The sequence below is a fragment of the Pteronotus mesoamericanus genome, unplaced genomic scaffold (assembly GCF_021234165.1).
Source record: "Pteronotus mesoamericanus isolate MK-2021 breed Mesoamerican mustached bat unplaced genomic scaffold, CSHL_Meso_final scaffold_408, whole genome shotgun sequence".
In the NCBI taxonomy this organism is placed as follows: Eukaryota; Metazoa; Chordata; class Mammalia; order Chiroptera; family Mormoopidae; genus Pteronotus; species Pteronotus mesoamericanus.
The window spans coordinates 4,824,748-4,958,092 of record NW_026555315.1 but is presented as its reverse complement, the minus strand read 5'-3'; the positions used below and the strand labels follow the sequence as shown (position 1 = coordinate 4,958,092).

The window sequence follows — 133,345 nt, the reverse complement described above, 5'->3', positions numbered from 1 at the left end:
AGCCTGGTCACCAGCCCCGGGGATGCGCTGAGTCCGGCCCAGGGGGCTGGTGGCCCAGCTGCTTCCTGTCTGCTGTCTGCAGTCTGCACTGAAGCCTCCGGAAGCAGCAGCCCTGCTCCCAGCAGCCCGTGAATTATTTAGCATCTGCGCCAGCCCCGGCCCGGAACCGTCTGACCTCATCCTCCTGGGGCTCCAGGCAGCTCTGACCTTGGTTTCCTTGCAAGGATGCTGGGGGTCCCTCTGTGGGAGGTGGATGATTGGGGGCGGGGGGTATCGGTACCCGCAGGGAAGGGGGAAGGGGCAGAGGCCAATTGCCTTTGTAACAGGAGGCAGCTCCGCAGAGGAGAGAACCGACCCAGGAATCCGCCGGCTGTGGGTACAGTACAGGTCCCAGCTCTTGGTAGCTTTCGTGACCTTGGGTGGCTCTCTTGACGCCTCAGTTTCCTCATCTGTGAAGTGGAAGGACTGACACGCCAAGTTCATATTTCGTAGTCTAGCCCCTTAAGGTCACTCCTGAAAGTCAGGGCCAACGCAGCGCATTCGGGAGCTGCATGCCCTGTGTTTCCCGCCCGGGCACACCGGTCTCCGGGCCAGATCTCACCAGCCTTCTGCCTGCTGGGGTGCCACATCCTCCCTGTTGTCTGCGGTCCCTTGTGTACCAGGGCCCAAGCGGGCAGGATGGCAAGTGGCCAGGATCGGAGAGAGGCGCGTTGGGCAGGCAAAGCCTGCTTCCTGCGGGGTGAGACCTGCTTATTCCTAGCCCTGACCTTGGGCAGCTCCCTCCCCCGCCTCAGGTTCTCCGTCTGTGAAGTGAACCTTGAGCTTCCAGCTCTGCCCAAGCCCAGGCATTGGTGTCCCCAGCAGTTGGGAGGGACACCAAGTGACAGGGCTGTGCTGAGGGTGTGCACAAGCAGCCTGACTCATGTCCGGAGCCGAGCCGGGGTGCTCAGCACCCTTGTCAGGGCAGGAGCCGAAAAGGTGTGTGCCCAGGAAGAGGAGCTGGTTGGTCCCATGCTGCCTAAATGTCGGGCTAAGGGTCACCATCCCCAGGCTGGCCTGAGAGGGCTGTAAGGCAGCCCGGAGCAGGGGCCCAGGCCTGCCCCCGCCGACCCCTGGGCTGGCGGGGGCCTCTGGCTCCAGACCCAGGGGCCCGGAGTAGGGCACACTCCGCGCCTGCTCTTAACGTCCCACTGTGGCGGTTCTCAACCAGGAGCCTGCCCCCAGGGGACGTTGGCCATGTCTGGATACAATCTGGGATGTCACCATGAAGAGGGCGGTGGTGCTGTTGGCATCTAGGCTGCTGCTCCGCGCCCCACGGAGTGCAGGGCAGGCCTCTCCACAGAGAGGGCTCAGGCCCCACACACAGCAGGGGGAGGCTGAGAGCCCCCCCTCGAGCCTGGCCCCAGGCAGCGGTGGGGCTCCCTGGCCGCTGGCCCCCGACGCCCACCCAGAGCTCGCAGAGAGCCCAAGGGGCCTCCCAGGAGATTCCCTTCTTGGGAACTGGGACCTGCTACGTGCTGGGCCCAGCGATACAGGGATGGACGTTGTAGGGCTGGCGGGGTCTGGAGAAAGGTCACAAACGATGGAAGTCCAAGGCGGGAGGCTGAGTGGAAGGCCCAGGTCTTTGGGGTGCAGAGAAGGCACGGCCACCCGCCTTCACTCGGCGGGAGGAGAGAGCACAGGCCGGCTGGCCTGCCAGCCTGCGGCGGGGCAGCCCCCGAGGCAGCCGTCCCGTCGCCGGCTTGTCCCGCCTGCTCACCCCGGCTGCAGCCAGATCAAGTTGCAGGAGTATCAGCGGGGCTTGGGCTGGGGGCGGGCGTGGGCCCTGGCTGGAGGGGGCTGTTCGCTGGGACCAGGCAGACGGAGGACAGGAAGATTTTTACTGTTTTCTCCTCCCTTTTTCTCATTCTTTCTTTTTTCACAAAGAACAGCAGCCCCCCTCCCCGCCCCATCAGCCACTGCCCCACCCTTGACAGGGCCAGCCTCACAGCAGGGCCTGGCCACACGCAGCCCCTCCTCCTCTCTCCAAGAAAAACCGGCGCTTATACCCTGCCTAGCTTTCCAGTGCTGTCTCCCCTTGGGAGGATTTTTGAGGAGGTTGAGGATGGGGGTGGGGGGCTTGTCCATGCATAGGACCCCTACGCCCACTCCCACCCCCACCTCGCTAAATAATCGCCCTTCTGCGAAGACTGAATCAGGTCAACCTTTGTAGAGCAGATCGGCGCCCGGACGCCATTTGCAGTTTCTCTGTATGTGGCTCATAACACGTGCTGTGTCCGCAGGGCAGACAATACAGACATGGGAATAACATTTGGCTCATTCATTCATTCATTCATCCGTTCTTCATCAATATTTATTAAAGGCTGCTCCCTGCCGTCATTCTAATTGACATCAGTTCCCACACCGAACTCTCTTCTGGGGCCCAAGTCCATCTGGCACACGATTCCACCTCCTCCAACCCGTGAACTTCATTTCCCCTGGTCATTTCAGCAGCATGTCACCCTTCCCTGGGAGCAACCACCACTCTCCCCTCTCTGTGAGTTCTATGGCTACTTTACCGTATCAGGATGGCCTTGGGCTGCAGGACAAAGCTAGCCCCTGCGTGTGCCTGTGTCCCCGGACCTGGCGGTGGGTGGGGAGTGAGGGCTTACTTGGGAGAGCTGGCATCGGACTGGAAAGTGGAGCCAAAGGGGACCGCTGAGTTGGGATGAAAGCGTCTCTCCCTGGGTCATAATCACAAAGGCCAAGAGGGGAGTTTCTGAGTCGTTACAAGGTCCGTTCCCCATGGGGACCAGGGAGCCCGGACCTGGGGTGTTCGTTTGCGGCGGCCGCCTGACAAAGGGCCTCAGGCTGACCGGCTTAAACAACAGAAATTTATCATCTCACGGTTCCGAGGCTGGAGTCCCAAATGAAGGTGTGGGCGGGGTTGGTTCCTTCTAAGGCAGTGCCCTGTCCAGCCCTCTCTCCTTGGCTTGGCTGTTGTCTCCCTATGTTTCTCCGCATCGCCTTCCCTTTGTGCGTGTGTCTCTGTGCCCAAATTTCCCCTTTCAGTGAGGACACCGGTCATGGGATCAGGGATCACCCTAATGACCTCATTTTAAGCTGACGGCCCCGTAAAGACCCCATCCTTCAATCATGTCACATCCTGCAGTACCAGGCCTTCGCCCACGTGAATTTGGAGGGGTGTGAAATTCAACCGATGACACCCGGGCTAGTCTTGGATGAGGATGAAGAGGGCGAGGGGACAAGGTTGGCCCCACCGGTGAAGGAAGTGACCTAAGGCCGCTTGGGGGAGAGGATGCATGTGCGTGCGTTGGTGCTGTGGTGTGCGGTCTCACAAACATGTCTGTCTGTTATTTTTCAAGTACCCCTGTGTTTGCTTCCTTGGTCCTCTCTGGCAATGGAGCACCCCCCCCCCCGCCCCCGCCCCGACATAGGTTTGAGACATGCTGGTACCTTTTCCTCCTCCAGGAAAGCAGATGCATTAATAACAGAGACTCTGTTGGCCGTAAGCCAAGAAACTTCAGGTCCATGTGTGACAACCGAGCCCCCCCCACCCCCAGATATGGCTACAGACCTGGGTTAAAGGGCAGGGGGAGGCAGCAGTGAGCAGGCACAAAGAGGAAAGCCCCTGTGTTTAGAAAGTGGGCTTCCTTGTCGTACTTGTTTCAATGACAAACTGCTCTCCCGGCATCAGCGTCCCGAAGGAGGTCAGAGACTATGGTTGGATGGCAGGAAGTGGGCGTCTCCCTACCCTGGAGTTCCCCACGTTGGTCACAGAGGCACCGCAGTGTATAAGTGTTGGGCACCCCCAGGGGTGGCTCCAAGCCCAGGACCACCGGGGCGGGCAGTTGAAGAACCCCATCCTCAAAGGCGGCAGGAGGCCCTGGCTGGCGTGGTTCAGGGGACTGAGCACAAGCCTGCGAACCAAAGAGTCGCCGGTTCGATTCCCAGTCAAGGCATGTGCCTGGGTTGTGGGCCAGGTCCCCAGTAGGGGGCGTGTGAAAGGCAACCACACATTGATGTTTCTCTCCCTTTCTCCTTCCCTTCCCCTCTCTAAAAATAAATAAATAAAATCTTAAAAAAAAAAGTGGGGGGTGGGGGCCTGCAGGTAACTAACACCTAAACACAGTGATGTGCTCCAACCAGAGGGAGCAAGGGACAGCCAGCTCATTATAAAGGAAGCTCCACCCGGCCACCTGGGTGCAAAGTACTGAGGAAATGCCTTTTCAGACAATGACCAGCAGAAGGTTTCTGGCCACACTTGGACCGGGGCGCTGAAGGGCCAGCTGGGATACCCTTAGATGTCGGGGCGGCACGCACACTATACCCACTGGCTCAGCGTGTGCCTCCCTACGCTGGCAGGCGCGGGTAAGCCATTGCACCCACTCGTGATAGGGAAGCAGCCGTTGCAATGGTTCCCCACGAATGAGGAATTCCTGGGGCCAGCAGGGATGGAGGACTCAGGACAGAGTCGAGACTTCTCGGAGGAGTCTCACTTTCATTTGACACTAACCTTGGAAGTTCCAAGGTTCCTCTACCTCAGGGTCATGAGTTTGTTTCTGAACTCCCTCCTCTTCCAACTTTCAGATCCTGAAGTCGTTCCTCTGGCCATAACTCTCCATCCTCCACCTTCCCTCCGTCTCCCTGGGGTCTCCCATATCCCGGGCCCTCCCCACTCCCGGCCCACAGCCGGCCAGGACACAGGCCTGGACCCGATGCTCCCAGTGTGCTCCAGCCAGCCGCGTACCCAGGGTGTGCAGCGTGTAAACAGAGATGCTGGCGGCCACAACCTCAGTCGCCAGTGGGTCCTGTTAGTCCGCTCCTGACACAGCTCTGGAAGAATCTGGATGGCCACAGCCGTTAGTCATCTTTCCGCTGCTCATATGATGTTTAACAAATATTTCTGATGCCCGGAGATGCAGAGGCACAATGAGTACAGCATTAAACTCTCCACTAGGACCCCAGGGCCCTCCTAGGGGACACTCACCCTGGTGCTCCGACCTCTAGGATCCCTGGGCAATCAGAGGCCATCTGGGGAGGCTGCGGAGCTGCTGACCTCCTTAGGCCCATGCGGGGCCAGGGGGCTCCTTGAGCCTGCTCTCGCCAGCTCTTCTATTCAGCCAGCATCTGCTGAGGTGGCTGCCATGTGCAAGACACAGTCCTGTCCTGTCCTGTCCTGTCCTGTCCTATCCTATCCTAACCAACCGTATCCCATCCTGTCCAACACCCCTGAGCACAAGGAGGGTCCCAAGCCTCCCCCAGACCCTGCACGGTAGAGCTTCCTAAACTTGTCTGATTCCCGGTCCCTAGCCCTAGAGAATCCTGATGCAGGAGGTCTGAGGTGGGCCCGGGAGTCTGACCCCTTAACCAGCAGTCCAGGTGTTCCGTCCCACCGGCCATGCTCGGGCGGCCGAGGGGAGACCCAAATGAGGTGTAGCACACCCCGCCCCGGACCTCACGGTCCCGAGAGGCTGCGGGGAGAGTTGGAGGGACTGTGACTGGTGGGCAGGGGAAACTTGCAAAAGACCACCTTCTCACCTTCTCCGGGACTGTGGTGGGGGCAGGGTGTGGGGGGTAGAAGAGGGAAGAGACTACCTCACGCTGGTCCCCCAATGCCTCGCGTGGCTGAGGCTCCATTTGGGGCCAGGCCAGACACCCTTTTGGAATTTTCAAGGGCTCCCAGAATCCCTCCTCCCAGAATTCCTCAAGAACAGAGGTCAAGGTGGACTGAGATGGGGGGAGTCCCCAGGGCTGAAGTCCAGGACCCTGGGGTCCCTTGTCTGTACCATTTCCTGAGTCTGACGGAGGGAGGGGCCCTCTCTCACCCAGGCTGCTGGGGTTTTGCCTGGACCTGAGCACTACTTCTGCCTCCTAAGGTGACCCTTTGTTTTCCCGTCTTTGTTTTTACATGTTTCCCACTAAACCACAACCTCCTGGAGAGGAGAACTGTTTTATTTTTAACCTTCATGTCCCCATCTCAGGGCCCAGTGTTTGGCACAACATAGGTGCCCATTAAATGTTTGTCGAATAAACAAATAAATGCTGCCTGGGCATAGAGTGCCCCCTGCTGGAGAAAGAGAACATGACCGTGTCTTAGATCTTGGCTGGAACAGTCCACGTGGAGGAAGGTGTCCTGGCCCCCTGGTTCAGGGCAGCCTGTCCAAGTGTGAGGTCACATGGGCAGGGGTAGGCACAGGGGTTCCGGGCAACGTCTCGTAGGGAGGGACGGGCTGGGCCTTTGAAAGGAGTGGCTATCATAGGATCATGAGGGGCAGATGGGAAAGGAACGCCCCAGGTATGGGAGAAAGAGGAGGGGAGAGTTGAAAGAAGTCTGAGCTGGCATGCGGATGCTGGGATTCTAAGCCAGGCAGTGAGATCCAGAGTCCATGACTTTTTTTAAAAGATTTTGTTTATTTATTTTTAGAGAGAGGAGAAAGGAGGGAGAAGAGAGGGAGAAAAACATCAACTTGTGTTTGCCTCTCGCATGCCCCCTCCTGGGGACCTGGCCTGCAACCCAGGCATGTGTCCTGACTGGGAATCGAACCCGCGATCCTTTGGCCCGCAGGCCGGCGCTCAATCCACTGAGCCACACCAGCCGGGCCCAGACTCCACACTGTTAATCACTGTCAGCACTCACTCATCCATCCATTCATTCATTCACTTCCAGAGCTGACTTTATGGATCTGACCCTGCCAAAGGCTCGGGCGGGGACAGCGATCCCACAGCCCCCAGCTCTGTTGCCGTGTCTAGTCACCCTGGAGGAGGCCCTTCCTTCTCTGGGGAGAGTTTCCGCGGCCCGGGGGTTGGGACTAAAATAAATCGCCCCACTGACTTCCGCGTTTCCTCTACCTGCTCCCGGGCAGGGCCAGGGTCTGTCTGAAACCTCTGTTAGGAAGCACCCTCCACCCTCCCTCTTCCTCAGGGTGTGGGCGCCACCCAGACGGGCTGAGTCAGAATCTCAGCTGGGTAGGAAAAGGGGAGGGAGGGTGGGGAGGTGACTCAGGCACAGGCTTATTTAAAAAAGAAAAAAAAAGAAAAAAAAAACCTCCCCAAGAGAGTCCCATGGGCATGCAGCATCGGGACCCCTGGCAGCTTCTGTGTAACAAAGGTGGTCAGCTGTTGGGAGCGCTATCGGACTGCGCCTCTCCCTGCATCACCCACCAGCCCTGCACCCCCGTACCCCACACGCACCTGACCCCTGAGGCTGCCCACGGCAACGATGACCTTCCTTCCTGTTCTCTAGAGCTGTAAGCCTCTGCAGACCTTAGGCTCTCATTCTTAGGTCCCTTCCCCTGTGGCCAAAACACACGCCAGTGGGAGCCTCAGGTGTTGCAGCGTCCAACCAAACCCAGAGCCTTCCAGTAGAGAACTGGACCAGGAGGGGCGGGCAGGGAGGGGTGAGACCCATTTCGTTACTCTGCCTTCTCCATTCCCAAACCGGGGCCGCTGCCCTCTCAACCCCGCCTGCAGCCTCAGCCCCATACCTCTTCTAGGAAAGTCCAACCAGAGGCAGGAAGTGCAGCTGCGTGGGGCAGCTGGGCAGTCCCAGGCTGACCTCAGAGCTGGTGGTCCGGTTGGGCGTCTGAGCGCCCACTGGGTTTCAGTGACTGCAAACCAGGATCCTAAGATACCTCAAAGCATGAGTTACAGTGTCTCCCATTCCTCCTGGGTGACCTGCTCTGAGGGCTGGACACTGTCCTGTGTCCTCCATCACTTCTATCCCTTCTTTCACTCCTCCTCCTCCGCGGAGGGCCAGCCCACCTCTCTGAAGTCCCCAGGCCCCCTATCCAAAGGGCTGGATCCTCCCCCTTGTTCCTGGTCTACTGCCTGTGGGATCTGGAGGGATCAGGCGCGCACCTTGATACCTGTGCAGAAGCCCCTCCTCTTCCTGACTTGCAGATGGGAACATTTAGCTGCACCTAAAAAGCTGGCAGTTCTGGCAACTACCAACAGGTGGCAATGAGGCCGCTGTGGGTTCCAAGCAGAGCCGCTTCCCCATCAAGTGCAGACTCCGCTGCTTCTCAGCTGCTGGTTCCCACGGCCTGATTCACATTCTCTGGTTCTGGTCACCTCAGGAATGAGGAGCAGGAATTGCTGGCCCTCCCAGCGCTACCCCACAACCTGCCTGCTGCAGGGCTGGGTTTGGCTCTCTGGTCCACCCCAGCTCCACTGTCTAGTCCCTGCTCACCCCCCTCCCCACCACCCTGGGCTTCTGGGCCCCTTATGTGTCTCCTCAGGGCCAACCAGAGAAGGGAGAGGCAATCAGGGATGGGATGGGATGGAGCCAGGTGTCAGGAGCCAGAGCATGGGAGGTGCTGGAACTCAGAGTTGCGGGAGCCAGAGAGGAATGAGCTGGGCGCCGGGGTCCAGGCCCGGCCAGGGCAGTGAGTAGACTCTGCCATCAGCTCTTCTGGCAAATGGCACCGACACCGCTGCCGACTCCTCACTCCCCAGGAGAGGTGGAGGCACCCAGCCCTCGCTGGACGGCTCAGCCTCATACTTGGGTTCTTGGTTTGTTGACAGTCTCCCCTGTTTCCTCTCACTCTGCAGGAAAAAGGAATCAGCTCTGTGCTGTAGGAAGCTTTGATCATGCCAGGAGGGGTTGGGGGGTGGGGAGGAGGGGATAAAGCACATGGAGAAAGGCCTGCGGGGTCAAGATGACAGATGGTGTGGGGTGGGGGGTCTTTTGACACATATCACAATGGGCTTCACATTTGCTTTTAAAAAATTTAAGTGTAATTTGAAAAAATCAAGATGTCAGAGGAGTGAATGGAAGTCACACTGACCTCCTCCCAGGACCAATCTGGAATTACAACTAAATTATGGGGAAATCACCTGGAACGAACAACTGAACAATAGCGAGAGAGGAGCCTTATAACTCTGGACAGAAGAATCAGATTTAGCAAAGCCTAACTGGTAAGGAGTGTAGTGGAGACTCTAAAAAGCGGGCAGGGCGCCCACCAGCAGCAGCACTAGAAGGATATTGAAATGGCCAGTTGGATCCCCCTGAGAAGATCACGGTCTACACCATCAGTGGGGATCCCCAGCCTACAGCACCAGAGCCCAAAAAGTACACGGATAACAGCCAGCTGTGAGGAACAGCAGGGTTGCTCTCTGTCAGAGACAGGCGGCTGGAGATACAAAGAGCTGTTTAAAGGGCCAACACATAAACTTTTATTTGTAGCTATATACCCTGGTCTCTGGCAAAGGGGAGGTGCAGAGTGCGATAGAGACACCTGAGGAGAGACTGGGGAAGGAGGCTTTGGGGAGAGAACTGAGAGAGTAGCTGGCAGAATCCCGGTGCTGACTCATCCCCCATGCAGCAGCAGCCATCTTGCTCAGGCAGACCACTCCCCTGAGTGGCAGTAGCATAAGAGGACCCAATAGCCCCATCCCTGGAGGGACTCTGGGATGGCCAGGTAGTGCTAAAGCCTGACTGCTGAGTGCAGAGTGACTAGATTAACAGCTGAAGGAGACAGCCACAGACAGTAGCTTCTTGGAAGTCTCAAACACACTGCCTAAGGTCAGACAGGCGCAACCTCTGACATCATCAGAGGCAGATCCAGAAAGAAAAAACAGCAGTTTCCTACCACCGAAGTTCACACCACAGTCAGGAAATCAAGACAAATCAGTTCAAGAAGCAGAAGCAAAAAAGAAGAGTCTCACAAATAATGGGAAGACAAAGAAACACCCCCCCCCCAATTGAAGGGAAAGGAGGAATCCCCAGAAAGAGAACTAAATGAAATAGAGGCAAGTAAACTATCAGACATTGTGTTCAAAACAACCGTTCTAAGGAAGTTCAATGAGCTCAGTGAGCTCAGAGAGAATTACAAAGAACTACAGGGAAAATATGAAGAAATTACTGCAAACTATATCAGCATGAAAAAGGACATAGAAACTATCCATAAGAGACAAGAGGAATTGAAGAATACAGTTTCTAAATTGAAGAACACAGTAGAAGGAATCCAAATCAGGCTAGATGAAGCAGAGGATCGAATCAGTGAGCTGTAGGATAAAGTAGAAAAAAGCTCCCAGAAAGAGCAAGAAAATGAAAAAAAGACTCACAAAGAATGAACAGACGCTGAGGGAAATGCATGACAACCTGAAGCGTCATAATATCCATATAGTAGGGATACCAGAAGGAAAAGAAGAGGAGCAAGGCATAGAGAACCTATTTGAAAAAGTAATGGTAGAAAACTTCCCTAATTGGAGAAGAGAAAAAGTCACATAAGTCCAGGAAGCACAGAGGGTCCCATTCAAGAGGAACCCAATGAGGCCCACTGCTTCGACCCATGTGGAGTGGTGGTCCCTGAGTGGGAGTGATGGGAGATTGGGAAAGGACAACACAAGACAGTTTAGAGAAAATTGGGGGCCAGGTGGGGCATTGTCCTCTGATGGAGAGACAATGACAATGACCACGTTCTCCGCATTTATTTTATAGGGGTTGGTTAGATAAAGCTCAAGGGAGTTTTGCAGACTTAAGGGAATGCTGTGGGCACAGATTGTTCCATTCCCAGGCTATCTACATGATAAAACCTTCTTCTGCAAAGGTTGCAGTCGTCTTCAGCTGAAGCTTGTGGTTATCTACTCCCTTCTCAACATCCCCTCCCCTCCTCCAGTTGCCAGCTTGCTCTGCCTTGCAGGTACAATCAGTCGAGCATGGCCTTGCCAAGTGCTTAACCTGGCTTTTGACATCAGCTTTCACCGTCCTCCACAGCCCACTCCAAGACACATCCTAAATAAAATGGCGAATATCAAAGACAGAGAATCCTAAAGGCAGCAAGGGAGAAACAGGTAGTAACATACAAGAGAGCCCCCGATACGACTAGCAGCTGACTTTTCCACAGAAACACTACAAGCCAGAAGGGAATGGCAAGAAATATTCCAAGTCATGAAAAACAAAGGCCTGCAACCAAAACTGCTCTACCCAGGAAGGCTCTCAATTCAAATGGAAGGTGGAATAAGGAGTTTCCCAGACAAAAGAAGGCTAAAAGAATACACCTCCACCAAACCAGCACTGCAAGATATGCTAAAGGGACTGTTTTAAGAAGATGAAGAAAAAGAGTCTGTGAAAACCCAGTTCCTTTCTCGGTCACCAATACTTGATATTACCAATATACTTAATACTTATTAATCTGATTGTACAATGATGTGTTAATTTAAGTGTTACTTTATTATTTGTTGAAACTAAACCTGTTTTTGTACATTTCTTGCTTATTTCTATTATTTTTAAAAAGCTTTAAATGACTTTTTGGTATTCTTATCCATTTTTTGATTAAATGTTTGTAGAATTTCTTCCCTAAAACAAAACAACAAAAAAAAATTATTAACCCTTTTTTAGATATGTTGCAAATACTTTCCTATTCTATTATTTGTCCTTTAATTTTTTAATATGTATATTACTGTATATCTTAAATGTTTAATATAGTCACATTGTCAATATTTTACTTTATAGATTCTGGGCTTGAATATTTTACTTCAGGGTAAGAAAAACATTATTTTGTATTTTCTCCTAAAACTCCTTAGATTTTACATATTGATTTTCAACTCACCTGAATATTTTTTGTATAATGTGTGAAATAGGGCTCTATATTTGTTTTATTTCAAGTAATAGTGATCCATGCACCTTATTTGTTGAATAAGCCTTATTTTCCCCATTGATTTGAAATATCAATTTAATCATATATTACATTGTTAGTCAGATATATACATTTGTTTCTAGAATGCTCATTTTATTTCATTGATCTACTTGATTATTTCTGTGCTGGTGTCATGTTGTTTTAATTGCTGAGACTTTATAATGGATTTAAATTTTTTCATATTTTATAATGGATTTTGACATTTAAATAAATAAATAAAATCTGCATTTTTTTAAAAAAAAGGAAAGAAAGAAGGAAGGAACTCCTACCTTTTGTGACAACATGGATGGACCTGGAGAATATTACTCTAAGTGAAACAAGCCAGGCAGTGAAAGACAAATACCATACAATCTCACCTATAAGTGGAAACTATTCAACAAAATAAACTAACGAACAAAATACACCACAGGCATGGAAACATGGAGCAGACTGAAAGTGACCAGAGGGGATGGGGAAGGAGGACAATGGTGGAAAGAAGGAGAAGGGACTAATCAAAGAACATGTATGAAGGACCCATGGACACGGACAACAGAGTGGGAATAGACTGTGGGAGAGGGGGCAGGGCGGGATGGGTGGAGGAGGGCAAAGGGAAAAACTGAGACAACTGTAATAGAATAAACATGATTTAAAAAACAATTTAAGTATAATTTACACACCATGAGCTTTACTCATTTTAAATGTATGACTTAATAACTTTTAGTAAATTTACACAATTGTACAACCATGATCAGAACCCAATTTTAGAACATTTCCTCAAACTTAGCATTAACATTATTACCAGTGAATTTCTCCATAAAGTCTCAGAGTTTATGGGAAGAAAAGAGGTAACTTTCCTGTAACCCTGCACCTGGATCCCATTACTGGCCCACACCATGAATTCACGTTCTTAGGGATCTTGTGATTGTCTAAAGAATAGTCCGATTTTACAATTTTCCTACCCGGCGCGCTGCGCGTCAAAAACCTTGACGTGTTAATCCTCTCTTTGTCACTAATCCTTTTGGAATCTCTTCATCGCATAACATACCCACAGACTCAGAGAATGGAAGCAGCCCAGACGTCTCTGCACGTCCGAAGGAGCCGGAGACCAGAGAGAAAGGGGAGAACACATCAGGCTCAGGCAGGCCGAGCACCCTGTCCGGCCCCCCTCACTAACGGGTGGCGTGGGTAACACTCAACAGCTGCCGTGGAGCCCGGGCGGTCAGCCCACCCACAGGTAGCGCTCACATCCCACAAAGCACTGATAACTCTTGGCTTGCCTGACCAGCCCTTGGAAACACACACATCCTACCAGCTTCTGGAAGGGTCTGCGGCAAGACCGCCGTGGTGCCGGGACAGGGGAGCATGAGGTCAAGGGGGCTGTAGGGGCTGGGGACGGGAGGAAGCTTCTGACCTTGCTGAGGCCTTGGGAGTTGGAGTCATCCCCAGAATGTGCGTGACTTTCATACTCAAGGGCAAGGGCAAGGGCATGAGGGGCTCTGGAAGCCAAATATGAGAGGGCTTTGAACCGACTGCCTGTGGGTTCTTCCTGTCCTTGGTCAGCAGAGCAGCAAGAGCAGACCGGGTGGGTTTCGTGTTCCTCCAGCCTTGCCCTCGGCCGTCCCCCGGGTGAGGAAGGAAGAGGGCACAGAGGAGCAGGCCGGGGAACTGGGGTCCCCGGGGCAGCCTGTCAGTTCGGGTTCTCATGGCCCCCGTTGCCCAATACACTCTTCCTCCGCATGCTCACCGTCAGCAGTTCGGGCACCCTCCACTGCCTCTCCGAGCCCTTCCCCGACCCCGCGCAGCACCCCCGACGGAGTCACGGTATGTGCACAGATGTTTGGGGGTTAATAGGATACACACATTAAACATGAGGTGCGGGTAAGTTACCTCCTCTGAGTTGTGAGGAGCCGCGGTGGACGTGTGTCCATGGTGGCCGGTCAGCACCCACAGCCTGAGTGATGTGCATGGATTCCCGTCTCCGTCCTCACGTGAGCCTCCTGTGAAGTGGGTGTGGGCGCAGAGCCGTGTTCGCCATTCACAGAAAGGGAAACGGACTGCTCAGGGCTGCCCGAGTGGCTAGAATGCAGCTCAGGGCCAGGACCCGGGGCCGGGCCGGACAGCCCCGCTCTGCCCCAGGGTCACGGTCAGGGGCCCTCCCAGGCCCCGGCCGGCTCCCTAACCTGCCTCGGCCCTGCTCCTGCTCCCCGGAGGGATCCCAGGGTATTGCCTGTGAGGCAGGAGATGCCGGGGGATCTGGGAGAGGCTGAGGCGTCCTGCAGCTTCCATGGCAGGTGTGCTGAGCCTGGTTTTCACTGAGGAGGAACATAAATGAAGTGCAGGGACCTGAAGTGCTCCCCTGGGCAGACTTTCACATCCTGTCGCCACTCTCACCGTTGTAAATTCTGTCCCTTTCTCCGCCCCTCCCCCCCGGGGGAGTAGAGTGTGGCAAGAGGAGAGAGGCCTTGGTTCTGGCTCCCTTTCCCTGGGAAGTACAGTGGGCACGTGAGCCTGGGGCTGTGGGGGCCCCTGGGAGCCCGCTTTTGTAAGTCTTGCGTTCTTACCAAGAAAAGGAGAGCAGGTGGTGACAGCCCCCATCTACGTGATCAATTACAGAAACAGACATTGTAGGGGACAGGGGTGAGAAGGGGGGAGCGAGGGGGGCGCGGGGGCCTGGAGGAGGCTCGGGAGTCTTCCGAGGAGCCACCTCCCCAGCTGTGGAGCCCCAGTCCCTGGGACAGTGACATTGAGGAGCTCAAGACTGCGTCCCCAGATAGGGCCAGGCACAGGCCCATGCCGGGGTGGGGGTGCTCCCCTCCTGAGCCACCCCCGGGGGCCCTGCTGTGCCCCGCAGACCCCCACCAGAGCAGGCCTCAGCTCCCCGGCCCATCTGCTGAGCCACAACTTCCTCTTCCTCTCCATTTACTCCACAGTACACCCAGGTCCAAGCAGAACAGCATGTTTATAGGGCAACGTGACCGGCTGGTTGTAGGCTGTGGGGTGCACAGGAGCAGGAGTTTTTCAAGCTGCCTTGAAGGTCCAGCCACATAGGGTAGCTGTCTCAGAACTGGGCAGGAGGGTGGGGTGTGGGCCCTCCCCGGAGTCCAGCAGACAGGCTGGTGGGCCAGATTGGGGCAGAGCCAGGCCGCGGATGCACGTCTCACCCAGGCTCCTGGAGAAGGGGAACCAGAGGCTCCCAGCACTTTGTCCCCCGTCCCTACCGCCCCTCCCCCGACCGTTTCTCACCCAGTCAACCCATTTGCCTCGTGGACACAGCAGTTATCAATCCCCAAGTACATCTGCCCGTTCAACCGCAGTCAAAGCACCTGAGGGGTAGTAGCGACAGCTCACCCAACTGTCAGGCTCTTCTCGCTGCAGCCTCATCTTGTGGCCTCTCCCTCTCCACTGCGGGAGGGGGGCAGCTTCCTGGCCGCACTTCAGGCTGCACTTGGGCCCCTCACACAGGGGGAGGAAGAGGCAGAGGGAATGGGGAGCCACCGGTCGCCCTGGAGAGAGGGCAGCTCTGACCTGTGCCGTCCTGCAGGGGGGAGTTCTGAGAAGCCCACAGCCAGTCACCCCCAAATCTTTTCTAGGACCCCTACAGTTTGCAGGACTCAAAGCTGCTGCAGGTCTGCCTGGAGAGCCCCACCCGGCACCAGCAACGCCCTCCCCACTGGACACCGCGTCCACACTGGGAAGAGGCTCCCAACCCAGCGGGAGGCCTTGTGGGTGCAGGACCCACCTGAGAAAGGGGCTCGGGCCGGCACCCCGGTCTGCAACCCAGGCACGTGCCCTGACTGAGAATCGAACCGGCGACCCTTTGGTTGGCAGGCCAGCGCTCAATCCACTGACCCACACCAGCCAGGGCCCATTTCCTTAATTTTTAAAAATTGAATGTATTGGGGTGACATTGGTTAATAAAATTATATCAGTTTTGCGTGTACAGTTCTACAATACATCATCTGTTCATTGCATCATGCGTTTACCACCCCAAGTCAAGTCTTCTCCCACCAGCATTTACCCCTCCCCCTTACACTCTTCTACTCCCCCCTCCCCCCTTCCCCTTCCTGAATCTTCTGACTCCACATAGACAGGCTGGGATGGGTGTGTCAGCGTTCAGTTCCCCTGGCCCCTTTCTCTCCGCGGTAGCTCCAGCGGGTGTCTGTTCCCAAGGAGAATCAGATCCCACTGGGCACATAAAGTCTGCTACTCGGGATCGAATCCTAGTTTCCCGTTGCTTTTCATTAAAGATGTATTCCGGGGCCCTAAGGATATAGTTGCCTCACATTGGAGTATTTCATAATTATTATACTATTTCTTCCCACAGAGGAGCTGTTATGAGCGGCGTGTAACGTGAGGCATGGGCTTTGTTCAAGGGCACACCGGAGGCAGGTGGGGGAGCCAAGGAGAACCCAGCCTCCAGCTTCTCAGTCCAGGGCTTCCCCTCTGAACCTTGACATCTCCCCCTCCCCCCACCCCCCCAGCCGAAGCCATGCTTTTCAGGGGTTGAATTGCAAAATATACATTTCCGGGGAAGCTTTGCGAACACTTGACACATGTAAACTAACCAGTGTGACACCTCCCTTTTCCTGTCCCGGTCAAGGTCTAGGTGTTCACAAGTGTTGTTCCTTAGTCTGTGAGTGCATCGCTGTAGAAGTCCTCCCCATTCCCACCGAAGTGCCGGAGGAGCCTTCCCGCAGGAGAACCAGCACATTTCTTTGATTGCCTTGTCCTCCCCTGGGGACGGTGCCTTTGTGGGCAGAAGGGCTTGCCGAGTCCCCGATCTGTGTCCGGTCCTGAGCTGGGTCCAGCGAGGCGCTGCCCAGGTCAAGGTGAGGATGCATTTCCAAGACTGGAGAGCATTTGGGGACTCTGAGGTCCTTGTGCCAGCTGGGGCATCCGGGCCTTGTGCTGGGGAGCCATGGAAAGGGAGCTCCCCAGGGTGGCCTTCCTGCTGGCGACCCTCCCCACAAAGTCCTGCCCTGACCACTGTTACGGAAAGCCAGACTCAAGACACGATTCAGGGAACGGAGTAAGCCTTTATTCACACGCGCGGGCTCAGAGGAGGCAGTCTCCAAATTCTGAGCCCCGAATCGGGGTTAAATAGGGGTTTATAAGCCCTAGCATTCCGGCGGGAAACGGATGGGCTTCCCAGGTGGGGGAAGGGATTAGCATTCAGGTGGGAGATTGATGAGATTGATGTGCTACCCAGGCGGGGGAAGGGATGTGAAAACGGGCTACAGGAACAGATAAGCAATGATTAACAGTTAACCTGGGAGGGGTCTCTGGCTAGGCTGCTCCTCTTAAGTCATCTTGCCCTTATCAACCACCAGAGGAAACGTGTTGGGGGTGGTTACTGGGCCCAACTCGGAGGAAACATGGCTATGCACTTCTGGAGGATGTCAGAGAGGGGGGATGCAAATTCCAGGGCCTCTCAGCCAGTCCCCCAGGCTTCCTCCATTTTCTGACCAGCTCTAGGAACAAAACCAAAACCAAGTTGAACGAGGAAGCAGCCGGCACGAAGGAAAGCAGAAGTGGGAGTCTCGGCGGGGGCTGGATGGTCCACCCTGAGGAGGACAGAAGCCCCGGGTCCAGCTGGGGCTGGAGCTGCTGCAGGTGACCTCCTGCAGAGATGGGGGCTCGGGCAGCTCTGCTGCTTCTCTGGGTCCCAGGTGAGAGGCCGCTGGGGGAGGGCCGGCAGGGGTGGCGCAGGGCCCCCTGCGTGACTCAAAGCAGCCCCCGTCTGCATTCCGCGCTGAGCTCAGGATGGGGCGCTCTCTGTCTGCTGAGTATGAAGGACAGACGGAAGGACTGCATCCTGGGGAGCAGAGGAGGCGAGGGCCTGGCTTCTTTGGTGTCCACCTGATCTTAGATGAGCCACAGTGGGGATGGGACGTGGGGCAAAGGGTCGGGCGCGGGAGAGGGGCTTTCTGGGAGGTGGAGAGGCCGCCCTGAGCACGCCTGCGGGGCTGTTTTGATGGGAGGTGCCCCCCTGGGTCAGGGGTTCCAGGGTGTGGAGGAAGCGCGGCGGCTAGGCAGGGGCAGACTATGGTCTCGGGGATATGGGGACGTGTAGATATCAGGGCCCCTTGAAAGGACAGAGCCTGGGGACCAGCAGGGAGATGGGGAGGAGGGCAGGCTGTGGGAGGAAGGACGGGGAGGAGGCTTTCCCCAGGGAGAAAGACCGGGACCTCCCCATCCGCACCCCGCATTTATCTCCTACACCTCCCCAGCCAGGCCCTGCAGCCTTTTTGGTTGTTTTGCTCATAAATGAATGGTGCGTTTTCTCTGATTCCACCTGGTAACTAGTTGTCTGTCAGGAAGCTATGACTTTTTGTGAATTAACTTGGAAAGAGTCCTCCTCTGCCCACCACTTGTCCACTGACCCTCCCTGGTGCTCTCGTATTTTCTGGGATCTGACACCTGCTTCCCTCCTCGCTTTCTCTCACCGGCCACGAGTGTGGACGGCCAGGACGATGCCCAGGCCGAGGCGGCATGGCTACCCCCGCCTGGTCCTGGGCCCAGGCAGAGGTCCAGTGCTTCCCATGAGGGCTGAAGAAAGTGTCTGCCTGTGTCTCTTTATGAAACATTTTAAAATCAGCAGCAACAGACGTCGGGTGCCTTTTCGTTATCTGTAGGGATGACGATACTTTTCTCCTTTGAGCCATTAAGGTGGTGAATTATAGTAAAAGATTTGGCCAGATGTGAGTCTGAATATATCATTCTGACTTCAGAAAAGAATTGGGGAGGTTTTCCTGTTTCTATCTTCTCTGCAAATGCTTAAATGCAATGGAACTGCTTGTAGCTTGAAAGGTTGAAAGAAGTAACTTGGAAAACTGTCTGGGTTTTGCTTTTCCTTTTTTCTTTTTCTTTCTTTCTTTCTTTCTTTCTTTCTTTCTTTTTTTTTTTTTGGAGGGAAAAAAAGTCTCCTCTACCCCCCAGCTTTATTGAGGTATATTTAACAAATAAAACTGTATATTTTCACTGTGCATGTGATGCTTTGAGATATGTACACACTGTGAAACGACCAGCACATTGTTTCACGTAGTGGTCACTGGGAAGGGTTCCATGGTAATACTCATCGCTATTGGTCTACATTAAAAAATGTAAATATATGCTGATAATTTATATTTTCCTAGAAGATCACCAGTTTCATCCAAATTTGCAGACTTTGTAGAAACTTGAGAATTACCCTGGTTAATTTTCTTTCTAGTTGCGTGTGTGTGTGTGTGTTTCTTTTCCTTTTCTCCTTGATTAGACTACCCACAAGAACGTCTATTTTATTATCTGTCTCTCCCAAAAGAAAAATCCGTTTTTCAACGTGCACCCTATTGGCACTCTTTTTCTGTTTCGCGATTCATGGATTTCTGCTTTGGCTCTACTCTCACCTTCCTCCTGGGCTGGGGGTTCGCGTGCGCCCCCTCTCCTGACTGCCTGAGTTGGAGGATTTGCTCCTTTCTCTGGGGTTTAGTGGGAAGACATGTTGTGACCCTAAAGTAAACAACAGGACAACAGAGGAAGCTTCTGGTGGAAGAGTTTTGGAAGAGGTGAGGACCTGACCCCAGCCAGGGTGGCCTCCAGGCCCCCGCGTGCCTGCCTAGCAGGCAGGGGTTGGCGCTAAGTGTTGGGGTCAAACAAGGGAAGGCCAGACTGAGAGGGCTGTGTGCAAGCGCTTTGGCTCCGCCTCTAGGGATGGGAGTGGGGCCGACGGCAGGTTTTCTGACACCTCCCTGTCTCTAAGTTATAATGACACCTTCACAGGGGCAGAGGCTTTGGGGAGAAAATGGGGACATTTTTGCACCCAAGATTTCAGATGTAAAGTGGAGAAAGGCAAATGGGGAGGGACAGAGGAAAGGGGGAAGGGAGGGAAGGAGAAAGGGAGGAAAAGAGAGGACTCGTAAGAACAAGGAGAAAGGGAGCCTTGGCCGGTGGCTCAGCTGGTTGGAGCACCATCCCCAGCACCTAAAAATGGTATGGGTTCCATCCCCAGTCAGGGTGTGTATGGGAGGCAACTGATCAGTATTTCTCTCTCACACTGACATCTCTCTCTCTCTCTCTCCCTCTCTCTCTCCCTCCCTCCCTCCCCGCCCCTGGAGTGAGGATTTGGAAAAAAAGACCAAGCACAAAGGAAATCAGAGAGGAGAGCCAGACAGACAGGCCGGATTGGTGTTGTGGGCGGGGGGCGGGGCGGGGGTGATGGGGTGACCCAGATCGCGGGGAGCCAGGGCCCAGGCAGAGAACGATGACAAAGAGAGGACAACTGAGGAGCGGTAGGGAGGACAGGCACAACACTGGGGCCAGGGACGTCATCTTGGGTGATGAAGGGAGCGGGCGTCTGTCTACTGAGCCCTGGGTCTGCGTCGATTTTAGTGGTTTGTGTTTTTCTAGGAAATCGCGTGTTCATCCAGATTTACACACTTACTTGTACAGAATTTCTGCAAAGTACCGCCTTGATTCTCTTTGTTCCCTCTGTACCTGTGGTTATTTTCTCTGTTTGTGTCTTCGTTTGGCTAGACAGAGGATGAACTGTTTGATTCGATTGCATGGTATGAAATTCCTGGTTTCTTCATCAAAAACAGCTGGGTTTCAGCAGTTTCATACATTTCAACCTAATATTATTTGCCAGGCATTTTACACCTGTTATCTCACTCAATGCCCCCAATGCAATGTGAGGCCTGCCAATTATCACCACTTTACAGATGAGGCACTGGAAGCTCAGAGAGGTTAAGTAACTTGCCCGAGAACACACAGCTGCTATGTCACAGAGCTGAGACATAAGCTCTGGTGCCCTTTTTAAATGTCACGCCTGTGGCGGGGCCGAGAAGACCTTCGCTGCAGGGACCTGCTCACCCAGGCCGGGGGAGGAGGTCCTGATGGGCCCCCTGTAGAGGGACCCACAAGGCGCTGTGGTCATGGCACCAGGGACACAGAGCTGCGGGCGGTGGGGGAGGGGCTCACGCTGAACTATTACTTGAGGGCCTCCAGGGAGAGCAGGGTGCAGGGCCGAGTCCGTAGGGTCCTGACGGCTCGGAGATGGGAGGCCCCTGGTCGATGAGGAAGGGGCAGGGCAGTGAGAAAGGAGGTTGGGGTCTGGAGGAAGGGGCTTCCTGTGATCCACTATTGGTGTGACAGAGAGGAAGGGGAGGACACTCAACGTGTGATCCAGCTGAGGCGAAATGGGGAGACCTATGGGGGGACCCCCCAGGGCACCCCGACCGTGGCCCATCTGGTGAGGGGCTGGGGCTGGGCTGTGTCTTCCAGGCTGTTTGTCCCTGAGCGGCCCCCGCCACGTGACGGGCACCGTGGGGGGAACCCTGAGCGTGCAGTGTCGGTACCAGGAGAAGTACGCGGAAAATAAGAAATACTGGTGCAGAAACCCATGTTTCATACTGAGGAGGAGCAAGATTGTGGAGACCACGGAGGCAGAGAGAGAAGTGAGGACGGGCCGCGTGTCCATCAGGGACGATCCAGCAAACCTCACCTTCACAGTGACCTTGAAGAACCTCAAAAAGGATGATGCTGACACATACTGGTGTGGGATCGACGCATCAGTCTTCCAAAACTTTGTGGACCCCACCTTCGAGGTTGTGGTGACTGTGTCCCCAGGTGAGCAGCAGCACCCTCGCCTGGTCCCAGCTCCAGGCTGCCGAAGAGTCAGGTGGGAATAAACGAGGCAGGGATCAAATCAGAGACCCAGAGCAAACGACGTGTGCATGCGTGCGCGCGCGTGTGTGTATGTGTGTGTGGAGAGAGAGGGAGAGACACTGGGGGGCTTCATGGAGGAGCAGGTGAGTCTTGAGGAACGGATGGGAAGGTGCTTGCCAGGCAAAGGGCACGCTGAGAGAGCCAAGTGTGCAAGGGAGAGAGGAGGGGAGAGGCGAGCCATGGGTCAGCCCCGCAGAAGCCCAGGGCTGCGTGGGGGGAGGCTGGGAGCTGAGGGGGCCAGGCGCCGTGGGAACGCTAACAAGTGACGTGTCAGATTTGCAGCGAGGCAGACCCCCCGGCAGGCAGCACGTGGCAGTGGCTGGAGGGGGACGAGACAGGCTGCGGAGGTAACTCAGGGCCTCTGTGGAGGCCGTGACCCTCCCGGGCAGGATGGAATCAGGACTCTTGGGGACAGTACCCGCCTCCTATTAGGAGAAGCGCGCTTGGCTCAGGGCGGTGCTGGGGAGACTCTGGCCACGCTGAGTGAGCATTTTGTGCGAAGTCAAACCAAAAAGGCTTTGGCCCTGGTGGGAGAACCAGAAGAGAGGCCCCCGGGTCTGATTTGTGTTTCTGTGCCAGCATCATCGTCGTCTGTCGATTCCATTGCTTCCAAGACCTCAACAATCCCAATCACCACGACCCCGATTCCAGGTGTGCCCATAACTCCAGACACAGTGAATGTCACCAACAGCCTGGACTGCTCGGACAGCACGGACAGCCCGCATGACTCTCAGCCGAGCCAAGGGTAAGGTCCCTGTGTCCTGGAGGGGAGCGCAGGGCGGCCCCCTCCTTCCAGGCGGGCCGGAGCCCCCGCTGCCCTTGGCCAGGCCCCGGCCCGAAGCCGCGATGTCTCCCAGCTTGGGCTCTTGAGTCCACGCCGGACCTGCCCTGGGGTCTGAGAGAAGCTTCTCGGGGTGTCACGCCGCCAGGCACGGCGGACTGCCTTCCTGCATGACCCCGCAGGCTCCTCTGCCCTCTGCCTCGCTGCTCTCACCTCACAGAGGAACAAACAGGCTCGGAGCCTGTTTTCCAGGTCCCGCTGCCACAGAAGGCAGCCTGGGCACGGCTCTGTGAGTCTAGTCTTAGGCTCTTCCTTCTGAACAAGGGCTTCTTGACTTTTGGGGGGGGTGGGGGGATTACAAACCCCAGGAGAATCTGACCAGGAAAATGCATGCTGCCCTAAACCATCTCTGGGGTTCACAGACACCTGCTGGTGTCCCCTGATTCAGTCCCGGCACTGACCCCTGGGGTGGCACAGACCCCACAGGTTAAGGGTTCGGTCCCATGGGGCTGCCTGCTTCCAACATCAGAGCGCTTCAGGGTCCCCAGGCCACTGCACTTCTGACCAACTGGCTACAAATTCAGGGGGGCCCCTAACCCCCTTGGCTTTGATAATTGGTTAGATCGCTGATAGAATGCAAGAAAGCCCTATAGTTCCAGGAGCAGCTTTGCATAAAGGATGAAGGCCGGGACCGGCCTAATGAGGCAACCCGGAGGGTTCCGGAGGCAGAGCTTCCGCGCCCTCTCCCATGGAGCTGGGGTGCACCTCCCTCCTGGATCACCAAGGTGTCTGACAACTGGGGAGCTCCCTCAAACTCTGGTGTCTACGGTTTTTTATTTGGGTTTCATTGCCTAAATGGATTGATTGAACCACTGACCGCGTGTGTGAACTCAGTCCCCAGCCCCCACCACGCCCCGAAGGTCAGGCTGGCTCAGAGCCCCAACCTCCAATCCCACAGTTGTCTCTCCTGGTGATCGGCCGCCATCCTGAGTCGTCTCGTCTCACGGCGTAATCTCCCGGGCGACGCAAGGGGTTGGCGAATCACGGGAGGAATCCCGCGGGTCGAGGGCCTCCCTCCCCGGAGCTGGGCGCAAGGGCAGTCAGGCTGTTCACTACGGCCCTTCCACGAGCCCACCGCTGTGACCGCCTTCACACCCGGCAGGGCGGAAGCCGGGTCCCAAACACACCACATCCGGGACGGGCTCTGCAGGGCAGCCAGCGCTCGCTGCTGAGGGCCTGACGCCTCGGCAGTCTGCGGGGAGGGCAGGTGCAGCTTTGACAGCGACGGGAACAGTCTGAAGGCCAACGAGGGGTGCAAGGAAGGGCCCAAAGGAGGGAGGGGCCCAGGCCCTAACTCGCGCCAGCCAGTCTGCTGCGGCCTGTCCATGTGTGTCATGGATGGAGCTACAGGTGGTTTCTCGCAGGGGTATTTGTCACTGCAAAAGACGGGGAAATGTCCAGGAGGAGGGACAAGTTAAATAAACAATGGTCTGTCCATTCAGGCAACAGAACACTGTGAGGCTGTAAAACAGAGTGGGGGACTGTTATACGTACCGACGTGGAAAGTGCTCCAAGCTGTAGCGTCTTCTGTTTGTCTTTTCCCATCCTCTCAAAGTCCAAGATGCATAGTGTTATTTATTTTTAGAGAAAGGGGAAGGGAGGGAGGGGAAGAGGGAGGGAAAGAGCGATGTGAGAGAGAAACATCAACCAGCTGCCTCTCCTCCGCACCCCAAGCAGGATGAGCCTGCAGCCCAGGCCTGTGCCCTGACGGTGAACAGAACCGGCGACCCTTCACTTTGTGGGACGATGCCCGGCCCACTGAGCTACACCGGTCAGGGCCCGGGAAAGCACAGTTAAGCAAAACACTAGTGTCTATACTGTGCTTTGTTTGTGTGAAAAAAAGAAGGAAAATAGCGTGCATTCCCATTTTTTTTTTGTATCTGAATTAAAAACCAGTAGGTTCTTAGGTACACTGCGTGTGTGGGACGGGGAATTGGGCAGGTGAGGGAATGTGTGGAGAGACGGTCTCCTGTTTGCTTGGCTTTTTATGTGACCTTATGCATCTGTTGAAACACAGGGGGAAGGCAGGACCCCTGCCCTACCCTGCCCCGTCCTTGTCGCCCTGCAGGCTCCCTGTGCTGCTCTCCTTGTTGGTGCTTCTGTTGCTCCTCCTGGCGGGGACCTCACTGCTGGCATGGAGGATGGTTCAGAGGCGGAACAAAGGTGATTTAGCTCCCTGTCCCTCTGCTCGTCACCCCAGGGCAGGCATCGAATGCATGTCCTCAGGCCGCATATCCTAGGTGACCCTAGAAGGTGCACCCAGAGCAGGAGACCCTGGTATGGTGCACACAGGCTATGGGAGGTGGGTTCCCATGGGGCCTTGGAGGGCGGTTGCTCCGTGAAGCCATGTTCCGCTCCTGTTAAGACCCTTCAGTGACCTGCGTCCTCAGATGTCTAGGCTCCTACAGGACAGTCTCGACCCTCCACAGTCTGGCTCTGCCCACCCCTCCCTCCCGTCCTTCCACCCTAAAAGGTAAACATTTCCACCTTCCTGTCAGTGGCCAAGGCCATGGGGCCAGACTCGCCTTCTGTGCTCGCAGGGCTCGGTCCTCGGCCCGCTATCTCTGCCTCACTCCTGGTGGGCCCTACGGGCTGTCCTTAGACTTCCTTTCCTCTGGGACCTTTTCCTGGCCCCCAAAGAGTAACCTGGGGGCCCTCCTGGGTGCACCCCTGTGCCCACACCATCATAGTCCCTTTTACAAAATCGGCACCAACTGCCTTCTTGCCCGCCTCCTGCCAGCTCACGCAGACCCTTAAGATCAGGGACCATGACTCGAGAAGGCACACAGTAGTGTTTGTTAAATTAATGTGTCAATATTATTTGATATGGTCAGCTGCAATGGGCACCCAGGAAGCTCCGGGGTCCTGTGGTCCATTGGCTCTCTTCTGAGCTCAGATTAAATGAGACCACGCGTCGGGTGCACGCAGCACCCAGCTGGGCACTCAGAGTGGATGTTCAGTAACCACTGGGTGAGTGAGTTGAGTAAGAACGACGTGCCTTCCCGCTCTTGGCTGGAGGCCCGCTGTCGCATGCAAGTGAGCAGACTTCGGCCTGCGACACGGTGGGAGCCTGGCATTTCCTCCCCGGCCTGCGAGTTTTCTTGATTTCTTGAGTAGAGGGCTCTTTAGGAAATCTTTGTGCTCAGCCTTTTAAGGGCTGCAGTGAGATTGGGGGGAGGGGGGAGGGCGCGCCTCCCTCCACTGCTGCCGCACTGCTCACTGGGAGCCCGTACGCGCTGGCGGCCACGTTGGAGGACCACTGCCTTCAGCTCTCCAGCCCCTCTGCCCCTCCAAGGGCCCGGAGCCTCCCCGCCCCACAGCATGGCCCAGGCTTTTGGGAGCAGAATGGGAGTCAGCCAGTTCCTCTTCCCCTTCTGCCGTTCCCACGTCATTTCCCGGTACTCTCCTTTTAAACTTCAGCCCACAAGCGGTTGCTGCCTACCATGTGGGGTTTTTCCAGCCTGGGTTGCCTCAGATCTGTGGGTCCCGAGGATGTTGCAGTGCCCTTTCACCCAGAAAAGTTCCTCCTTTTAAAAAAAGGGATATGTGATTGTTGTAGAAAATTCAAAAGTGAAAACACCAAAGAGGAAATAAATTAACTATAATAAACAAAAACTAAAATTCCCATCTCCCAGAGAAAACCAATCACATTTTAGGCATGTCCTTCCAGTCTTGTGTTTTTTTTTTATGCCTATTTATGCACATATTTCTTAAAATGTTGCTTCATACCATTATTTCTCTTTTAAACTGGTTTTTATTTTATTTATTTATTGCAGTTAATTGATTGTGTTACCTTCCCTGTGACAAAAGATGGGCTTTCTGTTTAAACGTCCCGGCTCTCCCTCCCAGGCTCTGCAGGCTCAGCTCCTGTCTCCTGACCGCGTCTGGGCTGTCTTCCCATGGTCCCCACTCCTCTCCCCTCAGCCTCTCCAGTTCTTCCCTTCAGCCCGTTCTCCTCATTCATTCACGCACTCACTCATTCATTCATTCATTCATGCATGCACACATGCATTCGCTCGCTCACTCCCACAGCGAAGCTGTCCTGAGCACCTGTGTGCGCTGGGCCCTGTGCTGGGGGATGGGGGTCACTGCCGTTGCCAGGGCAGACTGCGTTCCACCGTCCAGCTGGCTATTGCTGAACTTCCTCAGTGCCACCTTCCTTCCCAAGCCGTGTGCTCCCCCCTCCTCGCCCCTGCTCTTTCCGTCCTTCCCATCAGCACGCCTGGCCCCACCGAGGTGTGTGGGCGGTGTGGGACCTGTGTGCAGTACCTGGAGTAGAAGGTGTTCACGCCTCCGGTGCCAGGGTGCGGGTTCTGTCAATATGACTGAGCGGGCGCAGCAGATGCGCCTGTTGTACGTGATCTTGCGTCTCTGACTGTGGGTATTTCATCACTGGCTTGGGGGTCCTTGTGGGGTGGACAGTGTATCTGCGGCATCCAGTGCAGACTCAGGGGTGCCTGCCCCAAGGGCGCTCCCACTGGGTGCACGTGGTGGCTGCCCGTCGCTCCGGGCCCGGGCTGGAAGGGCCGGGGCGCTCCGAGGCAGGGCTCCTGCAGAGCCACACTGCAGGTAGGTGCCGAAGGGGTGGCCCGTGGCCCTGAGCTGTGACCCTGCTGAGCTCCTGGGCCTCCTGAGTGTGAGGGGCAGACCACGCCCTGGCCCGGTGTGGGGGAGAGGGACACCGGAGGGCGGAGACCCTGCTGAGGTTTGGTCTCGTGCAGTCCTAGGTCTTTTCAAGCACACTTCCTTCTATTTTTTTTTTAACTTAAAAAAATTTAGGGCTTTTTCAAGACCGATCGCTAAACCCTATCCCCAGCGCTTCTGATTCAGTACGTCTGGGGCGGGGCCTATGGATCTGCATTTTTTTTTTCATCGTGATTAAAAGCACAAGACAGGATATTTGCCATCCTAACCATTTTTAAGTTTACAGTTCAGTAGTGTTAAGTATATTCACATTGTTGGCAAGGAGGTCTCCAGAGCCCTTCCACCCTGTCGGCTGCGCCTCTCGCACGGCCTCCCGCCTCTCCTGGGGATGTTCTCTAGGCGTTGAGACCAGCTTTGCTTGCCCCTCTCCCCAGCTGCCGCCTTCCTTTCTCTCCCCTTCCCCCTCCCCCTCCCCTCCCCCCTCCCTCCCCCCTCCCTCCCTATTGCACCTGCTGAACAAACCCTTGAGATCCAGCCATCATGCGGACCTGAAGGGAAAAACCTTTGTCCAGATGGATCACAGGGACCCCCATCCTTGCCTTGTTCTGGGACAAACCTCCTCACTCTCCCCTTGTCTCTTTAGCTGGTGAGAACCCAGAGCCATCCCAGAACCCTGGGGAGGTAAGAACGGCCACCGAGAGGAGTGTTGGTGACTGGGCGGGGCACAGGGGCCTTGTGGTTGGGCTGTCCCTTCAGCGAGTGGAGGTCTGGGTGGGTCATCGGTGGAGGAGCGGGGTGCTCGCCCAGAGCAGGAAGAACCATGCCTGGGAGATGGGGTCCCTGGGGCTTGTCTTGAGCTCTGGCCAGTCTGTCCCCACTGCCTGCCACTGCCCAGGAAGGCGGAATGAGGAAGGGTTCTTCCGGCCTGGCCACTGGCCTGGGGAGCATTCACACATTGCCCGGGGAGGACCGGCGTTGGGGGGAGGCAGGGCAGGACGCTGCGCCTGGGGCCCCCAGAGCACGGAGGGGAGGGGGACGTCCGCAGAGAAGCAGGGGCAGAGGCCCCTCCGGGATGGACCGTGGAGGGGCTCCGCGGACCGTGGCCAAGCCCCACGCTCCTGCCCACCCCAGGCTGACGAGCAGAGCGAGCCCTGCTATGCCAATTTGGAGCTGCAGACCTGGTCCCCTCTGGAGAAGCCCGTGCGATCAGAGCAGGTGGAGGTGGAATACAGCACAGTGGTAAGTGGGGGTTCCTGGCTCCGGGGACCCAGGCTGCCAGAGGCGTCCCCTTGGGGGTGGCTTGGCAATCTTATGTCTTTTTAGGACGGAGCCACGCAGGAAATAGGGCAGGTGTAGATTTTGCCAGAGCTTGGTGCCGTTGCAGCGGGGCGTGGGGGTGGAGGCTGGGACGTGGAGGGGCTCTTCAGGTGACCAGTGACGATGGCCCTAATAGCTAATACAGGACAGCTTCCATTAAGCGCCTACACGTACCGAGGACCCACAGCTAAAGCCCGTGATGTCTCACTGTCTGGTCCCATCACCTCCCTGGCACCGAGTCTGCGTCTCAGGTTTTCATCAACGGTCCGCTGCAGGTCAGGCCCTGGGCAGAGCCACTGGAAGGTGAAGCAGTGAAAGAAATCCCCCAGGGCCCCTCCAGCTGGCCCTCCCTGCCCTTAGTGAAAGGGGCAGCAGAGGCCAAGGACCACTTGGTGGAGAAGCTGGTGAAGAGATTTAAGCATCAGACAGGCGGCCCTGGGCCTACAACACCCTGGCTTCTCCAGCTCAGGGGCTAATGTTCTCAGAGCGGACCTTGGGGACCCCGGCTCTGAGGCCTGGGACTGGGCGCTTGACTGGGTGGGGTGGAGCAGGCGGGAGGACAGGGTCTCAGAGTCCAGTCCCTCTAGAAGGAAGAGGGCAGGACAGTGGGGAAGACTGGAGCCCCCCGTGGAGCCTCCCGTGGCCCCCCAGGTGTCCCCGCTCCTCTCCTGGGCTGGAGTCCGTGACTTCCCGACCTCTCCCTGAGTCTCGGGTGCCTCTCCCAGCAGGCCCCCCACATAGAGCCTCAGTACACCATGGTGGTGTTCAACTCCCAGAATCAGGATTCTAAGGACTACAGGGCTCCCCGCGAGAGCACCTGCCAGCCGGAGCCGGAGTACAGCGAGATTGAGAAGACATAATCCCGTCTCCAGCCTCGACACCTGGAGGGCTCTGTGGGCTCCAGGGAGCCCAGGCCCGGCCCCTCTGCCTCACCGCCACCCCCAGCCCCCTCAGCCAGCTCCCCTCCGTGGTGATCGACAAGGCAGCTGGGCTCCTGCGGGCTGCCCCTCTTGCGCTGGGGATATGCGGGACGCCCTCCCACCCGGCTGGCTGTTGTCACGTCTCTCCCCTTTCTCTCTGCCTCATCGCCGCCATGTGTGAGATGCAAGCCCAGTCGCGTGGGAGGCCTGGAAAAGCTGTGGCTCACACAGGATGTCTGCGCTTGCCAAGGAGAGGGGGAACCGGCGGGGAGCCGGAGGTCGCCCGGGCAGCGAGATGGGGACCTTCATCCCCAAGACGGGAGATGGTGGCCCGAGGAGAGGCACGCCCGTGGCTCCAGGACAAGCAGCAGGCAGCGTCCTCAGCTCCCCTGGACTCGTACAGAGACTTATTTTTCATATATGAGATATCAATAAAGTTAATATCTGAAGAGAGAAATTATTTAAACAGTGCTTGCTACACATTTTATACATCTGTGATCCTGTGTTAAAGAACGCTTCTGCCTTTGATCTCCAACGAGCACAGAGAAGCTGGAGGATCCAAGGGGTTGGGGACATCCTGAGAGACGTCATCGCTGGGCGGGAAAGGGGCAGTCACAGCTCCTTCTCTCCTCGCGGGGGGACTCCAGACTTGCAGCAAACAGTCCCAGCTCTCCTCCGCCGCCCTCTCCACTGTGCAAAGTCTCAGGGGTTTTGCTCCCAACTCTTAACAATGTTTTGATCCATCAAAAATAAACAGTAGTTCAAAGCAAGGAGTGTATTTCACTGAAGTCAGAGGTTGCTTTGTTTCTTTAACCATTGACCTTAAAACCAAATTGTGCCCTTTGGACAGTTTTCTCAGATGTGGGCCCACAGCTTTCAGAAGACTCTTCAAGGGATAAGAGGCCCCCAGAGGGTGGATAGACAGTCTCTGGTTTTTATCTTCTTTAGATTTTTAATGATTTCTCCCCAGTGTGAGTCATCCCCAGTACTTCCTCTCTCTCTCCCTTTTATTTAAAATATTTATTTATTTATTTTTAGAGAGGGGGAAGGGAGGGAGTAAGGGAGGAAGAGGAACATCCGTGTGTGGTTGCCTCTTGTGCACCCCGTACTGGGGACCTGGCCCGCAACCCTGGCATGTGGCCTGACTGGGAATCGAACCGGCGACCCTTTGGTTCGCAGGCCGGTGTTCAGTCCACTGAGCCACACCAGCCAGGGCCCTCTCTCTTTTTACTACTGTTCTGAGATGCAAAAGGAGAAGACACATACACATATAGACACACACAGACACACACATAGATGTGGACACAAACGCACGAAAACAAAAGAGAAAGTACTTTCCTTTTGAAATGCTAACCGGTGGCTTTTTGTTGTTCTTAGTAGTTCCTCCTAGTCCACTCACACACTCATGCCACTGGGCTCACTCCCTCATTGCTCCAGAGAAAGTATGATGCAAAAGGATGCAGGGGGAGTCCTTTCCTTTGCGGTTTCCAAGCCTTTGTTGGAAGAGGAAGAAAGGCTTGAACCGGACTTGGAGTTGCCCAGAGAGGCAGCGCCGACCTGCAAGGTGCACAGGCCGCAGGCGGGTGTCAGCTCAGGGGGTTCGCTGGTCTCAGCGGAGAGGGGCAGAGGGTGGAAGAAGGCTTGGTACAGAGAACATAAAGCATCTCATTGATCATCTGACACTACGATGGCATGTTGAATGATAATATTTTGGCTATAGTGGAGTAAATAAAATACACTTCTAGAACCAATTTCATTGCTGCTTTCTTTTCTTCTTCTTTCCAGGGGAATGAGGTTTATTCATCCAGTGGAATACTTAACAGGAGTGACAATAGATCCAACTTGATAATGGCTCCACCTTGGAGCAAGAAGTAGGGACTGAACGGCTGTGTGTCTCCACCCTGTGGCCACATCCGGAATCACACATCCTTAAACCCCAGCTGGTCTTACCGCTTCAGTAGGCAGGACAGTGTAGAAGAATTCTGTTTTCTCCAGGTCAATGCAGCGGAGCAGGAGAAGGCCTGAAATGGGGGAAGGGGCGTGAAACCTCCCCCTCAGCTTGGCAGTACCCCTACCACCCACCCAGTGGATGCCATTGTGCGGAGAAAAAAACTCAGTTTCTCCCCAACCTCGAGTTCCCTTGTTTCATACCCAACTGACTCCTCCTCCCTGTTTCTGGATTCTCCCCGCCCCGACTTCAGAACGTCAGAGGAAAGCACAGTCCCCCGGCTGTGGTGGCATAACACATTTGGGGGCAGACAGAATAGGCCCTGAACCCCACCTCTGCCCTTACCAACCGAGGGGCGGGGCTGTCATTCGAGGCCACCTGAGTCTCAGTCTCCTTATCCATGACCAACGGTGGCCCCGTGGCCCTTCAGTGCTTCCTCCCTTGCCAGGCTCAGAAGCAGACACTTTCATTTTCTGGGAAGTATTTTCGAAGTGTTTTTTTTTTTTTTTTTTTTTTTTAAGATTTTACTTATTTATGTTTAGAGAGAGGGGAAGGGAGAGAAACATCAGCCGACTGGCTCTCACACGCCCCGAGCAGGGGATCAGGCCCGCAACCCAGCACGTACCCTGACTGGGAAGGGAACCATCGACCCTTCTCTTCGGGGGATGACTCTTAAGCAACTGAGCCACACCAGTCAGGTCTGGGAAGTGTTTTTAAATGTTTTATCAACACTTACCTACCTGTCAGTAGGGGGAAACATCCAGGAAAATTCTTGAAGAGATTAGTTGCATTAGAAGCAAGCTCTTTCGAAAGGCTCTCACCCCAGCCCTACCCCCACCCCCGCTCCAGGTGGTTTTGCTGCCTCTGAGACTTTCTGGGCCGACTCTGACTTACCGCTCTTCCCAGCTCCCTCGAATTGGACCCTTGGGACGCTCCCCTTTGCCCTACATGCTGCAAATCTGGGCCACCTGTGGCAAATGAACCCACACGATAGACAGGTCTAACGCCAGGTCAAGGGCAAAAGCTGAGGGCGAGTAACCAGTCACTCTCTGCCGGTCAAACCCAGCAACACGCGCAGGTTGCTTGCAGGCTGAGGTGACCTCAGCTGCCCTATGCAAGCTGTGATGGCGAGTGTAGTCACAGAGAGACACGGACTGTTTAACAACCAGAGCACGATGCGAGCCCCCTCTAGGCACTGTGTGCAGGCGGGCGAATTAGGGAGGCGAGGGGACAGAGGGACAATGGGTTACAGAAAAGGAGCAGGGAGTTTGATTGGCAGGGCTATGGGGTCGCCTAGCACTCCATGAATGAACTTAAGATCAAAGTCACCTGCAGGTATCGGGTGGCCTAATAGCTCTTCATGTTCGCAAGAGCAGACTGTCCTCACAGTGGCGGACTGGTCTGGGCATTCCACTCGTCATTAGAGGCTCAGACCTGTTCTAAACTTGCCAGGTTGCCAACCTCACAGGCCAGCCCCTGATCTAGAGGCCATCGGATCAGCTGGGGGTGGGGGAGGGGACACACCTGGGCTTGAGTGGGACTTGGCTCTTGGCGGGGCACAGGCTTCTTGTTCTTCCCTCTGCTCTGATGCAGCCAGTGGTGGGGGAGGGGGGGACAGGCTCTGGAGGGAGAGAACAGGCGTCCAGGCAGCAGTCGGGATGGTCCCAGGACCCCAGAGAAGAGGGGGACAAGGGCCCGAAATCTTCTAACCCCAGAACTTCTGCTTTCACCTGGACCCCAGGGTCATGCCGCCAAGTGCTGATGCACATTAGCAAGCACTGGTGACATCATGGTCACGGCGAAGTCCCTGAGAGCACATGGCCTTTGTCACATCTGGCCCTGATCCCGTGGCTTGAGCCACGTTTCAGCTGAAGTGGCAGGCTGCTCGCGACCCCCAGAAGCCTCCCACGTGGTGAGGGGAGCACAGCGTGGCCCATGGAATCCCACCTGCCGCATGCAGGGGCCCCCTCCGACAGGCGGAGGCGCTCAGGGCTCCGGAAGCCGCCGGAGAAGCCGCCCGGAGAAAGCAAGCTGGAGACGCAGCGCCTTCCCACCTGCCCCGGGGCCGCAGACCCCGCAGGGAGCACAGCGGTCCTGGGTGGGGGGGTGGGGAGGACAAAGTCCACCCCAGGAGCTCCCTGTGAAACCTGGCCCGGAAGGCATGCCAATGGCAGGGCCGCCTGCCTTGCCGGGGCTCTGGCTTTGGGAACAGCACCTGCCCCACCTTGGTCGTTGTTCGCAGCTTTCTTCCCGGGGACAGAGCTGTAGGAGTTTGACTTCAGAAGAAGCCACTCTCTGCTTACAGGCAGCTGAGGCAACCAGTCCTCCCAGTTCCAGTTCCCTGATAGAAGCCACACAGCCTGGTCTGGGATTAGAGAGGCCTGGACCGGGGGCTTCCTGTCCCAACTCAGAGTCAAGGAAAGTCGGGGAAACTGAGGCCAGGAAGCGCAGGACTGCGCCCAAGTCCATGCTGCTTGTGCAGAGCTGGGATTCTGGGCCAGGCTCTAGCCAGACATGAGTCACTTCCTTGGGCTGCGTTGCTTCACCTGTGAATGGAGTTTGAGACACCTTGTGTGCCATCCAGAGCCACTGGAGGAATGGGGGGGCGGGGCGAGATGGCCATGGTGAACGTGGGGCCTGAGCGCGTGCGGCGCGGGGCGCGAACCTGGTACACAGTGCTACTGTCAAACGACGATATGCGCCCCCCGCCCCCCGCCCCCACACGGTCAACTCTTTCTGACTCCCTTGCATGGGTTTGTCTCCTTTCTGGTGGATTTTACCTTCAGCACTCGGTGCGACTCGGTGACGTCAGGCGGCGGTGACGCTGAGGAGGAAGTGAAGGAGAATGTGCGTGGGCAGCGTGAGGGTCCAGGGCCCCGCAGATGGGCGGATGTGCCTGCCCCTGCGGTGGCCGTGGGACCCTGGCTTCGTCTGGTGGGACCAATCCCCCCAGAGCTTTCGAGGTGGGTGGAGTTAGATGATGCAGAGGCGTCTTGGCGTGGCTTGTGCCCAGGGCTGGTCCTGGTCCTCGCCAGTGTGGCACCTGAACTCCACCCACACAAGCAGAGATGCTCAGACTCTACCATAACTCAGGCGAGGCATTTGGGGGACATTCTTCTCCAGGGACCGGATGCCTGTGACCCGCGTCCAGGAAGCCAAAGGGCTCCGCCCCAGTTTTCAGACCGCAGCCCTCTGGGAGGTCGCCGGAGTCACCTCAGAAGCCTGGACTCAGACGGGTGTCCCCACCCTGGGGTCATCTCCAGCCTGGCCTCCAGGGGGCCCCCAAATGGCCCACCCCGCCCCTCTACTTTCATTGTGTTTCATCACCAAATATTCTGCTGCTGGTGTCACGTTCTTCGTTCAGAACAGAGGTTCTCAACCGTGGCTCTATTCAATTTTTTAAGAGGGATTTTTCAAAAAGACACAATTGGTACACTCTACAGTTTGCCCTGTGGAGGTGTACAATTCAGTGGTTCTTAGGAAATTCACAAGGCTGTGCAGCTACCACCAGTATCGGATTTCAGGACATTTTAATTCTTCCAGAAAGAAGCCCTGCCCCCATCAGCAGTCACTCCTCTCCTCCCCAGCCCGTAGCAACCCCTGATCTGCCTTCTGCCTCCACAGACTGACCTCTTCTGGACACTTTGTGTAGTGCAATGTATGGCACGTGGCCTTTTGTGCCTGACTTCGTTCATTCAGCGGGCTGTTTTCAAGGCTGATTCCTGCCGCAGCTGTGCCCGTACTTTGCTCCTTTTCAGAACTGAATAATATTCCACTGCATGGATACATCATATTTGGCTTGTCTGTTTAGTAATTGACAGGCACCTGGCTGGTTTCCACCCTTTGACTATTGTGAATAATGCTGCTGTGAACTTCCATGCACACATTTTCACATAAAAATGTGCACATACGTTTTTATTTCTCTTGGGCATACCCCTAGGAGCGCAATTGCCGGCTCGTATGGTAACTCAGTGTTTGATTTTGTTTAACTATTGGCGTTCTGGATAATTGGCATTTTGGGACAGTTCTGTGTTGTGGAGGGCTGTCCTGCGCATTTAGAATGTTTAGCAGAATCCATGACCTCTGCCTAGTAGAGGCCAGTAGATGCCACCCCCAAACAAACACCAATTGTGACAATCAAAGTTGTCCCAGATATTGCCAGGTGTCCCCTGCAGGACAAAAGTCACCCCTGGCGGAGAATCTATGGTTTAAAGAGTTTCTTTGGCTTTTTAAGGTAAAGTCAAGTCATGACATTTGTCCTTTGGGCCTTGAAAAGACTCCATGTGTATTTCTAAACTTTAATTGTCATTCACTTCTTGCGTAGTTACCCCCCCACCCCCGCCAACACACTCTCATACGCACGGCCACCCTGCTTTCTCTCATTTCCTCATTCTCTTATTTAGCATCTATTTGGTAACTGCTGGTTCAGGTCCACCTGCACCCAGCAGACAGGGAAGTACAGGAGATAAGCTCTCCTCTTCCTCCTTCTGCCTTCATCCCCAACAAAGCAAGCATGCAACGAGGGCTCCAGCACCCTAGAAACTTTAAAGAGAAAGTCTGCGAGAAGCCCTTGCACCTAGGCTCTCACTGCGCACAGGACATTTGGAGGGCGGGAGCAGGGCGTCACGGAGGAGGTCGCAGCGGCGCGGGGACTGGACCCCACCCCTCCTGACCCCACTAGGGCCCCTGTGCTCGGGGTTACTAATCCCGAGGAATGGCCAGCCCCCGGCTTTCCCACGGGCCTTATGAACCCGGCCTTACCCAATGCTGGGCAAGTCCAAGGTTATTTTTATTTTTATTTTAGTCCAAAAAAGTTTATTTTTAAGTCTAAAGGACCCAAGAGACTTACTCAGGAGAGAGAAGACTAGAAAACCCTCCCAGCCCCCATCCCGATTTACCAGCAGAAGTCCTCGGCCTCCTTGGCATGGCATTCAGTGGCTCAGACCTGCCCCTCGAGCCTCGTGTCCCGTCCTCCCGTCAGCCCAAGAAGGGCTCCCCGCTGTGTCCCCGGTCTCCTCCATGTCTTTGTGCTGTGTATACGCTCCCCTTCTGTCAGGGGGCCCCGTCTTCCTTCCCCACCTGGGAAACACCTGTCATCCCTCCCAGGGGAAATGCCGCACCCTGTGGTGCCTTTGCCAGTCATCCTGGAACAACGTGGCCATCCCTTGCTGATAACCGCCGCTGTGGTGGGGCCTTACAGCCACATAGCCCTTGACCCTGCCGTCAGGGTCATCTGCAGGTGTGAGCTCTTTGAGTTCAGGAGTGATATTTTGTTCATCCTTGCATCCCCGGCACCCAGCTCACCGCCTGGCTCCCAGGAGGCACTGCTGTGTGTTTGCATGGGGGCTGGGCTGCTATGTCGCTGGTTTTCTCTCAAGCCCTCTCCCCCTGGGAATGGGACAGGCCCCTCTGCCCCGTCCCTCAGCTCCAGGAGGCTGAGAAGGAGCAGGGTTGGGGGCAGCCTCTGATCCCCTGTCTGCAGCTCCTGTGTCTGCTGATGTATAGAATGTGAAATTAATTTTTTTAAACGTTGTATTTATTTATTTATTTTTAGAGAGAAGGGAAGGGAAGGAGAGAGGGAGAGAAACATCAGTGTGTCGTTGCCTCTTGAACACCCCCTACTGGGGACCTGGCCCACAACCCAGGTAAGTGCCCTGACCGGGAATCAAACCGACAACCCTTTGGTTCACAGGCTGGCACTCAATCCACTGAGCCACACCAGCCAGGGCTAAAATGTGAAACTAATCTTAGTAGTATATTTGATTCAACCCAACACACTCAAAATATTATTTCAATAATACTGGAGAGATTTTAAATTGTTTATTTTCATAATAATTCTTGAACATCTAGAGTGTGTATCTGGCACTCACCACACATCACAATGCAGAGCAGCCACATCTTCGGTGCGCAACAGTCATGCGGGGCTTGTGGCTTCCAATCTGTCTGGATGCTGGTTACCCAGCTCCCTGCTCTCCAGTCCGGATCTCCTTGGAGTTTTTCTTTCCTCTGCCTTCTCCTCGCACCTCCTCCGGCTGTGTCTTCCTTTCAAGGATTAGAAGAAGCCATGGTGCCCTGGCTGGGTAGCTCAGCTGGTGAGAGCATTGTCCCAATATGCCAAGGTTGAAAGTTCAATCCCCAGTCAGGGCACATACAAGAATCAATGAAGGAGTGCATAAATAAGTGAAACAACAAAACAATCCTCCCCCCTCTCTCAGGAATAAAGAAGTTAAAAAAAAAAAAAAAAAGGCAATGGTGACAGAAATGCTCAAAGAGGAAATGGTAAGCAAGAGCTTTCAGCGCTGGGTTGAGAGAGTGGTGAAATGTGACCATGGGCGTTATCCTAGTAACGTAATGAGCAGATTGCACCCAAAGTTCCCATGTAACAACTGCAGAACTCGGCCATCCTCCACCTCGCGCTCTCACCCCGACTCCCGCCGCAGCGCCCGCCCCTCCGACTCCCCGCCGCAGCGCCCGCCCCTCCGAGGCTCTCCTTCGCTCTCCCTGCGGCTGCCGGCCCGCAGGGGCAGATGCTGCCGATTTCTGCTGTTTGGTGATCAGAGTATGATGTTAACATTGGATTTCTTCCCTTCCCATCTTTGCTCTATCAGCATCACTTTTTTAAAAAATCATGTTTATTCTATTACAGTTGTCTCAATTTCCCCGCTTTACTCTCCTCCCCTCTCCCACAGTCTATTCCCACTCTGTTGTCCATGTCCATGGATCATTCATACATGTTTTTTTGTTTAGTCCCTTCTCCTTCTTTCCACCATTGTCCTCTTTCCCCATCCTCTCTGGTCACTTTCAGTCTGCTCCATGTTTCCATGCCTGTGGTGTATTTTGTTCATTAGTTTATTTTGTTGAATAGGTTCCACTTATAGGTGAGGTCGTATGGTATTTGTCTTTCACCAGCTGGCTTATTTCACTTAGCATAACATTCTCCAGCTCCATCCATGTTGTTGCAAAAAGTAGGAATTCTTTCTTTCTTTCTTTCTTAAATGCAGATTGATTTTATTTATTTATTTAAATGTCAAAATCCATTATAAAATATTAAAAAAATTTAAGTCCATTATAAAGTCTCAGCAATTAAAACAACATGACACCAGCACAAAAAAAAAAAATCAAGTAGATTAATGAAATAAAATCAACATTCTACGAACAAACATATATCTGTCTAACAGTGTAATACATGATTAAATTGCTATTTCAAATCAATGGGGAAAATAAGGCTTATTCAACAAATAAGGTGCATGGATCACTATTATTTGAAATAAAACAAATATAGAGCCCTATTTCACACATTATACAAAAAATATTCAGGTGAGTTGAAAATCAATATATAAAATCTAAGGAGTTTTAGGAGAAAATACAAAATAATATTTTTCTTACACTGATAAAATATTCAAGTCCAGAAGCTATAAAGTAAAATATTGACTATATGACTATATTAAACATTTAAGACTATACTGTAATATACATATTAAAAAAATTAAAGGACAAATAATAGAATAGGAAAGTATTTGCAACATATCTAAAAAAGGGTTAATAGTTTTTGTTGTTGTTGTTGTTTTAGGGAAAGAATTCTACAACATTTAATCAAAAAATGGATAAGAATACCAATAAGTCATTTAAAGCTTTTTAAAAATAATAGAAATAGGCAAGAAATATACAAAAACAGGTTTAGTTTCAACAAATAATAAAGTAACTTAAATTAACACATCATTGTACAATCAGATTAACAAGTATTAAGTATATTGGTAATATCAAGTCTTGGTGACTGTGAAAGGAACTGAGTTTTCACAGACTCTTTTTCTTCATCTTCTTAAAGCAGTCCCTTTAGCATATCTTGCAGTGCTGGTTTGGTGGAGGTGTATTCTTTTAGCCTTCTTTTGTCTGGGAAACTCCTTATTCCACCTTCCATTTGACTTGAGAGCCTTCCTGGGTAGAGCAGTCTTGGTTGCAAGCCTTTGCTTTTCATGACTTGGAATATTTCTTGCCATTCCCTTCTGGCTTGTTGTTTTTCTGTTGAGAAGTCAGCTGCTAGCCATATCGGGGCTCTCTTGTATGTTACTACCTGTTTCTTCCTTGTTTCCTTTAGGATTCTCTGTTTGTCTTTGATATTTGCCATTTTAATTAGGATAAGTCTTGGAGTGGGCCTCATTGGGTTCCTCTTGAATGGGACCCTCTGTGCTTCCTGGACTTGTGTGACTTTTTCTCTTCTCCAATTAGGGAAGTTTTCCATCATTACTTTTTCAAATAGGTTCTCTATCCCTTCCTCATCCTCTTCTCCTTCTGGTATCCCTGTTATATGGATATTATGACACTTCAGGTTGTCCTGCCTTTTCCTCAACACCTCTTCATTCTTTGTGAGTCTTTTTTCATTTTCTTGCTCTTTCTGGGAGCTTTTTTCTACTTTATCCTACAGCTCACTGATTCGATCCTCTGCTTTATCTAGCCTGATTTGGATTCCTTCTACTGTGTTCTTCAATTCAGAAATTGTATTCTTCATTTCCTCTTGTCTCTTATGGATAGTTTCTATGTCCTTTTTCATGCTGATATAGTTTGCAGTAATTTCTTCATATTTTCCCTGTAGTTCTTTGTAATTCTCTCTGAGCTCACTGAGCTCATTGAACTTCCTTAGAACGGTTGTTTTGAACTCAATGTCTGATAGTTTACTTGCTTCTATTTCATTTAGTTCTCTTTCTGGGGATTCCTCCTTTCCCTTCAATTGGTGGGGGGGGGGGGATGTTTCTTTGTCTTCCCATTATTTGTGAGGCTTCTTTTTTGCTTCTGCTTCTTAAACTGATTTGTCTTGATTTCCTGACTTTGTGGTGTGAACTTCGGTGGTAGGAAACTGCTGTTTTTTCTTTCTGGATCTGCCTCTGATGATGTCAGAGGTTGCCCCTGTCTGACTTTAGGCAGTGTGTTTGAGACTTCCAAGAAGCTACTGTCTGTGGCTGTCTCCTTCAGCGGTTAATCTAGTCACTCTGCACTCAGCAGTCAGGCTTAGATACCACAAGGCGGGGCAGAGTCCCTCCTGGGTGCAGGGTTATTGGGTCCTCTCACACTGCTACCATTCAGTGAAGAGGTTTGCCTGAGCAGGATGGCTGCTGCTGCATGGGGGATGAGTCAGCACTGGAACCTGCCGGCCACTCTCTCAGTTCTCTCCCCAAAGCCTCCTTCCCCAGTCTCTCCTCAGGCATCTCTAGCCCACTCTGCCCCATCTTTGCCGGACACCAGGGTAAGTGGCTGCAAATAAAAATTTATGTGTTGGCCCTTTACATGGCTCTTTGCACCTCCAGCCACCTTGTCTCTGGCAGAGAGCAACCCTGCCGCTTTCGCAGCTGGTTGTTATCTTTTTACTTTTTGCGTTCTGGTGCTGTAGGCTGGAGATCCCCGCTTATGGTTTAGACCCCACTCTTCTTAGGGGGATCCAACTGGCCATTTCAATATCCTCCTGGCACTCCTGCCTGTGGGCACCCTGCCCACCTTCTTGAGTCTCTACTGCACTCCTTACCAGTCAGTTTGTGCTAAAGCTGATTCTTCTGTCTGTCCGAGGTTATAAGGCTCCTATCTCGCTATTGTTTAGTTGTTTGTTCCAGGTGATTTCTCCACAATTTAGTTGTAATTCCTGATCAGTCCTGGAAGGAGGTCAGTGTGACTTCCACTCACTCCTCCACCATCTTAATTCTCCTCTATCAACGTCGCTTTAATCCATGTTCATTTTCTCTTTGGAACAGTGGTGTCAAGTGATGGGTGGTGGAGACACCTGTGGACTGGGGACAAGTCTGTGGTACCACAATGGGGAAATGCTGTCAGCTCTCTATTATCCTGGTCACGTGTGCGATGGAGGTTCCCAGTGCTGTTTGGTGTAGGTGGGAGGTCACAGCCCAGCCCATCCACACAGGTACATATCACCAAATGAGACACCAGAAGACACATCCGAAAGTCCCCAATCTCTGCATAAACTTGAGGGTCAGAGATCAGAGGGCACCTGTGCTATCTTTGGCCCCTCTGTATAGATAGGTGATCGTCAGTGGATGAGTAGCAATGGCTCTGAGATTCCACTGGGCATCGCCATCAGAGGACCAAGGTGGGCTCTACCACCACGTACAGACTGGGACCTCCAGCCTGTGCCTCATGAGCTTCTGCATCTCCCTGCTCCCAGGCCCATGGGCGCAGTGCCCCACCTCTCTTTGATGGATGCCACCTGAGGATACCCTAAGGTTAGGACACACCCTCCCTGAGAACAGGAAGGAGAGCTGAGCTCAAGGCCATGAGCACTTGATGGCCTGTTTCCCAACAAATCCAGAGAAATTGGCAACTGGATCATGTCTTAATACTTTTTTTTTCTTTTTTGTCAGAGACACAGTCACCGGGGGGACCTCTGCATAACAGCTAATGCCACACTTGAGCTGTAATGAACTTGTACCCTCGTGGAGCCTTCTGTTTGCCAAAAGGAAGCAGCCATTGCCCTGGAGGAGACTGGCCTGGGAAGCTGAGGAAGGGAGAAGAGGGTCAAGCTCCAAGGCTGCAGCTACAGAGAACCCCAGGCCTTGAGAGGTAGGTATGAGAGAAAGGAGCCTGTGTGTTTGCATAGACCAAGGTGAGGGATCCAAGAAGATGGGAGGTCAGTCAAAGAACAGAGGGGGCTCAAGGGAGGCTTCTGTAGCAGATGTCTTGGTCACTACCTACCCAACTTCTACTGCCCCCCACCTGAGTCTGCACCAGCAAGTGAGATACCAGGGGAGACATGCTAGCTGGGGCTCTGGGAAGTTTCTTGGGAGAGGTGGCCTGGCTTCCTTTCTCAGATGTCCTGGGTCGGGGTAAGGTCACTGTTTGCTGCACACTTGCTGGGGCAGGACCAGACACAGACTGAAAACAAAGCCGAGATAATGATGCAAAGGGTAGGAAGGAACTTGCATCAACCAACCAAAGGGAATCCCCAAAGGCCAAACCAACCAACTGAAAACCCAAGTTAATTAACTGTGAAACCAAAGAGGAAGATGTATCTACTCTGGAGCCAAAGCTGCTACGGGGAGGCCAGAGCTCTGGGTGAACTGCAGAATTTGGGGGAACAATAGAGATAGACTCAGACATTGACCAAAATGAGCGGCACTTGATATGTCACTTTAGATCAGAATTCTGCAGGGTCTCTGTCCTCAGTACAGTGGTAGACTGGGAATCACCTGCCTGTGAGCAAAAGGAAATAGTTAAAAAACAATAATAAAAACCTGTCTCTGCAGGAGGGAGGGGGTTGGTGGAAGTGGAAGAGGGCATAAGGAGGGTAAGTGGTAGTGGAAAAACTACAGTAAAATTTTTAAAAATTATATAAAAAACCTGTCTCCATGGTAATTTCCGGGAGAAAAAAGTTATTGACAATCATAATATTAATAATATCCTTTGAGAATCGTCAAGTATGGGCCTGAGGTTCAGATTAACAGGTAGTTAGAGAAACTCTGAGAGGGCAAAATAGAATTAAAGTGCTGCCATGTGACCGTCACCCCTTGATGACCAGCAGAAGCAAGCACAAATGTTTGCTAGAGGGAGGTATCCTCAAGCCACAGATGAAGCTGAGCTAACTGCAAGCTCCCCGCCTACTGTTTGCCAGTACAGAGGAAGTAAGTCACCATGAGGGAGAGCCAGCAGAACCGAACGATAGATTTAATTCTTCAAAGATTTCTGAGGTCAAAATGACTTGATGAGGAATATAAAGGATGTTTCCTAGGCCCAAAGAAACATAAGAGGGCATTGAAAATATGACAAAGCATGCATAAACCATTCACAATCAACCGGGAAGATCTGAAAGATAGTCCTTTAGAACATCTGGAAATGAAAAAAAAAAAAAACTGAAATGAAAAACATCCTGGTTGTGCTAAACAGCAGGTCAGCGAGTGCTGTGGGAGTGATGGTCCCCACAAATTCCCCGGAAGCAGACGGGACACACAAAAGGGAAGTCAGGCCACATGGAAGACAGGGCGGAGGACCTACTGTGTGTCCTGTCCAGCGGTTCCCCACCAGGGCGATCTCGCCCTCAGGGAACATCTGACTATGCTGGGGGACGTTTCTTTGTTGTCACACTTGCGGGAGGGGAGTAGGGCAGGAGGCTGCTGACTCAGAATTCTACGGGCCCAACCGCTTTCCTTCCCTGCCAGGCTCTGCACGCGATACCGTTCAAGGCCAGCTCTACGGAGGTATCATTTGTACTGAAATGGAATTCACTGATTGGAAGCATACAGTCAGGTGTGTGCTTTATTCTTTTGCTCTCAGGGTCGATGGAGAGGAAGTCAGGATGTGCCCTAGAGGCCGCGCTTCTCATCCCAATCCTAGTGCCAAGCACGGAGCCAGGCCCCTGGAGACTCAGTTCCCAGCTCTGCGTGGGGACCCAGCTGGCTCCTCCTGAGCTGCCACCACTGAGCACTCCTACCTGAGGAATCTAGAAGCTTCTCTCTGACATCGGCTTAGTCCTTATCCTCCTATGCCTGACGAATCATCCAAATCTTAAAGAGGAAGCAGCTTATTTCCCAGAACCGAGGCATAAACTAAGCAGGGAGCTAGTTCCCATGAGTTCAGCTTTGCCTTAGGGACCAACTTAACTCATGAGCCTAATTTTTTCATGTACTTTTTGTTTTATCAGCCAAAGCAGACAAATACCTTTCTGAGTCTGTATTTTTAATGATCCCGGGTCCTTTGTGGTCTGCCTTCGGGAAATGTTATGTTAATTTGTGTCTGCCAGAAGCTGACATCCTGAGGGAGCTGTCCCACTACCGGAACTTGGGGACCCCCTCTTCCCCAGACCCCCACCCACCCGGAAGAGCTCGCACAGCCCCTGTGTCCCAGCTTCACGGACCCATTGTGCACGGAAGGCTGAGAGCAAGCCGGCAGGGTCTGCTTCGAACCCGCGACCCCATGGCCATTCCATGAGTCAGCTTCTGGGGTCATCTCCACTAGGACATTCAGGTTTGGATTTGAGCCTTTCTTTTTCTTTTTTTTTTTTAAATTTATTTATTTTTAGAGAGAGGGGAAGGGAGGGAGAAAGACAGGGAGAGAAACATCAGTGTGTGGTTGCCTCTCACATGCCCCCTACTGGGGACCCGGCCTGCAACCCAGGCGTGTGCCTGGGCTGGGAATTGAGCCACCGTCCCTTTGGCTCGCAGGCTGGCACTCAATCCACTGAGCCACACCAGCTGGGAGGATTGGAGCTTTTCTAGTGAGTATGTGATGGAATCTCATTGTTTCAATCCCAATTACACTTTCTAAGTCATCTCCACTGGGGGCTGCCACAGGGGAGCCTGCCAGCTCCCCCTCAGCTGCACCCTTCCTCAGCAGGGATGGAAGGAGGGCGGCGGAAATGAGAACAGGCGCTTGCATTTTAAGACAGATTTATAGAAGGAGACAGCAAGGGGCTCTCATTTACTCAACAGTCAGTGTGCACCAGAAGCAGTGCCTGGACCTGGTGCGTACTTCACTCCTTGCATTTGTTGAGTGGATGGATGGATGGATGGATGGATGGATGGATGGATAGGGATCTGACCTGGTCCCAGTCTCATAGTTTCAATGGTAACAGCAGCCTAGGTCCTAACTCCCCCAAAGGTCGTGCTCCCACTGGCCAGCTTTTCATCTGCTGGGGGTCAACACGGACCTCCATGCTCGGGACACTTCCTGTCCTGGCCACGCTGAACTGGCCCCAGCCACGATGCTGGGTGATGCGAGGTTCATTCAGAAGCCTGGCTGGGGGTGGCAGGAGGTGGGCAGGGGCCTGGCCATGGGTGTCAGGCTCCTAAGTTCAGAAAAGGCTTGAGGAAAGGTGACCGCAGAGGAGGGGCTGGGAAGGAGAGGACGCAGGGCCACAGACGGTGCCCTTCCAGCCAGGGGATGGCAGAGCGGCGCTCAGAGGGACCCTCATTCTAGGTGGAGACGGGGCTCCCCAGCTCCCAGGCGGCAGGGGTCTGCGGGAGGGACGTGAGCAGACCCGGCCAGGAGGAGCGAGGCCAGGCAGATGAGAGAGCCACAGAGAGAGAAGCTTCAGAGAATAGGTGGGGAACATGCTGGAAACTCATTTCCTTTAGCCTCATTTATTAATAAAAGGCCATTCAGGACGTATCCAGTCTCAAGAAGAAAGAACCCCGTGTCCCAGGTCCTGGTGAGGGGGCCTTCTCCCGAGCCCTGCACCGACCAGCTTCTCCTTGGTCCCAGTGAACTTCCTGTGTGGTCAGGTAGCTGCTCAGGAAGTGAAGGCCGGTGAGGAGGAGGAGCTCATGGAAGCAGAAGTCGCACTTTCCTCTGAGAAAGGAAATGCAGCAGCTCGTTCGACCTCTTGACCTCTGTCTCTGGCCTCCTGGGTGCAAAGCGCTGAGGCTCGCCCACGGGGACCGGCCTCGCCCACAGCCCCCAACGGGCACACGGGCCTCTGTGCTGGGCTCCCAATGGAGGCACATTAGCTAGAAAGCATTATTCCAGCTCTAATTTATTCAATGTCCATCTTTCCCCTACCCCAGCCGTTGGGCGTGGTAGGCAAGCTTTTTGCTTCACAGTTTTCATTGGAACCTAAGGGGCAGTTCCTAGAAGTGCACATGGGGGGTGATGGTATTCAGGACAGAGAGACAATAGATGTCCACTCCAGTGGAATAGCGTCTCTTGGGTGACATTATAAGAATAACAACACAACTATAGTATCTCCAAAGAGATCGGGAAGGTCATTGAATCTCCACAGTAAGAAACTGTGGGGCAAACGTCGGCACTAGGTTGGCAACTGCTAACGGCCCCTCACCCGCGTGATCCAGCTGGTGACAAGCTGGGCGCGGGCTTTGCCTTCCACGGAGCTGCTGGGTCACCTGAGTCTGGCTAGGTCTTCGGAGGCAGGAGCCAGGGGAGAGTTCACTGAGGGGGGCTCAGGGGCCCCTGGACTGTGGGCCATGGTCCCCAACAGGGTGACTCAGAGGTCTTGGTCTGGCTCAAACTCTGTCCTTCCGGGCACAATAGAATTTGCAGGCGCATTGCTGACCAAACCCTAAACGTGGTGTCCAGTGGGAGAGCGTTTGTCAGCAGCTAAAGGGGAAAGAAAAGGGACTGTAGCCTCCCAGTGGGGAGGAAGGTTCCAGCTGCCATGATGGGGAGGCACCTTCCTGTAGCCTCATGAGGCCGAGAGCCAGGGCCCACCAGTTAGGACAGCCGGCAGGTGGGCATGTCTGCACAGGTGTTCAAAGGGAAACGTTCCGCAGAGCGCCAAGGGCTGGGGGCGTGGGGAAAAGGGGGGCATGGGGGTCAAAGGGCACAAGCTGCCAGTTATGAGATGCACGCATTCGGGGATCTAACAAACAGCACGGTGACTGTCGTTAATCAGACCATGGTGGACACTTGAAATTTGCTGAGAAGGTAGATCTGAAACTTGTCAGCAAACAAAGCAACCGAAAGCGCAGCTATGTGTACTGACAGAAGTGATAACTTGATTGTAGTTATTACTTCGCGATGTACGTGTATATGAAATCATCATGTTTTGTGCTTTAAAAGAAAATCACATTTACACCTTAAATGTGTGTAAGTTTTAGGTCAGTGATCCCTCAATAAAGCTGGGGAAAGAAAAGGCCAAAGGGACGGTTCCCAGTGGTGCCCCGGTGTGCGTTTGCCTGGGCCCCCCCCCCCACAGGTCGGCCTCTCCTCTGGGGAAGAGATGCTCCCTTTGGCGCGAGGGCCCATGACCCACGTGGCACAAAGTGACCGAGTCCAAGGGTGGGTTTCCGTGAGTGGGGTGCTTGAACAAGGAGGCACCATGTCCCGCGGACATTTTTAATTATTACGATTATTTTTAAGAGGGGCAATACTATTTCCCGCAAACAGATTTATTTTTTAAATCCACGCCCGAGGATATTTTTATTGATTTGAGAGAGAGAGAGAGAAACATCAGTGTGAGAGAGAAACATTGATCAGTTGCTTCCTGTACGCGCCCCGACTGGGGATGGAACCCGCAACCCAGGTATGCGCCGTGAACGGGATACAAACTCACAGCCTTTTGGTGCACAAGATGATGCTCCAACCAAGTGAGCCACACCAGCCAGGCTCCCTCAGACAGTTTTAATTAATCTTTTTTTTTTTTTTTTAAAGATTGTATTTATTTTTAGAGAGAGGAGAAGGGAGGGAGAAAGAACCAGAGAACCATCAATGTGAGAGAGAAACACTGATGGTTTGCCTCCCTCACACTCCCAACTAGGGACTTGGCCCGCATCCCAGGCCTGTGCCCTGACCGGGAATCGAACCAGCAACTTTTCGTTTTGCATGACGGTGCCCAGCCCACTGAGCCACACCAGCCAGGGCTTAATTAACCTTACTTAAACAGCACTAAAAGAGACGAAATCATTTCCTCAGGTTTTTCAACTGTGCTCTCGGCATGAGGTAGTGTGTGAGGCCTAGTAGCCCCATGGGAGACCAGGGCAGTTGTGCTGAGCTGGGGCCCAGGAGTGGGCCCAGCCCTCAGAAATGGGGGGACGGGGGGGTGTGGGAGCCAGGGTGCAGGAGGAGAAGGAGGCAGGTGAGGCAGGAAGGCCAGCCCTGGGGCTGGGCCCCGCGAGGCTCCCTGTCCCCCCTCAGCCTGGGTACCCAGAGCCGTGTCCTCGCTGGGCAGAGGGATGTCCAGTCTCTCAGGCCTCAGAACCAGAGACTCACAGAATCACCCTCTTTGGTGTGTGTGTGAGTATCAGTCAGTGTTCTCATGGGCAAGAGCCATCAAAACCCAACTTGATTAGCAAAAAAAAAAAAAAAAAATTAAAAACACCTCAGGACATGTATAAGAAGCTCAGGTGTATCAGGCACAGGAGGTGTTGAGCTGGTCTCAAGAATGACAGGAACTGAGGACCGGCCAGTGCTCCGTCTCTGTCCCTTTTCTCTCCCATGCCTGCTGCTCCTCCCGGTGCTTCGGTCCCCAGCCCTGCGCCCGAGGACCTCCAGCAGTGAGGACTCAGCCGTCCGAACCGGGGCTCCATCCAGCAGCTCCTGACCCGACGGCCCCTGGCGGGTGGGGAGGGCTGTTATCGACCTGAAGAAGTGGGACCCAGGTGCTGGCCCTCCAGGCAACGGTGACGCTTCCGGAGGGTCCGAGCTGTGTCCCCGAGCTTGCAGAGCAGGGAGGGAGGCGGCCAGCCAGCCCCAGGAGAATCCAGGGGTCTCTGAAGGGCTCCTTCCCCGGTCCGTGCCTCTTCTGGGAATGGGGTCCAGGCTCTAAGGGGTCTTCTCACCCATCTGTCTAAGGGGCTCTGTTTGCGGCCAGGTCAGAGGACAAGTTCGTATAGATCGGCTCTTCACTCTGCTCCTCAGGGGCCCTCTGAGGCCTCTTCAGCCAGAGGATAGCACCGACCAACAGCAGTAAGATCGGCACTTTCACGAATACCAGGAGCATGTAGTGGTTCCTGTTGGAGGGGACAGAGCTGTCAGAGCCCAGGGCCCCTGTGGCCCTGTCACCCCCGGGGCCCTGACGCCGGAGCATTGGCCACCCAGCCGAGCCTGTGACCCCAGCAGCAGCCTCCCCCTGAAGACCGCCGCCCTCCCCCCTCCTCCCCTCCCCCGCCAGGAGCCTCCTCAGAGTTCGCCTCAGCGTCTTGGTTTTGCTTTGGACGGGGTGCAGCTTCCCCCCGGGACCCCCTGTGCCCGACGGGCACCTCAGCCCAGGAGCAGTGCCCGCTGTCACCCAGGACAGGCTGCTGGCCTGTATCCTTGCTGTTCCACTAAGTTACTCTCCTGTTCTGTGGCACCTGACGCCTTGGGTCATGGAGCTTTGTGTCTTATCTGTCCTTGGCACCCACCAGGTCCCCGAATGGGGGATAAGGCTACATAGGAGCGTTCCGCAGAGAGGTTGTCTGGTGAGGGTCGGGGAGGGGAGGTGGCCGGGAAGGCGGGAGACGGGGCCGGGCTCTGGGCCTTGATGCTGCCTGTGACAGATGACCACGCAGGGTCAGGGGGTCCCCGGTGCAGATGCCCCATGGGAGAGGCCCCAGGTAGGGACAGGAGTAAGGACCGAAGCCACTCACCTGATGGAGCCAGAAGACACCCCTCCATTGTTTTTGGCAGCTGTCCCGGACAGCAGGCTCTTGGACTGGGACAGATGTCCTCCCTCTAGACACAGGCAAAGTCGGCCACAGGTTATGGCACAGACCGGGGGCTGGTATGTGGCGCATGCTCCCACCCCCACCCTGCCAGCCCCCACCCCCACCCTGCCGGCCCCCACTGGCCACAAGCCCCCCCCTCCCCGGACTGGTAAGCTTGGTTCCTTCAGAGACGCCTCTTGGGCTTCTCCCCTGCCTACGGAGTCATCCAAACCTCACACACAATCATTTTTCCCATCGTTTCAGATGTGGCAAGAAAAAAAAAATTAAATGGGAGTAGGCGCTTGAGTTTATTCTGAGGGGAGAAGTCAATCTTTTCATAACCTTCCTCCTGTGAGCAAGACTGTTGGTTTGGGGGGAAAAAAAACCCTGGTCTTTTGCTCAGGCACAGAAAGATCTGGGAATGGGGCTTCTCGTTATTCGGGTGCTGAGGGGGAGGAGCCCCCCAAAGGCTGGCGAGCGAGAGGGCACATTCTGGTTCCATAGTGAACAGCGACTCCAAGGAAGGAAGCAAGAAAGGAAACGTCTTTATGGAAAGCTGTGCAGCAGTTTATGGCGCGCGTGGCCAGGGATTCCTGAGCCCAGTGCCCAGCGTCCGCGACACTCCTTGCGTTTGTGTCCTTGGTCCGGCACCCTGCTCTACAAGTCCCCACCTGTGGTCATGCTGGGGGCCCCTGGCAGAGCCCCAGGTGGCTTGCAGTTGCCACATCTCCTCTGGAGCCTACTGATCACCTTACAGGCTGGGGCCTCCCCGCTCCTCACCCAAGACACCTGTTTGTCTTTCTTCCTAAAGCCCCGCATGGGGCACACTCTCAGACCGTCTGGGTCCTTGCTCACGCGTTTTAACCAACCCCTTCTATGTCCACACAGAGCTTAGCTGCCCCTACTGGGTAGCCAAGGGCGACTTGGCTTGGCTGGTCCTCTCCGAACTCCCTCCGCCCTTCGGCAGCCTCTGTCTCTCTCAGCTTCGCTCACTTGCCCTTCCTGCCCCGCCTCCGCCTGCCGGTCCCTCGGGCTCTCAGGCACGGGTTCTCAGGAACTCAGCCATTCCCCGTCCGGCCCACGAGGAGGGCGGCAGGGCCCTCCCTCTTCTAGTCCCGGGCACGGGGGCCGCAGGGGAGAGACGAGAAGGCCCTTACGTGGCTCGATGATCAGGCTAACTCTTGCTCCAAGGTCAGGTCCAGGCTTTTTAATCCCACACCAGTAGGCGTCCTCGTCATCTCGCCTGAGGTCCTGCGTGGTCACTGTGATCAAGCGGTCTCTCTGATTGTCCCTAATAGACACCCGGCCTTTCTTCACTTCTTGCTCTGATCCTGTGGTTTCAACGAGGATCTGGCAAAAACGCCAGTTGGCTCCTCGACACCACCACTTCCCGTTGTGCTCCCATCCTGGATCATAGCGACACTGCACGGTCAGCGAGCCCTGCTCCGGGCCTCTCACCAGCTGTGGGCCTTGGATGGGGAAACAGCCTGGAAAACAGAATCCCAAGGTACAGACCCTGCCCGGCCGAGCCACGGCCCGACCTGGAGAACCCTGGGCTCAGGGGGCCGCAGACAACTGTCCACTGGACCCGGGTCTCCGGCCTTCCTGGCCGGCCCCTAGCAGACTCCTCACCTCTACCTTCCCCCTTGTCCAGCTTCCCCATCTCCTTCCTCAGTGACAAGTTGCTCCAGCCTCGTTGGTCCTCATCTCCCCAAACACGCTCACAGTACGTGAGCCTCTGATTGTCTGACACCTTCCTAGCTGTCCTCTCAGCGCTATTCCCGTCTGCTCTCCGACGATGACACTGCCTCAAAGGCTCCCACAGCTTCTCTTCCTCTCTCCTTAAATCCTCGTGTAACCAGGGGGGCGTGGGTAAATATTTAACACCCAGCCCTCTGGGGGGAAAATCTCCGGTTTGCAGTATTTTCCAGTTTCCGTAGCGGCTGATGGCGGGTGATCAGCGGATGTCACTGGAAACAGAGTTGTCCTTGTGAACCAGTGTGAGCAGCTCCAGCACACCCCAGTGTGGCGGCGGGGGCGGGGGCAGGGCTCTCTCCAGCCTTCATCTCGTCTTGTTTTTGTCTGTCCTCATGGAGTTGTCCTCTGGTTCTGTGGTTTCCGTGTTTGCCCTTGTGCTGATAATTTCCAAATCCGTATTTGTAGCCCAAATTCCACGCTTAGCTCCAGCCTACCATTTTCTAATACACTCTGGATCCTCCCTCTGGGGAAGGTCCACAGACAGGCCAGCAATGGTCTGATGGAAGTGGAATAGGTTGTGGGCGTGTGTAAGCCACACAGGCACTCTGCTGTCCTCTCAGTCAACTCCAGTTAAGCTGACTGTCCAGGTGCGCTCCCCATCCTTGGCAGTGACTGGTGGTTCCTCAACCTCATGGGAACAAGTGAGCTCGAAGAAGCACAGCAGAAGCCTCTCTTGACCAGCTCATAGCCACCGAGTCTCGAGGCCAGGCTAGGGCTGGGGGCTAGGGGGTGGGATGTCTCTGCGTAGCACCAGGATGTGCTACCTCAACACACCTCTGACCTTCAGCCTGAAGCTATTTTAGTAACTTGGAGGTTTGCATGTGCAGTAGGCAGAATAATGCCCCCCAAAGAAGCTGACGTCCTAATCCACCAAAACTGTGGCTATATCATCTTACCATGGCAAAAGGGACTTTGCAGATGTGATTAAATTAAGGGATGTCATCCTGGATTTTCCAGGTGGGTCCAGTGCCATCATCAGCATCCCTATAAGTTCATGTCAGAGTTAGCGAGGGATGTGAAGATGGAGGAAGGGGTCTTGAGCCAAGGATGTGGGCAGCCTCTAGATGCTGGGAAAGGTGAGGAAACATCCTTCTTTAGAGCCTCTAGAAGGAATGGAACCTGCCTACACCTTGATTTGAGCTAATCAGATCTTGTTGGACTTCTGAACTTCAGAATCGTAAGATAATAGATTTATAACAAAGAGTAACGAAGTACTCGATCAGCAGAACTGACTTTATGCTCTTGAGCCAACAACCACACCAGCACACCTCCCTAGAGAACATGGCATCTTCCTTGAGCCCGCCTCCTCCTTCTCGCTCCACAACTGACTGGCAACTGGTGTAGCCAAGTCTACATCAATCATGCTTCTCAAAATAACCTTCTTCTTTCCTTCTCTGCTGTCACAGTTCACGAGAACAGCACAGCAGAGCAAAAAGAGAAGAACCTTTGGACACAGAAAGACACGTCTACCACAAACGAGTTGGGAAACCCTGAATGAGTCTTGCTTCTTTGGGTGTAAAATGGCAGTGCTACGTTCCACCTTGCATGTTGTATGGCTTGCGTGTGTGTCAAACCCCAGACTCCCAGGAATCGCTCCATCAGCGACAGGCTGTCCACAGGTCGGGTGGTCATCTGGTGCGCGGGTCGTGGTCACGGCATCTGGAGAGGTTCTCCCGCTCCTGTGGCCCCCTCCCCCCATCTCCCCTGCCTAGGGCTGCCAGAGTTATGTCCTGAAATTGTCTCTACCTAGTCCTCATCTGCAATCACCATAAAAATCTCTCAGGAAGCAGGCTAAGTGTCCACCAGCAGACAAACGGGTTAAAAACGGTGTGCTACCTCTATACGGTGGGATACGATTCAGCCATAAAGAAGAATGAAATCTTGTCATTTACGACAACTTCGACGGACCCAGAGGGTATTGTGCTGAGTGAAATAAGTCAGCCAGACAAAGGCAAATGCCATATCCTTTCACTTATATGTGGAACCTAAAAAACAAAGTAAACAAGCAAACAGAAATAGGCTCATAGATAGAGTGAACAAATCGATGGTTGCCAGATAAGAAGGTGGTGGTGGGGGATGGGTGAAAGGGGAAGGTATTAAGAAGTACAAATGGGCAGTTACAAAATAGCAGTGGGCGTGTAAAGTACAAACAGGGAATGTAGTCAATAACACCAATAACCGTGTATGGTGTCAGACAGCACTGGATTTATGGATGTCTAATCGCTATGTTGCACACCTGAAACTAATATAATATTGTGTGTTAACTGTAACTGAAAAAGAAAATTGTTTTTAAAAAAATGAATATTTTTTTAAAACTTTCGAGTCCTCCGGGGCCCCTCGTGCAGCCCTGCCCTTCCCCTCCCCGCTCCCTCTGGACGGTTTCAAACGCCTGCGTCTGGCCTCCCTGGGTCTGCAGCCTGGATCGCGTTCTCTGTCCGGCCACTCCTTGCCCCTTCTTGCCGCCCTCTCTGTCCCATGACCCCCACCCACTCTCCACTTCCCCTGACTCTGAGGCATCCTCCCAGGCGGCTGTGTTATTGCTCATATCCTCCTTCCCCCTGGAAACCTTTTCTCTAGCCCTTTACAGCAACCCAAGCGCCGCGTGGGATGTTATCCTCCTTAGCAGTCTCCCTCTGTCCACCTGCGAGGAGGCTCCGTCCCGAAGAGCAGAGGCCTCGCGTGCGGCTTGGCTCTCTCTTCCCACCCCCATCCCCCATGTCTTGCAGTGTCTGGATCCTGGGAGGTATGGTTGTTCTTGGCAAGGTCCTGCACCTTATGCACATTATTTTGATTCTGGGATTAACTATAATTTCCACACCGCTGGACAACAAATAGAAGGAAGCTCCTTGCAGTACTCATGTGATAGTAAATGCTGGAAACACACAAATGCCCTGAATTGAGGATTGGCTAATATATTTGGATCCATCCGTAATGTGGTGCAAAAGAAAAACACAAATCATAATGGGAAAGATGTCCCAGGAATATTACTACTACGTCAAAAATTTGCTTCACACAGTGTGTATGACTTCATTTCTGTGGAGGTTTTTTCCATAGCCCACGAGAAGGGAAAAAAATCTGAAAATACAGGTTTTGAACTGTAAGCAGTGGTCTGTATGTTTCCATTACAGGAAAATGTTTACAATGTCATTAACTGATAAAACTATAAAGATAAGTTTGAAAAAGTAAAGGAGGAGCCAATTAGGAGATAGTGACTGATGTAAATGAACACCAAATGCAAGGGCCAGCGGGCAGGTCATTTTCTTGCTTAAAAGAAAAGTAGCACAGCTGCAGTAGGAAGCAGCGGATTAGTCACAAACAGCAGAAAAGAGATGTTACTGCTTCGAAGCAGAACTTTCATCCATCCCAGCTTTGTTAACTTAATCCGACGGTAAATCACTCACAATGGGATTGGGCTCATGTTTTAAAAATATGTGGGTGGTTTTTATCAACACAGATTCCGATGGACGGAGCGGCTAATTAGGCCCACGTAACCTCGCAAGTTTGCTCAGAGAAAGAGGTAGAAATGATAAGACAGCAGCCAGCAAGGAGCGGAACTCCAGGACACGGCTGACGGGTGTTAAGAGCACCAGACTGCTTGAATTTCAATATTTTGTTTCCATGGATCTGAGATGTAAACTTCCTCTTTCGTCAAATCATTCAGGAAGATCTGCCACCTGTACGAAATCCTTGTAAACAGTCTTGTCCCCAGATGGAGAAATGGTCGGGCTCTGTGTCTGCGCCGCTAGCAGCTGACGATGACACAGAAAAGGAGGCACAAGCAGCCTGGGGAGAGCTCAGGGGAGACACCCTTGGAGCAAGGGGGGGACGGGGGGGGGGTGATGCATCAGGGCTGGAGCTCATCTTATCTGCACTCATGGGGCAAGGCGTCTCCGCTGACTTCCCGTGCAGTCATGCCAGCCGGAGCTCAGAAGTCATTTCTTGGGCACAGGTCGGCGCCCCTGGAATCTCGCCTCACTTTCCTCATGGGGAGAAAAGGAGTCTGCCTTCCCACTTGCAAACACAGACACTCTCTCTAGGCCCATCCCCTACCTTCCCCCCTGGGTTGCTGGGGACTCACGCAATGGAGCAGATAAAAGAATGTCCTACTGGAAGTTGGGTCACTCTGATTTCACCCCATCCTCTTTCTCTGCTTCATGTCACAGAAGCGACCCTCACGGTGGCTCATGGCAGTCTCCCGGTGAAAACTCAGCGCGTGGCTTTTGTTTCGTCCTAGACTAACTTCGCCTCCTCCCCAAGTTGACGCAGAGTTGGAGGGTGGAAGAGGGCCGCCCTGTCTTGTCTCCACAGCAGTTTCCCCTCCCCAAGCCACAGGCCCACCACGGGGGTCTCAGCCTTCGTCAGGCGGAGAAGTGTTTGCGTGGGAGTGTACGCAGGAGGGAGACTGTGTGCACACGCCAGCGACTGCAGGTGTGTGCAAGCGTTAGCGTCACCTGGCGGGCCTGCGAGGGCAGGGCCCGCCCTCCGAACACACCACCATCAGGGCCTTGCTGCATCCTGCGGCCTGTGTTCACCTGTACGCCTCGCCCACTGAGACGCCTGCGGCCCTCTTTATAATAACCAGTCCTGTTTCCCTGTGCCCTTCATGTCCTCAGAGCCCCGTGCATGCCTGGCACCTGGTAGGACCCCTGTGCGCTTTTGCTGAGTGAATTAACAAAGCCACCTCTCATTCCCCCAGCTGTGACACCTCCCCTTCTGCCTGGGACAGACTCTCTCTGCCCTCTGTCCTGCCCGTAGTTCTAAGTTCCCGAGGTCCCAGCGGCACTCACCTGGGAGGCTGAGAAGGAAGAGACTGAGGAGCAGCAGCCACATAGTCCTGTTCCGGGCTCCTCAGCCCTGTGGCCGACAACCAGAGAGCACCCCCGGGCCCCAGCGGGACACTTAGAGCTCTGCCTGAGCCCAGGCGTGCACCTTCTACTCGTCCAGATGACCTCTGAGTTTCTCACTCATTCACTTCCTTTTATAGAGTGAGCGTTTCCTGCTTCTAATTATTCAGCAAAAAGAGTGTCATTTCTTATCACATCTGTGTCAGAGGACCCTGGAGTCCCCATTAGGTTGGAAAGAGGAAGCACAGGTGCTGTGCAGGGTGAGCAGGGCCAGGGGGAGGGATGTCTGCAGAAGAGTCAGGAGGCACAGCTGGCCTGTGAGGCCTTGCACTCAAGGGGCACAACAGTCTACATGCCAATGCCAGGCATGGCTTGACACTACAATAATGGGTCTCCAGCAGCAGAAAACTGCCCCCTCGCCCTCCACGCGGGTGTCAGGTGAGCGTGCTGGGCATGCCTGGAGTTGCGTTTGTTCCAGTGCGATCACCAAGAACACAGGTGCAGCTGTGGGATCAGACAGACTGGGCTCTAACCCCAGAAGCACCCCTTGCAAGCTATGTGACTAGGGCAATTTGCTTAAACTTTCTGGGCCTCAGTTTTTGTATCTGTAAGTTGGGCTCATAAACGTTGTTACGATTGGAACCTGCCTTGCCATACCCATAGGCAGAAGTAGGACCATACTTTAAAATCCAATGTGGCCCTAGGACAAGCACCTTGCATTTGTTTTTTCTTCTGTTACTTCATGACCCAGCCCAGCGAGACTGTCCCCATGTTCAGCCCAGACCTGCAAACAGCTCTGGTACATCTGGGGACATGCCCTGCAGGAGGGAGGGGCCTGGGGCAGGGAGGAGGAGGGGCCAAGAGGCTCTTAGAGGGGCTGGTATTGGGCAGGTGATAAAGTCTTTACCAAACCAGCAGAGAGAGCCACGGCTCCTACAACACACAGCAGCCACGATGCATCCGGTGCAGACCACAGAGCTACCTGTCGGATCAACCTAGTGCACGCGAATTGCATCCTCTGAACTTGCCCGCCATGTGTGAGCCAGCCAATGACCCTTTAGAGAACGGGGACCCTGGACTAGCACATGGGGGTGAGAAAAGAAAAGTGGTTAGGGGAATTAAATGAGAAAATTAACCCTGGGGTAAGGTTAGGGCTCCACAACAGCATCAGCGCCCTGGGCCGAACTTTAGACTCAATATGAAGAGTGGGTAAAATCAGCCCAGGGCAGGCAGCTGGGAGGAGACCGGTGAGCTGGGCTTCCTCACTAGCAACAGGACCAATTTTATCCTTAATCTGATATCATTTCATTAGGATCCTGATATATAACCCAGTAGTGGAACTCTTGAAGAACAGTTTGGGGAAGGCAGGTGAGGGTATTTGTTCCCGGGCGTACGGAGCCAGCTGTCAGGGGAGGAGCCCTCCCTGGAAGTGCTGGGTTGCGGGGGCTCAGGACCCACTCTGAAGGGCTGAGAGAAGGCAAAGGGCTGGGTCAGGGACCAGGAACAGAGCAGAGGCCTCTGGGACATGAGTCTTGTCTGTGCTTTCTCAGGCAGGATCAGGCCAGGTATTGCCCCGCCATTTTCACTTCTCTGGGAAAGTGGAACAAGTTTGTTTTAGTATAAAAATTTCTATAGTTCATCACATTCATAGGACAAAGGCAAAAAATCACAGAATCACATAAATAGCTGCATGAGAAGCATCATATAAAATCCGTTACTTTTCATGACAAACTAAAAGGAGGAAGGTATCTGCAGGCAAACGTTCTGCAAACATCAAAACCAAAGGCGAATCGTGAAAAATCTTCCCCTTGAAAACAGGAGGAGGACTAGGATGCTCACAGTCACCTCTTTGACTGGACACTTGGGTTAACCTGTGCCGCACAACAAGGACAAGAAACAAAGGGTATGAGCATCAGAAAGGAAGAAACAAAATTTTAGCTAGTTATAGGTGAATTGATTGTCTACATATGAAGCTGAAAAGATTTCGATTTTAGTAGACTTATTTTATATAAATATATATATACAAGACCATATATATATGGTCAAGACTCTATATATAAGGTTAAAGAGCTCTAATATAAGGTTAAAGTATTTTAAATAACTACAGTTATAATAATTTGTTAATGGATACACAACATAAACAGGTGTAAATCATGATATAAAAGGTAGGCTTTTGTATGTGGCTGAAGTTAAGTTGTTACCAACCTAAAATAGACTGTTATATCTATAAGATGTTTTCTGTAAGCTTCATAGTAGCACTAAAGCAAAACCAACAGTGGATACAGAAAAGATGAAAAGGGAATCAAGACATACTACTGTGGAAAATCATTAATTCACAATGGAAGACAGTAAGAGAGGAGAATGAAACAAAAGAACTACAAAACAGCTGGAAACAGCTAATAAGATGGCAAAGTTAGTTATTATCTATCAAAAATTACTTTAAAAAGTAAAAGTCAAAAGGCTTTGAGGGGCTGGACAGATTTTTTTTAAAAAAAGAAAGCCAAACTATGTGCTGCCTATAAGAGATTCCCTTCAGTTTTAAGGACATAGGCTTAAAATGAAGGGATGGAAAAAAATATTCCATGCATATAGAAACCAAAGGAGAACAGAGGCCCTATCAGACAAAACAGATGTTACGTAAAAACTGTCATGCATCAGACCATGTAGGATTTACCCTTGGGATGCAGGGATGGAACAAAAGCCAGTCAGTCAATGTGATATACCGCATTAATAGAATGACAATAAAAAATCATACAAACATCTCAATAGATGCAAACAAAGCATTTGAAAAATATAGTACCCTTTCATGATAAAAAAAACTCTCAACAAAGCAGGTATAGCAGGAACCTACCTCAACATAATAAAGGCCACTAATAACAAGGCCTTACCTCATATCCTGCTCGATGGTCAAAGGCTTACAGCATTTCCCTAAGATCAGGAACCCACTCGTGCAATTTCTGTTCAGCATAGTATTGGGAATCTTTCCAGAGTAGTTAGGTGGGATTTTTTTTTTTAAAGGGATCTAAATCAGAAAGGAAGATGTAAAGCTGTCTCTGTTTGCAGACGACATGGTCATCTATAGAGAGAGAAAACCTTAAAGTCTAGACCAAAACTCTGTTAGAACTAATAAACAAATTCAGTAAAGTTGCCATATATAAAATACTGTTGCATTTCTGTACACGAACAATAAGGTACCTGAAAATATATATACAATAAACAATTCAACTTACAATAGCATCAAAAACAATAAAACACTTGGGAATAAATTTAACCACGGAGGCGAAAAATCTGTACGCTGAAAACCGTAAGACATTGATGGAAGAAATTTAAGAAGACACACACAAAAAAGGAAAGATATTTTGTGTTGATGAATCAGAAGAACTAATATTGTTAAAATGTCCATACTACCCTAAGCCATCTACTCCTCCAATTCAGTCCCTATCGAAATGCCAATCACGTTTCTCTTTTTTCTTTTCTTTTTTTTTTTACAAGGGGAGGGCGCGGACGCAGGCCCCCCCCACCACAAAGCACGCAGTCGAGGTTCCCGCACCAGCGTGCAGTGCACAAGCCGCGCCCTGGGAAAGCCACCCTCCTGATCACGGCAGCCCCCCTGCCAGGCGAGTAGGGCTTTTTCACAGAAATAGAAAAACAATCCTAAAGTTTGCATGGAACCACGAAAGACTTCAATTGCCAAGTCAATACTGACTAAAAAGAATAAAGCTGGAGACATCACACTTTCTAATTTCAAACCATATCACAAATATATAGTACTCAGAAGAGTGTGGTATGGCATAAAAATAGACGCACAGACCAGGGCGACGGAATCACAGCGCAGAGATAAACCCCTTCATGGACAGTCACCTGGGGCAGTCCCGTCAGGCAAGGGTGCTGGGAAACAGATAACTACATACAGAAAATGAAACTGGACCCCTATCTACACCACTCACAAAAACAAGCTGAAATGGATTCAAGACTTAAAAGTAAGGTCTGAAACCATGAAACTCCTAGAAGAAAACACAATGGTCTTGGCAGTGACTTCCTCGATGTGATACCAAAACCACGAGCGACAGGAGCCAAAATTAGTAAGTGGGATTCTATCAAACTTAGAACCTTGCACACAGCAAAAGAAACAATTAACGAAATAGAAAAGCAGTCTACAGAATGAGAGAAAATATTGGCAAATCATCTATCAGGTAAGGGGTTAATATCCCAAATATATAAAGAACTCATGTAATTCAATAACAATACCACAGAAACCCAAACAGTTCAGTTTAAAAAATGGGCAGAGGAACTGAACGTTCTGCCAGAGATGACATATGGGTGGCCAACAGGCGCACGAAGAGGGGTTTCACATCCCTAGCCATCGGGGAAATGCCGATCAAAACCACGGGAGCTATCACCTCACACTTGTTGGAATAGCTGTCACCAAAAAGGCAAGACAGAACAGGTATTGGCAGGAATGTGGAGAAAAGGACACCCTTGGCCCTGTTGGTGGGGATGCAAATTGGTGCAGCCACGATGGCAGACAAGGAGGATAGAGGTTCCACAAAAAATTTAGAAAAGAAGTGCGACATGATCCAGCCATCCCACTCCTGGGAACGGCCAAGACATGGAAGCAACCTAGCTGTTCATCAGCACGTGAGTGGATAGAGAAGTTGTGGTGCGTATACACAATGGAATAGTATTCAGCCACAAGCAAGAAGGAAACCCTGCCGTTCGTAATGACGTGGATCTTGAGGGCACTGTGTTACGTGAAAGAAGTCAGCCTGAGAGAGGGAAATGGTGCATGATATCACTTGTATGTGGAGTGTAAAGAACATGAAATAAAGTGGAATTGTGGCTTCCAGGGGCAGGGGGTAGGAGAAATGGGGAGATATGGGTCAAAGGGCATAAACGTCTGGTTAAAAGATAAATTCTGGAGATCTAATATACAGAAGGTGACTGTAGCTACTAATACTGTATATGTACTTAAAAGTTGCTAAGAGCCCTGGCTGGTGTGGCTCAATGGATTGAATGCCAGTCTGCAAACCAAAGGGTCGCTGGATCGATTCCCAGTCACGGCACGTGCCTGAATTGCAGGCCAGGTCCCCAGCAGGGAGCACTCAAGAGACAGCCACATGTTAATGTTTCTCTCTCTGTCTCTTTCTCCCTCCCTTCTCCTCTCTCTCTAAAAATAAAAAGATAAACTCCTTTTTTAAAAAGTTGTTATGAGAGTAGATCTTAAATACATTCACCACAAAAAAGAAATGGCAATTACGTGACTTGATAAAGATGTTAGCTAAAATAAGTAAGTGTATCAAAGGAAAACATTGCACACTTTAAACTTACACAGCGTTACATGTCAATTATATCTAAATAAAGCTGAAAAAATAAAATAAGCTTGGGAACTGTTAAAAACCCATGTATACTCTGGAAATACCTATGAATATATATGGCAAAGCCATGAAGAAAACAGGGGCGGATGAATGTGAAGTCCAGAGTCGGTTCCCCCAGCAGCGAAGCTTAGGGTTGCAGAACCATTATAACGTTCACTACCGAAGCTGCAAGGGCATCACGCAAGGGCGGGAGGGCGCCCCTGGCTTCACGAGTACTCATTTATTAGGTATACTTTTTGCGTGTCTGATACATCGCAAGAAAAATCTTTCTAATAAGCTTACAGAACAATCAGACAGAAACATGGAGAGTGGCACTGGATTTATTAGTCACGAGGTCATTCCCATCCAGGCCTGTGTCCTTGGGCAGAACACCGATGGCCCCAGGTGCTACTGGTCCTCAGAATGGGGCGGCCCGCCCGCCCCCGAGCCCCTCTGAGGCCTGTTCACCCAGAGGACAGCCCCGAGCATGCTCAGGAACAGGGGCAGCTTCAGGAAGACCAGGAGCAGGAAGTGGACGCTGCTGAGCAGGGACCTGCAGGGGACACAGTGACACCCAGTGAGCCACACCTTCAGGGGAAGGCCCTGGTGCCCTCCACGTTCCCCCTGTCCCTCAGCCCAGGTCCTGAGGCCACAACGGTCCCTGTAAAGAACAACTGTGGACGACAAGGCAGCCCCACTCGAAGAACCACTGCCCCTCCCCGCCCCCCGCCTCTCTGGCCAGAAGCTGCCCTTAGAATTGGCCTGTGGACGCAGGGAAGGGCTGCCATTCGACCCAGGGATTCAGGTGGGCCCTGGGCCCAGGGGAAAGGCCTGTCCTCGGCCCTCCGCCTTGCAGGTCGCCCCGCCTGAGGTACAGGAATCAATAGCCTGGGCAGTGCCTGGGTAGCTCTCTTCCATAGCCCGCGTGACCCGCAAGGTAGAGACTGTTCTGGTTTCTTCATAGCAGGTAACCGGCGCCGGGCCAGTGTCACCAAGTGGTTCGCACTAAGAACCGTTTAGTGACCGCCGATGGAAGGAGGAAACAACCTTGCTCAGCTCCAACCTCCTTCAGAGGCCTGTGTTCTTCAACGGGGCAACACCGTGACCGGGGCCTGGGGAGGCCCCCAGCCCCAGAGCTTCTGCTCCCCACGCTGGCCCGGGCCTGGGCCCCAGAGGCTCCTCTGCAGGACCTTGTTCTAGCTCCTCCCTCTGCCTGGAGTCCTGCTTCTGCGGACGCCCGAGTGCCCGCCCCCCAAGCCTTGCAGGTGTCTGTCGAAGGGCCTCGGATCAGCGAGGCCTCCCTGGCCACCAGGCAGTAAGTAGCAAACCTTGGCTCTGCCCAGGTGCCGCCGTTTCTCCGAGCCTTCCCCATGAACGGGCACACGGTCGTATTAACGTATGTGGATGTGCTTCTTGTTGAATCCACCCCTTAGAACTCAACGTCTGTCAGAGCACAACGCTGTCAGGGGGTTCACGCCGCGTCCCTAAGCTGAGAAGAGTGCTTAGGGCACGCAGTAGGAGCTTCATAATTAGGTGTGAGATTGATGAATGAAAGAGGGGCCTGGAAAGGAAATAAAACCCCCCTCCATAACCTCCCTCCTACTCCCATCCAGAGTCAAAATCCCAGGAGGCAGGCCCCTTACCGGGGGCGTTGGCGGGGATCGGGGGTCTCTGGCCTGGCTGTACTGGGTAAGGCGGTCACTGGCAGGGAGAAGGGCGGGCCCAGGGTGCTCGTGGAGATCTTCTGCGTAGGCGCGGGGGCTAAGGGGGAAGCATACGTGAGGTCCTGTGCCCTCCCCCGGGCCTCCTGCTCTTTCAGCTGTGTGGTGCTGGCTCAACCAGTCAAGACCACTCAGGCCTTCGGGACAGATATGCTGTGTCCACCATCCCCTTGTGGCCACAGCCAGGCCAGAACCACCCTGGGCCCCCTCCCCAGTCCCCTCTCCGGGGGCCCTGTGGCCTGGTGGGCACGTTCAGATGCAGAGTCATCCTGCCCAGCAGAGGACTTGAGAGCCTGTGGGAAGAGCGCTCAGCTCCAGGTCACGCCCCAGCCACGCCTGTCTCCTCCTTGTCCATCCCGCAGGGGACAGGGTGGCATTCACCCTGTAACAACTGACCAGAGCCACGGTGGCGGGGGCCCGCAGGCAGGGCTGACGGCTCGAGTGAGACGCACAGGAAACAGGCACGTGCAGCGGGGTCCGCCCTGAATGACAGGACCCCACAGCCCCTTAGGAGAGGTGAGGGTCTGAACATTTGTGTCCCCCAGATTCTTTTGTGGAGAACCTGGTGCCCGGTGGGATGGGATAAGGCGGTAAAGCCCCAGAAGGTGTCCGGGTCATGAGGGTGGAGCCCTCATGGACAGGATTAGCGCCCTGGTAAGAGAGGCCCCTCCACCATGTGCGGACACAGCAAGTCTGCAGCCTGGGGAAGGGCCCTCACCCCTAGGCCGGCCCCCTGAGCTCGGGCTCCCAGCCTCAGGAACGGTGAGCGATACATTGCTGCTGTCCATGAGCTACCAGTCCCTGGTATTTTGCTATAACAGTGGGCTAACAATGTGCGCTCAGTGCCCCAAACCGTCAGCCAGGCCTATGGCCCCAGGCAGCCACGGAACCGTCCACTCTGGACGAGGACAGGAGCAGAAAGAAAAATCTGGAGAGACACAGCGAGTGGCCCCTCAGAACGTGGCCCATCCCAGAGGAACTGGACAAACTCCTTCCCCTGACACACCCAGAGGTCTCAGGGGGCTTTCAGTTCCTCTCTCTGAAATAGAGACACACAGGGGCACCAGAGGAAGCCTCCCATCTGAGAACGAGAAGCTAAGAACTGCAGGAAGGAAGTGGGAGGAGCCAGAGACAGCATCAGAAGAAGAACGCAAGGGAAAATCTACGCTCCTCTAGATAGATGGTCTTAATTTGGAAACAAGAGCAGCGTTCTGGTAAAGAATTGTTGGGAGAACACGGAGAAAGTTTGGGGCCATAACACATAAGAAACCACGTTATCCTCTTTCTTCTCCTTTGTCTTAGGAAGGTATTTTCAAGGGTTTCTCTGGGCTCCTTCCAGAGGACGCAAGGTCTCAGAAAAAGAGGGAGAGAAACAGGGTCAGCCTGAAGGGGCAGGGTGGTCCCCAAAGCATCCCAGGGGCTGGGGGCTTCTCCTGGGCCCTCTCATGGCTGCTGCAGACCCCCGGGCCCAGGGCCGTGAGCCTGGTGCCCGGAAGCCACCCACGGTGACGTTCTCCCATGGACCAGGTCCAGGGCGGCCGTAGTGAGAGGAGAATGTGTCCCAGCCCTGCCGTTCCCACAGGGAGGACCGAGAGAGGTGCAGGGAGAGACATGGGGTCCCCGTCAGAGTGGACACGGCTCTTGTGCGGACAGGAGGGCAGCGTGTCCCCAGAGTCCGGGCCATTCCCAGCCTGGCCCACCCAGGAGAGACCCAGGGGGGACTGTGTCAGGGCGTGGCGCTCAGAGGGGTCTAGAAGAGCCAGAGGTGTGCTTGTATGTGTGCGCACGTGCACGCAGACAACACAACACACACGCACACTGCGTCCTGATCACTGCCCACCCCCAGCTCACCCAGCCCTTCACTCCACGTCTGTCCTGACAGACAGGGTGACCAGGTACATACAGACCAGGCAGCCTGGAGCTGGGACCAGGCGAGGGTGCTGCAGTTCACCTGGGGACACAGTCACCACAACCCCGAAGGTGGGGTCCACAAAGTGTTTGGAAGACTGATGTGTCGATCCCACACCAGTATGTGTCCGCATCATCCTTTTTGAGGTTCTTCAAGGTCACTGTGAAGGTGAGGTTTGCTGGATCGTCCCTGATGGACACGCGGCCCCTCCTCACTTCTCTCTCTGCCTCCGTGGTCTCCACAATCTTGCCCCTCCTCAGTATGAAACATGGGTTTCTGCACCAGTATTTCTTATTTTCCGCGAACTCCTCCTGGTACCGACACTGCACGCTCAGGGTTCCCCCCACGGTGCCCGTCACGTGGCGGGGGCCGCTCAGGGACAAACAGCCTGGAAGACACAGCCCAGCCCCAGCCCCTCACCAGATGGGCCAGGGTTGGGACGCCCTGGGGTGCAGGTCCCTCAAGGGCCCCAGGGTTTGGAGTCCATGGCAGGGGATAGGCCTTTCCTCACACCAGGAGAGGGGCGAAGGGGATGTAGCTCCCTCCTCCCAGAGGCAACCCAGGGAGAGGGCGTCCTTGGAGACAAGGGGGCCGTGGTGGGAAGAAACTGAGCGTGTGCAAGTGCATGTATGTGTGCACCCATGTGAGTGTGTGTGTGATGTACCAAGGCCACCTCTCTGACTATGACAATTAAGGTGACGATCACAGGCCCTCTCTCACCAGTGCTACTCTGTCCCCCGCAGTGAAGGGGACTCGCCTGCTTTATGCACTGAATCCTTGGGCTGCTGCCGAGGCAGGTGCTGGCCGCTCCTGGAAGCTTCCCGGCCTCCCCTTCCTCCCTCCGCTGTCCTCCCTCCTTCCTGTTGAGCTGCTCCCCACCCACCACCACCCCGGTCCTTCCTCCGTCCCACTCAGGGTCCGAGCTCCCTGCCCGGGCCCAGCCCCGCTCACCTGGGGCCTGGAGAAGGAACAGAGTGGAAGGCAGCCACGTGGCCCAGTCCCACCAGGCCATTTCTCTGGCATGGACACAACCTATGGCAGCACCAGGCCCTCCATGTAGACAAAGGCCAGCCTCCCACAGAGAGCTCAACTTCCCAGTGTCTGCTTCTGCTTTTCTGGGCCTCTCTGCTTCCTTGTCCAGCCTGGGTTGGGTCCGAGGCTAGAGCTGGTCAGGGGGCAGGGAGCTTAGGGCTAGAAGCTGCAGACTGGCGGTGCCCTCGGCCTCCCCCAGGCCCGATGGCTGAGCAGGGCCCGTGTCCCGCAGCGAGGCGCAGCCCCCCTCAGAGCACACAGCTGCTCCTCCCTTGGCCACACACGGCTCCCCACGGCAGAGCCAAGCTGGGACATTTCCTCCTTGACCAGGTGTCCTCACTCTCTGTGATATGTCGCTTCCTTCTGGCCAGGATAGAGTCCTGTGGAGGAAGGCCGGATCTTTCCATCGCCTCTGGCCTTGGTGGTGACACAGAGGAGTATGACCCCCCCAGCCGGTGGCTCCGGGTACCAGGGAGAGCTCTCACCCCGTGGGACGCCTCACTCTTCCCACACAGGCTGGCACCACGACCCCAGGGGCCTCCCAAGGCGCCCCCTGGCCCTGGGGTCCCATCCAGTCCCGCGCCTTCCCTCCCACATTTCCCTGTTGTGCACGCGCAGGTGTGGAGCGTCTGTCACCCTTTTACTTGCTCTTCCTCTGAAGGCCGACTCCACTGTGAGACTCAGGACAGAGGCCCGCGGGTGGCCCAGGAGGGCCTGGCACCCCGGGGACCCTGCGGAGCCGACACCGAGCCTTGCCTCTGCATCCATGGCACACGGAGGCCAGTCTGCCCGGAGGCCCTCGCCGCTGGTGCCCCTCGGGGGTTCACAGCTGCCTCTCCAGGGTGTAGAGCCGGGACAGGCGGAGGCGGGTCTGTCCTAGCCCAGGCCGGCTTGTTCTCATGATGTGATGGCTTCAGGACCGACTTGCCCCGGAAATGGCAGGGAGGCAGGTCACGGGGCGGGGCCTGCTCTAGCGTCTCTCCTGGCCACGCTGGTTCTCAGCCTCATGCCGCACGATCCGGGTCTACTCACTTCCCTCGGAAAACTCTCCTCACAGGCAAGGCACAAACGGCCCCTGGGGTGGCTGCCACCCCAGTCCTGCCACATGGGGTCCTCCTCTCCTCACTCCCCATCAGTTCTTCCTCGAACACGCTCCAAGCTGCCCTTTCCTCTCCTTTTCCTCGGACACGCAAGCGTCCTCTGTCCTCTCAACACTGCAGTGACATCCCTCTTACCCTAATGTCCCCAGTGCCCTTTCCCTCGCTTCTCTACCCATCACCAAGGGTCAACAGAGGTCAACAGCAGTCAAAAACACTGCTTGCCACACGCAGCGAGACCTCCTCTCCTTGCTTGGCCTCCACAGCCCGCGTGGACCCAACGGGGGTCTCACTCCGCCTGACCAAAGTGGCCCTATGTTTTAGTCACAGTGCCCATCCCTTCGCAAGCCTTGGCACCCGCTTTTCAGTCTCCCTGGGTCCTTCCCCCAAGTCCTCTCACTGCTTGTGCCTTCTTCCCCTTTAGAGTCCACTTGGATGTCACCTCCTTAGAAAGGCTTCCCCGATCACCCTTCCAAGGGATCACTCTGCTTGCCAGTGACCCCTGTTTATTTCCTCCACAGTCCGCCAAACATGGCTATAAGTTTCCTTTTGGTGGTTTCTACCCATCTCCCCCACGAGGACATAGCTTATGTCATAGCGATATTTGTCCCTGAATGGAATGACTCAGTGCCCAACTATAGTATGTGACAAATGGTTGGCTAATGATAAATATCTGCTACATGTGGCTTAGGAACGAGTGATTGTGTGAATGATTAAGGATTGAATTGGCTGCAGAGACTGGCCATAGGCAAGTGTGGTCCCGCTACATTAGATACTATCTATCTGCACAACAAATTCCCTCAAACTTAGCGGCTGAAAACATCCGTTATGGTATCCTTCCTGAGAGTCAAATACCTGAGTGCTCATCTGCGTAGGTCTGGCTCAGGGTGTCTCTGTCGCAGAGCTGTAGCCACCATGTCGGCCGGGGCTGCCCTCCTCTAAGGCTGGACTGGGCCTGTAGGGCCTGTTTCCAAGATGGCGCCTCCCCATGGCCGCTGACAAGAGGCCTCAGCTCCTCGCTCAATAGAGCTGATGGAGTGCCCTGGCCAGTGTGGTTCGGTTGGTTGGAGTGTCGTCCCATACACCATAACATTGTGGGTTTAATTCCCAGTCAGGGCACATGCCTAGGTTGCAGATTTGAACCCTAGAAGGCAACCAATTGGTGCTCCTCTCTCACATCAATGCACGCCTCTCTCTTTCTCTCTCTTCCTTGGGTAACAGAAAAAAAAAATAGAGCTGACTGAGTGGCTTCGTGACTTGGCAACTAGCTTCTTCCAGAGTGACAGATCCAAGAGAGAGCAAGGCACAGTATATTTTATGACCTATCCCTGGAAGCCCTATGTCGTTGCTTCTGCCATATCTACGGATCCCAGAGGCCCACCGTGATGCAATGTGGAAGGGACCCACACAAGGGTGGACTATCTGATCTGGGTGGTGGCTACGGAAGGACAGTCACTTTCTAAAACTCCAGTGTGTGTGTGCATGTGTGTGTGTGTCTATCATGCTCTCTTCCTTCCAGCTACCTCGCTGACAGATCAGAGAGCAAACAAACTGACCAGGAGCATGTTATAAGTGATGGCATCAGGATCTGAACCCAGAAACCTCTGGCATGACTGCTCAAGTGTCTTTACACCACACCGTGACTCTGCAGGGGAGAGAGTGGCCAATGGAACACGATCATCAGACCAGGAAGCGGAACGAGAGGGCTGGTTAGGCAGCTGGTGCCATGGTAGCCCAAACTGAGAAACTTCACAGGGAGCCAGTGTTCGCTAAGCCCTCTCCGCCCTCCACACTCTCTCCCTTCTTTCTTGCGCCCTTTCCTTTCGGAAAGGAAGTGCAACTTCCTTTTCCAAAAACATTTTCTTGAGTGAAACACAGTTTCTGCCAGCTCTTGGCTGTGCCAGGAGGTTGGAAGTTCCCACAGCTGAACAGGGCAAAAGCAGCAGCCACTCGGGATAGGCATTTGACTCTAGGTTCGAGCATGTGTTGTGATGGTTAACTTCATGTGTCAACTTGACTGGCCTTGGTGCCCAGATTAAGCCTTTTCTGGGGGTGTGTCTCTGTGAGTGCTTCTGGATGACGTTACCCTTTCAATCAGCGGACTCAGTAAAGTAGTTACCCTGCCCCATGTGGGTGGGCATCATCCAATCGCTGAAGGCCTGAACAGAATGAGGGGCAGAGGAAGGAGGAATTCACCCCTTCCTGCCTGACTGCTTCAGCTGGGGCATGGACCTTTTCCTGCTCTTGGTGCTCCTGGTTGCAAACCATCCAACTTGGACTGAATTACACAGCCAGCTCTCCTAGGTTTCCAGCTTGTGGACAGCGGATGATGGAACCCCTCAAACTCCAGAAGTTATAAGGGACTGGCTCGTTGTGTGTGTATACATATATCTCCCACTGGTTCTGTTTCTCTAGAGAACCCTAATACTCGTGTGCACTTGACTCTGTGGGAATTTACGTCTGCACATCTCAAGCTTGCACATGAGGACTTAACTCAGGAAGATCCATGTGAGGACTCAACACAGAAACGCCCCAAACCTCACTGGTTCGGACTTCTCGCCCACACACATTTCCCGGAGTTGATAAACATTTGTAGTTCCAGAGGCTCCCATAGAAAAACACAGAGTGGATAGTCTGAGAAGTCCGTACGCTAGGCATTAAATAGCATAGCAGCCATCCAGAGTGAAGTGGGCCCCTCCTTTTCAAGGGACAAGATAATTAAGCAAAGATACAGTTATAGCCAAATGGCATTGCCCATCCTTGGCCTAGAATCAGAAGTATCCGCTTTATTTCTCTCTGGTTTTCAGGGTCCCTGCGAGGTCCAGAGAGGCCTGGGCCACTTTTATTTTTGTTTTATTTATTTTTTGACAGTGACTTATTTATTAATTACTTATAAGGTATTTTTTTCTTTTTTCTTTTTAAATTACAGTTGACATACAATATTATATTAGTTTCAGGTGTACAAGATAGTGACTAGACATTGAAAAACCTTACAAAGTGATCGCTCCGATGAGTCCAGTACCTGCCTGACACCATACACAGAATTCACTTCTACTTTTGACGCTCTCAGAATCTTGAAAAAAGAAAGATGTCAAAATAGGGTTACAAGAACGGTGGTATACTTTAAATGTATAAAGTTCACAAATCAGCTTTTTGATATCACAAATGCCCATAAAGAAGAATTAGTCAGGCCCTGGCTGGCGTGGCTCAGTGGATTGAGCGCCGGCCTGCGAACCAAAGAGTCGCCGGTGTGATTCCCCGTCAGGGCGCAGGCCTGGGTTGCGGGCCAGGTCCCCAGCAGGGGGCGCGTGAGAGGCAACCACACGGTGTTTCTCTCCCTCTTTGTCTCCCTCCCTTTCCCTCTCTCTAAAAATAATAATAATAATAATAATAATATAATTAATCAGATAAAGAAAAGACGACTATTGCTTTAAGAATCTAACCTACTGCTGGTTTGGTAGGAATAAGAAATAAAACACACGTGTAAACACACAGCGTAGACATTTCTGCCAGGGCAGCCCTGTGGTGGTACACGCGATGTGATGCAGGGATATGGTAAAGACCGATTCTGAGGCTGTTCACGGGGTGCCAGGCCAGGGCCAAACTGCAGACTCTGCTGCGAGACGGACCCCACCACCCCTCCCGCTTGCTGCCCGTCTCTCTTTGCCCCTGCACCTCTGTCTCCTTGTCCTCACCCCCACGGCTGAGGGCCTTTCCTGGCACTGGTCATAGTTGGTCTTTCAGAGACAAGTTCCCTTGTTTGTGGGGACGAAGAAGCATCGACACTTCGTCCCGCGCGGGCTGAACAGGTTCGCCGAGGGCATAGGGTCTCCCTACCTCTCCCGGGGGGTAGGAAACCGAGATCCATGTGGGTGCCGCTACTCAATGAACCTGAAGCCTTGGACTGGAATCAAGTGTGTCTTTGTCTTCTGTGCCTGGTTGGATTCCTGCCCCTGGGTTCAGTCTTTAGGGCCTCGGTCTACTTGAGGGTGAACTGCCCACTGAGCTCCAGACCCCTGGGTGTACCTTGATCCCTGGCCCCCGGCCCCCGAATGCCTGAGTCTACACCTTGTTGATCCGAAGGGAGACAGGTGATCCCTATTCAGACAGCCCAGGCTGATGAGCAGCATGGGGTTGGGGAAGTGGGCTCAGCCAGGAGGAAAGGCCAGCAGGATTCAACAGGTCTAGTTCTAATATTTGCGGTGGCTGAGGTCAGGGTATTGGAATAAGCCAGGAGGAACCCAGCAGCTGAGAAACAACTCTGTTGGAGCAGAATTAGAAGTCCTTCAAGGTGTCCCCGTTGAAGCTCTGCAAATAGACACTTGCGCCACCTATTGGTGGCTTTAAGAAGGTCACGGGCGTACTCTGGTTTGTACTTTGTTCTTTCTTCCCAGTGAGGCTGGGAAGCAGAAATGCTCCTGTACTTGAGCCTCATGCTATGAGTATGTCACTGACCCCTCCAGCTCCCCCCAGACAGAGGGCTAGGCCTCGAGGAAAGGCTCCAGCACCTTGGGAAAAAGATCGTTGGCCTTGAGTGAGATGGATTTGAGCTCAGGTTTGGACTTCCTTGCAAATACTAAAATCACAGAAAGAGAAATAAGGCAAGTCCTCTAAAGACCGATCACCCAAGGAGGAGACCTGAGAATGCTGGATGCAGAGATTCAGGGGCCCTGGGGCCTGCAGGAGGTGAGGCCCTCCAAAGCCCAGCTGCCTTGGCTGAGTGAGAAGCTTTGACTGCTAACAGTCCAGCGAGGACGTCTCAGACTTTGCTTCCTGGTTCTGGAGCTGGTGCAATGCTGAACCTGCAGGTAATTTTAGGGGACCTGGGTATGGAATTGAGAAGGTCTCCCTCCGCCCCACTCTGCATGCTAAGCGCCTGGGCCAGATCCCACAGCAGCAAGCCTTCCAACGGACATGTGGCTTGGGCATGGGAGAAGGGTCCCAATGAGGTGAATTGCCTCCCTACCCAAGCTTCCATCTCCGTGGACTTGCCCTGTGGCCACATCCCAGACCCATGATTGCATCATCAGGATTGATATTCCTAAGAGCCCGCAGAACCCCCACATTGGCCTGATACCCTACGGAGTGAAAGCTGTAACGGTAGAGGAGTTCTGCAACGGTGCTCCTCTCCATCAACACAGTGAGTTACAAGCAATGACGTGTTCTGAGTGCCGCGGTGGCAGAGATCAGTGCCACACTCCAAGATCTCAGGAGGCAGGCGTGGTGAGCGCCCTCCTATCCCTACAATGAATGCCTATTCGCTATTTCTACACATTACTACGAGTCATTAGTCTCCTAGTCATCTCCGTGAGTCCTGTGGGTTTTTTAAGTTTATATTTTTTGATGCTTTAACATCTCGGGGCCTTGTGGGCCCGGGGAGGAACTGCCTCCCCGAGGTTAGCTAATTTCTCAAGGGAGTAAGGCTGGCCTGCAAGCCTGCCTTAGGCAAACCAGCCAGGCCCAGATCCTGAGCCCCCTGATGTGCGTTTGTCAGGCTCCAGCGGCCTGGGACACTGTGCCTCTGCGCTCAGTCACCCCGGGGCCCATCTCTAAGAACTAGGAACCACTCCTACAGCCCAGGGCCTGCCCAGATTATTCAAACTCTTCAGTCCTAAACCTGCTTGGTTTCTTTACCCTGGCTTTTCCCCTTCCTTCCCCCAAAAGCCACAGGAAGTTCCCCGCCTTCAGTTACTCTCTCTCCTTCTGCCCCCTGCCTGACCCTGGGGCTGCCTGAGCTTCCTCGCACAGCTGGTGCGGTGAGATTTATGGGCATAAACTTCTTCTTCCATAACAGTCGTTCCCACGTTTGCATCTCTCACAGCGCCCTTTGAAAACAAACTCTGGATAGATTTTAAAACACCTACTTAATTCACTAACCCAATTCTTGACAAACTCAGATGTGTCCTGTCACGTCACAATGGACCACCTTCAACTTGACCAACTGATAGCCCAGCTGCGATTGTTTTTCTTACGTACTGTCCTTACGAGATCTGCCTCTGGCGCCTGGTGCGCTGCTATCCGTGTGGCTGATGCATTCTTTTCAATCCCTGTGAAGAAGGATGGTCAGGAGCAGTTCACATTTACTTGGGAAGAGAACAACACACTCATTGTGAACCCTGGGACCATGCAATTCTTCCGTTCTGTCACAATGCAGGGAGAGGGGACTTTGATTACACACTCTGGGGAACATCACACTTGTTCACTTCATTGATAGTCGGAAGAGCAGGGAGAAGCCAGCACCCCAGTCGCCCTGGTAGGACTCATCTGCCCCAGGAGTAAAGAGAAACCCTACAGAGCTTCAGGGGTCTGCCTTAGACCCCATTTTTAGGAGGCCACAGTGGGGAATGAGTTCTCTTGTCTTGTGTCTCAAACCTCTAAGGAAAAGCACACTGTTCATGTACATTATTAACATGCTTTTGCATAGGTGTCATATCTCATTAAAATCTTTTTAGTGTTTGTTTTTAAAGTCTCTGGTAATAAGCTGAAAAGGGATGTAAGGTTCAGGGTCGGAGGTTCTGTCTTCTCTAGGTTGAGTGGCAGTGTCTCTGGACAGGACATCGCTAGGCAAGGACGGCTGTGGGTTGCCTTCGTCAGACTATGCTTGCCCATAAATTGCCCGCTGAGGCCTGTTCACCCAGAGGACGGCACTGAGCATGCTCAGAAACAGGGGCACCTTCAGGAATATGAGAAGCAGGAAGTGGACGCTGCTGAGTAGGGACCTGTGAGAGGAACACAGTGACCAGCAGTGAGTTTCCTCCTCACCTGGAAGCCCAGGCTCCGCCTCCCTCGCCACCCACCTCCTTTGAGTTCAGGTCCTGTGGCCTCAAAGCTCAGTGTCAGCATTGAATTTGGTGGCTACCAGACCCACACAGCCCCAGGCTGAGGACCACAGGCTCCTGCCCTCCGTTTGGTTCAGGAAAGGACTTTGAGTGCCAGGACACTGCAGATGCAGGAGAATGTGGGGGTGAGAAACGGACAGGAGGACAGATGCAGGGCCCCAGGCAGCCGTGGCTCGCACAGACAGCGTTCTGTGCCCCTGTATTGATCCTTCCGCCATCAGCATGCTCAGGAGCTCAGCTCTTGCTGCGACCAACTTTAGGGATGAACGTCCCCTTATAACCACTCCACACTCAGATTAAAGCCTTGGCTTGTCCTTGACTATAACCATGGGAGCAGATATTCTGCTTAAAGCATCCAACAACCTCTACCCCAAGGAGCGGCTTCCCTAGGCTCAGCTCTCGACCTGTCCCCTCAGCCTCCGGCCCCAGCACACGCCTCACCCCAGCCCGTCATGCACGCAGCGCACCCTGTGGGTATCCCGCCCATATCTTCTTTGCCCACTTGAGCTGCTGGTAGCTGTGCACAGCCTTGGACCCACCAGCGTTTCTCACCTCAAGCCCCTGCCACCCTGCCTGAGGGTCCTCCCCAGCGGTAGGGGCACGTGGGCTTGTGAGCGGAGCAGGCCAGAAGCGCTGCAGAGTTCAGACCCCGGGGTGACCCTCGGCCGGGAACCTTCCTGGTCCTCACTCTGCTTGGCCAGCTCTCCCACTTCCTTCAAGTCTCTGCTCAAGCATCACTATCTGAGGGGCCTTTGCTCATCACTTTGTATAAAAATAGGGAACTGGCCACCTTCCCCCTGCAGTGAGGCCAGAGGAGTGCGGATCAACCCCCCCTCCCCCCACTTCCTCATTGCCCGGGGGGCCGCTCTGCCCGATGTCCCACCAACCTCTGTGAGGGGTCCCGGGCGTGGGGCCCCGGGGCTGAGCCCAGTCACTCCAGGGGTAGCCTGTGCGTTAAGCTCCCCGCTCTCTCCCTAGACCCCCTGGGATCCCCTCTCTGTAGACTGAGCTCACCGCGAGCCCCGTCTCAGGACCTGACTTTGAGGTAATCTGGCTGTGACAGTCTCTTTGGTCTCGTTTCCCTCGAGCACCGCGGCGGCCGCCATCATGCCCCACCACCTCCCTCACACGCCGTCACCCCGTCCCTTAATGCCCGCCTGCTTGGTTTTCCTTCACAGCAAGTATCATTACCTGACATTTCCTCAGTCCGTTTACCTATCCCCTTTGTTATCTGTCATCTGTGTATCCGTTCTATCACATCTGTCTGTCTGGTCTGTCATCTATCTATGTTTCTATCTATCTATCCATTTGGTCATTGTCTGGATTTGAAGGAAACTCCCTGGAGAGCACAGCCTTGCCTGCTGGTTCGCTCTTGTACCCCTACCATTTGCATCGGTTTCTGCCACGTGGGAAGTAAATTCAGCATTAGCTGAGTGAGTGAATCATTGAGGAAACCTATGTGCAGGAAGCCCCACGCTGGGGTAGGAGCCATGCAGAGGGTGGAAGACACTGGGCCACATGCACCTTACCCTGGGTCTTGGCTCGGAGGTCCAGGTGTCCTTGAAGAGCTCTTGCTGCTGGAGGCTGCGGTGAAGGGCGAGGGTGAGGAACAGGGTCCAGTGCCCTGCCCGTGACTTTCCCCACCTAGGTACCTGTCACCTGCATGATCCTGACTTCAGAAAGCAGAGGGAAGGGCTGAACAGATGCTCTGAGGCCATCCTGTGGCCGCAGTCAGCCCAGGCCTGGCCGGAGTAGAGGGGCGCCCCATCCGGACCCATGCCGATATGCTCTCCAGCCAGGTGGACACTTTGTCAACCAGGACAGGAGATACGTCACCTTCTGCCTTTGAGCATTAACTGTTCCTCATCTCACTGAAAATAGGAGTGCTTGAAGGTCGGAACAAAAGTTAGACCTCAGGCTCCTCCCCTCAGCCAGTGCACCCTTATATCACGGCCCCCTCCTCACCTCCTGGCAGAAGGCTGTGAGGTTGACTCAGCGAAATCGGAGAGCAGGGACACCTCAAGAGCTGATGGCTGGAAAATGCTAGCAGCCCCAAAGAGGTGGAATCTGCACTCTGGAAAGTGGGACCCCCACCCCCTGAGCCCACCCAGCTCCTCGGACGTCGGCAGCCTCGCCTGTGCTCCCCCAGGCAGGAGCCTGGGGCATCCTCCCGGATCAGTGGCCAACTAGGTGGAAGAGCCTCCAGACTTGGACACTGAGGGACCCCAAGGGAAACAGCTGAATCTCTGGGCATGCACCTAAAGGGGGGCACCCCCCAAGCCCCCCAAGCCCCTCACTCACCACTGAGTTCACAACCAGCCTCTTGGGGCTGTGCTCTTACGTGCACATGGACAGAACCTTATGAGGAAAGCCTCCAACACAGAAGAGAGAAACGCACACAATGAGGAAAAAAATCTCAGAGGAAGCTGAGATGATGCAGGCAGCAGAAGAAAAAAAGTAACACCTTTAGACTGATAAGGGAAGGTATAGCGCTCAGGAAACAAGCTTGAAAGAAAGAGAAAGGAAGGAAGGTAGGAAGGCAGGTAGGAGGGAGGGAAGGGAGGAAGGAAAGAAGGAAGAAAGGAAGGAAGGTCTTATTAAAACATCAAGAAACAATTTGAACAGTAAAAGATTTTGGAGTTGCCCCATCTCTCTGCTGCCTTCCCAGGCCTGGGGTTTACTGATCTCTCTCCCGCTTAGTCAAGGGTGCCGGAAGGAGGAGGAGCAGAAGCGGGGGGCAGCATGGAGCTGGGGAGCCAGGGACGACGTGAGACAGAGAGTAGGCAGCGCCCTCCTGGACCTTCCCCAGGCCCTCACACAAACCCCGCTGAGCCGGAGCCCAGGGGCTGGGGTCAGGGCCTGCAGAAATGGGTTTTCTCCTGGGCCAGCCCAGTATCAGAGGCTGAGGAAAGGCCCAAAGGGGGCTCTAGAGAGGCCAGGGGAGGGTCAGGGGCTGCCCTCAGATTTCCAGAGCAGAGGTCACCGGTCAGAAGGAGGAGGCTGGCAGCCTGCGCCATCCCTGGCCCTGACTGCCTCGGGGCTCCTGAACCCTGGGTGAGGCCCTGGGCCCGGGGGTTGCCAAGAGCTCAATCCCAAGAGCCCAAGCCAAGGGCAAGGGAGAAGCGGACCCCTTTGGAGTAGATGTGCTGCCACACTTCCATATACACCCCCTCGCCCCGTGAGGACAGGGAGGGAGCGTGAGGCCCTCAGTCCTGATGGATCTGATGACACAGGCCCTCCCGCCTCCGCCCTCAGGCCCACAGACGTGGTCAGAGCCAGGGTGGTGGCAGGAAACTCGGGTGCCACACACGCCCTCATACATCTCCCGCACACTCACATCCACACAACGCACTTGGTTCCGAATCTCCGCTGCACGAACCCCAGGCCCAGCTCCTCTCCCTGGAGTCGAAATTCCCTGGGATGCCCTGCAGAGATTAGCTCAGATTCCTTCGTCGCTGCTACCAAAAGGAAGGAGGGTCTTACCTGGGGAAACAAACACTTGAACCTGGGAAAAGGGTTCAGGCAAGAGGCCAGAAAGCCCTTCTTCCACCAGCATCGTGGAAATCCCACACCGGTATTTTCCTGCATCATTTGCAGTGAGGTTCTCCAAGGTCACTGTGAAGGTGAGGTTTCCAGGATGGTCCGTGATGGACACTCGGCCCCTCCTCACCTCTCCCTCAGAGGCGCTGGTCTCCACGGTCTCAGAGAAGAACGGCAAGCATGGTTGTCTGCACCAGTATTTGGCAAATGGCTTATATCCCTCCTGGTACCGGCACTGCACGCTCAGGGATCCGCCCACGGTGCCTGTCACTGTGCTGGGGCCGTGCAGAGACAAAGAGCCTGGAAGACACGATTAGTCTTGTCTTTATCCTGAAGAGCCTGGGCCAGAGGGGCCTTTGGTGTCAGGTCTCCCGGGAGTCACCCTGAGGCCGGAGGAAGGAGGAGCCAGGAAGCAGCGAGGCAAGGCTGTTTGCAGACACCAGGAGGAGATCTAAGGAGACACCTGCTATGGGATTCAGAGCCTCACAAGGCCATGCCCAGCCTCTGTGTGCTCAGCCAACTCACAACGTGACCGGGAGAGGAAGACTGGGGGCCTGAGACAGGTTCTGGGTCCCCAGAAGTGCCCAACCTGAGACAAGACTTCTGTCCCCATTCATCACTAAGAATTGAATGAAGACACTAAATATCATCAGAATAAAGGGATGGGTGGATGGATGGATGGATGGATGGATGGATGGATGGATGGAAGGAGGGAGGGAGGGACTAGAAGATAGAAAATAAGAATGGGAACGAGGGAAAATTGGACAAAACCCAGTGTTGAGAACTAAGGGGACGCCTTCAGCTTCTGGCTGTGTCCCCGTCCCCAGTGCTCATCTGTGGACCCCAGTGTACAATCCCTGCTCACATAGGTAGACCTCCTGCTCATAGGTCTGGGCCGCACAGATGAGAGTTGGACAGAGTGTAAAGAGGCCGTTTAAGAAGGGGCTCTTCTTGGCCAGTATGAATGCGAGGACATTCATACTTCGATTTCCCTCCCAGAACAGAGGCCTGCAGCCACTTAATAGCTTTAGAGACTCCTGGCTCCGCAGGGATGGCCCACCTGCGGATGAGCAGTCCCTTCCATCCCCGACTCCTCCACAGCCCCACCAGCCTTGCCACGCCCGGATCTCGCCTTCAGGCCCTTCCCCACCTCTGAGACTTTGACGCTGCCCTTGCTGCTCTGGTCTCTCTAGAGGTGCCCCTCGAGGCAGGTTCCTTGGCCTCAGCGCCACTGCCTCCAAGGCAGGACTGCTCCGTATTGTGGGGCTGTCCTGTGCATTGTAGCATGTTTATGTAGCAGCATCCCTGGCCTTTACCCTCAGAAAGGAAGTCAACCTTGGGCTTCACATGCGCTCATGGTGGGGAAAACATTTTCTGTTTCCCCCTCGCCCTATCCCAGTGAGGAATTAGGGTACACTGGGGTTTTCCGGTGTGCGTCCCCCTCCCTTTTTGCTTATGTTTTTGATTCTTCCCTTTTGCCCACCCGCAGGCTTCCCGAGGCCCCGCCCAGCCACTCACCTGGGACACAGAGAAGCAGCAGAGCCCAGGGGAGCCACATGGCCCTGGGCCTCTCCGACTGCCGCCAGCCTGGGGCTGGAGGCGCCTGACCCAGATCCACACGCCCGGCCCTCTCCTCTGCTTTTCTCACTGCGCCTCTGCTTCCTCCTTCATCCCTTGCTTGTTTCTGCTGTCAGGATGGTTAGGAAATGTGAAAAGCTAGGGTTTCGCGTTATCATGTGGTCCGTGGAAAACAGAGCTGAAATTTCAAATTTGCAGTTCCCATTTCTCTTCCTGGACAAGGGCGTGCCCTTCCCACTTTCGGCCGCAGCTGGCGGGGCCTGATGTCCTTCTCCAAATCACAGCGGAGCCCCAGTCTGTCTGGGTTCATTGCTGTCTACGTTTCCCAAGCAGCTCCTTCCCCTTATGAAGAGCTAACTTCCTGTGCCCTGACTGGGCTTTATGTGGACCACCCCAGCTACTTTCAGGGCCCAGGGAAAATGGAAATGCTCTTGGGCCAGAATATGAAGAATTTGAAGACGGCGACAATGAGAGTTACGCCGAGTATTAGGGGACCTCCTGAGTGCAGAACCCACAGCACTTTGTGGGGTGGGCCCCCAGGAAGCCGGCCCTGTCTCTGGCGGGGACGCAACATGAGGCTGGGTCCACCCTTGGGGACCCTTTGCTCTTCTGAGCCCCCAGCTCTTGGTCTGCCTTCACCGGACCCCAGAAGCCTTGAATGGTCTCCCGTCTTGGTCACGTGCTCCTGACTAGTTTCCATTGCTCCTGCTTCAGGGAGACTTGACAAACCATCCTCAAGCCCCACCTTTAACTTTGTGTGGTTGAATAAGAAGCCAAGAGTCTCATGGGTAGAAATGTTTCCATGTACCGAAAGGTAACTCCCGTGTACTTGGCCAGAAATACAACCGGTCCCCTGAAGGAACCAAGGAGGATTTATAAAGGCTGACGTGAATTTGAAATGCTTTATCTAAGAATGTAAATTCGTTTAAGGAGAAAGCTCTGCGATTCTGGGATTCTGTTGTCTAACAGCTTCCCTTAGTTGGGTGTCTCAGTAAATAAACTTCCTCCTGGCTCATTTTTTTGCTGCATGAGGAGGCTTCATGTTTTCTGGGGATCTGTGTGTTCGTGTGTGTGTGCACACATGCACGCATGAGTGTGCACATCTCCCCATCCCATGAAGGGGTGGTTTCCTGCGCAAGGTCTCAAGCAAGGCGTGGCTTCAGCTGTCGCAGCCACTCTGCATCCCAGAAGACATGAAGGAAAATCCACATGTTCCCAGAAAAGACGGGGCATTCTGGGAATTTTATACCCAGGATTGTTGTTTTTGACAATGAACACTCTTATGCACACAAGAACATACAAAGTACAGAACCCATGAGCCCCTGGAAAATAAAAAACAACATCATGATGAAATTTTGCCAACAATGAAATAAATCAAATAATGGGAAAACCAGCTATCGTGAACAGTGAATATATTTAAAAATAGAAAAAAAGACTAAACTACCATGGGAAATATTTACAGAACAGAATATAATGCAAAAGTGCTACATACAACAAAATCGGTCCTGGGAAGACAAGTGGGGACAAAGGATAGGCACCGATGTCCTCATCTTGTACAGCACAGAGTCAACGGGTCGTTAAAATGTGCTGATTAAAAAGAAAGAAAGAAAGAAAAAGAAAAAAAAAGAAAGATGCTCATGGGGAGACTTGGGTCCCAAGCAAAGTGCGGAGGGTGTCCAAGTGAGGGCAGCTGGACATGGGTGTCAAGGCCCGAGCCGGGTGAGCGGGGTCCCCTGCAGAGGAGGCCCCCCGCGCCAAGTCCTACACTGCTGCTTCGGAACCGGGCTCAGGCTGTTTCACAGGCCTGGTCGACTGTCCCTTTGCTCTTAGTGGCCTCCCTTTTGGTCTTGAAGCTGCCAGAAGTTCAAGTTCAGGGAGGAACTTGAGAGGAAGAATTCATGCACCTTTTTGTCTCTGCGAAGCAGCTCTGTGGTGTCGCCATCCCTCCTCCACAGTGAACAGCCAGCAAAAGCTTACGTCCCACTGGGAGCAGCCCCAGCCCCGCTCCGGACAGGCGAGGGCGAGGCCTTCAGGCCCACCCCCCCCAGCCTCCCAGCTCACCGTTGCTAGGTCTGTTCTAGTTCCAGGGTCTGACTGATGGATCACGCCGCAGTCCCCACAATACGTGGTACCTGTCTCCCTGTGACCCCAAACGACAGTGGCAGACACACGGAATACTCTCAAAACAAGTAAGCACATTTATGCATGCTGCCAAGAAGCGTTATGATGACAAAATGAGGATGTGAAGTCACTTCAACATTCGATGTACACGTCAGAGGGGGGCGGGGGGAGCTGGCACCAGAGCCTCCTTCCTCACAAGTGGAAACATCAGCAGGAAAAGGATTCCAGAGTCTTCTGTACACCGTGCATCCAGACCCTTACTCCTGGCAGGCACGGCATCAGCATATGGCTCAGCTTTTCTATTCATGGGTCAAGAATTGTGACCCCATGTGGGCGGGAGCCCTGAACCCAAGGGGATGCAGAAATCAGTCCAGTGCCTGCGGGGGCAGGGGGTGCTCCCGGGGTGGAGATCAGACCTGGCCCCCGAGGCCGTGGGCCCTAGGAAAAGGCCTTTCTCGTGGCACGTCTGTCTGTCCTTCCTGCTGCGTTGTGGCCTCAGGACAAAGGAAAGACATGGGCGGCAGAGAAGGGGACACTAGAGCGTGGCCCTGAAGCCCAGCATCAGGCTGTGGGTGCCCAGGAACTCGGGTCCTGTGTCCTGAGGCAGGGCTCACACTGCCTCTGGAAGCACCAGCCCTGCTGACCACAGCCAGCTCACAACCAAAGTTGCTTCTCATTCTGTTTAAGCCTCCTTCGTTCAGACGTCAATGGCCCTGGGGACCACTGTTCTCAGAATGGGGCGGCCCGCCCGCCCCCGAGCCCCTCTGAGGCCTGTTCACCCAGAGGACAGCCCCGAGCATGCTCAGGAACAGGGGCAGCTTCAGGAAGACCAGGAGCAGGAAGTGGACGCTGCTGAGCAGGGACCTGCGGGAGGGACACGGTGATGGAAGTGAGAAGCCTCCCAGGACCCCTCTTCCCAGCGCTACCTCTCCCAGGTTGTGGGTGCCAATAACCTGCATGAGGCAGCCCCAGGTCCCTGGGCTGATGTTGGCCTCCACTCCCCACAGGCTCTCTTCCTCATCCACACTATTCTCGCCCTGGCCTGCTCTACTGGGGGGAGTGACTTGGGTCCTTGTAAGAGAATGAAGAGATTGGGACACAGACTCACACAAACAGGAACCCTGGGCAGACACAGGGAGAAGACGGCCATCTACAAGCAAGGACAGGGGCCTTAGGAGGAACCAGCCCTGCGACCCAGGATTCAGACTTCGGGCTGCAGAGCTGTCCAGAGAGCGTCTGCGGTGTTCGCCGTCCAGCCTGGGGAGCTTGGTTATGGCGCCCGAGCTGACTGCCGCCAGGAGTGGGTCTTATTCATCGCTGTTCACGGGCTTGTATACAATACATCCATCTATCAGTTAATTAATGAGCTCTTTTTAGTACGTTAATTATCTCTCGATTGTTGAGTGCCTGGAGGACAGACACCTGACCATTGTGTCCATCCTCAATCCCCTGTGTTCCCTAAATCAGGGACAGACGTGAGGAGGTGCTCAGCAGTTATTCACCCAGTAAGCGAATGAGCTCTCCATCCAGTGCCGATCAAAGACCCTAACTGGTACTTACATCTGATTTAGACTCATGAAATTAAAAGACTTTTTCTTATTAAGAATTAAAAGCAGTTAAATAGAAAAGAACTCTCAAACAGAGGGCAAATGGGAGCGGGGACAGAGGGGTCCCTGGGTGGAGAGATGGGAGGCCCCGTAGGACTTGGCGGGAAGCCCCGCAGTGGGAGAGCACAGCAGGCCTAGAAACAGAGCCCGGAGGCCAAGGAGGGTGAGGGGAGGAAGCGAAGGGGCCGCTCAGCTTCCAGAAGCCCCCGTGGCTGCAGGGCTGGGCAGGTGCTGGGAGGCGGAGCGGGGCTCAGCTTCTCCCTCTTAGAACGGGAGCCCGCGTACCTGTCCCTTCCCCCACAGGAGGGCGTTGTCGGAGGGTCAAAGCGTGAGCAGGACAGGGACAGGAAAGCCCTATGAGATGCCTGGTGCTCCAGGGACACAGGGGACAGTCACTGTCACCATTATTGTCATAGAAAAAACAAGGGAGACAGGACTTCCTATCAGTCACTATCACCACTGTTCCCATAGAAGCAACTAGGGAGACAGGACTTCCCAGGACCTCCCAGTACTCCCAGAATTTGGATCAAGAGCCATCCATGTGGCCCCATGACCCCCGTGCCCGCACAGCCTGACACACCCTCAGCCCTGGCCGCCTGCTCGTCCATGTCCCACCCTCTGAGCTCCGCAGGGGACGCTCCGTGTCTCTGTGGCAGGACTCAACACAGCACCGGTAGCACAGGACTTCACTCAGTGAGAGCGGGACGGGTGAGTGGATGAGAACAAACCCCCCAGTGCACTGAGCGCCAGGAGGCAGGACCGGAGGTGGGCGTCACCGTGGCCTGTGCCGCCTGAGACCAAGTGGGAGGGACGCCTGCATCCTGGCTGGGACCTGGGGCTACAGTAAGTCCCCGCACTGGAGAAGTGTGGCACAAGAGGTCACAGAGAACAGCAGCATCCGAGCTGACTTACCCGCCATTGGAGTGGGAGCTGGTCACAGTTGGGGAGCTTGCACTGGCTTCTGGAGGGACTGGCACTGTGAACGTGTTGGTGGTAAGCATGGTGGTTGACACTGTCCTTGTTGCGTGGCACAGAGAACAGATTACATCCCACTCTGCTTGTCCCTCTCCCCCAGCCCTGCACGTGGCTCTCAGCCTGGGAGGCGTGGGGGCTGCCCGGGCCTGAGGAGCCTACAACGGGGCCATGGGAAGGGGCCTGAAGCCTGGACCGCTCATATCTCCTTGGCCTCTAGGAGACTCAGGACCTCAGAAGCAGGTGAGTCTGGGTACAGGTCCAAGAGGACATGGAGCTGTCCCTGGAACGGGGAGGGGGCCCAGGGCTGCCTCAGGTCAAGGGCGGCTGGAGTTCAGCTGAACATTAAACACTCTTGCCGTGTGGGACACAACGTTGGCCAAAGCCTCCCCCACCTTTTTTATCCAACCAGGACAAGGGAAGAGAGGGGCTTCCCTGGTGGCTCACATGCCTGAGATCTGTGACATCTAAGGTCAGGACCAGCCCTGAACAAAACCACGATGTTCAGGAGGCTTTACTTTGCACCAGTAGGTTCTATGATGGGGATCATTTCTTCCCAGGAAGAGGGTCCAGACTCCATGAGACAAGGCACGTGCTGCACTGTACAGCTGTAACGGGCCTCCCCGGGTCCCAGTGTGGTGGGGACTCTGCTGAGCATGTCCCGTGGCCCCCACAGTAAGTGCCCTGTGAGCTGGAGCTGGCTGTCCAAGGGTCAGCAGAAGCAGAGCCCAAGAGATAGAATTGTTTAAACCACGGTACTCTCAGTAGTGTCTGCCTTCCAGAAAGCAACCATCTTTAATCCCAGAAGCATATATGGCCCGTGATGGGATTTCAGGCTCCCAGAATGCAACTGTTTGACTGTAGAGGCCACTCCCAACCTCAGGAATTGGGCCACCAGACCTCAACTGTGGAACAAAGGATGGGATCAGCAGCTATGAGACCTAGCCCAAAACGCCACTAAAAGTGGGGACACCTGGACGCCAGAGGGCCCAGGACAGCAATGGGAGCAACTGGGATCTCTGGATCCCACGGCAGAGGGTCCCTACGGCCCACGGGCTGAACCTGCGCCCATCGCCGTGACCTCTCTGGGCAATAGGCTCAGGCACGGAGCTGTGCGGAGGAACTCGATGTGCCCAGAGGGGCCTGGACCCGTCCTGGAGGAAGCCCCGGAGCCCGAGAGCCTGGAAGCCCTGCCCCTCCAAGCCCGCGGGAACAGCGGGTCCCGGGAGACCTCGGGACTCTACCAGCCTCCGTGGCAGTTCACTCTGAGTGAGCGCAGTCCCTGGGCAGGGACCTCAGGGACCGGGACATAGCAGGCCCTCAAGAGACACGGCCACACGTACGCTTGCTCTTACCTGGGCCAACGGTCACTCTTATTGGGACGTTAAGGTCAGCTCCGGTTTTCTCAATCGCACACCAGTAAGTGCGTGTGTCCTCTCTCCTGAGCTTCTCCATGGTCACGGTGAAGGTGCGGCTGGTCTGATTGTCCCTGATGGACACATGGTCCCTGTTCACCTCCTGTTCTGAGCCGGTGGTTTTAGCAAGGATCTTGCAGCTACTCCAATCAGCTCCTTGACACCAGTACTTCACGTAGGTCTCCCACCCTCGGACATAGCGACACTGCACGGTCAGTGAGCCTCCCTCAGGGCCACGCACCTCTTCTGGACCCGTGATGCCAGCTGATGAGCCTGGAACACACACACCCATGTACCTGTCACCTTCACCCCACGCCCACCCCATGGGCAGGGCCGCAGCCTCCTGCACCATGAAAGCTCCAGTAAGTGCCCGTGCCTGGTGAGAGGCACAGTGTCCAGGACGGAACGCACCTTCCTCAAGTCAGACCCCTTGTCCCTCAAATTTCCACTGCGTCGTAGCCACCACAAACGTCACCCTAGAGCACAACCGTGGATCTCAAAGACACCGATGTTGACACTGAGCAGGAAGAGCTCCTGGCAAGTCACCCCTCCCCTTCCCCGTGGCCAAGAGATCTCTTGTTCCCTCAGTGTCCCTCGGCCCCAACGTCTGTGTGAAACTGGCCTCTGGGGAGGAAGCGTCCACAGGAGTGTGGTTGTGCCTGACCTGTGCCCATGGCCTCAGAGGCCCGGCTGTGCCGAGGCTGTTCCTGGTGGTCCTGGTGGTCCCAGTGGTTCCATCGTGGGCCCCTCCCCCCAAGGGAGTGCCATGAAATTGACCAAAACGAGTGATGCCCACTACGGACCCCGTGTGCCACGGGTCCCCTTTTCTCCTCTGAATGGTCATCTATTTCAGTGTAAAATAAAAACAGCTGTGCTACGACCTTGGCAAGCAGAGTAAGGTTTTTCTTAAACTTAATGTACATGATTCAGGCAAGAGTTAAAAAATGAGAAACTGACAAGCTTTATTACCTTGTCTCTTCAAAGAAACAACCTACAGAGGACCCCAGCCTGCCCAGTATTTTCCATGTAATCCTTTTCCTGATGGCACTCAGAGCAAAGGAAATACCTTAAATGAGACTTCCACCAAAATTCTTTAAGTTCGTGACACAAGGCAGACCAGTCACAAAAATGATAGACTGATGATTTATTGGCCGCCAATGGCCAGTAGGTTGAACGTTGTGGTATACGAGAGGGGGACCCAAAAAACCCATTATCCCCTGGAGGGCGGGCCCCTTGTATAACACAGGCTCCCCCCGCTGTGTGCATGTTCTGGGAGCCCATCTGGATCCGCGTTCCAGCTGGCGTTGTGGTGAGAGGCTGCGCTTGACATCAGTGAGTTTATTTTGCAGACTCAACACGTTGGCACATTTCATGATGGGTGATTTCCACGCGCACCTGCCCACGACGTGCTGAGTGGTCAGCAGTTTTTGACCAAAAATGACATGACCTCCATGCCCTCCCCTCCCTGTTCACCCAATCTATCCCTGAGTGACTTTTTTGTTTGTTTCCCCAAATGAAAAATATCCTCAGAGGCAAATGTTTTTCCAATGTGGTAAGAGGTGAAACCAATAATGGCAGTAACAGGAAAAGGCATCAAAACGATGAGTTCAGAAGTGTTTTGAGCACTGGAAGAAACATCTCGATAACTCTATTGCATCAGACGGAGAGTACTTGGTGGTGACTGGTTTAAACATGTAAGAATAAATAGATAATTTTTATAAATAAATTCCTGCGTCTTTTTGTTTCCTCCTTTACAAGTTTGCCATAAAACTGGAAGTACCTGGGACAAAGTTCCACGGTCGCCCACCTGGGAGGAAGGGAAGCAGCAGAGCTGGGTGGCCAGGTGGCCCTGCCCCAGAGACCCGGTCCTCTCTGAGCATGGAGTACCAGCTGCTCCCGAGGCTTCGCATCGCGCCCAGCCTAGGCGCCTTCCAACCTCTGGTCTTCCCTCCCCGGGACACCGCTCCACCCATCTCCCTTACTGCACCTGACCACGCTGAAGACGGTCTGGCCTTTGCTTTTTCTCCAGCAGAAACTTAGGCAGGCAGGTGAGCCGGGGGAGGGACAGGCCGGAGAGCCTGACCACCCTGGCTTCGCGGCCTGGCCCCTCCCGGCGGCGCTCTCAGCGCGGCAGGGAAGAGGGCTCAGCTCTGGCTACAACCACCACCAGCCGCTGAGGCTCTGAAACTATCCAGGTCCCTGAGCCCCCCTCCACTGAGCGCGTCTGAGCTGGAGCCCGAGCATCTGAGTCCTGACAGGGCCCCGGGGGAGACTCGCGCCTCAGTGCCTTCCCCTGTGTGTGCGCAGAGCCAGGGTGAGAAACGCTGTCAAAACAGGGCGTTTTTGCTTGTTCCCAGCACCTAGCAGAGAGCCTGTGAGACAGCACACACTTGGCGTCCATTTCACTTGTCCTTTCTCCCAGGACAGACCCTCTCTGCTTCCTGCCCAGCCTCAGCCACTCCAGGTCCTAAAGCCCCCGCCCCGCTCACCTGGGATGATGAGCAGGAGCAGAGGTGGGAGCAACCCCATGGTCCTGGCCCCGTGTTCTCTCCCTGTGACCATCAAATGCCCGGGACCTCCAGGACTTAACGGAACCCAGTGAGACAATACCTTCAATTCTGTGACTCTTTGTTTGTCTCACTTCTTACTTCTCTTAATTGTTATCTGCAGTTACTTCCTCATACACTAAGTAGCAGAGAAGCAATGGTGTTATTTAGGAGTGTACAACTGCGGTGTCTTCAGTGATTTGGGGAAGCGAAGCGTCCAGGCCTGGCCAGGGCTCCCCGGGACCGAGTGGGAGTGCGAGGAGCTGAGAAGGTGGCGGCCAGCACAACGGGGCAGGGCGCACAGCGGGGCCGCACGGAGAGCTCAGAACGCGGGTCCCCGGGAGTGAGGGAGATGTGCTGGGGGTGCCCTTTGGGAAGGACGCAGCGCCCAGGGCTGACCCCCAACCTGGCTGCAGGGACAGTCCCTCCCCCACCTGCCGCCAGGAAGCCCCCCCCCCCCAGGGCCTCTCAGACCCCTTCCTGCCCTGTCCCCTGCCCCCTCCCCCGCTCAGGACAGCTTCCTCCCAGTCCTTCGTCATTCTGAAGCACGGAGCCCAGTTCGTCCAGCTCTGAGGAGCCGAGACAGTAATCTCCTTTGTTCTCACACATTCACTCACACACCCGCTCCCTTTCGTACACAGGGCCTCCGGCGGCGCATTGTTTTAGGAAGAGAGATGGGGACCCTGAACCCTCCATTCCCAGCACCATGGCCACATGATGCACGAGGGAAGAGCTCTTACCCGGACCAATGGTCACTTTAACTTGAACCTTAGGGTCAGTTCTGGTTGACACTCCCACACCGGTAAATGTCTGCAACACCTTGCCCGAGCTCCTCCATGGTGTGCTGGGGAGCGGAGCTGGAATACAGACTGAATGCGCTGCTTAGGTCCTGCTGAATGAGGGTTACAGACCTCCCCCAGGGGCAGAAGGGAGCTCCCTCAGCCTCCCAGCTCCCTCCTTGGGCAGGTGAAGCCCACAAGGTCGTTTGGGTTGAAGGCGGAGTTTCAGTACCAGCACACAAAGGAGGTAGAATCACAAGATTTATTCCTTGCAGGTCTGGGAACGCGGTGAGGTGGCAGGGAGGCAGCAATTAGCCAGGCAAAGGGAGCAACAGCCAGAGCAAGGTGGCAAGTGCCTGTCACTTACAAGGTAGTAGGGGCGAAGGTCATTAACTTTTCACAGGCTCAACTCTCAGTGGTTATTTTAAATGCTGCCCTGGGGAAAGCAAAGCCGGGTCCTAGGGCAGGAATACTTAGTCCACGTCTCCGGCTCAACGGCCAGACTCCGGGTGTGAGCAAGGCTGTCCCAGCGCGGAACGCCCAGGCAGCAACCCAGAGAAGCACATTGTTCCCTCCCAAGTCGCTTCCCTAGTCGTGCAGGGCCACGGTGAACGAGCGTCTCTCCTGGCTGATGTACACGGCGCTCTTCCTGCCCTTCTGCTCGGACCCAGGGCTCTGGACGAGGACGCTGCAGCCGCTCCCATCAGCTCCGCCACACCACTGCTCCACGTGGGTCTCCCACTGCGGGCCGTAGTGGCACTGGGCGATCACTTGCTCAAAGAGAAAGGAGGAGGAAAGAAATAATGAAGGAAAGAGCAAAAATGAATGAAGCAGGAAATAAACTCAAGATGGAGAGGAGCAACAAAGCCAACAGTTGTTTTTCTTTTTTCTTTTTAATGCCCAGGCAAGATAGTCATGATAGAAAGAGACAAGCTCTAAATAATCAATAGCGAGAAGGCAAGGGGACATCACCACATGCCTGGCATATATTAAAAAGACAGAGGAAGATAATATAATAAGAGGAAAAGAGACTAAAATGATATCGAAACAAGTTGATGTCAATAGAGTTGAAATTAAGATGAAATAACAAGTTCCTAGAAAAATAATGTATCAGAGTTAGCACAAAAATAGAAAGCACAAATAATCCTACAACTATCTAAATGAATCTAAACTATTATTAAGGCCTCTCAAAAAGAAAATGCCAGGTATATACAGCTTTAATAAAGAGTTTCCTAAACATCCAAGGAAGGGACGTTTACCACACAGAACTTTCTGAAACAGAAAAGGAAGACGCAACCCCACATCCAATGAATGAGAATAGCACAATCCTGATGCCCAAACCTGACCAGGGTGGGGCAGGAAAGAAATATGACAGACAAATATCACCCATGAGCATAAACACAAAAGTCTGAAACAAAAACCCAGCAAGACAAATCCAAGGATCTATAAGAAGGACCATGTACTATCACCAAGTCACATTTATGCCAAGAATACAAAGCTGTTTGACCATTACAAAATCAAAATAGTAATGAGCATACCACAGTAACAGAGTAAAAAAGAACAATCATATGATCATTTGAATAGACACAGAAAAAAGGATTTGATGGAATCCAACAGCCCTTTGACTTGGAGGCCTTTCTGGACCTCAGGGGTTAACCACCGCGCCCCAAGTGTGTTGGGCCTCTTTGCCCCTGAGATCAGATATGGAACAAGGGACGGGATCAGCTGCTGTGAGACTTGACCCAAAACTCCACAAACTGCAGGGGCACCTGGACACCAGAGGTCCCAGGACAGCATTGGCAGGAACTCAGGCCATGGGTCCCACGGCAGAGGGTCCCTACGGCCCACGGGCTGAACCTGCGCCCATCGCCGTGACCTCTCTGGGCAATAGGCTCAGGCACGGAGCTGTGCGGAGGAACTCGATGTGCCCAGAGGGGCCTGGCCCCGCCCTGGAGGAGGCCCAGGAGCCCGAGAGCCTGGAAGCCCTGCCCCTCCAAGCCCGCGGGAGCAGCGGGTCCCTTGAGACTTCGGGGCTCTACCAGCCTCCGTGGCAGTTCACTCTGAGTGAGCGCAGTCCCTGGGCAGGGACCTCAGGGACCGGGACATAGCAGGCCCTCAAGAGACACGGCCACACGTACACTTGCTCTTACCTGGGCCAACGGTCACTCTTACTGGGACGTTAAGGTCAGCTCCGGTTTTCTCAATTGCACACCAGTAAGTGTCTGTGTCCTCTCTCCGGAGCTTCTCCATGGTCACGGTGAATGCGCAGCTGGTCTGATTGTCCCTGATAAACGCACGGTCCTCCTTCACTTCCCACTCTGATCCAGCGGTTCTGACAAGGGTCTTGCAGCTACTCCAATCAGCTCCTCGACACCAGTACTTCACGTAGGTCTCCCACCCTGGGTCGTAGTAACACTGCACGGTCAGCGAGCCTCCCTCAGGGCCACGCACCTCTTCTGGACCCGTGATGCCAGCTGATGAGCCTGGAACACACACACCCATGTACCTGTCACCTTCACCCCACGCCCACCCCATGGGCAGGGCCGCAGCCTCCTGCACCGTGAAAGCTCCAGTAAGTGCCCGTGCCTGGTGAGAGGCACAGTGTCCAGGACGGAACGCACCTTCCTCAAGTCAGACCCCTTGTCCCTCAAATTCCCACTGCGTCAGAGCCACCACAAACGTCACCCTAGAGCCCAACCGCGGATCTCAAAGACACCGATGTTGACACTGAGCAGGAAGAGCTCCTGGCAAGTCACCCCTCCCCTTCCCCGTGGCCAAGAGATCTCTTGTTCCCTCAGTGTCCCTCGGCCCCAACGTCTGTGTGAAACTGGCCTCTGGGGAGGAAGCGTCCACAGGAGTGCGGTTGTGCCTGACCTGTGCCCGTGGCCTCAGAGGCCCGGCTGTGCCGAGGCTGTTCCTGGTGGCTCTGGTGGTCCCAGTGGTTCCATCGTGGGCCCCTCCCCCCAGGGGAGAATCTTTGAAATTGACCAAAACAGGTGATCCCAACTATGGAACCCATGTGCCACGGGTCCCATTTTCTCCATTGAATTACTTTGATTTCTTTGTCAAAAAGAAAGTTATTTATAATTATTTATGGATTTCCCATTCTGATCCATTGATCCTTTGTCTATACTTTTGCCAATCCATGCTGCTCTGACTACTATCGCTTTACAGGAAGGCAGGTATTATTGAGTAATGCATTTTCTTATCATATATGTTCTTCTTGTTCTTTTTAAAAATTGTTCTCATCTTTGAGAGATTCAGGATTCAGAGAAATGTTTCTTTACTGTAAGAGCGACAACACTTCAAACACGATGAAAAATGACAACTCTCGCCAGGCCTCAGGGACAGACCCTGGGCGGTAGTGAGGCCCTCAGCAAGCAGGGGAGCAGGTGGCCCTTCCCCCATGACAGGGCCCTGTGTTTCTTACCACACCTCAGCCACTGCAGGTCCTAAAGCTCCCACCCCACTCACCTGAGATGATGAGCAGAAGCAGAGGTGGGAGCAGCCACATGGTCCTGCCTGTCTGAGCTGTCTCCCTGGTCACTGTCGAATGCCAGTGTCTTCCAGGAACTTCAATCCAGAAAGAAACTGCCTTTGCTTTGTCTAAATCATTATACTTTGTCTCTCTCCTCTACTTCCCTAATTGTTGTACTCAGTTCCTTCTTCATTTCATTAATGAGGAGAAAAGCAGTGTCATCATTTACGAGTGTACGACTGAGGTGTCTTCAATGATTTGGGGAAGCGAAGCGTCCAGGCCTGGCCAGGGCTCCCCGGGACCGAGCGGGAGTGCGGGGAGCTGAGAAGGTGGCGGCCAGCACAACGGGGCAGGGCGCGCAGCGGGGCCGCACGGAGAGCTCAGAGCGCGGGTCCCCGGGAGTGAGGGAGATGTGCTGGGGGTGCCCTTTGGGAAGGACGCAGCGCCCAGGGCTGACCCCCAGCCTGGCTGCAGGGACAGTCCCTCCCCCACCTGCCGCCAGGTAGCGCCCCCCGCAGGGCCTCTCAGACCCCTTCCTGCCCTGCACCCCCCCAACACAGCTTCCTCCCAGTCCTGCGTCACTCTGAAGCAGAGACCACAAGCAGACATAAAAAAGAAATGGCATGTTCCCTTCATCCTCATTTTGTCTGAGATGGGATTTTCCCCCCTACCAAATGGTTGCTAATTTTGCTGGCTGTGGGTTCTTGGCAAACTTAACTCACATGGAAACTGATTATTCCAATAGTCTCGAGGTGACAGTCCCTCCCCTCCCCCCTCTTCCTGCAGAAGGTCCCCTTCTCCCTTCTCTCACCTGTCCATTTTCTCTCCAAATCAGTTCTTCATGTCTCTGTTTTAATATATATTTGCCATGTTTGTGAATTTTGTTCTGCTTTTGGGAGGTTTTTATTTTATGTTTTTGCTTTCTCTTCCAACCCTTGGATAAAATACTAGAAATTACTTTTTCTTTTTCTTTTTCTTTTTTTTTTGGCAAGAGCTCCTTTTTTTTGTTCTCTGATTGCTGATGTTTTCAACTTTCTTCTATTCCCTGACTCTACGCTCATGTTTTGGTTTGGCGTGGTCATTCTCTTCTCTATTATAGGCTCCTCAAACGGCTGATCATTCTTGGTTACCTGACCGTAACTGATCCAAAACAGCACTGAGATCTCTGAGCAAGTGGGAGCAAAATAATATGCAAAACAGCTCTGCGTTAGGGTGTCAAATGCTCGGAGCCCTCCATCACCCTTGACTTCAGGTGTGCTTCCAGGTGAGTGGCCAGAGAAGCGCAGGCTGAACTCCGGAACGAAGCAGATGTGAGCTGGCCCCAGCGCCGTGTCCAGCTGCCAGGTCTTCCTATTTTATCAAGGTCAAGAGCCCTCTGACTTGCTGTTCTCAGTGAAAGCTGCCTGCGCTCGTCTGGGGGCTCTGCCAGCCTGCAGGAGTTTGGGGAACTGCTCCGACCACTTCCCCATTCCTAGTCCCACTTCTCACCCCCATCTGCTGACCTTGAACTCAAAGCTCCCGAGTTCTTCTCTCGTGAAGGTCAGTTAGAAGCAGGAGTCGAGAAATGCAATATATTTTACTTGCTCTTTGCCTTGAAGGTGATGTCTGACACGGGCCAGACCGCTGAACCCAAGACTTCTGATGCGGCCCTCCCTGAATCTGGGTAGGACTTATCTCCCAGTGTCTGGAGTACATTCAGGTGCTTGTCTCTTGTCACCTAATCCAATTAGCCTGGTAGCATCAGCAAAGCATGCCAAGTAGCTCGGAGCAATGTCCAGGTAATGCGGACTCCTTCACATTGTACTCCAACAGAAGAGGAGCAATTAACACAGTCCTGGGACAAGACTAGGAAAGCTCACGGTCGTCCAGGCTAAGTGACTGCAAGCTGCCTTTGTCCCTCCTTCCTGGAGGGTATTGAAAAGGATACATTTGCCACACCCCATGACACACCAGGTTGTGTTCACCAACTGCACTGAAGTCGTCACAGTGGCACCGAGGCTGCCACGTGCCTGCTCCCTGGTTGAGTTCTTAGCAGCCCCTTGTCATGGCTCGTGAAAGGTGGCCATGACGGGACCCCCAGCCTGTGCCCTTCACGTCTTGGAGGGTGGCACTGATCTCTGGTTTCCTCAGAAGGTGTGATGGATGCTCTCGATGTACTCTCTTGGTCACAGCAGAGGGGCAGTTTCAGGGGCTTCCACTTCATCGTCCCCAATACGATCACTTTCACCCCGCAGGCCGAAGGTCAGCGTGAGAGCCATACAGATTTCTAGGTGTGTCCACTTCTCCTTTGTTCCCAGAAGCCAAGGATACAACCACCGAGTCATGTGACTTGCCTCCAGGTCTTGATCTTGCCTCTCGTTCTAATTCTAACCGTCGTCCCCATTGATCCCCAAGGCAAGTGCCGCCAGAACTTGCTTCCCAGTCCCACAGTGACGCTCCCCTTGCCCAGACAGGTAAGTGCTTCCACCTGCCTCTGCTGTTCCACAATTAGATCCGTTCCCTTGATCCTATGGAGCTCAGGATGTAATGGCATCCCCAACCTTGAACCCAGAGCAGCGAGGAAGCCACTACAGACCCTAAGGTAATGGTTAGTTAGTGGTTGCCACATACCTTAGGTAATGGTTGGTTAGTGGTTGCCACATACCACTAACCAACGTATTTCTTGTTTTTCTTATATAGAGAGCGGCCTTCGGGACCTCCCAAGGGCCATACTCATGTGCTGGGTTTTCAGGTCAAATATAACATCTCCACTTCAGCTTCCTCAATTCTTCAGGCTTGACCCCTTCTTCCACGCCCTGCTATAGCCATCCTGGCATCTTTGCTTCTGTTAACCTAGGGCTTCCAAGCTTCTAGGCCCCCTCTCCCCAGCATGCACTGTTACCAGTCTCTGTGGCTTTGCAAGTGTGCTGAGCACCCCGTGTTGTGTGCTGAGTGCCCTACGCAGACCAGCTCTTCCTCATTCAGCATGATATTCCACCACCGTGAGCCAACGTCTCGAGGCTTGTCCCAGCTTGCTCTTCTGGTTCCTGCCACAACACACTAGTCTCCCCTTCGTAGCCCAGCATACCCTCAGGTGGGCCATGCTGACCCTCAACCCCAGGCATTGTCTGGTGTCAGGGGGAGAAATGGGGGCCAGAGCCCTGCGGCAGAGCCTTGGGGCTGGGCGGTGTCATGCTTCATCTCAGACTTCTGCGCAGTCTTTCCAAAGGCATGGGACAGTGGGCGCCACTGTCCTCTAACAAGTGGACTGAGCTACTCCCACAGACCCAGAGGGCTCCAGGAAATGGGGTCAAGGGCCAAGGGCTCACGTGCATCAGCAGATGTGCCTCCCACGTCTCAGGGCCTAACTCTTCTCTCTCGGGAAACGTCTGTTCTAAAATACTTGCTGAGGCTAAGAATTTAAACTTGGCTGAAGTTTTGCTTCTCTCTCTTTTTTTAAAGTTTCTTTTTCTTTATTTTTAGAGAGGAGAAGAGAGGGAGATAGAGAGGAACTTCAATATGTGGTTGCCTCTTGTGCGCCCCCTACTGGGGACCTGGCCCGCAACCCAGGCACGTGCCCTGACTAGGAATCGAACTGGTGACCCTTTGGTTCGCAGACTGGCACTCAGTCCACTGAGCCACACCAGCCAGGGCGTGCTTCTCTTAAAATTGGGTCCTGATCTGATCTACAGAACAATTATTCTTTCTAATGAAGGAAATGAGGGTCTTTTGAATGCTACCAAGGATGTTTTCCAAAGGCATGGGTTAAAATGTTTATTGCCATACAATGCATAAGAGTCACCAGTAGAATGGATGTTGGGTATAGTGACATTGGAATATTATATCATAATCAGAATAAACAAATACCTACATATACAACCACATTGTAACAATGTTGATGAACCTCATAAACATGCTCGCTACCAAATGAAGCCAAACAGAAAAGAGTATACTGCTGTGTGATTCATTCGGATGAAGCCGCAGAACAGGCAGAACAGATTTAGACAATCAGAAGACAGGAGGGTAGCCGGTGACCTAAGAAGTAGTGGCTGGAAGGAAGTTGTCCAACACCATGACTGTGGGCTGTGGCCTCCCGGAGAGGGTCACATTTGTTTCTCGATCTGGGTGCCCTTTGCGTGAGCATGTTTTGTTTGCACGAAGTTATCGAACGAACTGTGTGCTTTAGATGTGTGGACTTTCTGTATGAATTTTATACTCCAAAGAAAAGTTTTCAAGGTTTACCATGGAAATCTTTCATGGTAAAGCCACTACATATAGGTTTACTTCGTTCTTTAAATAGCTGCCCCCTGTTCCACTGTGTGGCTTCACTGTAATTAACTATTCCTGTGTCCGTGGCTGCCGAGCCTGTTTGCAGCTTTGTGCTCTTGCACTTGATGCTGCAGACTTCGGGTTCCAGGTAAGAGCATCAACGCACTCCGCGCACCGCTCGCGCCGATTGCGCCCAGGAGCCCAAACAGAATGTGTGGCGCGCTGCCTGAGGGTTCTGCTGAATGAATGGTGGCAGGGAGACTAGGGGAGCAAACCAGAGGAGTAGGAGCATTCAGCTCTGAGTAGTCTGGTTGTGTTTCCTTTGATGTCCCCGCTTCCTAAGCAAGAATGTTGTGGCCACATCCTGCACACTCAGCAGGGACCGCAACAGCTCAGGGTGAGCAGAAAAGGGAAACTGGAAGGGGAGAAGGAAGGGAGATCCCGGAGTTTTCTTGGTGTATGTTTTTTTCCTCTCCCTCCCACCCATCCCCCAGCAAGCCCCAGTATAGAAGCTGCAATTCCACCTGGAACCAGAAGGAGCTGGTCCTCTCTGACCAGGAGGACTATGGTCTGAAGACGCAGTGGGAAAACCATTGCATTTTTCCTGTCTTTATTCTCCCTCTGCTTTGTCCCGGGTGCTGACCAGTCACGGGAAGTACACAGCAGCTAGGAAGAGAAGAGACCAGCTTTCTAGCTCAAGAACCAGGAGGAAGAGTAGAAGGCCCTGGAAGCTGGGAGGGGGGATTGGGGGGATCAGGAAGTAGAAGTAACTTAAGAAAGAGAACCTGGACTTCCTCCCAGACAAAAGTGTTGGCTGAAGCCATTGTTCCTTTGCAGACCCTGCCCCTGCAGGCACAGGCGGGCACCGTATCTGAGTCTCCATCAACCCGGCTAATACCATTTCCCCCGCCTGGGGATTCCCTGAGACCCTACCTCACCCACCTTGAGGGCCCACCCAAAGTGCTTCTAGGGACTTTCCATACAAACGACCTGTCTTCGTTCATGCTGCAAAGGTTCACAAATCCCAAACAAGCAGCATCTGACCTCGGCATGCCCTGTATACCTTGCTAAGTGGCCCCAGGCCCCACACTAACAGCAGCTGGACTCAGTTTGCAGCTTGGCCTCTTCTAGACACCCCCGCGCACAGCACAACCAGCAGCCCCCTGCAGATTTTTGTAGCTCATGCCAAATCGCCCCCCCGACAGGGCACAGGCAGGGGCTGATCTTGGCCCGCACCTCCTGGGAAGCCCCAGGGCCAGCAGTGCACCTGGTAGCCAACTTCAGGTCATGCCCTCACAGCAGCTTCTCCCCTGTAGTCGCTGCCTCTTGCTATAGCCAATCAGCCTGGGGATGGGGGTGGTCAATCCCTCCCAGTGACATGCCAACAGCTTCACTACAACAGGAGAGCGCACGCAGCCTCCATGGGGGCACACCTGGAGTTCCTGGCTTGGGTGACTAGTGAGGCTGTGCCACGGGCCCTACAGGATGCCTGCTGCACAAAGCCACCCCACCAAGACTGGGAGACCTAGCAGCTCCACCTAATACACAGAAACAAACACAGAGAGGCAGCCAAACTGGGAAGACAAAGAAACATGCTGCAAATGAAAGAACAGGAGAAATCTCCAGAAAAAGAACTAAATAAAACAGAGGCAAGCAAACCACCAGACACAGAGTTCAATATTTATGAGGAGTTCAACAATGTTTATGAGGATATTCAAGGAACTTAGAACTTTAATAGCATTAAAAAGGACATAGAAACCATAAAAAAGAGAAAGTCAGAAATGAAGAATATAATAACTGAAACAAAGAATACACTAGAAGGAATCAACAGCAGATTAGACAATGCGGAGAACTGAATCAGCAGTTTGGCAGATAAGGTAGCTGAAAATACCCAATCAGAGCAGCAAAAAGAAAAAAAATTAATAAGAATAGTTTAAGGGACCTCCAGACAACATCAAGCATAACAACATCCACAACATAGGCGTACCAGAAGAAGAGAGAGAGCAAGGGGTAGAGAACCTATTTGGAGAAATAATGACTGAAAATTTCACTAACCTGATGAAGGAAAAAGACACGTAAGTCCAGGAAGTGCAGAGAGTCCCAAACAAGATGAACCCAAAGAGGCCCACACCAGGACACATTATCATTAAAATGCAACAAGTTAAAGACAAAGTGAGGATCTTAAAAGCAGCAAGAGAAAAGCAGTTAGTTAAGAAAAACAGTTAGTTAGAAAACCAGTCCCAAGGGAGCTCCCATAAGACTGCCAGTTGATTTCTCCACAGAAACTTGACAGGTCAGACAAGATTAACAAGAAATATTCAAAGTGATGAAAAGCAAGGACAACTGAGATTACTCTACCCAACAAGACTATCATTTAAAATCAAAAGACATAAAGAGCTTCCCAAACAAGAGAAAGCTAAAGAAGTTCATAGCCACCAAATTAAAGGGTCATCTTTAAGAAGAAGAAGAATTAAAAAATAATAAATGTGAATAACAGCCCTGGCTGGTGTGGCTCAGTGGATTGGGGGCTGGCCTGCAAATCAGAGGGTCACTGGTTCAATTCCCAGTCAGGGCACGTGCCTGTGTTGCTGGCCAGATCCCTAGGGGTGGCACGTGAGAGGCAAACACACATTGATATTTCTCTCCCTCTCTTCCCTTCTCTCCAATAATAAAAATGAAATCTTTTAAAAAACAGAAATGTGAATAATAAAATGACAATAAATATATATCTATCAAAAACTACTTTAAATGCAAATCAATTAAATGCCCCAATCAAAAGGCATAGGGCAGGTGAATGTGTAAGAAAACAAGATCCTTTCGTAGGCTTACAAGATCCCTGCAAGAGACTCTCTTCAGATCAAAAGACACTCACAGACTAAAGGTAAAATGATGGAAAAATATATTTATGAAAATGGAAATGGAAAACAATGCTATAGTAACAATACTTACACCAGACAGAATAGACTTTAAAACAAAGGATATAACAAGAGACAAAAAGAGCCCAGCAATTCCACTTCTGGGTATTTGTCCAAAGAAACCTAAAACACTAAATCAAAAAGACACCATTGCACCATTATTTACAATGGCCAAGATATAGAAGCAATCTGAGTGCCCATCGATAGATGAGTGGATAAAGAAGATGCAGTGCATGTATAGACACAGTGGAACATAACTCAGCCACAAAAAAGAGTGAAATCTTGCCGTCTGCAGCCACGTGGATGGGCCTGGAGGGTATTTTGCTGAGTGAAATAAGTCATACAGAGAAAGACAAATGCCATATAATTCGCCTTATAAGTGGGCTTTTAAAAACAAAGTAAGTGAACAAGCAGAATAGAAACAGACTCATAGATACAGAGAACATCTGGATGGTCGCCAGATGAGATAGGGTTGGGGGCTAGGTGAGAAGGACGAAGGGATTAAGAAGTACAAATTGGTAGTTACAGAATAGTCACAGGTGTGTAAAGTGTAGTTTAAGGAATACAGTCAATAATATAATAGCTATGTGTGGTGTCAGATAGGTCCTAAATGTATCAGGGTAATCACTTCAGGAGGTGTATAAACGGCTAATCACTAGGTTGTACACCTGAAGCTAGTATAATATTGTGTGTCAACTGTAACTGAAAAATAAAAAAAAATTTAAAAAGGAAGGAAGGAAGGAAGGAAAGGAAAGGAAAGGACCCTGGGACTCCCAGGCTTACCCCAGCAATGCAGGCCTGACCGACCTGAAGAGAATACCCAATACCGGCCACTAGGGGGCGCACTCAGTTTAGCTCTGAGCTGCTCCTCGAAGGCTCTGAAGCAGCTCAGTTTGGAGCCGGAGTGCACCTGCTGCCTAGCCTCAAGCTGGACGGCCTGCCACGGACCCGCATCCGTAGTCAAAGACCTCTTCCGGGAGGTGACGGAATCGTTTGGTATGTTTCTGGGGGCAGTTCCGTGCCATGAAGCTTGTGTTAGAACTCCGCAACAAAATGAATTTTACTGGATGAAAAAATAATTTCAGAAAAACAAGAAAAAATTTCAAACTGTCCACTTTAAATGCATGCCGTTTATTTTATCTCAGTTTTACCTCATTACCTGCTCAGAAAGGGGGCTTGAGAGGAGGCCGGCGTTCCCTGAGGTCCTGCCCCGCACCCCTTGATCAGCTCCTGGCTGCCGGCGCCTGGGCTCACCAGGGCGCCCAACCCAGGGGAAGGCTCAGCCCCCAAACACGAACATGAACAGGCCCGTCCCCGCTGCCGCCTGCTCCGCGCACTCCCCGTAGCTGGCCCAGCACCCCTCTCCTGCTCCACAGACAGGGAACGCCCCTTGCACTCCGCCCCCGAGCCCCCACCCCACGAGGCCCCAGGTGGGTGACATGTGGCAGGAAGGACACAGCTGCAGGCCGGAGGGGGTGCCTGGACCTGTGGGTCAGGTGCTGTAACAGATCGATTTGAGGAGTATAGATGACCAAGAGTGTCATTTTGAGCACGTCTGAGTTCTACGAAAGTGCCAGCCGGCACTGGCAGTGAGGGCCGAGAACTGGCCCAGGAGATGGGGGGCAGGAGGGGTGTGTGGCCATCCTGTGTGAGGAGGTGATGCTAGAGAGCCAGGAAGGGACACTCCCCTCGGAGGACAGACTCCAGGAGGAGCGGGGAGAGTAGGGGAGGGAGGCACAGAGAGGGAGACAGGACAGGGCAGAGGAGGGAGGGGCCTTTCTGAAGGAGGAGGAGAGAAGGGAGGGACAGGCACTCAGGAGACGGTCAAGAGGAGCAGCGCCTCTGGTGCAGGGGGCGGGCCCAGAGCCCACACGCGGTGAAATATGCAAAGATGTGGGGAAAGCCACCCACGACAAAATGAGGATGAAGGGAAAAGGCCACTTCTCCTTCTGCATGAAATCTCCGTGGTGACCTCTGCTTCAGAGTGAGGCAGGACTGGGAGGAAGCTGTCCTGAGGGGGCGGGGAGGGGGGCGGGGAGGGGGGCCGGGGAACAGGGCAGGAAGAGGTCCAAGACGCCCTCCAGTGGGGCTTCCTGGCGGCAGGTGGAAGAAGGACTGTCCCTGCAGCCAGGCTGGGGGTCAGCCCTGGGCGCTGCGTCCTTCCCAAAGGGCACCCCCAGCACGTCTCCCTCGCTCCCGGGGACCCGCGCTCTGAGCTCTCCGTGCGGCCCCGCTGCGCGCCCTGCCCCGTTGTGCTGGCCGCCACCTTCTCAGCTCCTCGCACTCCCGCTCGGTCCCGGGGAGCCCTGGCCAGGCCTGGACGCTTCGCTTCCCCAAATCACTGAAGACACCTCAGTCATACACTCATAAATGATGACACTGCTTTTCTCCTAATTAATGAAATGAAGAAGGAACTGAAGGCAACAATTAAGGGAAGTAGAGGAGAGAGACAAAATGTAATGATTTAGACAAAGCGAAGGCAGTTTCTCTCTGGGTTCCATTAAGTCCTGGAGGTCCCGGGCATTTGATGGTCACAGGGAGAGAACACGGGGCCAGGACCATGGGGCTGCTCCCACCTCTGCTCCTGCTCGTCATCCCAGGTGAGCGGGGCGGGGGCTTTAGGACCTGGAGTGGCTGAGGCTGGGCAGGAAGCAGAGAGGGTCTGTCCTGGGAGAAAGGACAAGTGAAATGGACGCCAAGTGTGTGCTGTCTCACAGGCTCTCTGCTAGGTGCTGGGAACAAGCAAAAACGCCCTGTTTTGACAGTGTTTCTCACCCTGGCTCTGCGCACACACAGGGGAAGGCACTGAGGCGCGAGTCTCCCCCAGGGGCCTGTCAGGACTCAGATGCTCGGGCTCCAGCTCAGACGCGCTCAGTGGAGAGGGGCTCAGGGACCTGGATAGTTTCAGAGCCTCGGCGGCTGGTGGTGGTTGTAGCCAGAGCTGAGCCACCTTCCCTGCCGCGCTCAGAGCGCCGCCAGGAGGGGCCAGGCCGTGAAGCCAGGGTGGTCAGGCTCTCCGGCCTGTCCCTCCCCCGGCTCACCTGCCTGCCTGAGTTTCTGCTGGAGACAAGGCGAAGACCGCACTGTGGTCTAGTGGGGTCAGTGCAATAACAGAGACAGGGACAAAGTAGTCTGGTGACGTCAGGAGGCCTAAGTTGGCTGCAGGATCTGAGAACCTTAGAAGAGGTGACATTTGAGCTGAGCCTTGAGGAATGGATGTAAGATTTGATTCACTGAAACAGAGAAGATAATATTCCGGCCTGAGGGAACAGCATGTGCAAAGGTATAGAGACACAAACAAGCACAGTTTTTAGGGGGAAAGGAAAACAGTGCGCGTGTGAGCGCGCGCGTGGGAATGAGCGCGCCCTATGTGTGCGCTTAGTTTCTGCAACTTTATCGCGCGTGGGGAGTCGGAGGGGAGGGCCGCAGCGGCATGGGTGCGCAGCGTCCGGGTGTGGACAGCGGGGGAGGCCCAGGCGTCCACCTCCCAGCCCTCCACCTCCCAGCCCTGGGACTCAAAGGCACACCTGTGGGCTGCGGGCTGGTGGGGAGGGAAGCGTTTAAGGACGTGAGCAGAGGTTCTTGCACTAAGCAGTTAGGAGCCAAAAGGGGACCTTTTCAAGAGATGCGACAGCAAAAGAAACAGTGCCGGGGATTAAGGGACAAACAGGAGGAAGGATGTGAGAGCCCGGGGGCAGAGGGCAGAGGGCAGAGGCTCCTGGACGTGCCCCGGGAGGTGCCGGACCCTGTGTTGGGCTTCTGTTTTGCAGGCTGTTTCTGCATCAACGGCCCGTTGTCTGTGAGAGGGTCAAAAGGGGACTCGTTGACCATTCAGTGTCACTACGACCCAGGATGGGAAACCTACAAGAAGTGGTGGTGCCGTGGAGAGGCCTGGGGTTCCTGCGAAATCCTCATTGAAACCACTGGGTCAGAGCAAAAGGTGCAGAGAGGCCGAGTGTCCATCCAGGACGACCACTGGAGGAACTTGATCACCGTGACCATTGAAGAGCTCTGGGACAGCGACAGAGACACCTACTGGTGTGGGATCGGGAAATCCGGAACCGACCTGGGGCACCAGGTGCACGTGTTTGTTGGCCCAGGTAGGAGCCGCCCCCCTCCTGGACTCCGAGGCCCCGGTGCTGCCCCGCGGAGAACACAGAGGCTTTCCGCTGCCTGCCCGAGCAAGGACAGGAGCCTGGAGACTGCGCGTGCGTGTGTGCGTGTGCGTCCGTGTGGGCGCATACGTGTGTGCATGTGGTGGGGGTACACCAGAAAGTCTGGGCAGACAGCAAGAAAGAGCAAATCTCAGCATGATTGGATGTCTCCATCTATTGTCACCGGAGGGCGCAGAAAAGGACACTCCCCTGGGGCAGGCTTGTCCGGGAAGGCAGGGCCTCTCTTTCCAGGTCCTTGAGGCATTTTCTGCACCCTCCGAGCAGCCCCAGGCAGTCCGCTGCGCAGGGAGAGGGCTTCCAGAAAGCCATTGTCCTGCCTGTCTCGGCTACGGGACAAGTGGCCCTCTCCCTGGTCCCCTCTCTCTCTGGGGGTGGGGTCTCTGAACTCATTACTGGCAGAAGGAAAGGGTTCACTGCGGCGCAGGGGCCTCCCACGGCCTCCCATGGCTGCCTCTGAGCCTTGAAGGTGCCCTGGACCCAGCCACCCTGCCCCAGAAGCACCAGAGCCTCCCTGGGGTCAGAGACGTGGAAAGAGAGTCAGGTTGTAGCCCCCGCCCCACAGCTCTGCCTCCAGAGCCCTCAGTCTTACCTCCACTTTGGGCATCGGGGAAACTACCCCGCTCCCCCACCCTAGCCCTGCCCACAACACATGCACACACTCAGTCAGCAATACGAGTATCTGCTACTCATGAGCCCGTTTAGGAAGCCTTTTCAAACTTGGTACAGGCAAATATGGTGCGCATGTATGTGCGGTGGGGAGGTATGCTGGCTTTAGAGCGTTCCAGAAATGAACTGAAAAGACAATAAAGGTGGGGTGGATGCATGGAAAAGTGGAGGGGCAGTCGGCACCAGGATCACGGCAGGCTGGAACCCCCCATGCCAGACAAGTCCTCACGGGGCAGCCTTCACCGGTAGAGTGAGGAGGTGCCGGAGGCAGGAAGGATGGCAGCGGGGCAGCCGGAGACGGGGGCGTCTGGGGCCAGCCAGCTCCCGGGCTGCTCCTCTCAGGCAGCCAGCGCAGAGCCCACTGTGGCCCCAGCGGGGCTCCCCTTCCGCAGCCCGGGAACGCGGCCCCTGCCCTCCAGGTGGGGCCGAGCGGGGCTCTGAGACCCAATAGGATCCTGGGGAGACAGCCTGCGTAGCTGGCCACCCCAGGCCCTCGGACCCTGGTGAAGTGGTGTTTCTCTGTACACACAGTAATGTGATGTTTTGGGTAAGAAACCAAAAAGGGGCCAGAAAAGACCAGAGTGGCTGACCGGCAGTGCGAAGGCAGGAAGGTTCTCGGTCCCTGGGGGCGGGGTGTGGAGAGGGGCCTGGGGGCCACTGGAGTCACCCTCGGACCGTGCTCTGCTCTGTGCGTTCCGCGGCCACTCCAGCAGACACATTCGTACTGTCAACAGCTACCTTGACTGTATCTACGTCACCACAAACAGCTAAACCTGTGACGACACACCCGGCGGCACCTGAGACATCACTCACACCGGCCAGTCTGGCGCCCTCGCCTCCAGTTGCCCTCAGCAACCACAGCAACTTGTCTCTAACCGGTTTCCCGACCAGGTGAGCAGAGCTGGGCCCCTGCCGAGCTTTCCCCCAGCTGCCCTGGGACGGCTCCCCTAGGGATGCTCTGTCAGGGACCCCAACGTCACCCCTCCGAGGCGTCTGTGCCCGGAGAAACAGCGGTAGGTTCTGCGCCTCCCCCTCCTTTCTACCTCTGGTACTTACAGCGCTGCCCACTCCCCCTGGAACCTAAGCCAAGGTCCCCAGCTGGGCTGCAGGAGAGAAGGTTCTGGTCTCCCTCGGGCTCTCCCCCACAGCCCAAGAAGCAAAAGGAAGCATAGTGAGGTTCACCCTCAAGTGTGCTAGAAGGGAAGTACTCTTGCTGCTAACTTAAAACAACAAAACTTTATTATAGTTCTGGCGATCAGAAGTCTGAAATGCATCTCGTGGGGCTAAAATCAAGGTGCTGACAGGGCTGAGTTCCTCTGCAGAGTCCAAGGAAGAATTGTCCCCTTGACCTTTCCAGCTTTCAGAGGCCAACCACATTCCTTGGCTTGCAGCCCCTTCCATCTGCAAAGCCAGCGATATCCGAGAGTCTTTCACATTGTGTTATGCTAACACCGACTTTCCGACGCCCATCTTTCTCTATAAACACATGGAATCCACCCAGATAACCCAGAACCATCTCCCCATCTCAGAGTCAGCTGACTGGCAATTTTAAGTCCATCTACAGCCCTTGCCAAGTACCATAACATATTCAGAGGTCCTAGGGGTTAGGGCATCTTTGGGGAGCGTTACTCTGCCTACCACGGTTACATATGTTTCATTGCTCCAGCCCTTCTCCCCCTAAGTGCTGGGGAGATGAGAGGAATGGGTGGGGAGCTGAGGGCATCAGCCTGAAGTCCCCTCCCTTCAGAGGCTCCCGAAAGACAGTCAATAAGCTCCTCCATCAAAGGGCAAACACCCCCAGCCCCCGGTTCAGCCCGTCACTGCCTGGTGAGTGCCCATGGAGTCCAGGGGTGAGGTCCGTGCCTGCCCTGGGCCCAGCCTCTCAGATCACCCTCCACCGGCTCACTTCCCCGCTCCAGCCCACCGCCCTTCCCTTCTTCAGGATTCTAGTCCTCGGAGCCCAACTCCCGCCGGGCATCCTGTTCAGCGATGAGTCCAAAAGGGGCGAAGCTTTTAGGGGCACCCGCTTCACTGTCCAGCTTTGTCCTGCTCGTAGCTGCTTGGAGAGCGGATGTGCTGTTGAGTCAAGGGTGCAGGATGCAGGACTTTTACTGAGACTGGAGAAGCACAAGAGAAACCTTGGCAGGGAGAGAGAAGGGCATGGCAGGGAAGAGGACTTGTGCAAAGAGCACAGCAGATGTTTTTAGGATGTGCAGTGCAACGAGCCCGTTCTCCCTTGAGAAAACTGTTAGTGACGTCAGCATACCACATCCTGCTCACGGGAGGCTGAGGGGCAGAACAGGGGTAGCCTGTGGGGTGGTGGGGCGTGGGTCTTTGCAGATGAGATGAGGCGTAGGGTGAGGGGGGAGCAGATTCATACACACCGAGAGGAATACATGTGACCCAGAGCCCAATAGTCTCACTAGACCAAGTGTCCGCTCTCCGGCACCTACAATGAAGTGCATCTCACATGTACTCTCAGATGGCGGTCAGAGCCGCAGGAGGTCCCTCCCAGGAGAACAGGGCAGAAAAAGCCAGGTGCACAGATCTGAGCTTAAAAGATGGGCAGAATTTACAAAGGGAGAGAGAGGGTGGAGAGAATAGTAGAATAAGAAAGATAGAAAAGGGCAAGTTTTAGGTTCGGCTGGACTGCAGGCAACTTGCGATACGTTGTGGGGGACCAGCCAACAGGCAGAAGAGAAACAAAGGGTGCTGGGCCCCAGGCTGAGCCAGCAGGGAGGCCTCTGAAGGCTTAGCCGTTGGGAGCATGGCTGAGCCCCTAGGAGGGACCTTCCCGGCCAGGGAAGGGACCAGGCTTGCCCGTCGCGCCAGCCGGGGCTGCGCGGATTGGGGGCTGTGCGGGGAGGTGGCTGGGGGGCTGCCCCAGAAGAGTCTCACGCCTTGGCCATGGTCCCTGCATAGGTCCCTGGCCTGCAACATCCATTTAGTGCTGCCGACCTTCGTGAAGGTGCTCCTGCTCATGGGCCTGCTGTGCACTGTGATGTGGCTGCAGGAGCCCAGGGGTCCCCAGGGGGGAATAAAGCCCATCGAAGCAGAAGAACCGCAGCTCCCCTGCCAGGGGAACCCTTACGTCAAACAAGCAGAGCCTGCTGACCTCTTCTCGGGGAATGGGCAGTGGGTGCCGTTCCAAAAGAGACAAGGGTCCCTGCTGCAGTGAGGCCCCGCTCGTCCTGGCCTCGGGAACAGTCAGCACGACTGCGGACCCTGGCCCCCGCCGCGGGAGCAGAGGATGGAGACGAGGTGGCGCTGCCCTTGCACACAGGGTCCGCGGAGGCACCTGCGGCCTTGCCCACGTGGGTCCTCCCGCGGCCCCTTTCCTGTGACCCTGCAGGGGCACTGCCAGAGGGGACGACCATGGCACTGTCCAGGCGCCATCCAGGACTGCAGCTGATAATGGAGTCAAGACTCCAGCCAACCAGCAAGCGCAGAACCTGAATTAAACCAAAAGCTTCAGAGCGCGTCCACAAGGGCCAAGGCCCCCGCCTCCCGGGCGGGGTGCAGAGATCCACGGCTTCCACCTTCTGTTGCATCAGACCCTTCTGGAGAAGCACCTCAATGTCAATGATTAAACGTAGGCTTGGGCTATGACCCCACCCACATCCGATATGTCTGTGCTGTATGTTTCCTATTAAACCTATGGGTTTCCTGTGCTCTTAGAGATTATGTTGTTTGGTGTACTCTTTCCATACATTGCAGAGGGTGTGCAGTGACTTGAAATCAAACGCCAGAGGTAGATGTACCTCGCAGAGTGGACCTGAGCGTTAGGGGACGTTAGAGGGGAGGGGCCTGGAAGATACCTTCTTATCCCCTCAGAGAGGTTGCAACCAGGACGCCTTGTGTAGATGTGAACATTCCCTGATGGCCGGGAGTGAACAAAGGAAAACATGGGGGCTTTCAAAGGTAACTTTTTAAATGCTATTCCCTATGTTTTCAGAAAGTAATTACTGAGGTGTATTTATCCCTCATAAGATACAAAGTCTTCCCGTGCTACGTTTATAGGTGAATGAGTTTTTTTTAAAGGTAAACACCTGGGTTGTCATCTCAATCAAGATCTTAATAGGGGTGGTGAGTCTATGACTAGAGCTTTACATTTTAAAACTGTCACATGCAAGTCTTAATCTAGTATCTTCACGTCATATATAAGAACAAGGAGCCCTGAAGGAGTGAGGCTCCGGGTCTCCAGGCACAAGGCCAGGTAGCGGAGTTGGACCTGCCCTGAGCCAGCCTGGAGCTGGCCCACACATTGTCCCCCAGGTCCATCTGTCACTTGAGAAGGTCAGTCCTTAAGCCTGCTGAGGGCACCAGATGGCCCCAGGCACAAATACTGGACAAACACAACTACAGTCTGCAATTTCTCCGCTTTACTCCGAGGCCACATCCCGTCCCCGTGACTTACAAGGACTTACAAACATGTTTTGTTTTGATCACAATACTTTTTAATGGAGTTTGAAGCCTATGTTTAAACACGAGGAGTTTCACTTCTGCTTTCTCTTTTAAAAGCAGAAATGCTGGAAGACAGAGGGCCCACGGTGCCACGTGCTCCCCGTCCCCGACAGCCATCGAGTGTTTGAAACCCCCCAGAGGCTCCTGGGGGCCTCCTGGACACCATTAAAATGTGCACGTTAGAACAGAATAAATAAAACTGTCTTTTTTGGCAGATGACATGATGGTCTATGTAGAAAACCCCAAGGAATCTACCAAGAAACTACTGGAACTGATAAGCAAGTTCGCAAGGTCACAGGAACAAAAGATCAAGACATACACACACACACAAATCATAGATACTGCTAACAGGCATTAGAAACCAAAACAAAAAATGCAATGCCACTCACAAGTGCTCCCCCAAAAAGAGGCACCTGAGCATCGGTTGACCAGAACACGAGCCATGAGCAGCATCTTTATGCTAAACATTACGAAACGCTGATGATAAAAGTCAAAGAAGATTTCAAATAAATCGAGAGCTGCACGACGGTTGTGGATCGGAAGAGTCAACATAGTAAAGATACCCATTTCACAATGTTGACCTATAACTTTACCGCAATTCCTATCAAAACCCCAGCAAGATTTTTTCATAGACAAAGACAAGCTTACTTTACAATATCTGCAGAAAGGCAAAAGAATTAGAATGCCTCAGGCGATTTTGAAAAAGGAAAAAGAGGGAGGACTTGTCTGTACTCCACCGTTACTAAGGAAGCACAGAAGCGGATGTTAAGACTGACGCACGTAGCCACGGCAGGCAGGACAATGCGGCATTAGAGGGATAGACAGGGAGGTCGGTGAAGAAAATACAGAGCCCCAAACGCCTGGTTCTTCCCTGTAGGGGCTCTAAGTGCCCTGGCCTTGGCCCTGAACTCTTGCTTGAAGCTTTTGTCTCTCCCTGGGCTCCGATTAACCTCTCCATCCTCTCTGCAGCGTCAATACTCTGCCGGCGCGCATCTCTGGCTTCCTGCTAGACCTCTGTGCTCGGTAACCCCAGTCGCACTGAGAAAGCGAAGCCCTGCCTCACCGGGCTGCTCCCCCCTTTCCTGTCTCTGTAAACGACGCCCCGTTCTCTGGTCTTCTAGGCTGAATCCCTCCGTACTCCCAGACTCTTTTCTTTCAGACTCTCCTCCCAGCCTGGTAGATAAGCCTCCCTAAGACACACCCACGGTCCCATTGTGACCTGCTCAAATCCATCCAAGGGTCTCAAGTCAAAGTTTGAGTAAGAGCTGGGTCCTAAGCCCCCGCCACATGCCTGACCTTTGCTATGCTAGGTTAGCTCCCTGTGTGCTGTCGCGTGGAAATGCCGCTCCCCGCACCTGAGGCACACGCGTACCGGGAGAAACTCACGTCACACTCTACTCGCTGACAGGTCCTCTGGGCCTGGCTTCCTCTCCTTGCCCCTCCCCCCCCTCAGCCGACAGCCACCCTTCCCTCATCACCTCTCAACCGCGACCTCCCTTCCCAGCCGGGCGCATCCGGCACAATGTTTCCCCTCCTGCCACTCAGCGGCCCTGCCTCTTCTGTGACTGACTGTGAACGTACCTTCTTAAGCAAAGTGCAGGGGAAGCTTCTCTCGTACCCTGGTTGTGCTTCTATACCCGCCGCCCCCCCCGCCCTGTGTGCTTTGCTCCCGTGAGGAGTATGTGCCTCATTAGACTGAATTTCTCCTTCGGGGTGAGTCTGGGGCCAGCCCCACGTCCCGCCTCGTGGGAGCCACACCAGGGCTCAGGTGTTGAACACGACAGCCCTGCCTGGTGACTCGGCACACAGGGCAGCGCTCAGAGGGCGGCTGGTCCGCACGCAGGGGGCGCGGTGGGGATGGGGCCGCTTGCTTGTGACAGACGCTGAAACTGCTCCCTATAAACTTCAGGGAGGGAGCCACTGACAGGCATTCAAAGACCAGCTGAGCCCTGGGGAAGCCCAGGGTGGCCGTGGCATCACGCCTTCCCAACGTGGTGACGCGTCTCCTCACCTCCACATCCTGCACGCTTGTCCTCAGAAACTATGTCTGCCCTCCTGCGGGAGGGGTTTATGGCCAACAGGCGGCCCCAGCCAGACTTCTCCTCAAGTGCACAGAGCCGGGCTCTCTGTGGGCTCTGTGCACAGGGGAGCTTGCTGGGTGGGGGACCCCAGGAGATGCTCGGGACACCCACGGCCTCCTTTGCCCACTACTGTGTCAACTGACCCCGGAACTCTAACTTGAAATTGCTCAGCCATGGCCACCATAGGCAAAGATGTGCTGAGCCCAATCATACATTCCCTGCTCACAAAGCCTCAAGGGGTTGAAGTCCAACAAAGAGATCCAAGAGGCGTCAGAAGAGGAGAAGGAAACAGGATCGCTCAAGACACGGGGTAGCTTCATCTGTCAGGACCAAACGCCTCTGGGGTTGCCCCCCTCCTTCCCCCAGAGAACTGAAGCTGGGAGGGGCACGTCCTCAGGGAGCCTCCTGTCTGCAGGGAGGTGGCGATTGCCCTGAGGGACACTGACTTACAAAGCCTTGGTGCCACGGAGTGAAGGGCTAGGCTTCTGAGCAACTTCCAGAGAATTCTTTCCCTTGGGAGGCAGGCATGAAGGCAGGGAACTAGGGGACTGGGGAGGAGAAAGGAGACCCCACACAGGGACCTGGAGACTCATCTTTCCTCCACTTGAGGACTGGAGCGAGCGCCCTCTGAGACTCAGGGCCCTCCCTTGAGGCGCAGGAACGATACCCCCAGAAGGCTCGAGTCCCCCGGAATCCAGGCTCTGCTGCCTCCAAGCCCTGGCTTGCAGAGCCCGCAGGTCTCTCTCGCCCAGTCTGAAGGGCTGTATTCCCTGGCAGGGCTTTTCTGGGGCTGGGGCAGGACTCGGCGGATCCCCCGGGCCAGGCTCACTGCGTCTCCCTCCAGGGCCCGCCTGACGCCTGCTCATGCAGAGGACGGCCCCGAGCATGCTCAGGAGCAGCAGCACCTTCAGGAAGACCAGGATCAGGAAGAGCATGATGCTGAGCGGAACCCTGTGGGGGACACGGAGACAGGAAATGAACTGCCTTCTGGGGGGGAAGCCCCAGGACCCTCTTGTCCCTGCTTCTCCCTGTGGCCTGATTCCAGAGCCCAAATAACTCCGATCAGAATCAAGCTGAGAAGGGACCCGCTCCAAGGCCCCTCTCCTCCCTTAGTCAAGAACCGCTCTCGGGACTCTCATTTGGCAGTGATGGAGAGAGAGGAGGTCCCCGGCTGTGCCTGCTGCCCAGAGTGTGCTCCGAGCAGTCCCTCTCTGTCCCTTCTCCCCTCAGCTCCCCCTTCATCAACATCATCCTCACGTGAAAGTCAGACGGCAGCATCCCAGCCCTCCTGTGGCACCTTTGGGAGGAGGAGACGGGGGTCCAAACTCCAGCCTGCGGCTGGCCCGTCTGCCCACAGACCCAGGAGCAGCTCCTGGGACTAGGATCTCTGATGAAGCGAAGACCCCTGGAAGCGAGCCCTGGCTAGGGACCGGCACTGCAAGCCCAGACCCGGTGGGGAAGGGCGGGGACGGGACGAAGGACCCCCGAGCCATCTGAAACCAGCCTCTGCCTGTGTCCCTGAGCCTGCTCCACGGGGTGAGGGGATGGCGTACTCACAGAATGAGTGATAGTTTCCACTCAGAATCCCCACATAGCCGTAGAGAACGTAAAAATCACAACCAGAGTTGGAGGAACACCCAACAGACAGTGAGGAAAATGGCATGGTGTGTCCCCAGCCCCCACGCCAGGGTCCCCCAGGCGGTCGACCCGCCTCGTCCATGGCCGCCAGGCCTCGGGCCCTTACCCTGGGCAGGGGGAAATCAGCTGGTTGGTGCTGAAGTTCCGCCTGGCGACCGTCGCTGGGAACGTGGACGGTCTTGGGGTCGTAGTAGGTGCTGAAGAGAAATAGCACGTCAGGCATGGCTCCCCCCACCCCCGCACCGACCCGTTCACTGCGCACCTGTAGGGACCTGGAAGGCCTCAAGAGACAGCCTGAAGCCAAGCCCAGGCGCCTCCGGGTGGAGCCCCTCAGGGACGAACGAGACTTTCCCAGAACTGGCCATGAGTCACCTCTAAGAAGTGCCTGGCTGTTCTTTCCATCCCAAGCGTGGTTCCGCCAAGGGGAGGGCAGGGAGGCTCCCCAGCCTGAGGAGGCGGGGGACGGCGGGCAGCCAGGAGTCTGGATGAAGATGGCCGGAGCCACGTGGAGCCTTGGGAGGGGCTCAGAGCGCCCTTCCCAGAGCAACTCAGGCCACTTTAGTCAACCGCTCAGGTGTCTGTCACCCAGTTCCTCCCAGGGACCTCCTGTGTCTAGACTATTGCATAACCTCCACCCCCATCCCCACTCAATCCTAACCTCACGACGTCCCCCCAAAAGCAGCCGTCCCAGAGGCTCAGCCCTTCACAGAGCACCCAACACAGGCTCAGCTTCGCCCAACAGCCTTTGAGGTCCTTGCAGCTGGGGACTTGTTGGATGTGGCACCCTCCCTGCCCTTTATGGGGAGGCAGAGACGCCTAAAGGGACTGACACCTTTCAACAGAAAGAGGTGGGCATGGGGGTGGAGCCCCACCGGGCACAACAGGAGTGCCTCCTCCGCCTGCCAGTGACGCCGAAAGGCGGGAAGGGGGATGTGGTGGCCACAGGGGAGGCTGCGGGGTTGCGGGATGATTGCGGAACAGCGGAGCCGTGAGCGTGCTCACAGGCCGAGGGGAAGAGCAGAGATGGGGGAAAGGCTGAGGAGAGGAGAGGGTGCGGCCAACGGACCGAGAGAGGACACGAACGAGCCAGAGGGAATTTAGCTCAAGGGCCTGGGGAGGCAGGAGCCGAGGCGTGAGAAGCCAGCCCAGCAGGATGCTCTTCAGCTGGAGGAGAAACCTCCACCCTCTGCCTACAAGGGAAAGAAGGAAGAATGGGTTCGGCTGCAGGGAAGTTTGCAGGTGAAGAAGGAAAGAAACTGAGAAAGTTCAGCCTGGCGTCCTGGGGTGCGCTTGGTTAAGAAGAAGAACAGAAGGGTCATATTAGAAGCTATGAACTTGGTGGGACTTTTTTCCAGCAGTGCTGGAGCAGGTAGACGACAAGTAGGGCGATCGACTTGCCCACGTTTTACTCTTCCACTGTTAGCATTGAAAGCACCCTCACCCCACGAAAGCTCTCCGTCCTGGGCAACCCCGATGGGTGGCCTCCCTGATTTCAGGATGGATTCAGGGACGACGGTTTTGACTGGTGGGTGGGGGAACGGTGCCGGGAGTTGAGGGTACTGGTATGAGAAGAAAGAATAGTCCCGTGCACACTGGAACTGGTTCCGGAAGGAAGTGGGACCGGGGCAGGAGCAGGGCAGGCAATAAGCTGGGAGAACGCGGCGAGAAGCACCAAAGGCCTGGGGGGGGCCCGGTTGAAAGCGGGGATAGCGGTGGGGGGGTGAGGGTACGGGAGGGCGGGTGCACAGAAAGCTGCTGGGAAGTAGCATGTTTGAGGAGTGTAGGGTTCTGGACACGGACCCGTTTGGGTGACAACAACATTCGCGATGTTGCGTGGAGTGGGGTTCCGAAACAAAGGGGAAATGCAGGCCACTGAAGGTGAGAAGGTCACTGAACCTGAGACAAGAATGTTTGACAAGTTGTTCAGTAAAACCTCCATGGCAATGACACGGGCTGGGGGTGGGGAGAAGCTGCCAGGTTCCCAGTGAACGTGGAGGGGAAACCTGGAAGCCAATGGCCGGCCCTGGCAGGGAGAGGCAGGGGGCGGAGCGGAGGGTGGGGCACAGGTCCCCAAGTGATACAACGTTAAAGCCTGCAGGTGGGATGGGAGCTGGGAGGACATGGGCGGGGCTTTGTGGCCCTGCAGCACACGGGGAGCAGGCGACAGCAGCTCCCCACCCCCCGCCTCGCCCGGAAAGCCTGCCTCTGGAAACCCGAGAGGCCCCTGTCAGGACGACGTGCGAGCCAGCGGGAGGGGCTGTATGTGCGAAGGCACAGGTTTCTGGGGGGCTGGGTGCAGTAGCCTTGGCTCAGCCCCTTCAAGGCGGAAGGGTCAGCCACCTCCCTCCCTGCCCACAGGGGGGCCCTCCCCAACACCACCAAGATGGAGGACAAGACCCGGAGACACTCCTCAGAATGGCCCCGCCCTTGTCCCCCGTCCTGGTCATACCCCATGCTGCTGGGGCGAGCGGGGCTTTTACCTGGGGAAACAGACACCTGCACCTGGAACGAGGGGTCACGTGACCACGCGTCAAAAATCCACGTTGTCTGGATTTTACACCAGTAGGACCCAGCGTCGGCGGCATGGAGGTCCCTCACGGTCACTGTGAGCACGAGGGCATCTGCGTTGTCTCTGATGGACACACGGCCATTCCTCTCTTCTCTCTCTTCTCCCTTGGTTTCCACAATCTTGTCACAATCTATGTCATGCTGTCCTCGGCACCAGTACTTGTTATGGTCCTTGTAGCTCTGCTCGTACCAACACCGGATGGTCAGGGAGCTGCCTGCGATACCCGTCACAAACCTGGGGCCCCTCAGGGACAAACAGCCTGGAAAACACAAGCCACATCCCAAGACTCCATCCCGATGCACCCCAGGGCCAGCCCAAGGGGGAAGTGGCTGGGGAGGTGCAGACGGCTCTGGCTCAGGGATGGGGGCCCGTAGGGACACCTGAGCCCAGGGCCTGAGCCCAGAGACCGGAGACTGGAGACTGCAGACTGCGGTCAGCAGGAGTAGGGACCTGTGCCTGGGCGCCCAGGAACACCGAGTAACCACACGGGGCCCCTGCCCCTTGGGGCGCGGAGACTCAGACCAGCGCTGGAGCCGGGGGCCGAGAGAGCTGGCTCTCCTGCCCTGTCCTGCGCCCGCAGCCTCTGCTGGTGGCGAGCGTCGGTCACGTGCCCAAACACGTCCCTGTGGAGGGGGGGTCTCTGCCTCCTGGGCCTCCTGCAACTCGGGCCTGTCCTTGAAGAGTCCCATTTACTCTGCTCGCCATGCGTCCTCGAAGGGGGACAAATAAATGCCTGGCTCTCAGCTCCTCTCCAGGGAGAATCAGCACACTCGGTCGTCACACACCTGGCTGCTGAGGAGGGCCGGCCCCGTGAGGCCTTCTGACACGGACCTGGGGCATGGGCTGACCACCCAAAATCATAGTCCCCACGGCCTGGAAAGATGGGACGGAGCAGAGCCAGGAGCTGAGATGAAAAAGGAGACCAGAAATGTGAGTTTTTACAGGTGACTTTGAAGTTTTCATCTGGGCCCCAGCCGCAAGTGCCCTGGAGGGACAGGTAAACCTGGGGTTGCAGGGGTCAGCAGCACCCAGGTGGGGGGGGGGCGGGGGGGGCCTTAGGTAATTTGATCTCCTTTAAGCAAGCAGATTTCAACAAGCAGTGAGTGCAGGGGAAGCAGGGAAAAGCCTTGATGTGTAGTACTGGCCACCTCCCAGGTACCCTCGCCACATGCCGTCACTGGACGTGAAGTCAGGAAAACAAGCTCATAAACCAGCTCCCACGAGCCCGAGCGAGCTGGCTCCAGCCACCTCTGCTTCCACTATGGCGAGTCAAAAAATGTCATCATCTTGTAAGACTTGTTGAGCACCTGCCACGTGTACTGAAATGCATCTCTTTTAATGTCTTTCTGAGTCTAAGACCTGGGCCATAAGGGCCTTAGGACACCTCGAAGACCAGCCAGTCTGCCCATCCACCCCACTTACTAGAAAGCCGCACTACCTGCGGTCCGTATCCCCAGCTGGTTTCTTCTTTTAAATCTCTTTCTTCTCACCTACTTTTCTGGAAGAGTCTGCCATTACGTGGGCAGGTTCTGTGCTTTGTGAGGAAACCCAGCCAAAAAAAATTAGCCTCACCCCGGCTGGAGTGGCTCAGTGGATTGAGCACTGGCCTGCAAAACAAAAGGTCAGGGCACGTGCCTGGGTTGCGGGCCAGGCCTCGGGTGGGAGCGTGCGAGAGGCAGCTGATGGATGTTTTCTCTCGTACATTGATGGTTCTCTCCCTCTCTTTCTCCCTCCCTCCCTCTCTCTCTGAAAATAAATAAATAAAATCCTTTTAAAAATACAAAACAATATTCTGCAAACATGAAGGATATCCTCTCATATTTATCGTAAATCTACATCCCACAGGGGGTAGGGAGGAAATGCCCTCACGCATTTGGAATGTCTTTTCTAAGAGTTTCTCTTCTGAAAGCCCAGCCATGGATGGACAGTTGTCTTTACTTGCTTACACCACACCTTGACTCTTAAAATGTAAGGTGAATGCTGAGAACAGCATTGTAGACCATCCATTAATTCTTTCTAATTAATCTTTCCAACTCTTTCCAACTAAACTCCAACAAAACAGAGCCACTGCAAGTTCCTGAACTTTCCATGACCCCTCCTGGCTCCACGCTTTTGCTTACGCTATTCCCCTTTCCCACTTATTCTTCAAGACCAACGTCCAGTAAGGCCTCAGTGAAGACCCGCATCCTTCCAACAGCAGAGCTCGAGGTCCCTGCCATGCATTCTCATCCCCGCAGCGATGAGTCTCTTCTATAACAAATTCCACACTGTATTGTAACTACTTGCCTTCCTCACTCAACCCTGAGCCCCTGAGTGCAGAAGTTGCTCTTAATCACAGCATCTGGAACAGTCCTGGCACACACTTGGTACTCAATAAGTGTAGGTAGGATCTGTGGGTGAATGTTTAAATGCACAGAAGAATATACAGATAGATGGATGGATGGAGGGATGGATGGATAGATGTGTCCTTCCCGTTTCTGCTGTCACCTTGCCTCTGGCTTGAGCCCAGGGCACCCCTCCTGCCTCCTGTCCTGCCCCCTAAGTGAGCAGGCTCCCCGAACCCCAGCCCCGCTCACCTGGGAGGCCGAAGAGGAGCAGAGCCAGAGGCAGCCACATGGTCCTCTGTCCCTGGTTGATGTCCCCAGCAAGTCCAAGTCCCAGCTGAAACAAAGGAGTTTGCAGCAGAGCCTGGTCATTAACCCCCTACTTATCTGAAGTTCCAATGTGTCCCTGTGTCATTGACTTCCTTGTTAATCTCTAAGCTGCTTCCTCATTTGAAACCTTCCTTAGAAAAAGGGGAAGAGAGGCAAGAGGCACATCAGAAAATGGACTACACCCAACAAGGAAAATCTGCTGGTTTTTCCCTCTACTTAGTGACAATGTTTAGGCCTCACCCAGAACCTTCACAAAAGTCAATTCATGTATATGAAACCTCCAACAGGAGACCCTCTGTCCCCTGACTCTCTCTTCTTCTTTTCCAGGACTGTTCCTTGATTTAATCAGCTGTCCCTTCTCTCTGGCTGCCTACTTTTGGGTCACAAAACACTCCCACTTGAAAGATCTGGGGCGAGGAGAGGACCCCCCCTCCATACCTCCCTGCAGATGCCTCTCATATGTCTTCCCCAAACCTAATATCCTTCCTGGGCTCCAGACCCAGTTTCCTGATGTCCCAAGGGGAAACTCCTCCTGCTTGTACGCTCTTCATCTAATTCAGTGTAAGGGTGGTGGTCGAGGACGTAGATTTGGGTGCAGACTCAAGTACCATCTCCATCACTTACCAACGCTGTGTGTGCCCTTGGGCATGTTGCCAAATCACGCTCAGCCTCAGATCCTTCATCTATGAAGTAGAATAATAGGAATCATCCTTATCACACAAGAATAAATGAGGGAATATAAGTAAAGTGCCTGGAACACAGTAACTGATCAGTAAATGCTAAATATATTTTTTATTTTTTTTTAAGATTTTATTTATTGATTTCTAGAGAGAGAGGAAAGGAGGGAGAAAGAGAGGGAAACATCAATGTGTGGCTGCTTCTTGCATGTCCCTTGCTTCGGACCTAGCCCACAATCTAGGCATGTGCCCTGACTGGGAATCAAACCAGCAACGTTTCGGTTCACAGGCCAGCACTCAATCCACTGAACCACACCAGCCAGGGCCTAAATATCTTTAGAACAGCCCTGGACACTAAAATAGCTTCTCATCCGGTCTCTCAGCCAGCTACACACTCCCTCCAGTCCAGCCCACCTCTCAGTGGCTTCTGCAACACTTTCCCCAGAGATCGCTACCCATGGCCTTAAACTTACTACCTTGTAGAACTTCCTGCCAAATCATTGGCCGCTTCTAACTTTTGCTGTAAGGGCACAACTTCTGATTTTCCCTCTTTCACCATATCCGATGAAATGTGGTACATAGGTTAAGCCCCAGACCGTACCGACAACACTCTATTTCTTGACCATGTTGGTTGTTATATAAGCAGCTCTTTAAAATTATTCTGCAAACTATACATATCTGTTATATGCAGTCCTCTCTAGGTACAATATATTTTACAATTAAATGTATGTATGTGAGTACCTTATGCACTACATACAATTAAATATGCTTATATATACAATGGAGTACTGTCCATGAGATTGTGAGAGAAAAAAAAACTATGCCCAAGAATGTTATACCTCATAGAGAAAAAGAGACATTTTAAAAATGCGAAAACTCCAAATGTACACTAACAATGTATACTGTCTTTTTTACAAAAATAACTCATAATACTCTACCCTACTGAGAAATCAACCCAAGTAATTTACATTTGAGGAACATGTGGTATAAAGGGAATAACAGTGGGCAACAAAATCAGTCAAACTTTAAAATTTATGTTTAGGCCCTGGCCAAGTAGCTCATTTGGTTAGAGCGTCATCTCGATACTCCAAGGCTGCAGGTTTGATCCCCGGTCAGGACACTTACAAGAACCAACCAATGAGTGCATCAATACTTGAAACAACAAATCAATGTTTCTCTCTTTCTTTCTCTCTCTCTTAAAAAAAATCGATTAAAAATTTATGTCCTAGTCATTACTATTAATATGGTTATTATATTTATTGAAAATGCTAATGTTAATCCTTGGAACTAGACACATAATTTTTTACTTGATTAAAAACAAGCTTCTGGACCTCAAAGCCCAGATCACCATAGGTATTTCTCGCTTTCCGTAGCAACGGAGGGGAAGGGAGTGGAGGCTAGGTCAGGGCGCTCTGCTCGGCCGCTGTAGGTCTGTCCCCAGGCAGAACTGTGGCTGTGAGCGGGCAATCAGATACCCCTGCTGACAGCAGAGCGGGAAGCTGGCCGCCTGGGGGTGCGATCGGAGTCTCCTGGGCAAGACCTTAAGCGTCTCCCGGGAACCGGAAGCGTCAGAGCCTTGATGGCCGGAGGAGGCCAGGCAGGGTCCAGGAAACAGCAGCTGCTGTTCCCCCCTGAGCACAGTGCTCAAGGTTGTGAGGCGGGGACCGTTGTCCCCACTTTAGAAATAAGAAAACAGAGGCTTGAAGAGGCCCTGCAACCAGGCATCGCCTCAACAAGCTCACAAACCCCAGTTTAGTTTGCTGCCCTTTGGGACTCGGGAGAAAGCCAGCGGAAGAAGAAGGGAACCTGCTTACAAGGAAGACCAGGAACTCAGCAGTGAGGAAGCAGGGAGGTCACTTGCCCAAAGCAAGCACAGGGTGCACAGAGCACAGCATGACTTAAGGGTCAGGGCAGCCGTTGCGCGGGCGTCCGCCCTGACCCATTCGGCCTGCCCCGCCCCACCGGCAGCCGCCCGGAGCACCTGGTACAGGCACACTTGGGAGAGGTGGCCGGAGGGACGAGGCACAGCACCTGGGAGAGAGGGTTCGTCCTACCACCGCCCTGTCACACCACGGGGCACGTGGAAGCTGCGGCAGTCCAAAGACGAACACAGACAGCATCGTTAGTCATGAGGGAGCTGCAAGTCAAAGCCACGACAGACACCACCTCACACCCCCTGCGATGGCCAGAATCAGAAAGTCAGGGGAAAGTCTTGACAAGGCCTCTGTTGGTTTTCCCCAGCTTCCGCTCGTGCTCCGCAGCAGGCGCCGGGGTACGCGTCAGCGCCCCCGCCCCGTGTTGGACGCCTAGGCTGCCCCCAACTCCCTGCCGCCATGAGCGGCGCCAGGATGAACGGCCGCCAGCGCACCTCCTGTGGACCTGCGTGCGGAAGTCCCCGCGAAGGACACCCCAAGGCAGGGCTGCCGGGTGCCGGGGCACACGCAGCCTGGCAGACGGCTCTGCAGCATGGGCACCCGTGGGCCCCTGGGTCAACACCCAGAGCCTGTTTCATTCAAGTGGAGCATCGTCTTCACGAACTGTTCACCTTGTGACTTCCCCCTTTGATTCCAGCCGGCAGTTTGGGATGGATTTGTTTAGTCAGGTAAAAAAAAAAAAAAATGCAGTGATTCCTCAAATCTTACCCAAATCCCTCAATCTAGACTGTCAAGTGCAGTTTGGGATGAAATCACGATCCTGTTTGACCCTCTGTCCACCCCGCAGCAGGAAAGACCCGACTTCAGCCCATGCCAAGCCAGGGGAGTGAGGTAGCACTGCCTGGTAAAACAGCCACTGTCGCTGGGGCCTGAGGGACGCTTCGGGCTCTGCCCACCCCACACCAGTGTCTTCGTCTCCTTCCTCCAGGTCCTCTACGATCGAGAGGAAATGGTGCTCCCGGCGGCTCCACGGAGGGTTGCCCGGCCACGTCTCACCTCCTGCCCTACCACCTGTGCTGTTTCAATGACACAGGCTTTCCAGTCAGGCACCAGGACTACCGGGGACCTTCCTCTCCCTCACGGGACCGTCGCTTCATCACCGTGTCCCCCACACTGTGCCTTCTAAGGTCCTGAGGACTCAGAGTAAAATAGCCTGAAAAGCACAAATCCACGCACCCTTAGGCAGTGTGTCCTGAGGCGGCGGCGCCCCCGGCCCCAAATCCAAAGCCCCACTCACCTGGGAGGCAGGGGGGTAGGAAGGCCCTGGGAAGACACATCTCCTGGCCTCAAAGGGCTGTCCCCGACCCCATGTCCAGGAAGAAGGACCCGCCCAGCCCTCTTGGTTCTCCAAAACTCCCAAGCCAAGTTCTTGCTTCTCTTTTTTTTTGTTTCTGCTTCTATTTCCCTGCTTGCTATCACTTCACGTCTTATGTTTCAAAAACAATTGTTCTCAGAAGATATAAAAGAAAGCTCCCTAGAAAACTTTTTAAAGTATGCACGTGTGGGGGGCAGGGTGGAGGCGAGAAGAAAAAAGGGATAAAAAAAAAAAGTAGGGACTTGAGGTATTTGGTAACTAACCTAGAAAGAGGAATGCAGCTGCTAGAAAGGGCTTTGTGGTTCACTAAGTGTTTTGGCTGAGATCCACCATAAGGAATAAGTTTTACATGTGAGCCTAGAATCACCACCCATATTTTACACCAGAAACAAAAGTCCCATAAAATAATACTTAACCTTACTACGTGCTCTGCACAGGGATGTTTTCTATTCTCTTTCCTTTTTTTTAATGCTGGCTGCATGCCCCCAGTTGATTTTATAACGTAGTAATTATAATTCGTCATAGCCTACCGACCTGGTCCAACCCTGTCCAGGTAGAGCTGAAGAACCCAAAGCCCAAAGGTAAGTTACTCAGAGGGCGGTGTGTGGTCAGATGCAAGGCAAGACCAGCACCCAGAAGCCCGTGACTCTGATCCAATGCTCTTCGCCTCTCCTTGGGTAACCTCAATGATGCAAAGCACCTACTTAGTTTGTTGAAGAAATCACCAACTCAGAGAGCCTCTCCTTCTTCCCTGAGGTCACCGCTCACCTTTGGCGGAACCAAGTCCCTCCTTCCGATAGGACCCCTATCAGTCTTAGTGCTGTGGTTGGTGAAAGTCCAGAGTAATTGCTGCTGTCACGCCCCCTCCAGGCGGAGCTTCAGGGCAGTGGGACACCAAGTGAGAGGGAAGAGGCCACCCTCCCTTCAGAAGGCAAAGTTTTCGTTATGCTCGCAAAGATACCAGACCCAGTGGAGGTCGCCCCCACCCACTGCTCCGTCTTTCCCTCTCGCTCCCTCCTCCTCCCTCCCCGCCCTGCCCCTCTCTCTGTGTCTCAGGCTTGAACAGGTAGCTCCGTCTTCATCCTCCTCAGATCCAGGTCTGTGATGCATCACGGGCACAGGACCCACAATGCCGATCCCAGGGTCATGCCCCACCCCCAGGTCACCAGCCAGTGCTGCCAGCTCTGCCCACTCCCAGGGTACCCTCAGGACCAGGGGAGGGTGGGGCGCTGCAGGCAGCACGTTTTTAGCACAGCCCGGTGGTGCCCCACCAGGCCCAGGCCCACACCCACGCTCAGCTGGGATTACCCAACAGGCAGACTCAGCCAGCGCCAGCAAATAACCAGAATATACACAGGATTCCTAAAACTCAAAAGAAAGGAAAAAAAAGGAAAACGGGCAAGAGATTTCCACAGACGTTCTTCTCCAAAGATATTCAAATGGCCGATAAGCGCCTGAAAAGGTGTTTCACGTCGCTGATCGTTGCAGAAATACAAATCAAAACTACAATGAGATGCCCATAGGATGTCTACTATCCAAAAAACAAATCAAAAAAGCCCAAGAAACAGAAAACACGTGTTGGTGAGAATATGGGGAAGTTGAAGCCTTTGTGTACTGTTGGTGGCAATGGAAAAAGACACAGTGGAAAACTGTATGGTAATTCCTCAAAAAGTTAAAAATAGAATTACCATGAAATTCAGCAGTTGCACTTCTGGGTATATACACAAAAGAATTGGAAGCAGTTGCAAAGAGACATGTGTACACTCACATCCATAACTGCGTTATTCGCGACAGCTCAAACGGAGAAGCAACCGGGTGTCCATCGCCGGATGCGTGTGCGGGGACATGATCTAGCCCCACAAAGAAGGGGAGGCCCCACCCAGGCCACAGTACGGAAGGACCTGGAGGACACCGTGCGGCGGGAAATCAGCCAGTCACAAAAAGACAAATGCTCATGATTCCACATATATGAGGAATTTAGAGGAGCCAAATCACAGAGCCAGACAGCAGGATGCGGTCGCCAGGGGCCAGGCGGAGAGGAGAATAGGGAGTTAGTGTTTAACGGGGACCGGATTTCGATGTCCCAAACGAAAAGAGTTCTGAGGCTGGATGGTGGTGACGGTCGCACAGCAAGGTGAATGTGTTTAATGTCACTGAACTCCAAGTTAAAGATGGTGAAAAGCTGGTAAATTTTACCTGCGTATTTTACCACACCAAAAAAAGAAAAAAAAAACAAAATAAACCTGAGCATTAAAGACAAGAGCTGCATCTTGGGAAGAACGCTGTGAAGGGAACATGGAGGGTGGCTTGAAAGGTGTTCAGCGAGGCAGCAGGGAGGCTTTGGGAGTCCCCTGCGGGTAGTGACTCTACCTGGTATGGCACGGACGGAGCAGTTGGGAGAGATGTGGGAGAATAAGCAGAACTGTTCGCCGGGCACCTTTGGAACGAGTGATAATATTCTTCCGTCTTGGGTGGAGGCTGATGCGGTTCATTAGGCCAAAGACACAGGCGGTGGAGCAAGCGCTGCGGAAAGGACAGAGTCCTGGGGAAGCTGGGAGTCAGAGGGTCACACGGGGCGAGCATCACGTGAAGGTGGAGGCAGAGGCTGGGATGCCAACGGTCGACCCCGGACGCCCTCAGAAAGCACCAACCCTGCTGACACCACGAACATTTATAAACACACCTGTGCAGGGCCCAGAGGTGGGGGTGGATGTGAAAAAGGGAGGTGGACGAATAAATACGCATGCAATAGCAAAGGCGGGCGCGGCAGGTGGGGCCGCCGGCCTGGATGCAGAAACGGCCCCAGATCCTGAGCCGTGGGAGGGTCAGGGGAAGCTTCCCCCAGTTTGAGATCCATGTTGGTTTGCTCCAGCAGAGTCCTGGAGACACACCAGGGCCCTCCCACGTCCCTGACCATTCAAAGGGTGGCCTTGGTACCACTGTCTCTAGCACAGCCCAGTGGCGGTGTGGCCTTGGGCACGCATCACAGGCCACAGGTGTGGAGAGTCATCCCCTCTGATGATCCCATCAAGCCCATGGGGGAGGGCTCAGTGCTGACGGTCAAGAATTTGGCTCCTCCAAATTCTAGCATGAGAGGTTCCTACAGAGAGAAAATGAGAGTCTATGGCCCAGGTCCTCTCGGCCGCCCTTCTGAGGCTAGTTCACCCAGATCACAGCACAGAGCCAGCCCGGGGGCAGGGACACCCTCAGCGGGGGCGGGGAGGGGAGGCGGATGAGCAGGGACCTGTGGGAGTGGCCTAGGGAACAGGTGATGAGCAGCTCTCTGCTCCTGCTTTCTTCCTCAGTGCCCGCCTCTCAGCGACACCCATTTTAATGCCCACACAGAGCCACGGATGACGTCTACTGGGGAGAAAGCTGCTAAAAGTAGACTTTCAAACTCCAGGGGAGCTTCTATTTCAAACTTTTCCATCTTCTCTGACAGCTGAAGGCCGCTGAGCGGCTGGGGCCATACCAGGTCCCAGGAGGAACAAACCACTCATCGGATAACGACTTCCATTAGCATCGCGTCTTTGACTTCTCCGCGCACTTCTCCATCTGTTATCGCCTTCTCTCCCCCATTAACCCCATGAGTCACTGGGTCAACACCGGCTGGCTCCAGACTACAGTGCCTTCTCAAAAATCATCGCTTTCAAGTTTTTGATCTTTCCCAGAAATTTGTTTTAAAGCTGCTTTGCCATTTGAAATCTAATTTGGGGTGGTGCTCAGAAAATTCCCCAGTGAAAGTCTCTTCTCGTCTACTTATCTTGGCCAAGAATGTCTTTTGCTGCTGTAATTCATCGAATAACTCACTTCAAGTTCACAGAAGTAAAGTTTGTCCAAAGCAGGCCCGTTACTGTTATATCCCACTTGTTTGTCAAAGAACTGCCAGGAGGCTGAGCTTTGATTTGTGTAGCAAATTGGCAGTGAGGGAATATCTGTGGAAATACATATCCTTACAGTGTTCCTCACTCAGCAACAACAATTCAGCCGAGCTTTCGAGTGTCTGCTCTGGAACACGTCCGCACCAAGGGCGAGGGGATGCAAAGATGAGCGGGCAGACCCCCAGCCCATCCAGTGGGACTTGAGATCAAGCGGGCCACCAGCCGTACCACAGCGTGGTCAGAGGGATCCCAGAGGACGGACGTGAGCAGCTATGACCGGACAGGCCAGGGGAGGCTTCACAGAGGAGATGATGCTGGAACTAGGTCTTAGGATTTGAAAAGGATATTACAAGCAGAATAATGGCTTAGAAGAAACCCGAAAGAGAAGGCCAGGACTAGATCGGTCCATTGTGGCTGGAGCGCGGGGGGTCATGGGCGTGGGCGTGGCAAACTTACAGAGGCTGCCAGGAGCAGATCGTGCAGGACCTCGCACTTTACCCTGGAGGTGACAGGTAGCCCCTGAGCTAAGGAGACTCGATCCGGATGAGGGTTAGAAAGAGACCTCTGCCGTGGGAATGTGCGGGATGAACGGGAAGGGGAGAGTCTGGAAATCAAAGTCCAAATCATGAGGCTGGCTCTGGGAACTGACAGAACAAGAAAAATAGGAGCTATGCGAAATAAAAGTAGACTTGACAAGATTTTTGATCCGTTGGAGGTGAAGGATAAGGAGCCAAACGTGACCTAGGAGGTCTCGCTCTTGAGTGGGGGACACCACAGATGGAGTCAGGGGAGCCAGGGGGAGCCGGCTGGGAAGGAAGTGAGGCATTTGCTGGGGAAGCCATTGGGAAAAGATGTCCAGGAGGAGGTCGCAGAGAGAGGCAGGCGGTAGACCCCCTCACAGGAGAGCCTGGCCAGAGGGGCTTAGTGAGGTCAGGGGGCGTGATGAGACAGCGTTGGGAGAGAACGTGCTCCCGCTGGAGGGTGCGTTAGAATCACGAGGACCTGAGGGAACCTCGACTGCTGACCAAGAAGCAGCCAGGAGTGTTGGGTGTCAAAGGACCTTGGGCTTTAAGGGGTCGGCCGAGGAAGGGGAGTCATTGAAGAAAACTAAGAAATTAAGTTCAGAAAACAAGAGCCCCAGAAGACACAATCCAGTGAAGTTTTCCAGAGGGAGAAGTTGACAATGGCAGATGAGACAGGTGGGAAGCTGGCCTGCAGGTGCAGCCGGAGGAGGCCGCTGGAGATCGCTGTTGCCACCAGTCCAGGTCACAGAGGAAAGATGGCGATCGGGGTGAGGATTCCCTGCTATTTTCTCCCTCCTCCCTCCTGGGCTTCAGCTCCTCAGGGCCCACAGCCTTGTCTCACACTCGGGACACCTCCTGTGTCAGGGTCCCAGAGGCCGTTTGGCCCGCCCCTCCCCCTGCAGTTCCAGCCCCAGAGATGCAAACTTTGCCTGGACCCAGGCTGTGGAGGTTCATAGTGGACGGGGCTGCTGCCAGCTCTTCCTCCACAACCATGGGCTCCGACATCTGTCCCCACCCGCACAACCGGACTTGTCTCCTGAGGATGCAGCAACGCTGTGACGTGGCTGGCACCCTCCCATACTTTGGTGTCTGGTGGAGCCCTGGAGCTCCTCACAAGCCTGAGGTGGCCAAACACCAGACCGAAGGCAAAGGTTTAAGCCCCGCAGCCGCCCAGGGTGCCCCTGAACGGCCCGGGGCTCCAGCAGGTGAACCCCATAGAAGGACACATGCAAATGCTCACAGTCAAAAATGCATCCCCACTTACGTTTGCACTCACCGCCCACCAGTCAGTGAGAGAATGACGAATGCACGCTTCTAATTAGAGCAGCACAGGCAGCAGCTTTGGGAAGTACGCGGCTTTGCGCAATTCCTTCCAAATCTGGTAGTTTCGGTTCCTCAGTTCCCCAGGAGTTTCGGTGTGAGCTCATCCAGGCATGAGAGTGAGCATCTCAGAAAACTGCGGGGTGTAAACAATGAGGAGATGCAGCTCCAGGCTTCCTGTGGTCACTGAGTGGGACGTGGCAAGGTAAAGAGCTTGTTGTTCCCCTAAATCTGCAGGAAAGTGTAGACCAATCGGTCATTGGAACTATATGGAGAGAGTCCAGAAAGAGACTGACACCTACATGGTCAACTGGCTTTTAGCCAAAACACCAAGGCAGTCTGATGGAAAAGGAAAGAGAGTGCTGGAAGAACTAGGCATACACCTGGAAAAAAAAAAGAATGAACCTAGACCTCTATTCATTACGCAGATGCTGATTAAGGATAATTAATTCATTAATTTTAGAATGATCGCAGACTACACAAATAAAAGCCAGACCCATAAGGCTTTTAGCAGAAAAGCATAAGAGAATACCTTTGCAGCCTTGAAATAAGCAACTATTTTCTTAAGACAGACACACAAAAAACACCACCATCAATGACGGATGGGATTTCACCAAAATTAAACTTTTCTGTTCATCAAAAGACAATGTATAATAAATGAGAGGCAGGACCAAGACGGGGGGAAAGATGTGCAACACATGTGTCTCGCCATGAATTACAAGCACTGGACATTTAGAATATTTGAAGAACTCTTATAACTTATCAAGAAGAAGGTAAGCAACTCAATTTTTTAAAAATAAGACAGGTTTAAAGGGACAGTTTACTGCAGATGATAAGTAAGTAGCCCATCAGCATGTGAAAAGGTGTCCACCATTGTTAGCCATCAGAGAAATGTAATTTTTAAAAAGATTTTATTTATTTATTTTTTAGAGAGTGGGGAAGAGAGGAGAGAGAGAGGGAGAGAAACATCAAGTGTAAGAGATACATCAATAGGTTGCCTCTCGCACTCCCCCAGCTGGGGACCTGGCCTGCCACCCAGGCACGTGGCCTGACCAGGAACCGGAACAGCCGCCGTTCAGTTCCCAGGCCTGCGCTCAGCCCGCTGAGCCACACCAGCCAGGGTGAGAAATGCAGTTTAAAACCACAATGAGAAGGGGTTTAACGGTTGCACAAAATGGGAATACATTCATCAATGCCACTGAACTGCGTACTTTAAAGTGGTGTTAAATGGTAAATTTTAGGTTACGTGTATCTTATCACGATTTTTTAAAAAAGGGTAGAAAGCTCACACAGGAACATAAGCGGTCACCTGTGTTCAAAAGGTCATAACCTGCAGATCTGGGCGCGCGCACACACAGACCCTCCTTCATCCCACCTTCTCTCCCAGCGAGTAGTCATCGCTAACTTCAATAATCTGATATATCTATTCCACAGATAAGGTAGCCACATAAATAAATATAAATTTAAATTACATTTTTAAATATGTCTCCCAATGAGCCCCATAATGAGATGCCGTTTCTCAGCCACAAGAACAGCTGCACCCCCAAACCCAGGCCTCTGGGTCCCCATGAGGAACCTTTACTCATTGTTCTGAAGTTTTGTTCTAGGAGCTCCTACTTCATAAAATTAAAGACAAAAGGAACCAGTACCCGAGAGAGGAAACCCGCCATGCGCTTTTTCACTGCTTATTGGTGAAGTTCTATGGCCTCCTGACGGGGGACTGGGCAGCACTCAGCGACAGCTCGCGCGCGCGAGGGAGGCTGAGGAAGCCAGAGCCGCAGCCGAGCATTTGCATGAGGACTGTCCTGGGGCTCTATGCATGTCACCTCACTCAGTTCTCCCTCCCCTGCCCTGGGACACGGCCCCATTTCACTTTATTATGCAGTGCTGGGCCTCAGGGTCACAGAACCCAATCAATCCTAAACCTCAGCTTCTTTGGTTTTGTTCTGTTTGTTTTGTTTTGTTTTGTTTTGTTTTCTCTTCTCCTCCTCTAACAGCCAGCTGCTTTTTCAGCCGAACGTCAAAGTTCTGCAATTTTTCCAGGAAACAACGTCATTCCTCTCGACTGCCGCACTTTCCCATCATTCCCAGGTCTCGCTCGCATTTCATCTGCTCCTTCCCTGGAGACGCACGTTTCTGACTGGTTGCTGTCACAGTCCGGGGTGCAGGGCGACCCTCGTACCCCTCTCCCTGAGTGTCTGTGGCCAAGGGCCCTCCGGGGCTTCTCACCGGGAAGAGCTGCAGCTCCGGTTACAGCGGAAGGAATGCGGGGCGGTGTCTGCATGAGCCTGCTGTGCGTGACAGGCTGAGGTTCAAAGGCCGGCCACCGGATTCCAGACCCCGGTGCACCTCCCCTCAGGCACCGTCTCCGAGCCAGAAGGCCAGAGATGCCAGGACAAGGGCGTCTGACAACCAGGGGAAAGCTTCCGAAAAACTAGCTGGGACTAACAACGCGTTGGTGTCTCTCCAGCAGGAAGTGACAGCCGATCACTAAGACAAGCAAAACGCACACAAGAAAAACACAGCCCACGGATCAGCTGGACACAGGCAACCCCCGACAGGACCCATTCCTGATGGCTAATTCTGGTCTCAGCAGGCAGTGTTCACACAATCATATGGGCTTCAGAAGAGGCCTTTCCACCTGCCGGGTGGAAATAACCAATTATCCCGTCAGAGATATTTCGCACTGCAAATCAATAAATTAGAAGTCTGGCTAAAAATCAGTCTCTAGGGGACACGGATGTGGCAAAATATTCCCAACGCTGCCGACCACAACATCCCCTGGCCGTGACGGTAAATCTTACCCCTTTTCTGCAGCAAGAGTCCCGGGATTTAAATGAGCACACATTTGAGGAAATGAGAGTCAAAACTGAGTTCACAACCGTCAAAGCCAAGCTCTGCCCTGAAGCACGGTGACTGAACTGAGTCTCCCTCACCACGCCCAGAATGAAAACAAGCGACCCTCGCCCATCTTCATCCACAACCTACACAACCACCTGAGCACCCTTCTCGGCGCATGCCCCCAGCCCGAGACGCGGTCCTCAGCGCCCCAGCCACCCTCACTGGCCCTTTCCCTTCCCTCAGTTGTCCCAGGCCTCCAGATGGAAGTCAAAACCCTTAAATTCTAGTCTCAGGTCTGCCATTCACTCGCTGTACGACCTGGGGCAAGTCAAGTAAGCCCTGAGCCTCAGTTTTCTCATCTATAGAATGGGATCAGAAGTATCTACCTCGCTTTCCCTCCTCAGAGCGCTGTGAAAGTTAAATGAATTGATGAACAGAAAGTTTATTGCCAACTACAAAAATGTTATACTAATTAAAATTATTTCAGAATAAGGCTTTTTAAAATGCAATGTGTAGGTGAGGGCGGTTGGAATAAGCAGTCTCTGGAATAATGTGGGTGATTTTTTAGCATTTCCTCTATGAAGCACGTACGAAAGGCTGTAGAGATAAAGAGAAAGCTGTTGCTATTTCCATTTTCCCTCTGTCCTTACCATTGTTCCTCACTTCTTCACCAACACTTCTGCCCCAGGCACCTGGGAGAGAGAGAAGGAAGGCGGACACAAACAGGTCCCCAGTTCTGTCCCGCACCCTTCCTGCCTTGGGCAGCCCCGCGTCCTGGCCTCCCTCGGGCCCCACCCCCGCCCTCCCTGCAGAGCGCAAGGGCTGTGCTTTCTCGCTCCTGCCTTCCTCTCGCCGCTGTGGCTCCCATTCACAACCTCAATCCTTGTTTATTCCCCTGCCTTTTTTTTTAGGAAGAAAATGTGAAGAGAAACAGGAAGCATTGGCAAGCAAGTGCTAGGAAACAGTGTGTGGGGATCGCTGGTTCTCAGGGCCTGGGAACCCCGACGGCGGAACAGCCTGGAAAGGCCATCGCTGGGCCACAGGCCTGGGGGTCTTGTGGCAGGGTCTCCTTGGCGTGTGAAAGAGACTTGAGCGTGAATGTTTATAGCAGCTTTATTTATAATTGCCAAAACTTGAAAGCAAAGATGTCCTTTAGAGCGTGAGTGGACAGCGGAGCCGGTGTGGCTCAACTGCTTGGAGCATCATCCTGTGCACCGGAAGGTCGGGGGTCCATTCCCGGTCAGGGTACACACCCAGGTTGTGGGTTCAGTCCCTGGTTGGGGCAGGAGGCACCGATCAATGTTTCTCTCTCGCATCAATATTCCTCTCCTTCCTCTCCCCTCCCCCACCACTTCTCTCTCTCTCTCTCTCTGGAATCAATAAACATATATTTTAAAAAACTGCTGCCCTGTTGGTGAAATACACTCCGTTACTGCCGTATGTTAGGGCTAATAGTAATGTAAGTCAATAAAGGAGCGACTGTCTTAAAAAACCCTCTTATCAACATGAGTGGATAAAAAACCTGTGGCACGTGATACAAAGGAATATTATTCGGTGCTAAAAAGAAATGAGCTAGAGCGTCAGGGTGGCATAGGCACCTTCCTTTTCATCCCCCTTCCAGCAGCTAAAACTCAGCTCCCACCCATGAACAATGGCGCCTCTGCAGGAGTTGTGGGATCCAGCCCAACATGACAAGCGACCCAGAGGAGTCTTGCCCACGTGTGCACTGGGTGACCGCCGGACAGGACTTGGTACGGACCGGGTAGCTAGCAGGTGCCCGTGACCTGACCCAACCCTCCTCCGCAGCGGCAGCAGCTGGAGACACCCTGAGAGTGCCGACTCGGGCAGACACCCTCACACGAGGGAGCCTGGTATGAGTCCCAGAGAGATCCCCGCCCTCCACTGGAAATAAATATATATGTAAGTTTAGACCCACCAAAGAGGGTAAAAGGAACTTAGCCAGCACCACCCCTCCCCCAAGGCAGCACAGAGTGGGGCTGAGGTGGCCGGTGGCAACCTCTCTTGCAGAGCAGAAGGAGAGCGCGGAGTGAGCGCCCAGCTGCCCCAGCTGCACGGGGCTCCCCTGGAGGCCAGCTCCTTCAGCAGCACCCAGAGCCTTGGGACAGACCTGCATGACGGGGGAAGGGGGAGACGGGGAAGAGGCTGATACAAATATCGAAGGCAATTAAAGGGACAGCATTCAGGACTCCAGCAGGAAATTCACCCATGAGCTGGTGGGAAAACTTCACCCAAGGGTCCCCTAATCTGGATGGTGGGCACCCCAAATGGCCCAAATATCGAACCCACACTCCCGTCAACTCTGCAGACAAATCCTTGTGCAGGTGCTCAGTGTCATGGCAAGATCCAGCGCTGGTAGACAAAGGGGGCGTGCGCTCAAGCAGGGCTCTGTGGGCAGGAAAACCTTAAACTTGAGCTGTAGTGCCACCTTCTGGAAAACAGAAGAGGTTTCCAACAGCCAGCCTGGTGAGGTGCAAGGCAGAGAGAAGACACACAAGTTTAAGAATCCTGCCAGGAGAGGGAGCACATGTGTCCATACAATGTTGGAGAAAGTCCCACATACAAGCAGAACCAATGGGAAATACCTCCCACCTGTAGCCAATTAGTAAATATCAGAGGTGGTGACTGCTACTTCAGATGCAAAAACAGAATGCAAAACTCCAAAGAATGTAAAGAATCAAGGAGTTTTTTGTGTGATGTCACACACAAAAAATGACAATCATGACAATCTTCTAGTAACTAAATTCAAAGATACAAAACTGCAATCTACATGACAAAGAATTCAAAACAGATGTTTCGAGAACTCAAACTAAAAATACACAGAAAGACAACTGAAAAAAATCAGATAACTGTGTGTGAATAAAATGAGAAATTTAATAAGAACATAGAAATCATAAACAGGAACCAAACAGAAATTCTGGAGCAGAAGAATTCGGTGAATAAAATGAGGGGGGGAAAAATGCATTAGAGAGCATCAGCAACAGAAGAGACCAAACAGAAGGTAGAATCCGTGAGCTAAAGGGTAGGAACTTTGAAATAACCCAGGCAGAGGACAGCAAAGAGAAAAAGAATAAAAAGCAGGAAAGAAGGTGAGCGTGATCTGCAAGACCCCATCAGAGGTGCAAACATCAGAGTAGCTGGAGTTGCAGAAGGAGAGAGGGAGAAGGGGGCGGAAGTTTATTTAAAGAAATAATAGCTGAGAACTTCTCAAACCTGAGGAGAGAGTTGAACGTTCAAATTCAAGAAGTCCATAGAGCACCATTAACTTAATGTGAAACAACCTTCTCCAAGACAAATTATAATAAAACTATCAAAATTCAAAGACAGAGAACCCTAAAAGCAGCGAGGAAAAAAAAAGATTGCAACCTTCGAAGGAACCCCCATTGAGCTATTGGTGGATTCTTCAGCAGAAACTTGGCAGGCCAGGAGAAAGTAGAATGGTATATTCAACACGTGTAAAGGAAAAAGTGGCAGCCAAGAACACTCTACCTGCCCTCGGAAATGAGAGAGAAATAAAGATATCGTCAGACAAAGAAAAGTTGGGGCAATTCGACACCACTGCATCTGCTCACAAGAAATGCTGAAAGGAGTACTTCAAGCTGAAATGAAAATATGCTAATTAACAGCATGAAAACCTACAAAATATGTAATATGCTGGTAATGGTAAATATATTGTTAGATTTAGAAAACTCTAATTCTGTAATATGATGGTGTGCTAACCACTTAACTATATTAGCATAAATGTTAAAGGAAAAGAGTATTGAAAATCCT

At 53.7% G+C, this 133,345-nt stretch overlaps 8 protein-coding genes across 10 annotated transcripts; 2 read left to right on the top strand and 6 right to left on the bottom strand.

The window, feature by feature from the left end:
- Window positions 1-17,183: 17,183 nt before the first annotated feature.
- On the top strand, window positions 17,184-29,142 carry LOC129086528 (CMRF35-like molecule 8). Its single transcript, XM_054593093.1, has 7 exons — window positions 17,184-17,290; window positions 20,880-21,224; window positions 21,903-22,068; window positions 24,233-24,327; window positions 27,452-27,489; window positions 27,940-28,047; window positions 28,851-29,142. Exons 1-7 carry the CDS (start codon window positions 17,251-17,253, stop codon window positions 28,983-28,985), a joined length of 927 nt encoding a protein of 308 aa, XP_054449068.1. The 5' UTR covers window positions 17,184-17,250; the 3' UTR covers window positions 28,986-29,142.
- Window positions 29,143-48,226: 19,084 nt separating this feature from the next.
- Window positions 48,227-55,652, bottom strand: LOC129086527 (CMRF35-like molecule 7). Its single transcript, XM_054593092.1, has 4 exons — window positions 55,610-55,652; window positions 50,222-50,551; window positions 49,008-49,092; window positions 48,227-48,389 (listed from the first exon to the last, which is right to left on the bottom strand). Exons 1-4 carry the CDS (start codon window positions 55,650-55,652, stop codon window positions 48,227-48,229), a joined length of 621 nt encoding a protein of 206 aa, XP_054449067.1.
- Window positions 55,653-61,367: 5,715 nt separating this feature from the next.
- LOC129086526 (CMRF35-like molecule 6) lies at window positions 61,368-65,662 on the bottom strand. Its single transcript, XM_054593091.1, has 4 exons — window positions 65,602-65,662; window positions 64,709-65,038; window positions 62,664-62,781; window positions 61,368-61,573 (listed from the first exon to the last, which is right to left on the bottom strand). Exons 1-4 carry the CDS (start codon window positions 65,660-65,662, stop codon window positions 61,429-61,431), a joined length of 654 nt encoding a protein of 217 aa, XP_054449066.1. The 3' UTR covers window positions 61,368-61,428.
- A 6,729-nt stretch (window positions 65,663-72,391) lies between these two features.
- On the bottom strand, window positions 72,392-78,844 carry LOC129086581 (protein CD300H-like). The gene is made up of 4 exons (XM_054593174.1): window positions 78,677-78,844; window positions 77,102-77,458; window positions 75,148-75,202; window positions 72,392-73,498 (listed from the first exon to the last, which is right to left on the bottom strand). Exons 1-4 carry the CDS (start codon window positions 78,714-78,716, stop codon window positions 73,375-73,377), a joined length of 576 nt encoding a protein of 191 aa, XP_054449149.1. The 5' UTR covers window positions 78,717-78,844; the 3' UTR covers window positions 72,392-73,374.
- A 2,717-nt stretch (window positions 78,845-81,561) lies between these two features.
- Window positions 81,562-87,380, bottom strand: LOC129086525 (CMRF35-like molecule 5). The gene is made up of 4 exons (XM_054593089.1): window positions 87,341-87,380; window positions 84,792-85,124; window positions 83,377-83,476; window positions 81,562-81,721 (listed from the first exon to the last, which is right to left on the bottom strand). The coding sequence occupies exons 1-4, from the start codon at window positions 87,378-87,380 to the stop codon at window positions 81,562-81,564; spliced, it is 633 nt and encodes a 210-aa protein (XP_054449064.1).
- Window positions 87,381-88,426: 1,046 nt separating this feature from the next.
- Window positions 88,427-91,783, bottom strand: LOC129086582 (CMRF35-like molecule 5). The gene is made up of 3 exons (XM_054593175.1): window positions 91,651-91,783; window positions 90,327-90,659; window positions 88,427-88,946 (listed from the first exon to the last, which is right to left on the bottom strand). Exons 1-3 carry the CDS (start codon window positions 91,688-91,690, stop codon window positions 88,765-88,767), a joined length of 555 nt encoding a protein of 184 aa, XP_054449150.1. The 5' UTR covers window positions 91,691-91,783; the 3' UTR covers window positions 88,427-88,764.
- A 9,501-nt stretch (window positions 91,784-101,284) lies between these two features.
- Window positions 101,285-107,324, top strand: LOC129086577 (CMRF35-like molecule 5). Of its 3 annotated transcripts, none has more exons than XM_054593167.1 (4): window positions 101,285-101,417; window positions 102,588-102,917; window positions 104,426-104,549; window positions 106,581-107,324. In XM_054593167.1, exons 1-4 carry the CDS (start codon window positions 101,345-101,347, stop codon window positions 106,834-106,836), a joined length of 783 nt encoding a protein of 260 aa, XP_054449142.1. In that variant the 5' UTR covers window positions 101,285-101,344; the 3' UTR covers window positions 106,837-107,324. The 3 variants fall into 3 exon arrangements, with proteins under 3 accessions (XP_054449142.1, XP_054449141.1, XP_054449140.1); XM_054593166.1 differs by having other exon boundaries at window positions 104,393-104,549; XM_054593165.1 differs by having other exon boundaries at window positions 104,372-104,549.
- Window positions 107,325-108,766: 1,442 nt separating this feature from the next.
- Window positions 108,767-117,765, bottom strand: CD300E (CD300e molecule). The gene is made up of 6 exons (XM_054593088.1): window positions 117,689-117,765; window positions 116,987-117,071; window positions 114,322-114,669; window positions 111,948-112,038; window positions 111,033-111,154; window positions 108,767-108,780 (listed from the first exon to the last, which is right to left on the bottom strand). Exons 2-6 carry the CDS (start codon window positions 117,024-117,026, stop codon window positions 108,767-108,769), a joined length of 615 nt encoding a protein of 204 aa, XP_054449063.1. The 5' UTR covers window positions 117,027-117,071; window positions 117,689-117,765.
- Between the last annotated feature and the right edge of the window lie 15,580 nt (window positions 117,766-133,345).

Bases quoted from the DNA above. Each gene is read 5' to 3' on its own strand.
- LOC129086528 (XM_054593093.1), top strand. From the start codon at position 17,251: ATGGGGGCTCGGGCAGCTCTGCTGCTTCTCTGGGTCCCAG. The intron at 21,225-21,902 runs GTGAGCAGCAGC...TTTCTGTGCCAG, and splicing joins TGTGGTGACTGTGTCCCCAG to CATCATCGTCGTCTGTCGAT. The intron at 22,069-24,232 runs GTAAGGTCCCTG...GTCGCCCTGCAG, and splicing joins GACTCTCAGCCGAGCCAAGG to GCTCCCTGTGCTGCTCTCCT.
- LOC129086527 (XM_054593092.1), bottom strand. From the start codon at position 55,652: ATGTGGCTGCTGCTCCTCAGTCTCTTCCTTCTCAGCCTCCCAG. The intron at 49,093-50,221 runs GTAAGGGCCTTC...GCCTGTGTCTAG, and splicing joins TAGCCTGATCATCGAGCCAC to AGGGAGGACATCTGTCCCAG. The intron at 48,390-49,007 runs GTGAGTGGCTTC...CCCCTCCAACAG, and splicing joins GTGTCTTCTGGCTCCATCAG to GAACCACTACATGCTCCTGG.
- LOC129086526 (XM_054593091.1), bottom strand. From the start codon at position 65,662: ATGGCCTGGTGGGACTGGGCCACGTGGCTGCCTTCCACTCTGTTCCTT. The intron at 65,039-65,601 runs GTGAGCGGGGCT...TGTGTCTTCCAG, and splicing joins GTTCCTTCTCCAGGCCCCAG to GCTGTTTGTCCCTGAGCGGC. The intron at 61,574-62,663 runs GTAAGGGGCCTG...TGTCCCCTGCAG, and splicing joins GATCCCCGCCAACGCCCCCG to GTCCCTGCTCAGCAGCGTCC.
- LOC129086581 (XM_054593174.1), bottom strand. From the start codon at position 78,716: ATGTGGCTCCCCTGGGCTCTGCTGCTTCTCTGTGTCCCAG. The intron at 75,203-77,101 runs GTAAGACCCTCC...CCTTCACCGCAG, and splicing joins TCAAGTGTTTGTTTCCCCAG to CCTCCAGCAGCAAGAGCTCT. The intron at 73,499-75,147 runs GTAAGGTGCATG...TTCCTCTCACAG, and splicing joins CCTCCGAGCCAAGACCCAGG to GTCCCTACTCAGCAGCGTCC.
- LOC129086525 (XM_054593089.1), bottom strand. From the start codon at position 87,380: ATGGGGTTGCTCCCACCTCTGCTCCTGCTCATCATCCCAG. The intron at 83,477-84,791 runs GTAAGAGCAAGC...CAACAAGGACAG, and splicing joins AAGAGTGACCGTTGGCCCAG to TGTCAACCACCATGCTTACC. The intron at 81,722-83,376 runs GTAAGTCAGCTC...TCCCTCCCGCAG, and splicing joins AGCTCCCACTCCAATGGCGG to GTCCCTGCTCAGCAGCGTCC.
- LOC129086582 (XM_054593175.1), bottom strand. From the start codon at position 91,690: ATGTGGCTGCTCCCACCTCTGCTTCTGCTCATCATCTCAG. The intron at 90,660-91,650 runs GTGAGTGGGGTG...TGTGTGTTCCAG, and splicing joins GCTTCTGCTCATCATCTCAG to GCTCATCAGCTGGCATCACG. The intron at 88,947-90,326 runs GTAAGAGCAAGT...TCTTTGAGCAAG, and splicing joins AAGAGTGACCGTTGGCCCAG to TGATCGCCCAGTGCCACTAC.
- LOC129086577 (XM_054593165.1), top strand. From the start codon at position 101,345: ATGGTCACAGGGAGAGAACACGGGGCCAGGACCATGGGGCTGCTCCCA. The intron at 101,418-102,587 runs GTGAGCGGGGCG...TCTGTTTTGCAG, and splicing joins GCTCCTGCTCGTCATCCCAG to GCTGTTTCTGCATCAACGGC. The intron at 102,918-104,371 runs GTAGGAGCCGCC...CCACTCCAGCAG, and splicing joins GCACGTGTTTGTTGGCCCAG to ACACATTCGTACTGTCAACA.
- CD300E (XM_054593088.1), bottom strand. From the start codon at position 117,026: ATGTGGCTGCCTCTGGCTCTGCTCCTCTTCGGCCTCCCAG. The intron at 114,670-116,986 runs GTGAGCGGGGCT...TGTGTTTTCCAG, and splicing joins GCTCCTCTTCGGCCTCCCAG to GCTGTTTGTCCCTGAGGGGC. The intron at 112,039-114,321 runs GTAAAAGCCCCG...ATTTCTCTTCAG, and splicing joins GCAGGTGTCTGTTTCCCCAG to CACCTACTACGACCCCAAGA.